The following is a 144,179-nucleotide window of genomic DNA, read 5'->3' on the forward strand; positions in this document are numbered from 1 at the left end:
CACAGTTTTGTTCACTAGGTCGATTGTCATCTCCACAAATACCATCATCAAGGTGAATGATGGCTCGAAACGTGCAGCCCGCCACGGACGCAGTCTGGTGGGAGCAGTATTATGCTGTGGAAGACATTATTCTGTGCTTGTGTGGGATCTGTGGTAGTAATTGAAGACACGCTGACAGCTGCAAACCAACTGCATTCCTTCACGCTTTGTGTCTTCCCTGACAGTGATGTCATCTTTCAGCTGTATAACTGTTCATGTCTCGAAGCCGGCGGCCTGTTATTTACATGAATTAAATGACCTGTGCATAGACATCTAATGCCACAAACCTACCAACAAACTATCACCCCTGACATGCAGAATCAGTGCTGCATTTTGTTCCAAAGCTGGACAAACAAGCTATTAAGCAGGTGGTCATTATGTTTTGTCTCATCATTGTATGTTACATGGATGTATATTAATAGTACCTGAAATTTACCCGAGTTAGATAGTTTATCTTTGTTTGATATTTGTTTTATGGCAGTACACAATATATGGATGTATTTACAAGTGAATGTTGTTCACACTGAATAGTTTCTTGTGGAGGGTTTCATACTCTCCCCATGTTATGATACAGGTAGTTTCCTATATTCGGTTTTTTGACACGTCTTGGACATTGATTTTAGGTGTATAACATAAGTATGCCCATCTACAGTTTGCACCTCAGCATTTTATACTTTGATATGACCTATATATGTGTATTTATATTGTCATTTTGACAGCGTACTTATACAAAAACTTAAATTTTGTTGAGGCCGTCCTGCAAGGGCTACTTTCTCACAGATGCATAGATGTTATTCATCCTGAACATTATCTTGGGTCCTGTATATTCTGTGTATGATATGACATACGTGGTTTTCTACATTTGGTCTCTTGACACGTTCTTGGACATTCATTTCACACACATGACATAAATATGCCTATATTCAGTTTTCAGCTTAGCATTCTATAACTTTAATGTGACAGACATATTTATAATGTCGTTCTGCTAGCTTTACTAATACTGATGCTAAGATATTGCTGATGTTGTCCTTGTGCAAGGACTACTTGCGCAGAGATGCATATTTCTCTGGCTTACTTATTTATGAAGTTAAATTCGCAGCTTCAGTACCTCGAACATGTCATTCATGCAGAAGGGGTTAAGCAAGACCCAAGACTAATACAAGCAATTGAGAATTTTCCAGTTCCTATTAATGTTAAAAAGTTGCAATCTTTTCTTGGTCTTGCTAACTATTACCGTAATTTCATCACTAAAGCACAGACAAATTTATTGAAGTAAGGTTCTGTCTTCATGTGGACAGAAGAGTGTGAAGTAGCTACGAGACAAATTAAGGATGTTTTGACCAGTCTGCCTTTGCTGATTTATCCAGATTTTGAGAAGCTCTCTATTCTTTCAATGATAATTTTGGATCATGCTACTGGAGCTGTCCTTAGTCGTAAGTATAATGGTAAGGAAACAACCAAAGATTATGCTTCTGTGCAAATGAACTGAACAGGAGTTGTTAGCCCTTGTTTCTGAATAAACTATTTAAAATGCTATTTGTACAGATGAAAATTTACTAAGGTCACTGATCACACTGCCCTTGTGTGGACATTGGACCTAAAGGTCCCAGCAGTTGCTTAACATGCTTGGCATTGAAACTTTCAGAATATGACTATGATGTAAGTCAAAAGCCAGGTCGTTTACATCAGAATGTTGATGTGCTAAGCCAGAAAGGTTGGTTGGTTGGTTGGTTTGGGGAAGGAGACCAGACAGCATGGTCATCGGTCTCATCGGATTGGGGAAGGAAGTCAGCCGCGCCCTTTCAGAGGAACCATCCCGGCATTTGCCTGGAGTGATTTTAGGGAAATCACGGAAAACCTAAATCAGGATGGCCGGACGCGGGATTGAACCGTCGTCCTTCCGAATGCGAGTCCAGTGTCTAACCACTGCGCCACCTCGCTCGGTTAAGCCAGAAAGTCAAGTTTATTCCACAGATGATGTTTTGATAGAAAAACTTAAAGAAGCACTGAAAAGAGATGTAGAATGTCACTGGTATGCTTTCCACTCTTTGTCACAGAGGACGGTATCTTATACTGCAAGACCCCACTGGGTAACAGAGTAGTAATACTTAAAGAGCCCCAAGAGCTTATCATGGTGCAATCTAATGACAGTTTTCAGGTGTACCATAACGGGCAACATGGCACAAATAGTAAGGTAGCTTCTCATTTCAGGTGGAAAGGTAAACAGACCAACATTCGGAAATATATACAGAATGGTCTGCCTTGTGCTCAGAGGGCACCATCACCAAGGACCAAAATCCCTTTACATACCCTCCCAGAAGTCACTAGACCATTTCAAAATGTTGCCTTTGATATTGTGGCCCCTTTCCACAAAACACACAGGATAACAAATATATCCTGTCCATCATCCTCCTCTTCTCCAGGTATCTAATACTGGTACCTCTTGCTGACATGACTGCAGAAACTGTCACATGTGCTTTTGTCGATCATTTAGTTCTCCCATATGGAAGTCTGGATGTTATTTTGACTGATCAAGGAGCTGATTTTATTTCTGCCTTGTTCATACAAATATGCAAATTCCTACAGACCAAAAAATGGCACACTACACCTTTTCATCCCAAAGCTAAAGGTTGTCTCAAACATGTCCACAAGACAATGATTCAAATGCTTTCCTGTTATGCAAATACATCGCATTACAATTCGGACTGATATTTTGTGTATTTAGCTTCAGCATACAGTAGTCGTATACATGAATCAACTGCGTATGCACCCTATGAGGCAGTTTCTGGAAGACCTATGAACTCTTAACTCGACAAGTTGCCACATGGCATTGATGTTGCCGAAGTGAAACAACTGTCCCGCTGAGGGCATCTGGAAACAGATTAAACCAAGCAAGTCCAAACATACTCAGTTGCAACACAGCAAAAAAGGAACTACGCCTCCCCAGTACAAATCCGGAGTTCTTGTTTTGCTCCAAAATTCTGTGGTTAAGAAAGGGAAACCTAAGAAATTCACACTTCAGTATGAGGGCCTCTGTCCTATTATATGGGTAACTTCTCCTGCGAATGCAGCAATCCAACTGTCTGAGCGCACTGTGATGTACATTTTTTCGATTGGTTAAAGCTGTACAATGTTCCAGCTGTGCCACCCCCTAAGGCACTGTGAAGTCCTCCTGCAAGTACTTCACAGCAAAGTGAGGACACTGAAGAATGTGAGAGGAAAAAAAGACAAGTTTTTGCTAGCATTCTAGAGGTATACTTTAAGAAACAAGCATTCTTATGCCCTGAGATCAAAGGACTCATTTTGTTTGGTGTATAGAGTAGATATTTACCTTGTCAGATTTGTGGTGGTGTTGAAAGCAACCTATCTCTAAGCATGAAGAGTAAGGGTTCTGAGATTGTTACTTTGTTTTTGTGATTCAGTTAAACATTTTTAATGTGGCATTTTGTATATGCAGAAGGAGAGTGTTGGGAAGATAGAGTTGTTTTCAGTTGACGTTAACTGCTGCTTCATTCTGTGATTGTGCTCAATAGGAAGCAGCTGCCCTATAGTAAGTCCACAGTGCCATAAAACAAATGATAGTGATATGTGTTAGTAACCAAAGCAGTGGTAATGGGTAATGTAAATGGGGAATAGAGATAACTGTTTAAGCAATGGACAGTCAAACAGCAAGGGTTATCAGAGTTTCATTATACTGATAGAGTTCAGTCGAGGAAAAGATGTGAAGGTTTTACCAGAATTACACTAACAGGACTTGAAGGAAACCAGTAAAAATACACTGGATTGGAATAAGGAGCACACTAATGCACTGTGCTGAGTACTGAGCAATTTATGTTGCACTCAGTAAAATTTTGTGCATAGGGAAAGACAGGTTTTCAAAGACCTACTTGCACTACTACAGATCAAGTTTATCTGTTGACTGATTATAGCGTGACACAAAGAATAACTCAAACTCTGCAGTACTGATTATTGTACAACCTTAAGAAAAGGTAGCTGTTTGAACCTGTAATAAAGTGCCTCTCAAGTGCTTACTGAAGATGAACTCTACATAAGGACATGCATATTCTGTTAAGGTTTCACTTAAGTACTCACCTACACATGAAAACTGTGTGTTGACCACCACCAAAGGCTTTACTGGAGTTCGTTCCTCTCTTGCAGTGGTTAGGAACGTGCAAGAGACTGATTTTAATTGTGTGGTAAGCTATTGAAGTGTATTGTAGCAAAACAGAAATCTTCATGTCTTTCATCCATAAACTGATGTACATGTAGCCATCTTACAACAGAGTTGATTACTTGCTTTCAGAAAGTGCATTATATAGTTAAGGGAGCACGCATGTTCGTAACAATTAGAAAGGGACAGAACAGCTATCCAAAAAATGACCATTGAGAATGAATCAAATAGAACAACTGCACTCATCTGAACCAGTTAGGAAACAGATTATGAAACACTAATTGAAAAGAAACAAGCAACTTATGACCAGTTTATAAGTAATGAACAGTGCATAATGAACAATTTAGTATTGGCCAGCTCTTTACACAGCCAGTAAGTGACACTTTTTGACATACTAGATACCTGCTTTTGTGAATTAAAGAAATCGACTAAGTAAGTTCTGAAGCTTCCTGACAGATTAAAACTGTGTGCCTGACCAAGACTCAAATTGGGACCTTTGCCTTTCATGGCAAGTGCTCTTCATCAAGGTAAGTTCTGTCTTCAATGGTGCTGAGGAGTACAGCATTTAGTGGAAATATGATTGGCACAATGCTTTGCACAGTGATATACCCTGTAAAACCTTTTGATGTCACCCAACATGAACCAATAGCAGAGCTACAAAATGAAAATTCTACCATGTTAGTGAAGTGACATTGTGCTGTTATGTTGTACACCGCCACCATTACTCGAACGTATGCCCGCCATGTGGGAATCCCAACCAGAGTATGCCAGATAGTGCACACCATTGTCTGGTCCATTCCCTTCTCAAATCACACAGTGAAGAAATCTTTGCATAATACTATCAGTTCAACTGATTGATTTTTTTGGTATTGACCCAATTGGGGAAGGCTGTTCTAGATTCTACAATGAAGATCAATGAGTGTATAACAGTTAATAAGAACTTTCAAAAATAGCGTTGGTGTCTTCCTAGATATTTGCCCATGTTAACATAATGTTCAGTGCTACTACCTGCCCACTAAATAAATCTCTCTACCTTCTGTTTCTAGATTATTCAGTGCTGGCTGTGGCTGTAGTGTTATGCTGTTCCTAGAAATTTACTTGATGGTAATAGGCATTGCTTACTTGGGTACACAATGGCATAATGGTACAACTGAGTTTTATTCATTCTCTTGACTCCAGATTTGATTTCAACCTGGTAATGAACCACTATGAGGAACTCTAATAAAAACACAAACATCCTGAGTAATGAACATCTTTTCAAAATGTGGATTATCCCCTTGGCTTGTTCATGGAATACAAATTGATTTCGGCCAAACTTCTGGCTACATAGCAACCTTGTCAACACTTTTTTGACCATAAGCAGTCAGCAACGCTGCAAGCTTGGAATACTTTGCCTATCATCCATAGCAGGACTAATTAGTGGAGGCTTGTATGTTTACAAGATTATGCTGGGATATGCATTTCTGTGTCCAGCCTGTTATGCGGGAAGAAGAGTGAACTACTCCACCTTGCATTGAGATGCTGACACTATACAAATTTCATAGATAAAATTTGTGACTGTATCTAAAATCTGTCAGTATTTGCACTTTGTACTAACTCCGAAATCAAACTTACAATTGAATATCACTTTGTAATTCTCATCTGATTTGTTGTTTAAGAGAAGAATATGCCACACCACAGACAGGTATGTTGTTTACCCACCGTTCTCCTGTTAAACACCCAAGACTGTGGTTGACACACTTCTGATAGGAAGACATATAAATGAATCCAGATAGCAGCTTTGTAAACACTGAATATCCAGAATGAATACCTGTACACTTTACTAATATCACACATGTCGTTAATCACTGCTTCCTGGAGTTTTATGGAAGCTTGATTGGACTCTTATATGCACAATCGTGGCTGTGAATTCGATAGTCATCTTTCAAGTATTACCATCAGCCAGTATAATTTCTGATATCCCAAGACAGTGTAGCATTTTCTGACATTTATGCATTCATATATATTTTTCTCATAGTAGAGCGGCGCATCCTCACTGGTTAGCAAGGCGCAACACCTAGCGTCGCACATGCCAGAGCATCGACTGGACATGCAGTATGCCACAGCTGAGCACTGCCTATTGCTGTGTCTTCACACCCTTCATTCAGAAATTCATGCTACTCGAAACTGTGTGTGCAACATATTGAATGATCATTGTAGAACTCCTTACTGACAAGCCTACCCTCAAGCAGCAACCACCATTCCTCTCCTAGATTACTGGAAAAGTTCTGCAACTTTATAGCAGTTGCGTGAAATCCACACACCAGATAGTTCAGATCATGCTTTGATGCTTCAGTCATCCTTGGTTGACCTCCCTGTAGAAAGCATTTATTTTTATCCACATGCAGCTAGGGACCATGTAGTTTCAGGGATGAAACTTGCCATAAGCCTCTCTACTGTGTCTGTCTGCTGTTGTATCCTTTGATCAAAGCAAGCCTGCCCTAGGACCTGGTACACCATGCTGTATAAGCCCCACATTAAACTACTGCATGTTAGCAGAGCCTGAAAACTAAATGACCGTGAAGCAACTATGTGAAATTGTAGTATATGCAGGAGTAGTGAAACAACACACTGTATCCCATGTTATTGCTGGACGGTAGGGAACACTTTGCAACCAACAACCACATGCTAGCAGCCAAACCTAAGGTGCAACAATACCCCACTACATGGAACACATCCTTTCTTTGCTACATAGTGCACAATACTGCCCAAGAATGCACGTGGCTGAAACAAACACAGGTCAGTTCATGAGCAACGATGCTACTGCCACAAAGTGATTGTACGACAACACTAGAGAGCGAACTTCGGTCAGCTAATTCAGCATGAGGCTACCTGTTCATCATGCGTGCCTGTGAGCACCACATATTCAAACACAGCTATGTACATTCACGAAAACAATTTCAGTTCAATCTCTGACCATGGATAGGAAACTAGTACAAAGTACAACACATTTTGCCAAATGTATATCTGAGTGAGATGCAACATTTTTCAAAAGTTTCAATTGCATTATCATAGGCTACTGTGCTACATCTGAAACCATGAGCATCAGAGGCGAGTTCGTCACAGAATACCCTTTTGCTGTACCAAGACCACTAAACCTGTACAACAGAAAATGGGGCCTGACAGGTAGGTCAAATAATATGGGGAGGATTCTTATGAAACTACACATGTGAGAGCTGAGGTACAGGACATAAACCACTTGTAGAAAGAAAGCATTATACATTTATTTGCTAGTTTAAAAACAGTGTCTTAGTAGCAAAGCACAGGAAGCACCACTGAGGTTCACACTGGTTTACATGATATTAGCATATGAATCATCTCACACCCGAGTCAAATGTTCACGGTACCTTCACACTGTTAGAAAAAAAGGAAGTAGTAAAAGGATGTTCTGAAAATAATAGCTATGAGCTAACTGCACTCACTGCTGCTGTGGTCAGGTGGCAATGTGTTTTTATCCATTTCACTAGTAGTAGCTGAAGGCTGTTGAGCTCCACCATGCTATTTTGTATTTTGTGTGCACTGTGGTTTTATGCATTTTGCCCCAGAAAGGGTGACAGTCCGCCTCCCCTCTGAGCTTACACTCAAACCTCTAGATGTCAGACAGTTAGATAGGTACCAAATGTTTATCGACAGAGTATCAACAGAAACTCCAATGCAGTTTGTGCTATCTGCTATCATCCCAGAGAACGTGTGTAAACAGTAAGTAATAGGTAACACATGACCTATGGAGCAAAGGAAAAGCAGAACAGTGAGTGTATGTCATGTGGAGCTCCGGTGTCGTCCTGCCAGCCAATCAGAGGGCCAGGAACAGTCGCATGAGAGACACAAAGCAAGTGGGCGAGAGAGAACCTGTGCCACAGGGTCCCTCTCTTGCCTACCAGCTCTCCTCCCAACCAGATGCATTCTCTAGCTCTTCTCTTAGCACACCGTGCCCTCAGTCTGGCTGTGGCAGCCTCCTGACATAGAATACATCACTTGTATCCCTTCACGATAAGGTCTGGAGACAATAAATCCCAATTGTCACTGTCCAATTTGGTCACCGTCTTCATTTTAAGAAACCTCCTGACAAACCTGGATGCTCACATCCTGCCTCCGTACTAAATCAACTGTACTTGCACAGCACATTGAAATACTTCTAAGTCCCGAATAACACAAGTCCAAGTGGTCTCTGGTCACACAAACCTAACCAAAACCAACCTCACTGACCAAGAGAAGATGTTGACACAGTGCGAAGTAGGGCTTGCAGCAGTGCGGTGGTGTTGCATTGTGGAATTAGTGGTGGCATTTAGGCACAGTGCCCTCGACCACAGCAACCTGGCGGAGACAGTGGTGACAAGATACTGCAGCATTGATGCCATGTGGCGTGGAGAAGCAGCAACTTTGAGACACTGGTTCAGAGTCTGCAAAGCAGATGCAAGTGTGCTATGGTGTAGGGACACTGTGGCGGAGGAATTGGTTGGTACTCTGGTACTGCAGTATGAGACTGCTACACAGAAGCACTGTGGAGACTGTGGCACAGAGAAGCTGAGGTGTGGAAATGCCATAGTCCTCAGACTGCTGCATGAATATGCTGTGGAGACTGCAGCACAGATGCACTGTGTTGGGATGACTACGGCATAGAGATGCTATGGCACTGAAATACTGTGGCACTGAGATACGGTGGCGCTGAGTTGCCACAGGGCTGACACACATGGTGTGTGCACACAGTGGCATGGAGACACTGCAGCATGGAGACACTTGTACTGGTTGTTACCTATCTCGTTTCTTGATAACTGAATGATGTGGAATCTTACGCGGTATATTGTGGTAAGACCACATTCGCACCACGTGTTTGTAATTGATAATAATACGAGTAGTTCCAGCACAATTTCAGCAAGGCTTATTTATTAGTAGCTGCTGAAAGATTACACACTGCAGATCTCGTTTGTCTAGGGGTTTTCGAAGTTTTGTCTGCAAAATCATTACTCTAACAAGCATGGTCTGGGTTTTCTTCTTGTTTCAAATAAACACTACCGGATTCGAATTACTTTCGGCTAAAAATAATATTTATTCGTACTTTTTGTTTAGTCACTACAATATTTTCACTACGAACATTGATACCCTAAAAATGCATTATACTGTACTGGTCACTTAAACACGTCCATCTCCCTCCAATACCGACAAAGAAGTGGCGGGCAAGCCAACATGTGCCCGGAAGTTGCAGACATTCCTGCATTCCAGATTCTTTGGTCTTCTGACCTTAATACACTCCAAAGACACTTATAAATAAATATATATAAATATACAACATTTAACATCTCAAACAAATCCATTATTTATCATAAAAGAAAATATTCATAAATAAATAAATTAAACACATTGTATGGCAACATAATGAAGTTACCTTAACTCTACTGTGGGCATCGTACTTTTCGCATGAGATAAACTTTATCTCTGACAGTTAATTACATTACACACTGCAGCATGGAGATGCAGTAGCATCGCATAGACTGGTGCCTGCTGTCACACCAAAATTTGCTCCTACATATGAGAATTGCACTGCTACTGCTGCTGCTACTGCAGTATGTAAACCTCAGAGCACACACACAAATTGTGTTGCTAAGGCCTGGTAACATTTATAGGGATGCCCAATCCCGAAGTAAATCTTAGAATAAATTTTAAATACAATCCTATCCTTTGGCTGAGGCAACCCAAAAGCTGCTTCACTGATAGCATTTTTTATCCTGGATGAGACCAAACAATTGCAACCTGAGTGAGGCTTGGTAACAATAACAAGAACTAAATCACCAGTCACCATCAATTCATGAATAAAATCTTCTCAATTTTCAAGCTGCATCAATTCCAATAAAATTCTTGAGCTTTAGATGGCTAGCTCCGACATCGTCAGGATTAAAACTACTGTCTGCCGAGACTGCTACTATTTCTCACTTATATACCTATGATCATGGCCACTGGCACCGATCAGAGAGGGCCAAAACGACGCATACCCTATGTGTATGGTGTCCCTTGCGAGAGCAACAGCATCTACATAGACCAGACAATCCGCACAGTTGCGGAGTGTTGTACTGAGCACAAGAGACATATTAAGCAAAGTCAGTCATAGCTGAGCAATGCCTCGAAAACAGACACAAAATACAGTTTGAGAACACAAGAGTCTTGGATCATGTGTCAACATACTGAGACTCAGTTATAAAAGAGGTGGCTGAGATCAGAATGAACTGCGACAATTTCAACAGAGACCAGGGCTATACACGAAGTAGTGCATGGGGGTGGGCTCTGGATGTTGAAATGAAGCAACAGCAGATGCTTAGCACTTGTAGAGAGGCAGAAGTGGCAGTTTCAAATGTGGTGCCGGCCTCTTGCATCACTTGACGTCATCTGTCCTGTGATGGACTGGAGCTTTATGAGCTGGCCAACTCGCCTTCCATGTACAAGTCGTTTCGGCCCTCGCTGATTGGTACCATTGGCCATAATCGTAGGTATGTAAGTGGAAATAGTGCCAGTTTTACTCCTGACGACAATGGTGGAGCTAACCATCGAAAGCTTGAAAATTTTATTGGAATGGGTGCGGCTTGAAAACCAAGATGATTTTATCCGGTCATGCCGCAGCAAAAGACTCCGAGGACACAAGCATCAATTCACTGCTAGCTAAACACCAGTGGGCAAGCACACAATCTTAGATGGGAATATGGCACATCTGATCAAAAGGGGTTCTGTCATGCATTGCAGCTTTAAGCCCTCATAGAAGTATAGATCACTTAATTTAGTGGTGATAAAATAGTGGAATAGTTAAACAAATCAATAACTGGATTGTGGGTACTAAAAGAAAAGAAAAAACATAGAATACAATTCTGTAGGATAATAATGTGGGGTAAAAACAAAGGATTAACCTTTGATTATTCAAATCACACCCACGTTTATTATAAAGGTGGTCTCCATGGGGTTTTCACTGAACACAATATAGATATAAGAAACCACAATGATTAATTTTGTAGTGGAAGCAGAGCATTCATAGGCAGTACCCAAAGTGAAGTAAAGGCATGAAATTGGGCATCAAATCACTAAAACTGCAAGAAATTATCGAAGTTCAGCTCATGTATACAAGTCTTTATAAAGTAATAAATTGACTGCAGTTAAAATATACAATCACTGTTAGCCCAACTACGAGTCTATGCCCACTAGCACTCAAGAGTTCCAAAATATTTCTATGTCCCAAACTGGTGCACATTGCATGATTTATAAGTCTTGAATGACAATTCCAAAAAGTCTTTAATAACATTTAAGCCCAAACAGCTCTCTGGCTGCGCTAACCTTACCAAGACTGACTAAGAGATGAGGATCAAAAGACTCTGAAGCCTACTCTGCATGCATAATTAAAAACTGTCATGCAACCCACTGTCTTATTGAATTCAGCACCTTACAACTTGACCACTACTAGTCAACTTATCTGTATTATAAGGTTTATACATTTTAAATATATACGACACATACTTTAGTCATGGCTGTCAATCAACAGGTTTTATAGAGATAACTAATCGATAGCTACACAAATTTTTATTAAATTAACTTCTTGACTAGTTTCGGCAAGCTAATTTGCCATCCTCAGAAGACCATATAATTAAGCTTACGTCAGAAAGCTATCATCAAGCAAACTCTGGACAATAGAGTCCTTCATTAAAATTTTTATTTAGTGCTATCAAGCAGTTAAAAGGTAATGTAAAACATTAAAGAAAACACGAAACATGATGATGATTAGCATCAACAGACTGTGTGCCAGACTTGAAGATATAAATGCTGCAATCACAAAGAGTGGTAACATGGGTGAAAAACCTGGGGCTTAATCTAAATGTAAAAACATCACAAGTAATCTTAGTACACTGTCAGATATTAGTAAGTTCAGAGTTCTGCAAACAATTTGTGACAGTGCAGTGGTATTAGTTTCAACTACAGGAAAATGTTGCACTCATGTTTCGGTGACTTCTTCTTCTTCAGCAGTCTATGTCTGTCCTGTTAGAAGATGAAAAATGCTCCTCAGTTAGAGAAGCTGTAGAGAAACTATCTGCTATAAACACATCTACAAGATGCATCAAATGTTTTCCAGTTTCTAGTTTCACTAGCTGTTAAATGAGAGAAGTCACAGTACAAAAATTTTGATATGTTATTACTTCATGGATACAAATTAACTAGAGAGAAAAAGACCCTGATTATCCATTATTAAAGCTGTCAGTGGTCCAGACAGGAGTTCAATATGCAGCAACAAAAATTTACACACACACACACACACACACACACACACACACACACACACAAACACACACACACACACACACACTTGTAGTTGCATGAGTAGGACCAAAAAAATAATGTGTTCATTAATGTTGACACTAATTATTTATACTGGAGTGTAATGTTGTAGTTGGTTGTGTGGTTATACTCCACGCACGATCTGTCACTAATGCATTTGAGTTTGCTTTACCTCTTAAATAATTTCCAATTGCTGTTTTTAAAGTTGATTGTTTCTGTGGTCCTGCTATGCAGTGCCATGAAGCTATGCTGTTGACTCCTTCACCTTGTTGTGATGTGCGGGTGCTAAAAAGAGATCTTTGATCAATGTAAGCTACTAAAGGATGAACGCACTTCTTCATAAACTTCTGTGTTTACAACAAAATCTTAACCTTGATTACTATTTTTGGTGAACAGATACTTTGTAATAAATGGTTCTCAGTAAGTCATAACAAGTGTGTGAAATGCACGTAGATAGATCGCTGAATCAGACGTGACAGTTCTGATATTAAACTGTTCTGTCATTTTCATTTTTGACAGTCTTCTTTTCTCCGAGATTTCCAAGGCACTGCCAAGCTGCAGCACGAGAGCAGGTGAAGACATGCAATGCTACTGCACCTTGCTGATGTCCAGAACTTGCAGCTTTTGCACCCCATCTGTACGTATGTTACACCAAAGCACAAAAAGTGGACTGTTTCACATTTAAAATTACGTAAATTATGCTTTCTGTTACTGTGAACATATTTCATCAGCCTACGAGTGTAAAGGTGGAATATGTTATTCCGAAGATTCCCATGTTACATCACAGATCCCTCCACTGTGGCACAAGATATAGTGTAACTCAATTTTTTAATCACTTATAACTTTGCATGGGCAAATTATTCTTTAAATCATAATATGTTTCTGTTTATATCCATTTCCATTATTTCCAGTGTTTAGATTCACTTAAGACAGAATCCAATCTTATCTTTGAAAGTGAATCTCCATCATGTAATTCAGTTTGGTAAGGCAAAATATAGAGTAACATTGAGCATACTTCATTCCATTATTTGTGAAGATCCAACTGATCATTCTTTTCTATTGAGAAGAAAATGAGCAATAGGTAAACTGTTTAATTGGGACTATATTATGTCTACTCCAATGTAACCAATTTACTTTGAACTTTAAAGTTTTTCAAATTTATTGAGACAGAAAAATGCCAAAATTTTAATTTACAACACTCTCTACACCTTCAAATCTGTTTTTGTAGTAAATCAAAAATGTGTGTGTGTGTCCAGGTAAGTCTATTAGTATCTATTTTGGAAAACACTTCAACAGTGTAACTAACCATCACTGTACAGCTTCCTATCTCTGTAACAGCAGAGCTAACACCTTATTCTATGGGCAGTTACTGTGTAAATACATTTTCATCTCTTCGATGCTAGTGTCCCTCTACTCACTCCTTTACATACAGAAATAGTTCAGGTCATTCCTTCTATGGCTTCACCTGATGCACGTATACGCCATCTCTTCCATGGGTCCACCTGCCCTTTACTCTCCAACACCTAGCTACACCACATCTTAAACCTTTAACAGCATGGCACAGCCTTTAACCCTTATCTTTACGCCTGCAAAAGATGAATTTCCCCATAACCTACCAACTCTACCCAATTTCTCGAACCTATGTTTCCTAACTCCTTTTATAATTTCTACCTATACTACTTGGAATGTTATACACTACCTTCCAACAAAAACCATTCATTCATTAATCGCTTTTCCCCCAAGATTTATTCACTACTACTTGATTATATGATTTATTTTCCTTCATTATCACAGCAGCCGCAGTCGGCCCACACTAAAAATCCTGCACAAGAGTAGTTTCAGGACAACATACTCTAATCTATGCTTCTTTATACAAATTTTTGCACTATATATTAAAAGCCTCTTCTCAAGTTATGTTGGAAGCAATTCTAAATTGGCTCTTAAATACTACTTACTTGTCTCCATAATTGTAATATAAGACACCTCTACTTACATCATGCATGTCTCAATACGAACCACATTAAGGTGAAACCACAAATAGCTCACCAAGCCAGTTATGGTTTCTTAGATCATACCCATGATTCTTGAGTAAATGCGGTACGGTTGCCAAAAAGGGGAGTAATGTTATGGTTGACTGTGTTGTTACATGCCATGCACAGCCCGTCATCCTAACGTGCGTGCGCGTGTGTGTGTGTGTGTGTGTGTGTGTGTGTGTGTGTGTGTGTGTGTGTGTGTGTGTGTGTGTGTGCGCGCGCGCGCGCGCGCGCTCGCGCTTTACTTCTAAGTAATTTCCGGGTGCTGCTGTTGAAGTTGATTGCTCTCTTGGTCCTACTATACAGTGTCCTGAAGCCATGCAGCCGGACTTCTTCACTCTGTTGTGATATGTGAGTGCCAAAACGAGAGCTTCGATTTATGCCAGCTACTAAATGATAAATGTACTTCTGCGATAACTGCTCTGTACTGACAAAAAACTCTTAACCTTGACTGAAATTTGTGGTAAACAGATCTTTCATAATGGATAGTTCTAAGTATATATAAAAACAAAGATGATGTAACTAACCATACGAAAGAGTTGGTATGTTGATAGAGACACTAACAAACACAAACACACACACAAAATTCAAGCTTTCGCAACCAATGGTTGCTTCATCAGGAAAGAGGGAAGGAGAGGGGAAAGACGAAACAATGTGGGTTTTAAGGGAGAGGGTAAGGAGTCATTCCAGTCCCGGGAGCGGAAAGGCTTACCTTAGGGGGAAAGAGGGACAGGTATACACTTGCGCCTTTGCCACACACACACACACACACACACACACACACACACACACACACACACACACACGTATCCATCCACACATATACAGACACAAACAGACATATGTAAAGGCAAAGAGTTTGGGCAGAGATGTCAGTCGAGGCGGAAGTACAGAGGCTAAAATGTTGTTGAATGACAGGTGAAGTATGAGCGGCGGCAACTTACAATTAGCGGAGGTTGAGGCTTGGTGGGTAACGGGAAGAGAGGATATATCGAATGGCAAGTTCACATCTCCAGAGTTCTGATAAGTTGGTGTTGGGGGGAAGTATCCAGATAACCCGGACGGTGTAATACTGTGCCAAGATGTGCTGGCCATGCACCAAGGCATGTTTAGGCACAGGGTGATCCTCATTACCAACAAACACTGTCTGCCTGTGTCCCACCACCACCTACTCCAGTCCTATAACCCAGAAGGTGTACACGATCAAAGGCAGAGCCACATGTGAAAGCACCCACGTGATTTACCAGCTGACCTGCCTACACTGTGAAGGTTTCTATGTGGGAATGACCCGCAACAGACTGTCCATTCGCATTAATGGACACAGGCAGACAGTGTTTGCTGGTAATGAGGATCACCCTGCGGCTAAACATGCCTTGGTGCACGGCCAGCTCATCTCAGCACAGTGTTACACCATCCGGGATATCTGCATACTTCCCACTGACACCAACCTATCAGAATTCCGGAGATGGGAACTTGCCCTTCAATATATCCTCTCTTCCTATTACCCACCAGGCCTCAACCTCTGCTAATTTCAATTTGCCGCCACTCATACCTCACCTGTCATTCAACAACATCTTTGCCTCTGTACTTCCGCCTCGACTGACATCTCTGCCCAAACTCTTTGCCTTTACATATGTCTGCTTGTGTCTGTATATGTGCAGATGGATGTGTGTGTGTGTGTGTGTGTGTGTGTGTGTGTGTGTGTGTGTGTGTGTGTACGTACCTGTCCCTTTTCCCCCCTAAGGTAAGTCTTTCCACTCCCGGGATTGGAATGACTCCTTACCCTCTCCCTTAAAACCCACATCCTTTAGTCTTTCCCTCTCCTTCCCTCTTTCCTGATGAAGCAACCGTGGTTTGCAAAAGCTTGAATTTTGTGTGTATGTTTGAGTTTGTTTTTGTGTCTATCAACATACCAACGTTTTCGTTTGGTAAGTTACATCATCTTTCTTTTTAGGTATAATTTTCCCACGTGGAATGTTTTCCTAATCCGAGGTGACAGTTCTTAAACCGGATCTTCAACTGCTCTGTCATTAGCATTCCTGCCAGCCTCCTCCAGTCAGAGACTTCCATGGCACTGCCAAGCCATGACGCTGAAGTATACGCATGCCTCCAGAGCAGGTGGATATGCTCAGTCACCATCACGCCTTGCCAATGTCCGGAACTGATAGCTTCCCATCCCATCAGTATATATAAACCAAAGTGTGCACAGTGGCATGTTTCACACTTAAAACTAGCTAACTACATTTTCAGTTACCACAAACTTTTTCATTGGCCTAAGAGGGTGAAGGTGGATAAGTTATTCTCATTTAACACCATAATACATTTCGTCTAAACTGACTCATTCCACATTGTTTTGATAAATGCACAAATCTGTGCAACATGTAATTAACTAACTGCCAAATCCAGTCTAATCTGAAATAGCAATTTCGACATCCATACTTATCACAGTCATGCTCAATAGCCAGTTTATGGTATTCACCTATCCTGTTACCTGAAGAATTACAAATAGATTGTGTATGAAATAGAATATTCATTCAGTTTCCCACAAATTAGTCACTTTGAAGAATCAGTTCTTGGTCTCGTCTCGTACAATATGCCACATAGATTCTAGTTATTCAAGAAGGTCACACACACACACACAAAAAAATCACCCGAAATTTCTACAATCGATTCTGTCATATCCCCTTTGGTACTTTATGCCACTCAATGACCATTTTATAGTCATAATTCTACAAAATTAAAATGTATTTTCAGAGTTACATGTAAATGTGTTCGATCATCATGATGTCTAAGCCACAAATGGCTTCTAGACTCCACAAAGCAATCCCCTATTCAAAAAAATGTGTGCAAATGCCCTCACTTCTGTATGGCAAAGATTCATCATAGCCAACCAGCTATCAGTTCTTCAGTTCCATTCCTTGCTATCCCAAACATAACATTAATATCTTTAAAAGTAATTCATAAAAAAATAAAATAAAGTAAAATAATAATAATAATAATATCCCCACTTTACATAATAATTACTGAAGCACATTTCTCGATATCATACATTTAGTTAACAGAAATGTAAATATTCACATACCACATTCATCCCTTCGTTCAATACAATAATCAAACACATGAAATAAGCAATAATTAACAGAAAACAAACCCATCATCAGATAAAATTTATTAAAAAAAATTTGTTTTGACTGCTTAATATTTCACTGCCTGCATAATCGTGACATCTCTTGGCTGGAGCTGAACTATGAGCACTGTGTGTGTGCGTGTGTGTGTGTGTGTGTGTGTGTGTGTGTGTGTGTGTGTGTGTGTTTTTGTTTGTTTCTTTTATCTATACTATAATATTTTGTTATTTACAACTGTAGTACCTGTATTACATGCTTACTGTAATACAGAGCGAGTCAGAGGAAAGGTACATGTTTTTTGACAGGTGATTGTATTAGTGATTCTGAACAAAAAAAAACTTCATATACATATATGTCCTATTCCGAATGATTTCTGAGACAGAACTCATTTAAATTCACTTTTGTACATTTTTTTAGATCACTTGAAAGCCGCACCCTCTGGCAAAAACAATTTGCAGACTAAAAACTACATTATATATCCTACAAAAAATGTCCTCATTTTTTTCTGTAGAACTAATAGTTTGCACAAAGAGAGCACGAGAATATTGAAAATCTTGTGCAATATGCATGCACTGTAGCTTAGGTAGTCTTGAAGTAGTTTCCCGACTTGCTAGACCACAAGTGCCCTGTATCAAATTCAACAACTTCGCCTACGCTACTGTGGTCTGTTGTAGACAATGAGAGAGTTTGAATAATACAGAAAGTAAATAAAAATATACATCAAATGTGCTCCATCTCAGAAAGCATTCAGAATAGGGCAAATGTGCCTATAAAGTTTTTTTGTACAGAATCACTAATACTATCACCCAAATAACATGTGCCTTTCCTCCTTACACATCCTGTATATGTAATGTAAAATATATAGAATGCCTAGCACGTATATGAGAAGAATGCTGTTTCTTTCAGTCACTAGGCCACATAAATAAAAAGGAGAATATACTTTGTTTTCGTAATTTCAGAGAACATTCATAAGTTCATATGAATAAAGCTAGTCTTAGAATATAATTCATTTGAGAATGCTTTCAGCTTGAGTAAAAGGGTGGGTGAAGGTGCCCAACATGAAGAGCATTCTCCGATTTCATATGGCACAATTTATGTTGCTCAGAAGGCGAAAAAAGATATACATAGACCGAAGAAATACTGAAGAAGGAAGTTATAGATGTTTATACAGACTTAGAAAAAAATTTGGCTTACAAATCATTTCTTTCCCAAAAATCATGAAAGAATAAAAGACACCCTTTCAAATGAAGCCAAATTGAAAACATTTTTTAGTTACTTAGCAGACCAATGTTTTCAGACTGGTGTAGGAGAAGACCTAGGTTACACCAGACAAGTGTGTCGTGTTACTCAAAAAGCACCTCTGTGGATCCGATTTCCCAGAAACATAGGAAAACTAAAAACAGTTAAGTGGCAATCAAGGTATCAGTTTCACATGCGGTGGGGATCCTCGATTGCATGCACATACCGGTTGTGAAACATACAGTATCTGGAGATGAATATATTAACCAAAAGAGCTTTCCTAATATCAATGAGCAGACAACATGTGATTATATTGACATGTTTACTAATATCAACACTTATTGACCTAGGTCTGTACATGATGCTAGGATATGGAAAAAGTCTGATGTATGCCAATACTAAAACAGAAGTGTGTAATGCTTTATTTTTAGGAGATATGGCTACAGCATTGCACCTTGGTTAATGACACGATTCCAGAAACCACAAACACCTGATGAGCGGGCATACAATAGACATTTACATGGTAGAATCAAGCCATTTGGGAAATAGTGGATGAGATGATAATTCCATCAAGTGACTACAGTGAGAACGACACTTCAAGCATATTAAAGCATATTTCATAGTGACAAGCGATGTCACAGGAGTTTTTCCATTGTCAACACAGAAATTAAGCACAGGCAGATTTAGCTGTATGTTTAGAGGGCGTAGTTTACAAATTAGTGGTAGCTACATTATATTGCTGTTAAGTTTTGAAATTTTAATAACAAGGCAGAAGGACGGAAGGAAGGAAGGAAGGAAGGATGATTAGTGTTTAACCTCCTGTCAACTGCCAAGTCATTAGAGATTGAAAACAACCTAAGATCAGGAAAAAAGAGAGAATGAAATCAGACAAACCATTTTCAAAGGAACTATCCTGCTTTTGTCCTACACTATTTAGGGATATCACAGAAAACCTGAATCTGGATGGCCAGATGGGGATTTGAACCACTGACCTCCAAATGTAAGTCCTGTGTGCTAACCATTGTGCCACCTCGCTTGTTCAATAAGAAGGCTTTACCAGTAACTAATCCCGAATTAAGCTCATCTCTCAAGAATTCAGTCCGTATCACACAAAATAAATACTGCTGCAATAATGGGCTACTGTGTTTTGTATTGCTTTTCTTCTTTCTGCCAATACCAATTCACCTATTACGATACATTTTCTCACAGAATAATCTTATTTCTTGTTATTTAGAAACAAAATGACCAGAAAAAGTTAGTATCCATCGTCAGGAGATGCATTTTTCGTAAACTGTTCACATGTTGTCTTAGTACTTTGTTGCCGCACATAAAACTAAAACCAAAACATAGTACAACTCTTCCAGAACACTTTGATGCCAGTTCCATATTTGCACACAGAATTGTTTGTCTGTTTGCGTGAGTTGAATAAATGTAAGATTACGCATGTGGTTGGTGCCAGATGTGACAAAATAACACACACCGAGAACCTTCTCGAAGAGGAGGAGGTAGTTAGATAGAAGTCCCTGATCAGAGAACATGCTTTGCCTTTTTTATTCAGACGACATTGAGATCTTTTATCAGTGTGTCCAATGTTACTTATAATCCATCTTGATTGCAAAAATGTTTATTCACATGACCAGTTTCGGTTCCTCAAGAACCAACTTCAGGTCTGCAACTTCAGGTCTGCAACTTCAGATCTGCAACTTCAGATCTGCAACTTCAGATCTGCAACTTCAGATCTGCAACTTCAGATCTGCAACTTCAGATCTGCAACTTCAGATCTGCAACTTCAGATCTGCAACTTCAGATCTGCAACTTCAGATCTGCAACTTCAGATCTGCAACTTCAGATCTGCAACTTCAGATCTGCAACTTCAGATCTGCAACTTCAGATCTGCAACTTCAGATCTGCAACTTCAGATCTGCAACTTCAGATCTGCAACTTCAGATCTGCAACTTCAGATCTGCAACTTCAGATCTGCAACTTCAGATCTGCAACTTCAGATCTGCAACTTCAGATCTGCAACTTCAGATCTGCAACTTCAGATCTGCAACTTCAGATCTGCAACTTCAGATCTGCAACTTCAGATCTGCAACTTCAGATCTGCAACTTCAGATCTGCAACTTCAGATCTGCAACTTCAGATCTGCAACTTCAGATCTGCAACTTCAGATCTGCAACTTCAGATCTGCAACTTCAGATCTGCAACTTCAGATCTGCAACTTCAGATCTGCAACTTCAGATCTGCAACTTCAGATCTGCAACTTCAGATCTGCAACTTCAGATCTGCAACTTCAGATCTGCAACTTCAGATCTGCAACTTCAGATCTGCAACTTCAGATCTGCAACTTCAGATCTGCAACTTCAGATCTGCAACTTCAGATCTGCAACTTCAGATCTGCAACTTCAGATCTGCAACTTCAGATCTGCAACTTCAGATCTGCAACTTCAGATCTGCAACTTCAGATCTGCAACTTCAGATCTGCAACTTCAGATCTGCAACTTCAGATCTGCAACTTCAGATCTGCAACTTCAGATCTGCAACTTCAGATCTGCAACTTCAGATCTGCAACTTCAGATCTGCAACTTCAGATCTGCAACTTCAGATCTGCAACTTCAGATCTGCAACTTCAGATCTGCAACTTCAGATCTGCAACTTCAGATCTGCAACTTCAGATCTGCAACTTCAGATCTGCAACTTCAGATCTGCAACTTCAGATCTGCAACTTCAGATCTGCAACTTCAGATCTGCAACTTCAGATCTGCAACTTCAGATCTGCAACTTCAGATCTGCAACTTCAGATCTGCAACTTCAGATCTGCAACTTCAGATCTGCAACTTCAGATCTGCAACTTCAGATCTGCAACTTCAGATCTGCAACTTCAGATCTGCAACTTCAGATCTGCAACTTCAGATCTGCAACTTCAGATCTGCAACTTCAGATCTGCAACTTCAGATCTGCAACTTCAGATCTGCAACTTCAGATCTGCAACTTCAGATCTGCAACTTCAGATCTGCAACTTCAGATCTGCAACTTCAGATCTGCAACTTCAGATCTGCAACTTCAGATCTGCAACTTCAGATCTGCAACTTCAGATCTGCAACTTCAGATCTGCAACTTCAGATCTGCAACTTCAGATCTGCAACTTCAGATCTGCAACTTCAGATCTGCAACTTCAGATCTGCAACTTCAGATCTGCAACTTCAGATCTGCAACTTCAGATCTGCAACTTCAGATCTGCAACTTCAGATCTGCAACTTCAGATCTGCAACTTCAGATCTGCAACTTCAGATCTGCAACTTCAGATCTGCAACTTCAGATCTGCAACTTCAGATCTGCAACTTCAGATCTGCAACTTCAGATCTGCAACTTCAGATCTGCAACTTCAGATCTGCAACTTCAGATCTGCAACTTCAGATCTGCAACTTCAGATCTGCAACTTCAGATCTGCAACTTCAGATCTGCAACTTCAGATCTGCAACTTCAGATCTGCAACTTCAGATCTGCAACTTCAGATCTGCAACTTCAGATCTGCAACTTCAGATCTGCAACTTCAGATCTGCAACTTCAGATCTGCAACTTCAGATCTGCAACTTCAGATCTGCAACTTCAGATCTGCAACTTCAGATCTGCAACTTCAGATCTGCAACTTCAGATCTGCAACTTCAGATCTGCAACTTCAGATCTGCAACTTCAGTTTTAGAGTAACCCATCCATACACAGCAACTTTTACCTGCTGCTTCTCTGTTTTTGCAATGTGTGTGTGTGTGTGTGTGTGTGTGTGTGTGTGTGTGTGCCCCCCCCTTACACACACACACACACACACACACACACACACACACACACACACACACACACACACACACACACACACATCACCTCCTTCAACTCCCCCCATCACCTCATCCCCCTCTCCATGTCCATTTCCTACACCTCCTTTGTTCTCTTACCACCCCCCCCTCTCTCTCTCTCTCTCTCTCTCTCTCTCTCTCTCTCTCTCTCTCTCTCTCTCTCTCTCTCTCTCTCTGACATTGAGTCTTGTTAGTTGTTAATGCAAATGTAACCTTCAGTGGGAACTGAAGTTGCTTAAAACAGATGGTTATATTTTGTTAGGACCACGGATATAAGGGGCATGAGAGAGACCTCTCCATCTGCTGGATCTGTGACATCAGTAGCTCCAATGACAGCATTTCACACAGTTTTCATCTGCGAATGGCTAATATTACAAAACTTTGGATTATTCTGATTCTGTAGTAGTATTGTAATCATAAGTCAATAAATCACACACACACTTCCTGTTTTCTTTAAGACCAAAGCAAGGAAGAAAACAAAACAGCATGCTATTCTGATTACAATTTTTATTGGAAATTATATATAACAAGAAACAATATATGTGTGTGTGAGAAAATTTCTCCAATGGTTTACCATGACTTGCTACTGTAGTTACAACTGACTGCAAGAAAGAAAATGAAACACACATTTTCACAGCATACCACAGAATTTTCATTCCCACAGTCAGCTTTAATGGAAACCCTGTACATTCTTGTTTAAAAAAATACGTATCTTATGCTGGTTGTGACAAAGCAAGCTGGGATAATTTTAATTCCCCTCTTGTTTTGCCATCTGCCTCCTTAAATTCGTTTTGTTACTTTTAACTATTTACCATTAGCATACGTGAACATAATCTACATTTTTCATAAAAGAGAAAGATTGGCCCTTAGTTTTAAAGAACATTACCACAGATCTGATTTTGTGCTTAGTTTTATGTGAGTCATAGATTTTCTAATTTATTTTGACTATCCGTAGTTAGTATCTTTTGTTATAGGGTGAAATCAGTAATAGCTTAAATTCTATTGTTGACATATAAAAAACAATAAATTCTGTAATAATTGCAAACATTTGGAAGACGAAATGATAGTATTCTTAAACTATTTATTTGGTTCTAATCTGAAACATGTTAGCAAAAACAGTCCTTCATTAATTTCAAAGTAATTAACAGTTTTTTCAAAAGTATTGTTTGCCTAACTATATTTGTTAGTTTCATGACTTAAACAAATAATTTGGTCGAAACCTTGTAGTAGAAGAAACTGTTAAAAAGAACCAATTTTTCGATGTATTCAGTTAATTTAATGAGTTAAGTTTTAATTATAATTTCTGTAAATTCAACTTCGAACAATGCATAGTTTCAGTACCGATTATTGTGATGATATATAACAGCCCGATTTTTGGTTATGAGACAGTCAGTCCACGGCCGAGTTTCTGATGAGTAACCTGTGCTGGTTAGAACAACAACAAAGATTCAAATTAACTGTGGAATAAGTGTTAAACAATTAGGCCATGTGTAAAAACAGTGACAGTGTCTGCTCCATGTTGTTGTTGTTGTTGTGATCTTCAGTCCTGAGACTGGTTTGATGCAGCTCTCCATGCTACTCTATCCTGTGCAAGCTTCTTCATCTCCCAGTACCTACTGCAACCTACATCCTTCTGAATCTGCTTAGTGCAGTCATCTCTTTGTCTCCCTCTACGATTTTTACCCTCCACGCTGCCCTCCAATGATAAATTTGTGATCCCTTGATGCCTCAGAACACATCCTACCAACCGATCCCTTCTTCTCATTAAGTTGTGCCACAAACTTCTCTTCTCCCCAATTCTATTCAATACCTCCTCATTAATTATGTGACCTACCCATCTAATCTTCAGCATTCTTCTGTAGCACCACATTTTGAAAACTTCTATTCTCTTCTTGTCCAAACCATTTATTGTCCATGTTTCACTTCCGTACATGGCTACACTTCATGCAAATACTTTCAGAAACAACTTCCTGATACTTAAATCTATACTCAGTGTTAACAAATTTCTCTTCTTCAGAAACGCTTTCCTTGCCATTGCCAGTCTACATTTTATATCTTCTCTACTTCGACCATCATCAGTTATTTTGCTCCCCAAACAAATAGCAAAACTCCTTTACTACATTAAGTGTCTCATTTCCTAATCTAATTCCCTCAGCATCACCCGACATAATTCGACTACATTCCATTATCCTCGTTATGCTTTTGTTGATGTTCATCTTATATCCTCCTTTCAAGACACTGTCCATTCCGTTCAACTGCCCTTCCAAGTCCTTTGCTGTCTCTGACAGAATTACAATGTCATCGGTGAGCCTCAAAGTTTTTATTTCTTCTCCATGGATTTTAATGCCTACTCCGAATTTTTCTTTTGTTTCCTTTACTGCTTGCTCAATATACAGATTGAACAACATCGGGGAGAAGCTACAGCCATGTCTCACTCCCTTCCCAACCACTGCTTCCCTTTCATGCCCCTCTACTTATAACTGCCATCTGGTTTCTGTACAAATTTGTAAGTAGCCTTTCGCTCCCTGTATTTTACCCCTGCTACCTTCAGAATTTGAAGGAGAGTATTCCAGTCAACATTGTCAAAAGCTTTCTCTCAGTCTACAAATGCTAGAAACGTAGGTTTGCCTTTCCTTAATCTTTCTTCTAAGATAAGTCGTAAGGTCAGTATTGCCTCACGTGTTCCAACATTTCTACGGAATCCAAACTGATCTTTCCCGAGGTCGGCTTCTACCAGTTTTTCGATTTGTCTGTAAAGAATTCGCATTAGTATTTTGCAGCTGTGACTTATTAAACTGATAGTTCGGTAATTTTCACATCTGTCAACACCTGCTTCCTTTGAGATTGGAATTATTATATTCTTCTTGAAGTCTGAGGGGATTTCGCCTGCCTCATACATCTTGCTCACCAGATGGTAGAGTTTTGTCAGGACTGGCTCTCCGAAGGCTGCCAGATGTTCTAATGGTATGTTGTCTACTCCAGGGGCCTTGTTTCGACTCAGGTCTTTCAGTGCTCTGTCAAATTCTTCACGCAGTATCATATCTCCCATTTCATCTTCATCTACATCCTCTTCCAGAAATAACATTGCCCTCCAGTACATCGCCCTTGTATAGACCCTCTATATACTCCTTCCACCTTTTTGCTTTCCTTTCTTTGCTTAGAACTGGGTTTCCATCAACGCTCTTGATATTCATACAAGTCGTTCTCTTTTCTCCAAATGTCTCTTTAATTTTCCTGTAGGCAGTATCTATCTTACCTCTAGTGAGATAAGCCTCTACATCCTTACATTTGTCTTCTAGCCATCCCTGCTTAGCCATTTTGCACCTCCCGTCAACCTCATTTTTGAGACGTTTGTATTCCTTTTTGCCTGCTTCATTTACTGCATATTTATATTTTCTCCTTTCGTCACTTAAATTCAATATTTCTTCTGTCACCCAAGGATTTCTATTGTCCCTCATCTTTTTACCTACTTGATCCTCTGCTGCCTTCACTACTTCATCCCTCAAAGCTACCCATTCTTCTTCTACTGTATTTCTTTCCCCCATTCCTGCCAATTTTTCCCTTATGCTCTCCCTGAAACTCTGTACAACCCTTGGTTCTTTCAGTTTATCCAGGTCCCATCTCCTTAAATTCCCACCTTTTTGCAGTTTCTTCAGCTTTAATCTATAGTTCACAAGCAATAGATTGTGGTCAGAGTCCACATCTGCCCCTGGAAATGTCTTACAATTTAAAACCTGGTTTCTAAATCTCTGTCTTAGCATTATAAAATCTATCTGAAACCTGTCGGTATCTCCAGGCTTCTTCCATGTATACCACCTTCTTTTATGATTCTTGAACCAAGTGTTAGCTATGATTAAGTTATGCTCTGTGCAAAATTCCATCAGGCGGCTTCCTCTTTCATTTCTTACCCCCAATCCATATTCACCTACTATGTTTGCTTCTCTCCCTTTTCCTACTACCGAATTCCAGTCACCCATGGCTATTAAATTTTCATCTCCCTTCACTATCTGAATAATTTCTTTTATTTCAACATACATTTCATCAATTTATTCATCATCTGCAGAGCTAGTTGGCATATAGACTTGTATTACTGTCGTAGGCGTGGGCTTTGTGTCTATCTTGGCCACAACAATGTGTTTGTTGTGCTGTTTGTAGTAGCTTACCCGCATTCCTATTGTTTTATTCATTATTAAACCTACTCCTGCATTACCCCTATTTGATTTTGTATTTATAACCCTGTATTCACCTGACCATGGTCTTGTTCCTCCTGCCACCGAACTTCACTAATTCCCACTATATCCTATTTTAACCTATCCATTTCCTGTTTTAAATTTTCTAACCTACCTGCCTGATTAAGCGATCTGACATTCCACGCTCCGATCTGTAGAATGCCAGTTTCCTTTCTCCTGATGACGACGTCCTCCTGAGTAGTCCCCGCCCCGAGATCCGAATGGGGGACTATTTTACCTCCGGAATATTTTACCCAAGAGGACACCATCATCATTTATCCATACAGTAAAGCTGCATGCCCTCGGGAAAAATTATGGCCATAGTTTCCCCTTGCTTTAAGTAATAGTATAGAAGATTTTTTTAAATGTGTATGTTGAATATCTTTTTAGCTTTTAACATAAAATGCTTCTCAATTTTTGTTTGTAAATGCATTTAATCCACAGGTCTCACTCCATACAGCTTTTAATCACAAACAGATTTTGGTACGAGCAATATTCACCATAAAACTATATATTTGTAGCCTGTCTACGCAGATGGCCAACTCCATTGTTTTACAATATTAGATAATGACAGATTTCAAGAGCAAATAGTGCAGGGCATCCAATTGTGATATTCTGTAGAGACAAAAACAGCCAGAAGCATGTTAAATTTGCATTTAAACATTTGCCTTAGTTACAAAATCAGCAAGCCATAAATTATGTTGGTGACAAAATGGCCATCTCCACAAAGGCTTTAATCTGTCACACTATCTTGCAAGTTCACAACATTTATTAGAGTCGTACTGATAAGCAGTATGGTCTGCATCTATTATTACTTAATACTGAAGAGTTTATTAACTAACAAGTATTATTAACACTGTGCTGAACAATACCAACAGAAATGAGGGAAGAAGTTGTGAAAGAATCACCTACATGTGAATGAAGGAAGAAAATTTCAGATCGATCAAACTGAGAAAGAGTAAAACAGTAGACACTGTAGTTAATATTAAATGTAACTATGTACAAACAATCACCACTAAAGTTTATATTGTTTTAATGCCATTGTTTATTTTCAGGTACGGACCAAATAGATTACCTGAAGGAAAGAAAAATTGCAGCTTGTTGAAGATACAAGATATAAATAGGTTTCACATGTGTTATGGCATTAAACACAAAACCAGGCAAGGTGCCTTCCTTCAGAAGTATTGTTCAACAGTTCTACCAAAAACAAAGAGACTTGGAGATGGAACAGGATCCACTAAAAGTGTAAGTTGAAGCTGTGGCAGGAAACAGAATAGAAGTATGTACACGGATAGTTATTGGATTTCGGTTATTACAAAACATGGAGTTGAAGGGGTTCTTGCACGATTTAAGAAAGACAGAGCTATAACTCCTGTTGAAACAAGAAGTGGTTAGAGGAAGGCTGGCATTTATCAAAAGAAAATCAGTTCAGTAATACATTTTGTCAAACAGATTAAAGACACAGAATTACACTACAGTAGAGCAAGAACTACTCATGTGTATCTTGAATCAAGCTTCTCTATATCTAAAACATGGCATATTTATCAAGTACCAGTTTTTGGTGACTTAAAGATTCCATTGTTTTGACACTTATCTGTGATTCTATACAATGTAAGTGTCCATCAATGAATGTATGCTCAACTTGTCTGCACTTTTCAGAAAAATGAAACCTGAAAGAAAATGAAGAGGCCTTGAACAAACTGAAAACAGAATTATCTATATTCAAAACACTTGCTTCAGGACTTTCTTTTTTTGCCATGAAAGAAGGAGATAATTTAGCTGTAGTGTCATATGAGAAGCAAAAAAATGTGTTATTACCAAAGCTTCCAGATCAAAGCAGATACTATTCAAGGTAGCTATACAGCTATAATATGACAGTTGTTTCTGGATGTTCTAATGGACCTAGAGATCTACGTAAACAGAATGTATCAATTTATTCTTGGGCAGAACATAAAATGAAGAAGTTTTCAAAGAAAATAGCCTCTGCAGTATTTTCTATTATTTAATTATAGATTTTTGCTATTGTATTATAGACAATTTTTCAACAATACTACTTATGTTAAAGTAACTCAAACAGTTGTTACCTCTCCTGAAATTTTTGCTAAATGGAATCTTTGTAACCAGGCTACAGATATTTAACATTCTGTGGGCGATTACTGTAGACATTGTTCCTTCGATTTGCATCTCTACTTTATTTCAGCCGGGAGAGGCTCTCCATTCAAGGCAGCTAAAATATTTCGCGCAGTGAGCATTGCCATTTCTGTCCTTGCTTGTGTTGTTGCACTACCAATGTGAGGAATCACAACTGTAAAGAACAAGGCAAAATACAATGTGCTATACATCTCAGTTTATTTGTCCAGTACAATTATCTAAGGAAAAAATATTTCACATAATATTTTAAAACTGTTCAAAACAAAAATAATCTACACTTGATGATTAAAATTCTGCTGATTTTTGTACCATGTCATTGTATTAAATACCTTATAAACTATAAACCCACCATTTTGATCATATTACAACAGCCTTCCCCAGGGAAACGCTGGGTTTGCAGGAGGAAAAATGCCCCTATTTATTGCAGACATTCAGTGTCAATATGTCATATTGGTGAAACTTAATTGACCATAGTATATAATAGGCTAGTCATGTTGAGACGGAGAAGATAGGAAAGAAGCAATTCGTAGACCATTTGGTTTATCAATGACTGGCAACAGTCTACAAATAATTGCTTGGCTTCTGTTGGGTATGTTTTCTCCCTTGTGGATGCAATCAAAATTATTAAGCAACCTGATAACATTACTAGAGAGGATGGCAAAGTTCCAGTGTGCTGTCTGCTGGGCTATCTAGCCTGAGTGGCCATGAGCAGTCACAGGGCAGAAGCTTTACCACGCACAGACGCAACAGCCTAAACAAACAGCTATAGAGTAAATGTCAGTACTTCTCTGCACACACCAGGAAGAAAACATCCCCACCAAAAGCCAAGCACTGATTCACGGACTGTTGCCAACTGTCTACAAGCTGGACAGCCAACAAATAGCATCCTTCCTATCCTTTCCTTTCGTAATGTGTCATAATTGTAGGACCAATAAAGTTTCAAAATATGAAATACTGACACCAACTGTCTACAATAATTAGGGGCATCCCACCTCCTTAAGAACCAATCTTGCCCTGAGGATGGCTGTTGTAGCATAGTCAAAACTTCAGTTTTATAGTTTATATTTAAACGTATTTTATAAAATGACATGGTACAACACCCAGAAGAATTTTAATCATGACACCAGCCATGCAAGACAATGTAGTAATAACCTTCACTTGTTCATCAACTATGTTGTAACCATTAGACTAGCAACTGGATTACAGTAACATAACACTCAAGAATAACTGATAAACACTGAGAAGTGCTGTTAATTCACATGAGATAGTTCCACAAATGTTCTGAGAAAATAGAATAATACTTTCATAGTTTTTCAATGTATTCCCCTTTATGTTTGTATATTGGCATATACTTTTAAAGCACTCAGTGGAGACCTCTGTGGAAAATTAATGAGCATTTCAAAGGGAGACACAGATGCTTATGGGTAATCCAAGCTCAAATGTAACAATATTATGAAAAGGATAATTGCTACTCACCATATAGTGGAGATGCTGTGTTGCAGATAGGCACAAATAAAACACTTTCAGAAAGTGAACTTGTGGACAACAAGGCCTTTGTTGGAAACACATACACAAAAACAACTTACCCACCCACATAAACACAAATCACACACACACATGACCACAGTCTGGCTGCTAAGGTCAGACTGAGCAGCAGCATTGATGGGAGAGGTACCTGGGGGGGGGGGGGGGGGGTAAGGAGGATAAGGAGGAGACTGGGGTGGGGAGGGGCAGAGATAGCAGGGTAGAGGTGGGGGATGGTAAAGTGCTACTTGTGTGGGAGCATAAAGGGATGAGGTGGAGAGATGGTAGGGCACCTAGGTGCAGTCGGGAGATCAGATGAAGGGTGGGGTTAAAGAGGGTGGGGTTAAAGAGGGCAGAGGAAAAGGACAGAAGTAAAAAGACTGAGACACACTGCTGGAACAGAGGGCTGTGTAGTGCTGAAATGGGAACAGATAAAGGGCTAGATGGGACAGGACAATGACTACCGAAGGTTGAGGCCAGGAAGGTTACAGGAACATAGGATACATTGCAGGGAGAGTTCCCACCTGCGCAGTTCAAAAAAGCTGGTCTTGGTGGAAAGAATCCAGATAGCATAGGCGGTGAAGCAGTCATTGAAATGAACACTGTGTTGCATGGATTGCTCAGCAATGTGGTGGTTCAGCTGTTTCTTGGCCACAGTTTGTCAGTGGCCATTCATGCACACAGACAGCTTGTCTGATATCACGCCCACTCAAAATGCCGCTCAGTGCTTGCAGCTTAGCTAGCCCTGCCTCTGATGTTATAGGTGATGCTTGAGACTGGACTCTGGACTGGACTGGACTGGACTGGACTAAGTGGTGGTGGGAGGATATATGGGACAGGTCTAGCATCTAGATCTGTTACAGGGATATGAGCCATGAGGTAAAGGGTTGGGAACAGGGGCTGTGAAGGGATGGACAAGGATATTGTGTGGATTTGGTGGGCAGGAGAATACTGTATGAGGGGTGAGAAGGGTAGTGGGTAGGACATTCTTCATTCCAGGGCATGATGAGTGGCAGTCAAAATCCTGTTGCTCCAGTAATAGGTGATAATGAGCCATGAGGGGAATGCTCATCTGTGGCAGGACGCTGGGACTTTGGGAGGTGGTGGGTGACTGGAGAATAAGGTACACAACATCTGCTTTTGTACAAGGTTTGGAGGATAATTACGGTGTGTGTAAGCCTCAATGACACTCTCGGTACATTTTGAAAGGGACCGCTCATCACTATAGATGCGACGGCCAACGGTGGCTAGGCTGTATGGAAGAGACTTCTTGGTAGGGAACGGGTGGTGGCTGCCAAAGTGGAAGTTTGCTGGTGGTTGGTAGGTTTGATGTGGACAGAGATATTGATGTAGCCATTTTTGAAGGAAAGGTTAACCTCGAGGAAGGTGGCTTGTTGGGTTGAGTAGGACCATGCGAAGCCAATGGGGGAAAAATGTTGAGGCTCTGGAGGATTGTGGATAGGGTGTCCTTACCCTCAATCCAGATCACAATGGTGGATTCTGAGTGTTTAGGAAGGATTCCTGTAGATCACCCATGAACAGGTTGGCATAGTATGGTGCCATGCAGATGCCAATAGCCGTATCCTGGATTTCTTTGAAAGAAATGCTTCCAAAGGAGAAATAATTGTGGGAGAAGATATAGTTGGTATGGCAACTGCGAAGGAGGCTGTTGGTTTGAAATCTGTTGGGCACTGGGAAATGAAGTGTTCAATAGCGGTAAGGCCATGGGCTTTATGGATCCTGGTGAATGTAAAAGGAGGTGGCATCAATAGTGACGAGCAGGGTACCATGTGGTAATGGGACGGGAACAGTGGATAGGTGGTGGAGCAAACAGTTGGTATCTTTTGTATAGGAGGGTAGATTGCAGTTAATGGCTGAAGGTCTTGGTCTCCAAGAGCAGAGATTCCCCTCAGTGGGGGCACAGTAACCGGCCACAATGGGCAACTTTTGGATGCATGTAGAAGGTGGGTGTGCACAGAGTAGTATGGGTGAGGAAACAGATGGAGTCCGGTAAGAGGTACTAGGATGGGCCACATTTGATGAGAGACTGGAGACCCTGCTGGACTTCTGGAATGGGGTCCTTGTGGCAGGGTTTGTAGGTGGATGAATCTGACAGCTGGCAGATTCCTTCTGGCAGGTACTCCTTGTGGTTCAAAACAACAGTGGTGGAGCCTTTGTCAGTACATAGGATTATAAAGTTGGGATCAGCTTTTAGATGGTGGACTGCAGTTTTTTCTGCAGATGTAATGTTAGTTTGCATGTTGATGGACTTGGGGAATGATGGTGAGGCAAGGTTCAACATTAAGACATTTTGGAAAGTTTACAGATGGTGATTTGGTGGGCACTGGGGTTGGCTCACAGTTCGATGGAGTAGTGAACTGAGACAGGGGTGTTCAACATTCCTCTTTGGTTGAGTGTGATTGGTTGGGTTGGTGGTGAAAAAGTGTTTCCACTGTAGGGCCCGGGAGAAGGAGAAAAAGTCTTTAACAAGTCCTGCATGATTGAATTTGGGAGTGGAGCAAAAGGTGAGGCCTTTGGAAAGTACTGGTATTTCTGTAGGGCTAAGGCTTCTGGAGGAAATATTCACGAGTGTGTTTCAGGTCTGTTTAGGTTCTGGATTCTGTATGGTGGTGGTAGGAAGTTTTTGAGGCTGATGTGGTAGGTCTGTGAGGCAGGGTTTGTCAGCTATGAGGGGACGTGGGGAGGTTTGGATGTTGTTGTTTAGGTGGTGGATAGTGGCAGTCCAACGTGGGAGTAGGAAGTGAACAGGGTGGAGAGTTTTCTGAGGTGGCATTGGGCAAGTTGCTCTAGTTCCTGGAGGGCAAGAGTTTCAATGCATGATAAGGGTTCCAGGAATTTGGGACTGCAAGGCAGGAAAATTTTGAGGATGGAGAGAAGGTATTGTAAGGAGGTGTGGGCTTGCTTGATATAGTTTTCAGGACTATGATGGTGAGGGTTAAGGATTGGCAGAATCTGAACAGATGGAGTTCACTGTGAAAAGAAGGGTGGCAACTGGAGATGGGTAACTTCATGGTAAGAGGCAGTAACAGTAATTGGGACTGGGTTGTGGCTAGGGATAAGGGAACTCTTCTATACTGATGCAGATAGCAAGAGCAAGGATCCATGGTGATGGATAAAAACGTGTAAAATTTCGTAAATAACACTGAATTATACAAAAAAAATTTCACAAAAATACACGCAAACACATAGGAAAAACATCAGGAAAAGAATGAAGTCAGGGGAAACAAGATGAAATCGGACAGAGAAGGCCGATTGTGGTTGGTTGGTTTGTGGGATTAAAGGGACCAGACCGCGATGGTCATTGGTCCCTTTTTCCAAAAAATTAAAACCGCCCAAAGAGAATAAAAAAAACGAACAGCAGGAAAGACGTCAGACGACACAGGACGAGAAAGACTCCGACAGAGATCAGACAAAACAAATTAAAACACACAGAGTGTGGCGGTGGTTGGCCGACCATAGAGAAAAAAAAAAGAGGAAAAGCCAACCACCAGGAACACATTAAAAACTCAGTTGAAAATCAGAGGCTAAAAGCCAGAATCAACACTAAAAAACATAAACACTCAGATTAAACTATAAAAACCCCCTGCCCGAATAAAACGCAAAACTAAGTCCACCATGGCAGAGTCATCTAGTAAAAGGGCAGGGAGCGTATCAGGCAGTGCAAATGTCTGCCTGAGCACAGTTAAAAGCGGACAAGTTAATAAAATGTGCACCACCATCAAAACCACCCCACAGCGAAAGAAAGGCGGGTCCTCACGACGCAATAAATAACTGTGAGATAGTCGGGTGTGTCCAATGCGGAGCCAACAAAGAACAACTGAATCTCTGCGAGTGGCTCGCATGGATGACTGCCACACACGCGTCGTCGCCTTGAGAGAACGGAGTTTGTTTGGCGTGGGCAGATTGCGCCATTCAGTGTCCCAAAGCGAGAGAACTGCGCGGCGGAAGACTGCCCGCAAATCAGTCTCCAGGAGGCCAATGTCCAGGGTGGGTCCACTGGTGGCCTGTTTGGCCAGGCGGTGAACACGTTCATTGCCCGGGATACCGACGTGACCGGGGGTCCACATAAAGACCACAGAGCGGCCGCAATGCACAAGAGTATGCAGGGACTCATGGATAGCCATCACCAGACAAGAACGAGGAAAACACTGGTCGAGAGCTCGTAAACCGCTCAGGGAATCGCTACAGATAACGAAGGACTCACCTGAGCAGGAGCGAATATACTCTAGGGCATGAAAGATGGCGACCAGCTCAGCAGTGTAAACGCTGCAGCCATCCGGCAAGGAACGTTGTTCGGAATGGTCCCCTAGAGTTAGCGCATACTCGACACAACCAGCAACCATCGAACCGTCAGTGTAAACAATTCCAGAGCCCTGATACATGGCCAGGATGGAATAAAAGCGGCGGCGGAAGGCCTCTGGAGGTACTGAGTCCGTCGAGCCCTGTGCCAAGTCGAACCGAAGGCAAGGGCGAGGAACACACCATGGGGGTGTACGCAGAGGTGCCCGGAAAGGTGGAGGAACAGGGAAAAACCCAAGCCCGGAGAGAAGCTCCTTGATGCGTACGGCGATCGGACAACCCAACCGGGGCCGACGGTCTGGCAGATGGACGACTGACTGCGGGAACAGGACACGGTAATTTGGATGCCCAGGCAAGCTAAAACCATGGGCAGCATAAGCAGCCAGTAATTGTTGGCGTCGTAACCGCAGTGGAGGGACACCTGCCTCACCTAGTATGCTGTCCACAGGGCTGGTGCGGAAAGCACCAGTGGCAAGGCGTATCCCGCTATGGAGGATTGGGTCCAGCATCCGCAACGCAGATGGGGATGCTGAACCATAAGCCAGGCTCCCATAATCCAGACGAGACTGGATTAACGCCTGGTAGAGCCGGAACAGGGTAGATCGGTCGGTGCCCCAGCGGGTGTGGCTCAAACAGCGCAGAGCATTGAGATGCCGCCAACACGCCTGTTTGAGCTGCCGGATATGAGGCAGCCAAGTCAACCGGGCATCGAAAACCACCCCCAAAAACCTATGTGATTCCACCACTGAAAGAAGTTCGCCGTTAAGAGAAAGCTGCGGCTCCGGGTGGACAGTACGTCGCCGGCAGAAATGCATAACGCAGGTCTTGGCTGCTGAAAACTGGAACCCACGAGCTACAGCCCAAGACTGCACCTTGCGGATAGCACTCTGTAGCTGACGTTCAACAGCTGCAATGCCAGTAGAGCTGTAGTAAAGGCAGAAGTCGTCAGCATACAGGGAAGCGGAGACAGAATTTCCTACGGCCGCAGCGAGCCCGTTAATGGCTATTAAAAACAGGCAGACACTTAAAACAGAACCCTGCGGCAAGCCGTTCTCCTGGACGTGGGAGGAACTATATGAGGCTGCGACTTGCACGCGGAAGGTACAATACGACAGGAAATTGCGGATAAAAATCGGCAGAGGGCCCCGAAGACCCCATCCATGAAGCGTAGAAAGGATGTGACGGCGCCATGTCGTATCGTACGCCTTCCGCATGTCGAAAAAGACAGCGACCAGGTGCTGACGGCGGGCAAAGGCAGTACGGATGGCCGACTCCAGGCTCACCAGATTGTCAGCGGCGGAGCGGCCTTTATGGAACCCACCCTGAGACGGAGCCAGAAGGCCCCGAGACTCCAGTACCCAATTCAAGCGCCGGCTCACCATCCGTTCGAGAAGCTTGCAAAGAACGTTGGTGAGGCTAATGGGGCGGTAGCTGTCCACCTCCAAAGGGCTCTTGCCCGTTTTCGAAACGGGGATGACCATACTTTCCCGCCATTACGACGGAAACTCACCCTCGACCCAGAGAGGGTTGTAAAGGTCGAGGAGGCGTCGCTTGCAGTCCACTGAAAGGTGTTTCAGCATCTGACAGTGGATGCAATCGGGCCCAGGAGCGGTATCAGGGCAAGCAGCAAAGGTGCTGTGAAATTCCCACTCACTGAATGGAGCATTGTAGGATTCAGAAGTGTTTGTGCGAAAAGAAAGGCTCCGATGTTCCATCCGCTCTTTAATAGAGCGGAAGGCCTGGGGGCAATTTGCAGAAGCGGAACTCTTAACAAAATGCTCTGCTAAGCAGTTTGCAATGACGTCGGAGTCAGTACAAACTGCTCCATTCAGTGAGAGCGCAGGGACGCTGGCAGGGGTCCGATAGCCGTAGACGCGTCGAATCTTGGCCCAGACCTGCGATGGAGTGACATGGAGGCCAATGGTGAACACATACCGCTCCCACAGCACTCCTTCTTGCCTTGGCGGATAAGGAGGTGGGCCCGCGCACGCAGCCGTTTGAAGGCAATAAGGTGGTCTATGGAGGGATGTCGCTTGTGACGCTGGAGCGCCCGCCGGCGATCTTTAATCGCTTCAGCAATCTCAGGCGACCACCAAGGCACAGCCCTCCGCCGAGGGGACCCAGAAGAACGGGGAATGGCAGATTCGGCGGCAGTAACGATGCCGGTGGTGACCGATTGAACCACCGCATCAATGTCATCACTAGAGAGGCTCAATAGCGGCAGTGGAGGAAAACAAATCCCAGTCAGCCTTATTCATAGCCCATCTGCTGGGGCGCCCAGAAGAGTGACGTTGTGGCAGTGACAGAAGGATCGGAAAGTGGTCACTGCCACACAGGTCGTCATGTACACTCCATTGGACAGACGGTAAGAGGCAATGGCTACAGATCGAAAGGTCGATGGCGGAGTACGTGCCGTGCAATTGGGCTAGCAGTGCAGCCAGCTCATGCTGCGTGACATCACCATCCGGTGGAAGGTAAAGACTGCAGACGGTAATAGCCTGTGGTGTCCACACCATAACAGCGACAGCCTCTAAAGCTGTTTGTAGAGGGACAGACTCGCTGTGAAGAGAGTTAAGGACATAGATGCAGACGCCACCAGACACCCTTTCATAGGCTGCTCGGTTCTTGTAATAACCCCGATAGCCTCGAAGGGCGGGGGTTCGCATCGCTGGAAACCAAGATTCCTGAAGAGCAATGCAGAAAAAAGGGTGAAGCCTGATAAGCTGCCGGAGCTCAGCTAGATGGTGGAAGAAACCGCTGCAGTTCCGTTGGAGGATGGTATTTTCCATGTCTGTGAAAGGCATGACGAGACTGGGAAGGCAGATTACGCCGCTGGGTCACCTGCTGCCTCCGATTGAGCACCCGTGCTAGTGCTATCCATGGCGTCTGAGGGACCGGCGAGATCGAGGTCTTCAGCGGATGCCAGAATCTTCACCTCGTCCTCAGACGCAGAGCTGGAAGGTTGCGGCGGGGTGGCTGTCACCGCGAGTTCCTTGGGCTTAGAGCTCTTCTTGGATTTCTCACGCTGCTCCTTGGGTTTAACTGGCTGGGAGGGTTTCACCGATTCAGTCTCCGGGCTGAGGAGGATCGTGAAGCCCTTCGACCAGCTGACTGTGGGCACTTACGCCACTGTCGGTCGTCAGCCTTCCCACTGGTGGAAACCTGGGAAGGGAGGGACCCAAGGGACCCCTTGCGAGCGTGAGAAGCCGAAGAAGTTGGACACCTCTCCGGCTTAGAAGCAGGGACAGACGTCCCTGATGGGGGGGATGGCGTTGCTCCTGAGGTAGGTGGTGCAGGAGCAACCCGGTGGGTAGAGCCCCCCACTGGCAAGGGGGCAGGAGGGCAGGAGGAGTTTTACCACTCATCGATCCGGCTGGAAGTCGCGAAACTGATGGGGCGAGCACAGGTGTTGCAGCAGCGGCATAGGTAGACGTCATGGGCACAGGATGTAGCCGCTCATATTTCCGCCTTGCCTCTGTGTAGGTCAGGCGGTCCAGGGTCTTATATTCCATTATCTTCCTTTCCTTCTGGAAGACCCGACAGTCCGGTGAGCAGGGGGAATGGTGTTCTTCGCAGTTAACACAGATGGGAGGCGGAGCACATGGAGTATTGGGATGCGAAGGACGTCCACAATCTCGACATGTGATGCCGGAAGTGCAGCGAGATGACATGTGCCCGAACTTCCAGCATTTAAAACACCGCATCGGAGGAGGGATATATGGCTTCACATCACAGCGGTAAACTATCACCTTGACCTTTTCGGGTAAAACATCACCTTCGAAGGCCAAGATGAAGGCACCGGTGGCTACCTGATTATCCCTCGGACCCCGATGGACGCGCCGGACGAAGTGAACACCTCGTCGTTCTAGGTTGGCACGTAGTTCATCATCAGACTGCAGAAGAAGATCCCTGTGGAACATAATACCCTGGACCATGTTGAGACTCTTATGCGGCGAGATGCTAACGGAAACATCCCCCAACTTGTCACAATTGAGCAACCTCCGTGACTGGGCAGAGGATGCTGTTTTCATGAGTACTGAACCAGAGCGCATTTTGGACAAGCCCTCCACCTCCCCGAACTTGTCCTCTAAATGCTCCACAAAAAACTGGGGCTTGGTTGACATAAACGATTCACCATCAACTCGCGTACACACAAGGAACCGGGGTGAAAATTCTCCACTGCCTTCTTTTGCCATACGTTCCTCCCATGGAGTGGCCAGGGAGGGAAATGATCGTGGTTCGTATTTCTTGCCGTTGAGTTTAGACCTCGATCGCTTAGAGACTGCTGGTGGAGGCCCACCAGCGAGAGATGATGTACCAAGCTTCATTGCGGGTCATCCGCCCTGATGCCACCTACTCTGACCAAGGGCCCTCCCCACGGGTGCCACCCAGCCGCAGCAATAGCCACCTGGCAGGATGGCCATTGCTGGGAGTCCTGATGCCCCAGGGAGATTGGCATCTACTCCTTGGCATACGCGGGGAGTTAACGGCGCAGGCATCAGTAGAGCGATCCCTGTGTTGTCAGGGGGCTACAACCAACAGGGTACATGGCGGCCCCACCACAACGGACTGGCTACCGTGCTGGATTTTAGGTGCAAAACTGTCCAAGGTCGTCGTTGCAGTGAAAAGCAACACTGCAGAGTGCAGCGTGGTAATCGCACCCAGGGACGTATCCTCGCCCAAGAGATTGAAAACGAGCGGGACACCATTGCAACGACGAAAAAGCCGGCTAAAGGTCTCAATGCACGACGGATACAGTGCACCATGTAAGGCGCCCTTCCCCAATTGGCTTGCTCTTCGGAATAATTTAGAAAGTTGGAGGTCAAACCCGAGAGGGGACCATCACATAAGGCCGAAACATTTGAGACTCCTTTTAGTCGCCTCTTATGACAGGCAGGAATACCGCGGGCCTATTCTAACCCCCGAAACCGCAGGGGGAGAAGGCCGATTGTGAAAGGCAAAAAACAAATGAAATGGTGTTAAGACACAAATGAGATCAAAGAAAAAATAATAAAAAATAAATATAAGATTGTAATGGGGGTTGCAGGTCTGTGGGCAGGTAAGTGTGAAGAAGGGGAATGGCAGATGCAACTGATTCACAATGAAGTTGTTAGGTGCGAACTGGAATCAATAGGAGAAGAAGTGAGGAGTGGGGAGGGGTTGATAAGATGATATACAAGTTTGTGTAGCACAAGAAAGATAAGCGAAAGAACATACGAAAACACGTGAGAATGAGGCAGGAAGAGTGGATGAATTTGAAGGTATTGGATTAATGATATTGGCAGGAGTAATGTGGGACATGATACGCTGCACCGACAATCAGTGCGGTCTTGTAATGATCTGTTGTGCATAGCCAAGAGAGTTGATATAGTGTGACTCATAAGTAGAGCATCCAGTGTGGTTTGTAAGGTGACAAGAGGAACACAGGAAACAAGAGAAAGGACAATCACTGAGTATAGTAATGCATCAGAAAATAGTAACAAAAAACTGTGTTACAGGGCGAAAGAAAAGCCATAAAAAAAAGGAAAAATCCAGGATGGAACGTAACAGTATTATGAAAAGGATAGTTGCTACTCACCATACAGCGAAGATGCTGAGTCGCAGATAGGCACAACAAAAAGACTGTTGAAATGTTAGCTTTCAGCCAACACACACACACACACACACACACACACACACACACACACACACACACACACACAGGCACGCATGCAAGACCATTCTCTGGCTACTGAGGCTAGACTGTGAGCAGCAGCCCATGATGGGAGAGGCAACCGGATGGTGGGAGTAAGGAGGCTGGGATGGGTAGGGGGTCGGATAGCAGGGAAGGGGTGGGGGACAGTAAAGTGCTGCTTGTGGGAGCGTACAGGGATGAGGTGGAAAGAGAGTAAGGCAGACACGTGCAATGGGGGGGGGGGGGGGTTAGATGGAGAGGGTGGGGTAATGGAAAAGAGAGAAGTAAAAAGACTGAAGGAGCTTGGTCAAACAGAGGGCTGTGTTGTGCTGGAATGGGAACAGGGAAGTTCGGTTGGTTGATTTGGGAGGGGGGGGGGGGGGGGGGACCAAACAGCAAGGTCATTGGTCCCATTGGATTAGGAAAGGAAGTCAAACTGTCCCCTTTCAAAGGAATCAACCTGGCATTAGAACAGGTAAGGGGCTAGATGTGTAAGGACAATGACTAACAAAGGTTGAGGCCAGGAGGGTCATGGGAATGGATAATACATTGCAGATAGAGTTCCCACCTGCACAATTCAGAAGTTCTAATGGTGGTGGGAAGGATCTGGCGGGCACTTTCTGTGAAGCAGTCATTGAAATGAGGAATGATATGACGGGTGGATTGCTCAGAAACAGGGTGGTCCAGTTGTTTCTTGGCCACAGTTTGTCGGTGGCCATTCATGTGGAGAGACAGCTTGATAGTTGTCGTGACCATGTAGAATGCAGCACAGTGGCTGCAGCTTAGCTTGTAGATCACATGACTGGTTTCACAGGTAGCCCCGCCTCTGACGGGATAGGTGATGCTTGTGACCGGACTGGAGTAGTTGGTGGTGGTGGTGGTGGTGGTGGTGGTGGTGGTGGTGGTGGGAGAATGTATAGGACAGGTCTTGCATCTAGGTCTCTTACAGGGATATGAGCCATGAGACAAGGGATTGGGAACAGAGGTTGTGTAGGGATGGACAAGGATTTTGTTTAGGTTCAGTGGGCGGCAGAATACCACTGTGGGAGGGATGGGCAGGATAGTGGGTAGGACATTCCTCATTTCAAAGCATGACAAGAGGTACTGAAAACCCTGGCGGAGAATGTGATTCAGTTGCTCCAGTCCTGGGTGGTACTTAGTCACAAGGGGAATGCTCCTCTGTGGCCGGATGGTGAGACTTTGGGGGGTGGTGGGTGCCTGCCACACATCCTTCCACATTGACTGCCATCTGTTCAGATTCCATCAATCCTAATCCTCACCAACATGATCCTGCAAAACCATATCAATCAGTCCCAAATCTCCTCGCATAACTTGCTCTCCACCCACAATATTCTCTTCCACAATATTCTCTTGCTATGCAGTTGCAAGTTCCTGAATCCCACATTACACACAAACTCTTGAACTAGAGCAACATGCACACCACCACCACAAAAAAACTCTCCACTCTGTTCACTTCCTACTCCCACCTTGGAATGCCACTACCACCACCAGTAGAACAATCTCCAAGCGACTCCCCCCTCCCGCATGTCCCCACATGGCTGACAAATCCTGTCTTGCAGACCCACCCTCGAAAACTTCCTCCCATCACCAAACAGAATCCAGATCCGAAACACAGTCGTGAACATTTCCTCCAAAAGCCTTAGCCCCGCAAAAGTATCAGTCCTTTCCAAGGGCCTCACCTTTTGCTACACTCCCAAATTCAATTATGCAGGATTTGTTAAATACCTTCTCTCCTTCTCCCAGTCCTACAGTCAAAACATTTTTCTGCCACAAACCCTACCAACCAAAGACCAATGCTGGACCCTGCCTGACTCAGTTCACTTCCCCATTCAACTGTGATCCAACCTCACTGCCCCAGATCACTCCCTGTCAACTTTCTAGAATTTGTTAACCTTGAACCTTGCTTCGTCACCATTCCCCAAATCCATCAACATGCAAACTAAACTTACATCCACAGAAATAACCGCAATCCACCATCTAAAAACTGATCCTGGCCATATAATCCTACCTGCTGACAAAAGCTCCGCCACTGTTGTTTTGAACCGTATGGATTACCTGGCAGAAGGACCCCGCCACTTCATCCAGCTACGAAACCTGCCACAGTTAACCCAGTCCAGAAACCCAGCAAGATCCCCAGGCTCTCCTCAAATCCTTAGGTTCATCCCAGATCGGATTTTATCCCAGAACCTCTTCCCGGACTTAATTTCTCTCCTCACCCCTACTAATCCCTGGATGTCTATCTTCTATATGCTTCCTGGAGTATATAAACCCAACGACCTAGGATGCCCCATTGTGGCCGGTTACTGTGCTCCCACTGACAATCTCTGCTCTCAGAGACCAACACCTTCAGCCATTACATGCAACCTACCCTCCTGTAGAAAAGATACCAACGATTTCCTCTACTATCTCTCCATAGTTCCTGTTTCTGTATCACGTGGTGCCCTGCTCATCACTACTGATGCCATCTCCCTTTACGCTAAGGTCCCTAAAGCCCATGGCCTTACCGCTATTGAACAATACATTTCCCAATGCCTGACGGATTCCAAACCAATAACGTCCTTCCTAGTTGCCATGACCAACTATATCCTCACCCACAGTTACCTCTCCTTTGAAGGCATTACCTACAAACAAATCCAGGGCACAGCTATTGGCACCCACTTGTCACCACCCTATGCCAAACCTACTCATGGGCAATGTACAGGAATACTTCCTAAATACACAGAATCCCAAACCCCTCACCTGGTTCAATTCATTGATGCCATCTTTGTGATCTGGGTTGAGGGTGAGGACACCCTATCCACATTCCACCAGAACCTCAATACCCTCTCCCCCATCTGCTACACCAGGTCCTATTCAACCCACCAGGCCACCTTCCTTTAGGTTGGCCTCCCCTTCAAAGAAGGCTACATTAGTACCCCTGCCCATATCAAACCTACCAATCACCACTAATACCTCCACTTTGAGGGCTGCCATCTATTCCATACCGAGAAGTCCCTGCCACACAACCTAGCCACCTGTGGCTGTCACATCTGTAGTGATAAGTGGTCCCTATCGAAATATACCAAAGGTTTCACAGAGGCTTTCACAGACTGTAATTACCCTCGAGAAACCATGTACCAAAATAGATCTTCTGTACCTTATCTCTCCATTCCCAAAATCCCACTGTCTGGCCAAAGGTTAGCATTCCCCTCATGACTTAGCACCACCCAGTACTGAAGCAACTGAATCACATTCTCTGCCAGGGTTCTGACTATCTCTCATTGTGCCCTGAAATGAGGAAGGTCCTACCCACTATCCTTCCCACCCCTAACACAGTGGTATTCTGCCACCCACTGAACCTATACAATATTCTTGTCAATTCCCACACAACCCCTGCTCCCAACCCTTTGCCCCATGGCTTGTATCCCTGTAATAGACCTAGATGCAGGAACTGTCTCATACATTCTCCCACCACCAGCTACTCCAGTCTGGTCACAAGCATCACCTATCAAATCAAAGGCAGTCATGTAATATACTAGCTAAACTGTAGCCACTGTGCAGCATCCTACATGGACACGACAAATCACAAGCTGTCTGTCCACATGAATGGCCACCAACAAACTGTAGCCAAGAAACAGCTGGACCACCACATTGCAGAGCAATCCATGCAACAAAGCATACTTCATTTCAATGACTGCTTCACAGCCTATGCCATCTGGATCTTTCCCACCAACACAAGCTTTTGTAATTGTGCACGTGGGACCTCTCCCAGCAATGTATCCTACACTCCTGCAACCCTCCTGGCCTCAACCTTCGTTAGTCATTGTCCTTACCCATCTAGCCCCTTCCCTCTTCTCATTTCAGCACTCTATTCCAGCAACACACCTCAAGTCCTTCTTACTTATCTTCTGTTTCATTACCCCTCCCCCAATTCTCCCACCGTTTTAACTGCTGAACTGCACATAGCTGCCCTACCCTTTCTCCAGCTCGTCAATGTATGCTCCCACAAGCAACACTTTACCGTCCCCCAACCCTACTCTGCCATCCCTCCCCCTCCCTGCCCCAGCCTCCTCCTTACCTCCACCACTCAGTTGCCTCTTCCATCATGTGCTGCTACTCACAGTCTTACCTCAGCAGACTGACTGTGGTCACGTGTGTGGGAGTTGCGTATGCTTAAGTGTGTGTGTGTGTGTGTGTTTTCTCTATTTTCAATGAAGGCCTTGTTGTCCAAAAGCTCACTTTCTGATAGGCTTTTTGTTGTGCCTATTTGCGACTGCATCTACGCTATATAGGTTCTAATGGAGAGTCATAATACATAATGGTAGTTCTTTTGACTTCTGGAAGGAGTATCAAATTACAATGAGATAACTAGGTACCATAATGTGAATGCACAAGTGTCTGCCTTTGAGATAACTTGCTAAATGCTGTGTGAGAGCCACTCTGAGTGGACACCATGAAGTCGCAAAGTAAATTTTTAGAATATTGTGAGCAAGTTTCCTGATCATGCTATTGCAACAGGGGGGAGACTTGAGCTTGTCAGTCATAGAATGGGAGAGCCCCGTGATCAAAATTGGTGGCAGAGACAGGGATTTGTACGAGATTGCTTGAATGTATTTTCCGAAAATTACTTCGAGCAGATAGTTGGAGAACTCTTACATGAAATCATCACCTTAAACCTCCTATGAACTAATGGACACAAATGTTTTGAAGCAACTAATACAGATGAGGCCAGAGGTGATCATAAAACTGTGATATCAGTGATCACGGGTGTTTCAAGAAGTGTCACAAAAAGTAGGAAAGTAGTTTTGTTTAGCAAGAGTGACAGGATATAAATTGCAGAGTACCCGAATAGTTAACAATACTCAACTCAAAGGACAAATATGTTAAACACAAATGGACAAAATGCAAAAGCTTTAGACAATGTGCCTTGGACAAGTATGTGCCAAGCAAGATCGTGAGGTATGGAAAAGACCCACCGCAGTTCGAAAGCCTAGTGTTTTTTTTTTTTTTTTTTTTTTTCGGGGGGGGGGGGGGGGGGGGGGTTTAAGGGCGCTCAACTACTGAGGTCATTAGCGCCCAATCACAATTGTTAGAGCACATAGAATCTAGTAAAACTCAAGGGGAGGGGGGGGGGGGGGGACCACAGAAAGTTCTTACAAAGATGCAGATAAAATAAGTGAAGGAGTTAGATGTCTTTGGACAAGCCAGTCAAAGTAATGAAATGAAGAACACGAGCAGCTGCTCGAGCGTCATCAGCTAAAATATCCTGTAAAGTAGATGGCAGAGACAGGACAACACGAGATTGACTAAAACGGGGACACGACAATAAAACATGGCGTACTGTTAATGCATGACCACAAGGGCACTGCGGGGCTGGGTCACCGGAGAGCAGGTAGCGGTGGCTAAACCGGCAATGCCCAATCCGCAACATGGTCAGAAGGACCTCTTCTCGCCAAGATGGTCGGGAGGAGGTTGTCCAAGCAGTTGCGAACGGTTTTACTGCCCGGAGCTTGTTTCCTTGAAGTGATGACCAAGCATTCCACCACAAAGACACAAGCCTCTTACAAACAACCCCACTAATGTCAGATGACGGGACACAATGGGAGGCTGGCCGAGGCAGGAGGACTGCAGCCTTGGCTGCAGCATCAGCAGCCTCATTCCCAGGCACTCCTACATGGCCGGGAACCCACAGAAAGCTGACAGGAGAGCCATCAGCAGCAGAAGAATGGAGGGACTGCTGGATCTGTTGCACCAAGGGATGGACCGGATATGGAGCTCCAAGGCTCTGAAGAGCACTGAGTGAATCAGAGCAGAGTACATACGATGAATGGCGGTGGCGGCGGACATACTAAACGGCCTGATGGAGAGCAAAAAGCTCGGCCATAAAGCTGGAACACTGGTCGAGGAGCCAGTATTTAAAGGCGCCGGCCCCGACGACAAAGTCACAGCCGACACCATCGTCAGTTTTGGAGCCATCAGTGTAAATAAAGGTGTGACTGGCAAGTCGCGCACGAAGTTCGACAAACCGTGAGCAATACACTGCAGCCGGAGTACACTCCTTCGGGAGCGAGCTGTGGTCGAGACAAATATGAACCGGAGCCTGGAGCCACGGTGGTGTTGGGCTCTCACCCTCTCTGAAGGTGGTAGGGAGGGCAAAATCCAATTGTCGAAGCAGGCGACGAAAGCGGACTCCAGGGGGCAGCAGGGCAGACACATACAACCCATACTGACGGTCGAGAGAATCGGCGAAGAAGGACTGATAAGAGGGGTGGTCAGGCATTGACAACAGCCGGCAGGCATACCGACAAAGCAGTACGTCATGCCGGTAGGTCAACGGTAATCCGGCAGCTTCAGCATAAAGACTCTCGACAGGACTACTGTAGAATGCTCCGGTCGCAAGACGTAACCCCCAATGGTGGATGGAGTTGAGACGGCGTAAGAGGGACGGCCGAGCAGACGAGGCTCCCATAATCCAGCTTTGATCGGACTATGGACCGATACAAGTGAAGCAGGACAGTGCGATCCGCTCCCCAAGATGAACCACTAAGAATTCTGAGGACATTAAGGGAACGTGTACAACGGGCAGCCAAATAAGAGACGTGCGGAGACCAACAAAGTTTCCTGTCCAGTGTGAGCCCTAGAAACTTAGTTGTGTCTACGAATGGGAGAACAACGGGACCGAGATGTAAGGATGGTGGAAGGAATGCTTTATATCGCCAAAAGTTGATGCAAACTATCTTCTCTTCAGAGAACCGGAAGCCATTTGCCACACTCCATGAGTATAGGCTGTCTAGACAACGCTGAAGGCAGCGCTCCAGGAGGCATGTTCTCTGGGCACTGCAGTAGATCGCGAAGTCATCGACAAAAAGAGAGCCTGAGACATTAGGTGGAACGCAATCCATAATTGGATTGATCGCTATGGCAAAAAGAGCTACACTCAAGACGGAGCCCTGAGGCACTCCGTTCTCCTGGAGGAAGACGTCTGACAATACGGAACCCACACGTACCCTAAACTTTCTATCTGTTAAAAAGGAATCAATAAAAAGGGGCAGGCGAACACGTAGACCCCACCTGTGCATAGTGCGGAGGATACCTCCTCTCCAACAGGTATCATAAGCCTTCTCCAAATCGAAGAACACGGCTACCGTTTGGCGCTTTCACAAAAAGTTGTTCATGATGAATGTCGACAAGGTCACAAGGTGGTCAACAGCGGAGCGGCGACGACGAAAGCCGCATTGAACATTGGTAAGTAGCCGTCGAGATTCAAGAATCCAAACTAACCGAGCGTTAACCATGCGCTCCATCACCTTACAGACACAGCTTGTAAGAGAAATGGGGCGGAAACTAGAAGGAAGGTGTCTATCCTTCCCGGGTTTGGGTATAGGAACAACGACGGCGTCACGCCAACGCATGGGGACTTTACCTTCAGTCCAGACGCGATTGCAGGTACGAAGAAGGAAGGTTTTGCCTGCTGGAGAAAGGTGGGCCAGCATCTTAACGTGAATGGCATTTGGCCCAGGAGCAGAGGACCGGGACAGTGCAAGTGCACGTTCGAGTTCCCGCAAAGTAAAGGGGGCATTATAATTTTCCAGATTCAGCGAGTGGAAGGAAGGTCGCCGAGCCTCTTCTGCCTCTTTCCTGGGAAGGAGGGCAGGGTGGTAATTGGCGGAGCTTGAAACCACCGCGAAAAAGCGGCCGAAGGCGTTGGAGACATCCACAGGATCAACAATGACCTCATTACCTGAAGTCAGGCCAGGTACCGAGGAGTGGGCCTTAATGCCCGACAGCTGGCACAGGCCACCCCAGACGACAGAAGAGGGAGTAAAACTGTTAAAGGAGCTGGTGAAAGACGCCCAACAAGCTTTTTTGCTGTCTTTGATGACTCTACGGCATTGCGCTCGGAGTCGTTTGTATCCAATAAAATTCGCCAACATAGGATGGCGGCGAAAGGTGCGTAAAGCACGTCGTCGAGCACGGATAGCGTCTCTACAAGCCTCATTCCACCAGGGGACGGAAACGCGATGTGAAGAAGAGGTAGTACGAGGAATGGAACGTTCGGCAGCATGGATGATAACAGCCGTGAGGTATTCGACCTGACTGTCACAACTGAGAAAATCGTGGTCTGGAAAGGTCGCCAGGGAGAAGTAAAGTCCCCAGTCAGCTTTCGGTATGTTCCAGCTCGAGGGACGTGGGGATGGGGTGTGGTGCAGGAGACGAACGACACAGGGGAAGTGGTCGCTCGAATAGGTGTCAGAAAGGACATACCACTCGAACCGACGGGCAAAAGTGGTAGAACAGATCGAGGTGTCCAAGTGGGAGTAGGTATGAGTAGAGTCCGAGAGGAAAGTCGGGGCGCCAGTATTGAGGCAGACAAGATTGAGATGGTTGAAGACATCCGCCAAGAGTGAGCCTCTCTGACAGGATGCAGGAGAGCCCCAAAGGGGATGATGGGCATTGAAGTCGCCAAACAATAAAAACGGCAGAGGAAGCTGAACAATCAGGTGCATCATGTCAGCCCGACTAACTGCGGATGACGATGGAGTGTAGACGGTACGAACGGAAAAAGTAAAGGCAGAAAGAGTAATACGGACAGCTATTGCTTGGAGTGGGGTGGTCAATGGGATGGGATGGTAATAGACATCGTCCCGAACGAGCAACATGACCCCACAATGAGCTGGAATACCGTCCACAGGGGTGAGGTCAGACCGCTCCGAAGTATAGTGGGGAAAAGCAATACGGTCAGTTGGGCGCAACTTGGTTTCCTGGAGACCAAGGACGAGCGGACAGTGCAGGCGGAGCAGCAGTTGTAATTCCTCCCGATTAGATCGAAAACCTCTTATGTTCCAATGTAACAAAGCCATCGCTAGTCAGAAAAAAGGGGGAACGAAACGGGTGAAGAGCTGGTCACCTCGACGGCCACGGAGGGCCAGGTTTCGAGGGAACAACGCTACAACCGGCGGGAGGCGGATCCTGTTCCATCGAGTTGTCGCCAGCTGTGGCCGCTTTCCCGGGTTGCGTAGGAGGGGCAGCATCATTCGCCGATGAGAGGCCAGCTGAGCGCCTGGCAGAGCGTCCCGGTGAAACTGAGGACGGCCGGGAGCAGCGACTCATGGATGGAGTGTCAGACGAAACGCGCCGGGGTGGAGAGGGGGATAAGGACTACTTCTTGGAGGCCTTCTGGGAAGTCCGATGAGGCACGGGGATGGTGGGCTGGGCCCGAAGAAGGTCCTCACGTGCGGGGTCCGTTTTGGAACGCTGGACCTTGGAAGCCGGGGTCCGGAACATTTCCCCGATGGACGCCTGAGAAGAGGATCGCTTCTCAGGCAGCGGAGGGGGAGGGGGAGGGGGGGGGGGAGGAGGAGGAAGGGTGACCCCTGGGGCAGAGGGGGCAGGGGCCGTTAGAGAGGAGGATTTGGAAGGGAGGGATTTGGGAGGTGGAGGCATAGACCCCGGCTGGGGTGAGGAGGTGGAGGGGGGACAGGATAGGGGTGAGGATACTGTGGAGGGAGTGGACATACGACTGAGGCAAATGAAGTTGTCAACGTCACGGGATGGAGGCAGTCATACTTCTTCCTGGCCTCAGAATAAGAGAGGCGATCCAAAGTTTTTAATTCTTGAATCTTCTTCTCCATCTGATACACAGGGCAGTCTAAAGATCTAGGCGAGTGGATGCCAGGACAATTGACGCACCGAGGTGGTGGGGTGCATGTATGTTCCTCATGAAGAGGACGTCCACAATCACCACAAAGGAGCTCAGCCTCACACCGTGATGACATGTGCCCAAAGCGCAAACATCAAAAGCAGCGCATAGGAGGCGGGACGGAAGGTCGCACGTCGCACCGGTAGCACATCACCTTTACCTTCTCCGGGAGAACGTCCCCCTCGAAGGCGAGGATAAAGGCCACGCTGGACTCGCCGGACAAAATGCACGCCTCAGCGCTCCAGGTTGGCCCTGAGCTCCTCATCAGATTGCAGCAGGAGGTCCCGATGAAAAATAACCCCCTGCATCCTATTCAGTGCCAGATGCAGGACAATGGACACTGGGATGTCCCCTAGTCGGTCGCACGCCTGGAGCGCCGCCGACTGAGTGGCGGAGGTGGTCTTCATAAGAACGGACCCCGAACGCATTTTACTGAGAGCCTCGATTTCCCCGAAGATGTCCTCGATGTGCTGGACAAAGAACATGGGCTTGGAGGTGGCGAACGTCCCCCCATCGGTCCGAGAACAGACTAAATAGTGGGGGAAGTACTTCGCCCCAAGCCGGCGGTCCCGTCCTTCCTCCCAGGGAGTGGCCAAGGGGGAAAGGGCAGGAGAACCAGAACCAGAGACAGTACCTTTCTTTTTTAAAGACTCGGCCGCAGAGCGACCCGATCCATGTTGACGTCCGCCCCGATACCACCCACTCCTACCAGCGGCTCTCCCCATGGGCGCCACCCAGCCTCAGCAAGGGCCACCTGGCACGATGACCGTTGCCGGGAGTCCTGATGCCCCAAGGGGACGGGCATCTACTCCTTGGCCGACGTGGGGAGGGTGCAGCTCAGGTATTGGCAGTACGATCCCTGTTTTTTTTTTTTTTTTTTGGGCGCCCAGCCCGTGACTTAGGAAACAGGAAAAAACCGAAATTTAAAACCAGCAGCAATGGGAACAAAGTCATAAAATTTGAGAAACTAAAAGCAGAAGGAATGCTTAAAAATCCACTACAGAAAGGGGTTGGTTGTCCCCAAAAAAAGCTTCAAATGACTGACGTCATTTCACTGTCACTAATAAACTGGAGAACGCGGTCGGCTGAGCGCGTGTCATCTGCTAAAATCGACGATAGATCAGGCGATAGCTGTAGACGGGAGCGTAACGGATTAAAATAGGGGCATTCAATTAAAAGGTGTCTGACCGTCCACAGCTGAGAGCAGTGGGGACAGAGTGGGGGAGGATCGCCGCTTAAAAGATGTCGATGGCTAAAAAGACAGTGCCCTATCCGGAGTCTAGCTAAAATTACCTCCTCCCGACGACGCATTCGGGAGGAAGAGGTCCAAGCGCAAGGAAGGGCTTTCACTTCCCGCAATTTATTATGGGGAAGTGTTGACCAATGCGCATGCCATAAATGAGCAACTTGGTGACATAAACCGCTCCGTAGATCGGTGAAGGGAAGCGACTGAAGAGCTGGCCGAGGAAGAGAGACTGCAGCCTTGGCCGCTATATCGGCCGCCTCATTTCCACAGATACCAGCGTGTCCCGGGAGCCAGTGGAACGCCACAGAGACGCCCCCCCAGGTGGAGCAAGCGCAGACAGTCCTGAAACCGGTGGACCAGAGGGTGCACAGGGTAAAGAGCTTGGAGACTGAGGAGAGAGCTGAGAGAATCTGAGCAGATTACGTACTGTATCCGCTGATGGCGGCGGATGTAGTGGACAGCCTGGAGAACAGCGTAAAGCTCTGCAGTATAAACCGAACACTGGTCGGGAAGCCGAAAGTGATTTGGGGTGTCGCCAACAATATAGGCACTCCCTACACCTAACGATGTTTTCGAGCCATCGGTGTAAATAAATGTGGCGTCCGTCATTTGTGCACATAGAGCAGCAAATGCCCGACAGTAAACTAGTGTAGGGGTACCATCCTTGGGAAATTGACATAGGTCACGGAGCAAGTAGATCCGGGGACGGAGCCAAGGCGGTGCTGTACCCCAAGTTGTCAAGAGGGTTTTAGGAAAGCGGAAGGAAAGAGAATGGAGCAGTTGACGGAAGCGGACTCCCGGGGATCCCTGTGTTGTCAGGGGGCTACAACCTAGAGGGTACATGACAACCCCACCACAATGGGCTGGCTACCGTGCTGTATTTTGGGTGCCATGGAAAGTCCATCATGATCGTAGGTGCAGATGGGGATGCACTATGGGCGTAACTTGTGCAACCCATCAGGCATTTAGGCCCAATCTGAGGAATAGTGGGTGTGGTTACAACGCCGTTACAATGCTGAGTGCCAAGGTCTTAGTGCACTGAGGACCAGTGAGACACCACATAAGGTGTCCTTCCTCAAAAGGCTCTTACTTCTGTAGAATTTTGAAAAATGGAGGTCAAACCCCAAGGGGGACCATCACATGGAAGGCCAAAACGGTTGAAACTCCTTTTAGTCACCTCTTGCGACAGGCAGGAATACCTCGGGCCTATTCTTACCCCGGACCCGCAGGGGGGCTCAAAGCCTAGTTGACCATTATGCTGAATGAAGCCAAAATTAACATAAGGAGTGCTATATGAGAAGCATTCATGCAATGAATTAAAATATAAAATTTTGACAACCAATCTGACAAATAATACTAAGTTTGGTTTTATGTTAAGTCAGTAAGTGTATCAAAATTATCTGGCTAGGAAACTGAAGTTAACAGAGACATGACCCAAATGCTGAATTCAGTTTTCTGAGATTGCTTCCCCACAGAAGACCATAATATGGTTCTTTGTTTTAATTACTGCACAAATGCCAAAACAGTAAATATTTAGGTAAGTGACTCCAGATTTAAAATCAAATAATACTGTTAAACAGTGGAAAGCCAAATAGACCAGATGAGGTACCACTGAGGTTCTACAGAGATTTTGAAAAAATAACTTGCTCACCTGCTAGCAGCAGTTTACTGGAACTTGCTAGAGCAAAAAAGGATACCTAGCAATTGGAAAATGGTAAGCACATGCTCATTTTCAAGAATGGCTGTCAGATAGATACACATAATTATATCCCTATATACACTCCTGGAAATGGAAAAAAGAACACATTGACACCGGTGTGTCAGACCCACCATACTTGCTCCGGACACTGCGAGAGGGCTGTACAAGCAATGATCACACGCACGGCACAGCGGGCACACCAGGAACCGCGGTATTGGCCGTCGAATGGCGCTAGCTGCGCAGCATTTGTGCACTGCCGCCGTCAGTGTCAACCAGTTTGCCGTGGCATACGGAGCTCCGTCGCAGTCTTTAACACTGGTAGCATGCCGCGACAGCGTGGACGTGAACCGTATGTGCAGTTGACGGACTTTGAGCGAGGGCGTATAGTGGGCATGCGGGAGGCCGGGTGGACGTACCGCCGAATTGCTCAACACGTGGGGCGTGAGGTCTCCACAGTACATCGATGTTGTCGCCAGTGGTCGGCGGAAGGTGCACGTGCCCGTCGACCTGGGACCGGACCGCAGCGACGCACGGATGCACGCCAAGACCGTAGGATCCTATGCAGTGCCGTAGGGGACCGCACCGCCACTTCCCAGCAAATTAGGGACACTGTTGCTCCTGGGGTATCGGCGAGGACCATTCGCAACAGTCTCCATGAAGCTGGGCTACGGTCCCGCACACCGTTAGGCCGTCTTCCGCTCACGCCCCAACATCGTGCAGCCCGCCTCCAGTGGTGTCGCGACAGGCGTGAATGGAGGGACGAATGAAGACGTGTCGTCTTCAGCGATGAGAGTCGCTTCTGCCTTGGTGCCAATGATGATCGTATGCGTGTTTGGCGCCGTGCAGGTGAGCGCCACAATCAGGACTGCATACGACTGAGGCACACAGGGCCAACACCCGGCATCATGGTGTGGGGAGTGATCTCCTACACTGGCCGTACACCACTGGTGATCGTCGAGGGAACACTGAATAGTGCACGGTACATCCAAACCGTCATCGAACCCATCGTTCTACCATTCCTAGACCGGCAAGGGAACTTGCTGTTCCAACAGGACAATGCACGTCCGCATGTATCCCGTGCCACCCATCGTGCTCTAGAAGGTGTAAGTCAACTACCCTGGCCAGCAAGATCTCCGGATCTGTCCCCCATTGAGCATGTTTGGGACTGGATGAAGCGTCGTCTCACGCGGTCTGCACGTCCAGCACGAACGCTGGTCCAACTGAGGCGCCAGGTGGAAATGGCATGGCAAGCCGTTCCACAGGACTACATCCAGCATCTCTACGATCGTCTCCATGGGAGAATAGCAGCCTGCATTGCTGCGGAAGGTGGATATACACTGCACTAGTGCCGACATTGTGCATGCTCTGTTGCCTGTGTCTATGTGCCTGTGGTTCTGTCAGTGTGATCATGTGATGTATCTGACCCCAGGAATGTGTCAATAAAGTTTCCCCTTCCTGGGACAATGAATTCACGGTGTTCTTATTTCAATTTCCAGGAGTGTAATTGGCATTAAATTGTTGTAGAATTATATAGTAATGTGAAGTCCTGGACGAATGTAAATCATGTGAGGAGTGAAGGTAACACTTCATTGGATAGCAGAGGCATTAAATTATTGAAAGACACAAAGAGAGACAGAAAACTAACAACTGCAGTTGGTTTTTAGTTCCTGGAGATAACAATGGCCACATGAAAGTTACGAATGTGTAAATGTATGTGTGTTTTGTTTTGTCTATATCCGGTGAAGGCTGATTGTTGATAGTATCAGCACTCTTTTTTTCTTTATGTTTGCCCGTAGCTCAGTGCCAACTCTGTGTAGTAAGTGGCAATCTGCCATTTTCATATTGTTGTTACTCTGTCTCGGATTTTCAATTATTTTATTCAGACTGAAAACAATCACAGAAGAGCTCACTAAGAAACAAATAGAATTATTAAAAGTCTGGCTGCGATATGAAGGGATCTCTGGAAGGAGGTTAAATATTTATCAGAGCAGAAAAAGTTAAGCAAATAGGGACAATCCATTCACAACTATTCAGGTTGAGAGTTTAACTGACATTCCTTTCTTCACATTGTATATCACCTTTCAGTTCGTGCTTTCTCATCCAATATTAAAAGTGTCATCATCGTGGTCTTCTGTTTGAAAGCTGATTTGATGTAGCTCTCTGCACTAGTCTACCCTGTGCAAGCCCCTTTTTTCCTGCACAACTGCAGCAACCTATATCCACTTCACCCTGCACTCTAAAGAGGAGATTTGGACTTCCTCTACAGTTTTTGTCCCCTACACTTCCCTCTATTACCAAATTAACTATTCCTTGATGTCCCAATAATTATCCTATTGATCTATCTCTTCTTCGATCAAACTGTACCATGCAGCTCTTTTATCTCTAGTTCAATGCAGTACCTCTCTATAATTTACTGCCATTTAATCTTCAGCATTCTTTTGCAATGCTACATTCTCTTCTTGCCTGTACTGTTTATCATCCACTCCATTTCCCTGTAAGGATATGGGTCAGAAAAATTTTCCATATTCAATGTTAACTAATTCTCCATTCTTGGAAAAAAAGTTCTTGCTATTTCAATCTGCATGTTATGAATGGGTATCAAAACACTTTGAGGCCAGCTGTGTTTTCTTGTCACCTTTTAGTTCTGTTTACCTGTCACCTTGTACAGCAACATAACTCACAGCATTTCTGCTACTGCTAAAACCTGTCCTCAAAGTCTTCTTTTGGGAATGGGTCAGGCACCTTCTGGAATTTGCGCTGGGTCTCTCCATTGTTGGCTAAACAGTGACCTTTGAATTGGATCTTCAGCTTCAGGAAGAGAGTGAAGTCTGCAGAAGCCAAATTTGGAAAGCAGGATGGGTGCCAAAGTTGCGACAAACTTATTTCTGGTGAGAAACTCAAGTATGAAGAGAGTGCAGTGACAAGGTGCATTGTCAACATGGAGCAGCCAGTTTTTTGCATGCCACAGAGCCAATTATTTTCACCAAATGTCCTCCCTGACGCCTTAAAACCTGGCAGTAGAACTCACTCTTTGAGAATAATTTGTGATGCACAATGCCATGAATGTATAAAAGCACGATGAGCATGCACTTGGTAACACTGCGGACCTGCCTCACATTTTTTGGTCATGTAGATAATGGGCTCTTTCATTGTGAAGTCTGCTGCTTTGTTTCCAGGATTATACCAATACACCCACGTTTTCTCACTGGTAATGATCTTCACCATGAAAAACAGCTCATCTGTCATACGCCAACAGTTCTTGGGCGACTGGTACGGTGTTTCTTTTGCTCCTGGGTCAGCAGTCTGGGGGCAAACATTGCAGAACATGCCACATGTTGAAATCACAAGTAAGGAATACCGGCACTGATCCGTACAACACATCGACAATGGCAACAATGTTGTGGATCATTCTCCAATGATCTTCATGTAAAAGTTGCCAAATGGTTTTGACATTTTCAGGCAATTTCTTGTGGAAGGCCATCCCGATCTCTAGTCGTCTTTCAGCGATGATGATCTGTTCTCGAAGCAGACATGCCATTCAAAGCACTTCACATGGCCCATTACAACACAGCTGCACACTTGCAAAATCATGTCAAGTGCCTCTGTGGTGGATTTATCCAATTTCACAAAAATTTTCATATTTACTTGTTGTTTTGACTTGCTGTCCACGCTGAAATCACAGATGTGATAAACATGGTCAGAATGGCCCCAGCTGCCATTTTGCAGTGAATAGCCTACTGTATTTTAGCAATGTAGGATTAACATTCTGGATAACTCTCAAATCGAAAGATGCAATGAAACGAATTCACAACATCTGGATGTGTGTATACCGACCAGTCTAAATATAAGTACTCTGTTGGCTGTACCAACTTAGACATTGACCGAGCGAGGTGGTGCAGTGGTTAGCACACTGGACTCGCATTCGGGAGGACGACGGTTCAATCCCGTCTCCAGCCATCCTGATTTAGGTTTTCCGTGATTTCCCTAAATCGTTTCAGGCAAATGCCGGGATGGTTTCTTTGAAAGGGCACGGCCGATTTCCTTCCCAATCCTTCCCTAACCCGAGCTTGCGCTCCGTCTGTAATGACCTCATTGTCGACGGGACGTTAAACACTAACCACCACCACCACCAACTTAGACATTAAAAATAAAAACAGTGAATCATGTCGTTGAAACAGGCATAAATTTACGTGGCCAAACTCCTAGCCATTGAATCACCGCTACAGCATTGCCACTCTGTTTATCCTGAATTTATCCCCCGTCTAAGTTTGATACTCTGTTTTTTCTTTCCCTGGAGTCCCTAATAATCCATAATGCAGGTATTAATTTTGCCATAGATAAATCAGTTTTTCGGTGACTTCTCAATAAGAATAAAATATTATAAAAGCACATTGCACTAATCACACATACTACAATGCAGTTACGAATGGGACTCTTAAATTAGATATATATGTGGAAGGCACAGATCTAAAAATTTATCATCATTTCATGGTTTCTCAAAAAAGAAAAGAGTAACTGAAATCTTTTTTCCAGTTAGTGGAACTGGAATGGAAAGAAATACTGAGACATGTTCCCACGAGATTGCTTTCTTTGACTATAGCTATAAAACAGAATTATTGTGGACTGGGATGGCATGAAGAGCTACTTCAAAGGTACTGATGAATGGCCAAATTTTTTGAGGCCAGTTTTTCTGAATGAAAATCTTGAGCAAGACAATATGCCTCCATTCTGTGAGCAATGTGGGAAATTTGTTGGATACAGTTAACAGAAAATTAGAAGGTTGTGATTTGAGTGTCTTGGAGACCTTTAAGTAAATGCATCTTCTAACTAATAACCTTACACAGAGGCAGAAGGATGGTTTTTATGGCTGTAAGGCAGATTTCAATGCCTTTTACTGTATTTTACTTCAGTATCTGGAAAAAAAAGATATGGTATTACTGCTAATAATCAATATGCATGCTTAGTACGTTTTTCTTTGGAGAATGAAATTGAATTTAAAGATTTCTAAACTGGGTGGAAATTCTTAACCTGAGAGATAACATTTGTATTGACAGCTTGCATATCTAATTCCCTGAATTCAAGACTAACTTTATTTGACAGTGTGAACAAGGACAGTAGTGATGTGTCAATGTGGTTGAGTTTCTTTTCAGCTGTACCAGAACAGAGTGCCAAGTATTTATAAGACGGTGGGATACTTGTTCAGTATACCAGGATGTAATGCTTTTGTGGAAAAAGTGTTCCACATTAATGAATAACAAATGGAATGAGACAAGAAAAACATGTAGTACAGAGCCAATTGATGCAGAGCTCCAAATTATGGTGAATTTTAATACGTCATGTAAAGAATTTTTTTTGAACATGTAAACAAGATCTTACATTACTGAAAGATGGGAAAACACCTACAAAATATCAGTAAAAGTTAGATGAATTTGTATAAATCTTTTTCATATTTGTAAATAAATCTCATTATTATCACAGGTTGAAATTCAATCACATATATCAAAAACAACACCTTTATAGACTGCACCTTGTACCATTGCCATATTGTAAGTGTGAGGAAGGACACTCACTCATTTGGCTGCCCTTGACACAGAAGGGAATTCGATTGGCTGATTAAGGAGCTGGCTTACAAGCATCAAGCACTTCCTTCTTATGTGTTAATCCACTTGTTTCCAATGAATTTAGACATTTATAAATCGCTAGTGCAATTTGTCTTAAAAGTTTGAATTGAATGGTAAAGGTTAAGTTAAAATGAACAGTTAAGATTGCAATAATATTTGTTTATTAACCAGTTTCGGCTTATGTAAAAACCATTTTCAGGATTTTTGGCCTCCTATAGTTGGTGTTGGCAGCTCCTCAGTTTTCTCTTGATACCACAATAGTGAGAATGTATAATCTTTGTTGTGCGAGAAAACTGAGGAGCCACCAGCACCAGCCACAGGGGGCCAAAAATTCTGAAGATGAAGGTTACATAAACCGAAACCAGTTAATAAACAAATATTATTGAGATCTCAACTGCTCATTTTAACTTAAGTATAGCATCAGGTCACTGCTCTCCACGGACTATATTGTCTAAATTTACGTAACTGTTAAGTTTGAAATCAAACAACGGAAATGCCAGGTAGAGATATCAAAAGTGTAGGAAAAGATAGATTGCTACTTACTGTACAGAAGACATGTTAAATTGCAGGCAGTCACAACTAAAAGACACTTACATGAAGCTTTTGGCCACAGCCTTTGTCAGCAAAAGAGAAACACACCTTTCACACACACAAGCAAGCACACATGACTGCCAATTCCGGCAGCTTGGGGCGGCTGCGTTCTGGCCCGAGCTGCCAGAGTTGACAGTCGTGTACACGGGAGGTGTGCTTACTTGTGTGTATGAATGGTATGCGTTTCTCTTTTGTTGACGAAGGCTGCAGCTGAAAGCTTTATATAATTGTCTTTTAACTGTCCTCCCCTCCTGCCCCCCCCCCCCCCCCCCCCCCAATTTAGTTAGAGGCTTTTATGCAACAACTATACTAGTTTTACACGACAAAAGGAAATAAATTCTGACATTGCCCACAACTGAGCAATGAAATGAATTAAATTGTAACAAGTCAAAATTTGTGCCTGACTGGGACTCAAACCTGGATTTCCCATTTGTCATTTTACGTGAGCAGTTGCCTTTACCACCACTTCAGCTATCCAAGCATGCTTTCTATCTGACCCAAATTCCCATCTTGTCTCATATACCAATCTGCAGGGTAAACAACAACATGAGATACCACACCCACGTAGGCACAACCACTAACCTGGCACCTCTCAGTTCCAAGCAGCAGCCTCCAGGTGGTGCTTGTTAATCGGATCCATTTTATGTTTCCACACCATGTCTGCCAGAGAGCTATATTCTCCTGCCAATAGTGTTGCCAGCAATCAAAGTCAGTGCTGTCAGCAGGGCCTACTTTGCTTCTGTCTAGCACTGACACAGATGGAAATCTGTCAGCTGACAGGAAGAACAGACAACACTCCAAAGCACCCTCTCAGTTCAGTGACTGCTTCTCAGCAGCTCCTACTGTGTCATCACTTCCTGTATTGTGCTATGGAGCACAGTTTCATGGGTTCCGATCAGAAGAAGACAGATCCAACTTAGCAGTTGCTAATTGCAGAGAACTAGGACAGACAAAGAGCGTCTCCATGTGCAATAACTTACGGGAATGCAGCTGGGTGTTGTCGTTGACCAACTGCCAATATTTTGACAGGAGCATATCGTGCCTCAGTTTTCAAAGAAACTCTATATAAACACTAATGTTTACAGTGTGTCGCCCGGTGGCATTCCCCTAAGTCATTTGAACAATGCATATACCGGGATAAACTGAGATCTCACAAGTGTCTGAATAATTACTTATAGACACAGTAACAATATTGCTCACTGCCAAGAGACAGCAAAGTTATTTCAATTTCATTGTAATACATTTAGGATATCAAGTGAAATGCATCCACCTGTTACTAAACTTAAGCAAAGTTTTGTACCATAATTGTCAACAAATATTATTGGTTATTTCTTGTTGTGTTGCCACATATTTGATCTAGTGATGCCCCATCAAGCAAGTGTCTAATAGTAGCACTAGCATGCAAACTACCACCTGCTCTGTTGGAACACAGTAGGAATAAAGTTTTCTGCTACCGTGTGTGTTTGGGCTGAAGTAATAGTAACATTCAGTTACAACCCAACACTACACACCAGGACCAGTTGCAGACATTATCATGATTTTGTTAATATTTATACTTGTGAGTTAGTACCTTGTTTTCAAGGTTAAACCAAAGATCAATGGACATTTCTGAATGTAAAGCCCCTGGTGGACCACGAGACTTAGAGGGCCATAGACACGGGTTCACAGGTAGATGCCGTGTTTCTTGACTTCCGCAAGGTGTTCGATACAGTTCCCCACAGTCATTTAATGAACAAAGTAAGAGCATATGTACTATCAGTCCAATTGTGTGATTGGATTGAAGAGTTCCTAGATAACAGAACGCAGCATGTCATTCTCAATGGAGAGAAGTCTTCCGATGTAAGAGTGGTTTCAGGTGTGCCGCAGGGGAGTGTCATGGGACCGTTGCTATTCACAATATACATAAATGACCTTGTGGATGACATCGGAAGTTCACTGGGGCTTTTTGCGGATGATGCTGTGGTGTATCGGGAGGATGTAACAATGGAAAATTGTAATGAAATGCAGGAGGATCTGCAGCGAACTGAATCTCAATGTAGACAAGTGTAATGTGCTGTGAATACATAGAACGATAGTTCCCTTATCATTTAGCTAAAAAATAGCAGGTCAGCAACTGGAAGCAGTTAATTCCATAAATTATCTGGGAGTACGCATTAGGATTGATTTAAAATGGAATGATCATATAAAGTTGATCATCGGTAAAGCAGATGCCAGACAGATTCATTGGAAGAATCCTAGGGAAATGCAATCCGAAAACAAAGGAAGTAGGTTACAGTACGCTTGTTCGCCCACTGCTTGAATGCTGCTCGGCAGTGTGGGATCCGTACCAGATAGGGTTGATAGAAGAGATAGAGAAGATCCAACGGAGAGCAGCGCGCTTTGTCACAGGATCATTTAGTAATCGCGAAAGCGTTACGGAGATGATAGATAAACTACAGTGGAAGATTCTGCAGGAGAGACGCTCAGTAGCTCGGTACGGGCTTTTGTTTAAGTTTCAAGAATATACCTTCAACGAGGAGTCAAGCAGTATATTGCTCCCTCCTATGTATATCTCGCGAAGAGACCATGAGGATAAAATCAGAGAGATTAGAGCCCACAGACAAGCATACCGACAATCCTCCTTTCCACTAACAATACGAGACTGGAATAGAAGGGAGAACCGATAGAGGTCTCAGAGTACCCTCCGCCACACATCGTCAGGTGGCTTGCGGAGTATGGATGTGGATGTGGATGTGGATGTAGATGTAGATGTAGATGTAGATGTAGAGATCATGAAAAAGTAACCCATACAAATTATAAAAATTACATGACTGAGATGTGTCCAGACGTTAACGGCAAAGTGGGCTGGAGCACCATCATGTAGCAGTTACATAACCCTTCAACTCATGAATGGCACTTCTTCCAGAAGGGGAGGCAAACTCAGCTGCAAGAAGAAACAACAATATTTCCAGCCTGTTAGGTGACGTGGAAGGAACTTTGGTCCCAAGATAAGGTCGCCAATTATCCCAGCCCACACATTCCAGCTGCACAAATGCTGATGATTCGCTGTCACCATACTGTTCTGCATACTGTCCCACAGATAACTTATGGAAGCTGAGATACCACTGTGCATAAAGGTGGCCTAATCTATGAATAGGATGGATGACATAAATCCCAGGATCATGGTTGCCTGGTGAAGAAACCAGTAACAAAACTGCTCCCGATGTGGGCAGTCTGTCACTAATAAGCCCTGTACATGCTGTAACTGATAGGGGTACTAACAATCGTCATGGAGATTGTTACACACGGTTATCTGGTTTACCCTTTACTGGCGGGCCAACTGCCAGGTACTGACATGGTAGTTGCCTTCCACAGTATTAATTTTTCTTCCAAGTCTGGTGTTCAACGATTTCGGGTATGTCCTTTATGACTTCCTGCTTCCCAAAACGACCCTGTCTTAGGCAAATAGTGAAACACTGTTGCAAACATTGAATGCTGTAGTTGTTGCCGGCAGGCTAGAATTAGGTCAGATTATATTAGGTCTCCTGATACAACCTTGTTGCCCGCCACCTGTTGCCTTTCTGTAAGTAAACATGTCTTCAAGCTCTTGATTTTCATACAGAACCACTGTATAGAATGCTGCATTACATTCAGAAGAGGGTGCTATGGCATGACATATGAGAAACAGTACCAGCCTCTAGGAGGAAATCATGCACGCTGTAACTGTGGCTATACGGTACAGTGCATATTAGACCGCAGTCTCTATAACAAAGTATGGTTGAGTAAATCGTTTCCAGCATGGACTTCCTGCATTTCTGGACATATGTTCATTAGAACTTTCTTGTTCCGTATCCACTCATCAATCAATCCCTAGAGTTTGTACACAGTGGAAAAAAAATCACCCTTTATATGTAAAAAAACATGTGTGAAATGTGATAAATCTGTGTGAAACATATTTGATGTATGTATTCAGGGTGTACAAGTGGACAAGAAAAAAAAATTTCCCAGATTTCCCGGTTAAAAACACACTTTTCCCCCACGTGAAAATAGACTTCTTCCAAAGTGAAAATGCACTTTTTCCATGATAAGTGACAGTGTACTTTCGATTGGAGCTGTGAAAATCTAAATCCTCTGAATGGTAAAGGTTTTATTTTCCAATGTTTCCCAGAGCTTTGGAAAACGAAACACGGCAAAGGGAGAGAGGGGGGTAGGGGGGGGGGGAGGGAGGGAGGGGGGGAGAGAGAGAGAGAGAGAGAGAGAGAGAGAGAGAGAGAGAGAAAAGAAACAAGTTTGGGGTAGATCTTTGAGTTGTAGCAACATGTGTGCTTCATATTTTCGTATTACGATACGCTGCATGTTTTCTGATTACGAAAGTGTGAATTCAAATTCCATCAAACGCAGCATTTTAGTTTTCCGAAGCACTGAAACAGAGATTGCAAAGTGCTTTTGTAAGCCAATCATAGCTCATGTCATGTGATCTTGCCAGCACAACACATGATGATGTCAGCCAACAGCAACATCACTGTTAAGCAGTGTGCACACACAACTAGGAAAAGTTAATGGTTTAAATTAACGTACACAGTGCAGCTACAAGAAAAGTTAAGCTTCCACGTATAATATTGATCTTTAAGATTAATAAGCTACAAGAAAAGCCGAGCTTACACATTTAATATTGGTCTTTTTAGCGTGTGTTACACTTTAACATACATCACACAAATGTGCCAATAAATTTTTAAACAATGACAATGTCTGGTCTTCTGGGCTCGACATTATTCTAAGTAGCTGGTACTCTAAGTGTTACTTTAAAATGACAGCCAAATCTCTGTGATTTAAGATGTTCATTGCACTTCTCACACATAACATAGTTCACCTTGCGTAAAAGGAAATTTCCTTCGAAAATGAAGTTTCAAACAAAGCATTTACAATATTTTTCCACAACCTCTTAGACATGGGTTCATTTCAGCAGCTGCCAGAGAGCACCAGAAAACAGGCGTTACTGCGCATCGGCAGCTGTGACGACGTAGGAATCTGATACGTTTGTACACATATAGCATTAAGATATCTTACATGACGTAATAAAAGAAATACGACATCAGAAGATACCCCACAAACATACAAATTTCATAAACTATACTAAAATGCATAATTTGGCTTAAAAGGACACATTCATACATACAGATTTACAAGAAAGTAGGCCCTAACCTGATATTAAGCTTTCCTGTGCGCTTTTCGAGATGCAACTTTTCTTAGAGTACTAGTACTGTATTGTCTCGTGTTTGGTTCTTTATTATGGCATAATGCCGTATGTGCCAGAAGATGAAAATGTGCAGTTGAAATTCAGTGAACAGTTGAAGCTAGTCAATAGTGTGGAATGAAACACTTCATTTCTGCATCTGCAGAAAATGATCAATGAAATCCACATTTGTTTAACAAACCGACAAAAATAACTTCATTGTTGTTGGCTGCCAAAAATAAGGAAATAAAATAAAACTAGAACACTGAAACTAAAACATATTTTAGCCTTCTGTAATTACGTGAATGTATTTTAACTCACTTGATAGCTCCCAGGCACAGAAATCCATTTTGTTTTCATTTGATGCGTGAAGTGTAAATGAAGAGGAAGCAGCAAAATCGCTAAACACAAACACTAGTCACTATCCCTCTCCCCACTACAGCCCAGACTCCTCTGCGCATGCGCAAATCTGGCAGCTTGGGTGCACCCGAAAACTTTTCCTGGGTAGCATGACTACTTCTTGCTACTGCTGCAGCCACACTTCAAGTGGCCAGAAGCAGAAGGTATTGCTCATACACAACTCAACTGCGCATGTGCCTGCTGGCAACTGCTCAAAACGAACTTCATGTAAACCGTTATGACGTCATGCTCATTGAAGCAGTTTGCTGTTAATGAAGTATTCCACACTCTTCATCCTAAAGCCTTTGACACATTTTGCTTTTGGCAGGTGCTTGTGTGTGCATTGTGTTTTGTTGTTGTAAATGGCACATTTACTTTGCAACTTAAACTTTATTTTGGTTTTATTCTCTCGCTTACATTTTATTGCTGCAGTATTATTCTGCAGTAGTGGGATACAGTAAAATTCATTGTTAGACTATCAGTTCTTACTAGTCAAAATTACAAAAATTTAACTGAGACTCAAACAACAAAAAATTCCCAGGATTCTAAAAAACTCCCAGGTAAAAGAATTCCCGGGTTTTTCCCAGAGCATGAACACCCTGGTATGTGAACAAAGCCACCCGTATAAAGTTAATCCTAAATCTCTGGAACAATTTCAGTTGAATTTGGTACACATATCAGTTCAAGCTGGAAACAAATACTGTAGGGGTAAGAACCACTGTCCCCTACTGGGGTGAGTGTGATAATGCAGAGAGAGAAGGGAGGACAAGGAGAAGAACAGTGAGAGAATGGAGGAGATAGGCACAGATAGGAGGAGGAGGAGGAGGAGGAGGAGGAGGAGGAGATGAACAGAGAAAGGAAAGAGGCAGAGAAAGGAAGGAGGAGAAGACAGATAGAGGTAAAGGGAGGAAGAGAGGGGCTGAGAGATGGGGAGGAGGGTGTGATCAGACAGAGAGGAAACAGGAAATGGACATAGAAAGGGAAGAGGAGGAGATGGGCAGCGAGAAGAGGACGAGGGCATGGACAGAGAAAGGAGAAAGAGGAGATGGACTAATAGAAGATTGCAATAAATACATACCCAGGCAACACTGGGTTTCTCAGCTAGTATGTTATAAAACTTTGGAGGTAATTTGGCTACATTTCTGCAAAACATAGTTAATGGTCCCCAATTTTTGTCAGTTTCTTGCTCTTGTGCAAGTTTACTGAAGCAGTCACGGTAGAAAGCAGAAATTGGAAGCCAATTTCCCAAGAAGTATCTTACTAAATTGGTAACATACCACAGTTCCTGAGACTCAGCAAAGGATGGTCTGGAGACAATGGCTCTGGGGTAGTAACATCAAGACCGGCAGCCCAGATTTGTTTGGTCTCCAGTGCTTTGATAAGTGCATCTTGCTTCACCACACCTGCAACAGTATAGCATTCAAATTAGAAATGTATATAAAAAAAGGAAAGCAAACCAACATTAAAACAAAGATCCAGACATCATACTGTGATAACCGTAGAGAATCACAATCTCCTTCATTCCTTGGCAGCAATTTTTTTCCATTGACCTTCTACACTACTCTCAAATAACAACAATGAACAGAGATGTTTTTGTGTATTCGTTACGCACTGAACATGTTTCATTTTCCAAAGATTGGATCATTAGCCTATAAAATATTACTACGATTAATAGTGCATAGAGATGCAGGGTGTATTATGACTGTCAGTTTAACTTTTGTTTCAAATGGTGTTGTAGGCATTACAAAACATCTGATGAAAGTAACAAAAAATGACTATAATGGTACATGCAAATGAAAGAAAGTATGTTCTACAACTATTACATGGAACTTGCATTTGTTTGAGTATTAGATGATGATAAACAAATAGTATACGTAAAATGGTTAAAGCAGATAAATTCTGCTGTTAGAAGCAAAATTAGGCAACACTCCAAATATTAAGCAAAAATCCAAACTGCAAGTAACGAAATTATCTATTTTCAATATTAACAGCCTGCTTAGGCAATTCATCGCCTAGAACGGCTTGGCCATAGCGGCCGGTGAGTTCTTGGTTACATTTTAAGTTCATATAATATGCTTTTCTTGACATTTTCCCACTGATGCAGAAATATAGTAACGTTACAATATAACTGGTGCACAAGTTGCCCACAAGCGAGTAATACTAGCTCCATTAATTGATCTGTAATAACTTCATTGTGCATTGGGCACTTATGTATAACACACTTAAAATACAAAAAAATATTTGAGCACTACAATATTAAATCATGACCATTTTGTTATGTCTATTCTGTGTACATGCTCTCTGTCTTATACTGGAGGAGGAGAAGATAAGTCTACAAAAACACAACATCAAGAATTATGAACAACATTTGAAAGAATCTATTGAGTGTGTTTTCTCTCAAAATCAACTGTGACGAAAGTCATAAATGCACCACTGAACACTAACATTAAAATAATACCACAAGTCAAATACTGGAACATCATACGTGATAGTGTGGACAAATAAGTTCAAAAAGATCTTAAACTGAACAAACATTGAGGATTGATAACCACTCACATGCATATGAGTAATGGATGGTTTAAAGACACACTTAAAAGATGAGAAACTCTCACTAAATTTTGAGTTTTTCTCTTCTCATGGAAGTGTGTTCATGTAACAAGGATACTGGTGGAGCAAGGATAAGTGTACTACGTGACACCAGCCGAAGTGTCAGTTCGCCAATTCTGCCAGTAACATGCACTTCGGGAAGTGGGTTAAGCATTTAAAATTCATTTTTATATTTGTGCTTGCATAGTAACCACAATTTTGCCACTGTAGTGCTGATTATGAATGACCTAAATGAAACAATGAGTGTTACTTTAAAAAGGTAGAGTGACAACACTTTGTATCAGTTTTGGAGAGAAGAGTCAGAAAACGAAACAGCATCCTCAGGTGGAGCAGAAATTCCTGTTGCAAGGAGAACTATTGGAGTACTTGGAGTGAGGCAGAGACAGTGTAAACCAGCAATGCCGGTAAGTGCTGTCTTCCTCTATTGTGCATAAAACACGATGCACCCAGCGTGTTATGCGTGCACATGCACGCGTGCACCCGACCCGCACATTTGACGAAAGTGCATGAAGAGATTAGGAAGTATTGAATACGTGATTGCTGTGATCACGAAATATCTTATTATAGAATTACACATTAGATTAATTAAATTAATAGTTAACAATTTCATAGTTAGAGAAGTTTAACTTTATCACTACATACCAACAACCTAGTTCAACAGGCCGCAAAGGAATTAAAGACATTATCTGCCAGTGGTCATTGATTTAAAATAATGGGTCAAGCTAAAAATTTATGTTGGGCTGGGATTTGAACCCAGGTCTCCAGCTTACCAGTCAATTGCGCTGACCACTATGCCATCCAGACACAGTGGTCAGCACAACTACACAGACTACCCTGGCATGCCTCCCATTGGACCAAAGTTGAAAATGTGAGATGCGCCAGGATTTGAACCTGGGTCTCCTGCTTACTTGGTAGATGCACTGAGCATTATGCCATCCAGACACAGTGCTCACCACAAACACACAGATTACCCTGGCATTCCTCCTGTCAGATCCAGATCCTCAACTTAAACCACACACTTCTGATGGAGTGCCCCTGCTCAGCAGTGTCATTACTCGCAACATCTTGGCGATCCCCGGAAGAGTTCAAGCTTGGTGTGCATCTGCACTGAAGGGTAGTCTGTACATTTGTGGTGACTACTGTGCCTGGATGGTGCTGCAGTCAGAGCATCTGCATAATAAGCGGGAGAGTCAGTAAGCAGGAGACCCAGGTTTGAATCCAGGTCAGATACAAATTTTTAACTTATCCCATTGATATACATCAGTGCTCACTGGACAGCTAATGTCTTAATTCCTTTGTGACTTGAGTCACAGTGGCTACAGAATCAAAATAGTGCCCGTTCTTTTGGACATGTCTGAATGAACAGCCACCACATATGTATACTGGTTCAACGAAGCTAATATTTAATTTTCACAAAACCTTAATATATTTACACAATTAATAGTTTTGTTTAACTTCAATATTCAGAAGACTATTAGTTGAACAAAATTATGTCAATTTATGTCAATTGTATACTGGGTGTGAACTAAACTAACCTACATTTCTGTAGCAAAAAATGGTTCAAAAGGCTCTGAGCACTATGGGACTTAACATCTGAGGTCATCTGTCCCCCTAGAACTTAGAACTACTTAAAACTAACTAACCTAAGGACATCACACACATCCATGCCCGAGGCAGAATTTGAACCTGCAACTGTGGCAGCCACGCAGTTCCAGACTGTAGCGCCTAGAACTGTTCCATTTTGTAGCATTAAATGTTTTCATCTACTATACAAACTTGATTAATCAAAATTTTAGATCAAACAAGTTGGCTTACAAATAATGTGAACATAATATTTCACCAATAATTTTCATTTTCTCTTGTAAACAAATGTCTCATTAAGCAAAGTCTTAAACTTGCATGTCACTTTTAAATTTCATAGTTCGATTGTTCCTAAATAATTCTCATTTAATAACTACTTTATCAAGAAGTCAGATTTAGAAATCCCTCAAATGTCATCTTTCAGTGAACAATGGTTTTAACCAAATACCTTAAGTAAAGCTTTGCTATCAAAATGGACAAATGATTAAACTGCCACAAAATGATTATAATGGCAATCAGAGTGAGGAAACAAGTTTGTTTGTGTGGCCATCCTCCGCAGCAAGCTTATAAATATTTGTTTTGCAAATCCAACTGCCTTTTCCTGCTGCTAGTTACTTTATTTATCCCATACGTGTTTCGCCTTCTCCTGTTCTAAGGCATTATTAGTGGCATCTATAACGATACAGTTTTGTTAGTGATAGAATATCAAACAGTTCACTTCGTGATTTTTTTGTAAAAAAAAGTAATTACTTACGATTTGCTGATCTGTGTTTCCTCACATTTGGTCTGGAGGTCACACTCCCACTTTTATCACTGTAATATATTCACATCTTTGCGTTCTCGCCATCCATACACTGTTCACCGTGTTTCTCACTGGTGAACAGCATGTGGATGGAGAGAACACGAAGATATGAATATATGGTAGTGATAAAAGTGGTAGTGCTACCTCCAGACCAGATGTGAGAAAAAGCAGATCAGCAAATTGTAAGTAATTACTTTTTTTACAAAAAGCGCGAAGTGAACTGTTTGATAATCTATGACTAACAAAACTGTATCGTTATAGATCCCATTGATGATGCCTTAGAACAGGAGAAGGCAAAACGCGTATGGGATAAATAAAGTAACTAGCAGCAAGAAAAGGCAGTTTGATTTGCAAAACAAGAGTGAGGAAAGTCAGCATTGTTTCATGTAGGCTATTGTAATACAACTCACATGAGAAATGGTGCTGGCCAGTTCTGGAGATTCAGTGATAGTCAATATACCACAACACAATACTAAAGATAGAGCAGCTTATCTTGAAACTCTGTGCTGACTTAGCAGTTGTGCAAGAAGATTTAGCATAACTGTAAGTGCCAGTTTGCAGTAGTAATGTTAGGGCTAGACCAGTACACTGGATTACAGCCAAAGATTCCAAATCCAAAGTTTCACGAGATGCTGCAAATTTAGTAGCTTTAGTTGAGCTACCTCCGATAGCTTTAATGTTTCTGGGAATGTGTACAAAAGCATCCAGACAACCCAAAAAGTTCTGAAGTAGTCCTACAGTAAAGGGGCTTAAGGTTGCAAGCTAATAAGGGAAGCATATATGCAAGGGTCACCAATTTTGCACATTTCTAGTACATACTTAGTTGTAGCAAATGCTGCTCTGGTATGATGTGCTTTTCGAGCCTTCAAAGTAATTGAGGATCAAAGTTTTGTGAGTGTGTTGAATTCCATATGAAAATGTCAACTGTTGTTCAGCAACATTGGTACAACCAGCTACGGCAGCAGTCAAAAATTATACCTGTACTGTATTTGAATTTCGTGTCTCCTTTTTCTTTCCTCTTTCTTGCCCTATTTTCCACCAAAAACTTGTGTCACTACTACGAATCACTTCTTAGGGAAAGAACAATAACACACTCTTAAAACTTTGGAACTCTATTTATCAAAGACGCCTGAGAAGTGCATCACACTAGAGTGGCATTTCCTACATCCAAGGGTGTACTACAATATGCGAAAAATGAACAACTCAGTGATACATTAGGTGTATGTTCCCCTTGTACATCAGCCATTAAAAAAACAGTTTGGACAAAGCCATGGTATTGAAGAACACACATTTTTTTTTTTTTAATCTTCCAGCAAAATATCATCAGTAAAAATTAAGAAATTCTTACATTCATGCAGGAAAATGAAATGGCACATGGGCTGTCAGCTGGTATATTGCGCATGCCAGAACATGGCTTGAAAATCACTGAAATGGACAGATTGTCTTGACTGGTACATGCCAGTATCATACTACTACAGAACCACTAAGAAGATAAAATGGAGTGGCTCTACATGAAAAAAAACGTGAAGTCCCAGGCCTTCAGTTTGATGTGTTAAACAACGGTGAATCGGGAAACATGCAAACTTGTCCTACTAACAGTTCAGATGCTCATAGGTGGAAATACATCAAGCTTCATAAAGCAGCTAGATCCACTCTTAATAAGGTTAGGCTAAGTTAACTGGAGGATGACTGTTTATGCAGACTTGCGACTAAGTCTGAAATGTGCTTTCCGAAGAAACTGACCAGAATCCATTTATGTGGATTACTAAATCTAGGTCCTGGATTACGTCAATCATTACGGTTTCCTGTAGGACACTAGAAAGGGTCAGTTCTCAAATTATAATATTTTGGGGTAACTCAACATTTAGACAAAAAGTATTCACTGCTCAAAAGAAAGTGGTTAGAATAATGTGTGGGGTTCATAGTCACACATCTTGTAGGCATCATTTTAAAAGATTGAGCATTCTTACAACAGCCTCACAGTACATTTACTCGCTAATGAAATTTGTTCAAAAATGGTTCAAATGGCTCTGAGCACTATGGGACTTAAATTCTAAGGTCATCAGTCCCCTAGAACTTAGAACTACTTAAACCTAACTAACCTAAGGACATCACACACATCCACGCCCGAGGCAGGATTCGAACCTGCGACCGTAGCGGTCGCGCGGTTCCAGACTGTAGCGCCTTTAACCGCTTGGCCATGAAATTTGTTCTCGACAACATGGATCATTTTAAAAACAACAGTGACATTCATGATTATAATACTAGAAAAAAGAAAGACTTACACTATCCTTTACTCAACCTATCTTTGGCACAGAAAGGGGTAAAATATGGTGCTATAAAAATTTTTGACAAATTATCAGATGAAATAAAATGTCCGAGACAGCAGTAATAGCTTCAAAAATAACCTGAAATCATATCTCCTTGACAACTCCTTCTATACCATAGATGAATTCTTGAAGAGGAATAAATACATCTATAAATATAGTTTATGCATTTTGTGCCATTTAAGGGAATGGGGTAAATAACAGAAATATTAATCTTTAACTCTGTATTGTATATATATTAAAAAAATCTAGTTTCATATGAGTATTTCTTGTGCACTTGACACATTCTACATCATAACGGCTACTGTACTGTGCAACTGATCAATGGAACACGCAACCAACCAACCAACATGTTAAGCTGCTGTATAATTTATTTTTAATTGAACAACTGGTTTCAGTCAGAGACCATTTCCCAGCACCTGTTGTACCACGTTATACATACAGGGCAAATATTTAATACCTACAAATTTTTGTTAATATCATGCGCTACACAAATATATCATAAAAATGTCAAAATATATTATTTATAAATAAATAATATAAAATCAACAGCAAGACAAGACAGTACTCAAACAGGAAAATCTATGACGTCAAAATGTGAAAAACTGTGGTCAGTGAATAACTTCACAAGAAACAAACTTAATGCTTTCTTAAAGAACAAGTATGTACTGCATACTTAATTTTGCACAGACATTTAATGGGTGCGTTTTTCAATGGGTGTTTGATTTGACTAATGATTTCATTAATGAGGAAACTTCAAAAATGAGATGGCAAGAAACTAGCTGCTCTTTCTTACAATTGTATTTATAACAAAATTCATGAACAAATCATATCTGAACATAAATTTTATGACAAAGTAAACAACCTGACACACAACACATTAAGGATGGGGAGACAGATTTGTTACATAAGGTTTAAAACATAATTTTTAGATAAAATTTAATTTTTCTACCACTCCATTTTTAGTAGCTCAAATTTAAAACAGCAATCGATATAGCAAACATTAACATTGCTGACCATAACATTATGACAGGTTACATTGCAAATATCATAAACAAACAAATTAATAACCAAAAGTTAGACAAAAATAGTGCAACTGATAGGATAGAATTTGCTAATGAAGCCACAAATAAATTAATGGCTCACAATGTTATAGTAGTTGAAACTGACAAAGGTAATTCAACTGTCACTGTGTATAAATCTGGCAACACAGAAAACATGTTAACATTTTTTTCAAGATAAACAAAGTTAGTGTCAATATACCACCAGTATGTACAGAGGAAGCCCTGATCGTCTGTTGACCAGAAATTATATATAGTAAAACTTGATCAAAGTGGAATGTGTATAATTTGGAAATCTGCCCGAACTGTACAAGTAACTCAGTCCTGATGCACTCAGTACACTTTAATATGCTAATTTTTTGTGTAAAGAGAAACATACATAATGCAGAAACGGAATGCAAATTTTAAGACTTACCGGTAATTAATAATTCATTGTATAATGAGGGAAAGTGCTTATACAGTACTACTGTATTACAGTACACATTAGTTATTTACGACTTCACTAGGATGCTACTTTTAACACAAAGACCATACAGCCTTTACAATGCTGTCAAGTGGTGCAAAACCAAGAAACAAGGTTTGGAACAACATGGGGCTCCGGGTATGGACACCAAACTGCACCACTCTGGGCAACAACGAACGAGTGACATGCAGTGTCAGTACATCAAAGGAAATGGCTCATTCGCCATCACTAAAAAAAATATACTGATCCCAGAATCTTTTTTGATAGTCACTTAAAATGATCAAATTAGTAATGAGTTCCTTCCATTCCTGCATCCACAATACACACCTGTCAAACGACAAGTACATTGTAAGAACAAACAATGGAAAATCCAGGATAGATTTTCATAATTTTGTAAATTGTAGGAGAACACGTGACAGGTGAACCTTAATTCCACAGGGTTAAGGTGGACTTTACTCAATTAGACATGTACACAACAGTATTCTTTCTTTTAGTGCATTGAAAATTGAAGAACAGCACATTATGCTATTTTCTACACTAACAAACATGGTGGCAGTCATTCTGTGAAATTTTGTCAGTGGTGAATCCCACTGTTGGCCATGCTACAACAATGATTATTCCAGTCAGCTCCAAGACTCAACTCCCATGAATACACCATTAAAAATCTGATTGTTGTCAAAACAGCTCATGCCAGCACTCGACTCTCATGAACATATCCCTTGAAATCTAACTGTTGCCAAATGGGCATGTGGCAATTTTAAATTCTTATTCATTATAATGGAGGATTTTAATATCAGACATGGCTGATCATTGTCTGCAACTGTATAATAATTTTATTTGGCGGCAATGGAGTTTATATAGCCAACAGTTATGGGCGGTAAAAGTTTATTCTTTGCTGGTTCCAAATACACATTTCCATCAGAAATATACTGGAGTAATTATAATTTGCGCGCAAAAAGTTGGCTGGTCACCCCAGGGGCAAAGCTGGATGCAGGGGCAGATAAACTTGTCATTTCTGGGTGAGGGGACACGATAGGGCTTTCCTTGTTTGTTTCCCAGTGCTGACAATTCATGGACATTTGTGACTGTCACAGATTAGCTGCTATGGTATAAATGTCAATGAAAGTAAAATTCGTAAGTGAATGGGCATTATAATGCTGGTCATCTTTAAATGTTGTATATATTTGTAACAAGGAACATGAAAGTAAATGAAGGCTGTTGTAATACATCACATCACAAATGGTTCAAATGGCTCTGAGCACTATGGGACTTAACATCACATCACAATGAGTAGAAGAAAAATAACATTCAGAACATTTTTGATCACGCCTCATTCTGCATAAAGCATTTAAATACAAGTACAATTACTGCTACTAATCGATTAACCAACTGCTCACACAGACAACACGCCACTTGCTCCTGGCATTTATAGTGTCATAACTTGGGGGCACCGAGGGTGGCACCAATAAAACACTGAACAGTCGACGTGATATATTCCAAATGGCACCAACTTTTATTACTATAGTTAGTTATTGGAGGCTCATAGCATACTAATTTATGTAGATTACCAAATAATAATAACATGCCATCCCACAATGTCAGTATTGGCACTTGAGGAAAAAATTTTTGACAACTGCTTTGATTCACTATTGCAGACACTGTGTGCATTCCCAAAAGATGTCAATTTCAAAAACACCATACGTAAACTACAAAATTCATCATACCACTGGAAATTTGTAACTATGCTGGTTCAGTCCACAAACCTGAAGATTTGGTTTCTTGATGGGATCTACAGAACACTTTGAATGAATCAGTTTGCAGCAGATAATTTATCTCTATGGCATGATGCTAAGGGAACATGTGTTTAAGCTTACCACCACGACTTGTATTGATAAAGACTGCAGAAGGTTTCATGACTGCAAAAGCTTTCTCATCAAACATTTCATGAGTATCTGTAGTTAGGGCACATGTGACAACCACAAAGTCACTTTCAGCCAGAAGATTTGTTAGCTCCGGGCAGAATTTTGCACCAATATTGTCAGGATCTCCATGGTCAGATCGGCCCCAGTAGAGTGTGCGACCGACACCAAACGCCACTAAACGTCGAGCAGTAGCACGCCCAATACGCCCATATCCAACCATGCCTATGGTAGAACCCTTTAGTGCTGGTCCACACATCCACAATGGTGACCAAGGTCCCCACTGGCCCCTGTTAACAAGAGCCAAATGGTATTTCAGTGTATGATCCCTTCCTGTGAACATACAACATTGAAATAATGCCAATATTTAAAAAAGGATATCAGATGTCAATATAATAAAAAACAGACAATAAATTTTGAGACACTGTAACTATTTCCCTTTTTTAAGGGTCTACAGATTAGTCTAACTCTGACCACCATAGTGTTCTGGTATTCCCTGCTTACTTCGCAGACACATTCCCATTCAGCATTCACTAGTGTTTCCAAAATTGTTACAAATGCTTCACATTTTGGAAAAGCTTCCAATGTTTCAAATCAATGTTATAATAGTCTAACAAACTTACATGTATGTATGAAAAAATAAGTCAAGAACCGATTTTACTTCCCCCAACAGGTTAATAACTGAAGTGTAATTCACATTTTTGCTTTTATACAGTTTGACTGCAAGAAATGCACTATGCATGTCATAAGGGTGGATGAGCTATACTGCCTCCTTTCCCCTCCCCCTCTTGCCATTTTTCCACAACACTACAATTCAGTGAAGTCATTAACAGAGGACCTATTTTGTTCCCATGTAATATATTATAAAATTACTGACTGAAGTGAGCATGTTAAGTTCAGTATAATGTTTGTGATGGTCTGGGTGACACTCGATACGTAATTAAAAAATTGTGTGAAGCCTGGTGCCAATTCCTAGTGTGTCCTTATTTGGGTACAACACGAAGGGAGCTGGTAACAATATCCTAATTCTGGACAAGACAGGGTATATAATCATTAAAAACAATACACCACTGGGGAAAGGAAATATATGGAACTTATTACTTAAAATTCCAGGGTGCACCCACTGATTGGCTCTTGAACTGGAAATACATACTGTACATCTTCTCAAAAGCTTCAGTTTGGCAACATTTGCTGCACTTATAACTGCTGATTTTGGTGCTGAAACCATCAGAAAATTAGCTTATCACACATACTTCCATTGTTTGATGTCATATGGGATAATTTTCTTGGGGAGTTCCACACAGACACAAGGTATTCATTGCACAGAAACAGAGTTGAAGAGGTCATATCTGGTGTCCATCCCCAAAATTCAGATAGGCAACTGTTTGAAAAATTAAGCTTACTAACAAAAGCCTCACAATACATTCACCCTCTTATGAAGGTGGTTGTGAAAATCAGGCATTATTTGAAAATAATATTACTGATTTGTGCCAAAACCTTTATCAATATCTGCCCCTCTAGCATAACATATTTGGCCCATTACCTGGTAACTGTGGTTCAGGCGTATCACTAGGGGGCAGTGACACAGTGCTTAGCGAGGATAAAGGAGTCTGGTTGAGGGTCCACTGCATTACTGTGATTTGTGGGTGACATTTTACTGACTGCTCTGTGTAACACCTGAGTGATTGGCTTGGCTTCAGCAGTGCAGCCCAATTGGAGTACTGAAGCAAAAGTGTAGACCATTAACAGGCCGGCTACTCTGTCGGAAGCGGCTGTTTGCTTCCTGCTTAGTAAGCAGAAGGTCATGGGTTGGAGTCCAAATCCTTGAATTCGCTGTCTTGCGTAGTGGTCAGGAGGCTTGTGGTGGTCGTAATTTCATACAGGAACAATGTGGAAACTATGGTGGATACCTGCTTTACAGCCATCACGTGACGCGGAGTTGAATTTTGGGAAATATCTGTGCTCTGCCACAAGGTTCCACCATCCCCGTTACTGAGACAACTGCGCTGTAATATGGTGTGGTCCCGACCTGTGTGGGCACAGTGCTAATATTCTGTTCTTTTAATAAGCAAATGTGTTACTGCTTGCTAAATTTTTATAAAGTTCTGTCACACGTATGGCAGAGGTTTACCTTGTCAGTACACATGCAGTAGGCTGGTGAGCCTGACACTATTTGTGTTTACATTGTATATAAAGTTACACGAGGACAATGGCACTGACAGAAGTACTGCACACATTTATTATTACTTCGGCATTGACTGATATTTATATTTTGATTCTCGTGACCTCTCACACTGGTGGCTGTTTGGTTACTGCTCCTTGGTGTATTAATAATTTTTTGTTTTGTTGACTGAAGACTTAATATTTTATATGCTTTGTGTATTTTAAATTCTGGTTTGATTCTGTGTGCTCCTTGAAGTAGTATTTTAGGGCTTAAAGACTTCTGGTGTCTACAGGCAGCCTCTTACTGTCTATGGGCCTTGACATTGTAAATTACCTGAAATCTTAGAAAATAGCCCAATGGAAGACCTTGTTTCCTGAAGGTTTCCATTCAAGAGCTGCTTGCTATGTTTTGGTGACTCATTTGAAATTTAGTTGGCCACCTAAGGCAGATAGTTAAATTATGATGCTCTTTGTTTAGGTAATTTAAGTTGACGCTGTCACGGCTGGTTGCCAAATGCTTTTTGTTTAAATTTTTCTTATCTTGGTTGCCAACTAAGGCGAGCTACTAACTGTAATTGTTTTAAAATTGTATTCAAATACACTGGTTGTTGTGAAGGTACTTTGTTATTTATTGTGTTTCTTTATTCTATTGGCTTTTACAGCAGCTAATAGTTACAATTGTTTTTCATGTTTTATTGCTTGTGCCCTCATTATTCCGAGTGTTTATGAGAGTGCAAAAGTGAATAGGGTGTAAACTGCCTTACAAAAGCGTCCTCCTGGAACATTAGGACAGCTAAAGCTGTCTGTTGTTTTTGATGTTTTAAACCAATTGAAACATTGTCAATTTATTTGATCCAGCACCTTACTACTCACCCACCAAGCTCACAACTATTTCACTCCCACCAAGCTCCCTACTATTTCACTCCCCGTAGAGTGTGGTTATGCTACAGTGGCAACAATTGTTTTGCCTAAGTATACTGCTTGTATCAATATTATGGAAAGGAAACTTGCTACTAACCATATAGCAGAGATGCTGAGTCGCAGATAGGCACAACAAAAGGACTGTCACAAATAAGGTTTCGGCCAGAAAGGCCTTCATCAAAAAGGCCCTTTAATGAAGGCCGTACTGGCTGAAAGCTTGCTTGTGACAGTCCTTTCGTTGTGCCTATCTGCAACTCAGCATCTCCACTATATGGTGAGTAGCAACTTTGCTTTTCATAGTATTGTTACATTCCACCCTGGATTTTCCATTGTTTGATTTATGCTGCATGTATTTTTGGTTTCACATTGTTCTAAAGGTGAAGTAGGCCATGGGCTGGGTAAGTGTGCTGGGGATTTCATATCCAAAACAAAAACCAGCTTCAATTCTAGCTCACAATATGGGACTTGCCAGTGGAGAAGGGAGCGTGGTGGTGGTGGTGGTGTGTTGGGGCTTTTGGGCGCTCAACATCGAGGTCATCAGCGCCCCGACACACATTTAAAAGAAACAAATGTGGACAGACCTAAGAAAACTAAAGCACACACTCAAACAAAGCAGGAAAAGAAGGAAAATGCTACCTAAGAAAGTAAAACCTAAGGAAAGGGAAAACATAGCAACAAGAATGCCACTGAAATTGTCACTGGCGGGCTACTTACATAGAATATGGGCGAGCTTGTCACACAGTGAGCAAATTAAAATCCTCTCCCTAAAATCTTTGTAAAAACATTTGACATGGCACAGAACTTTAAAACTTTAACCACATTCGTCCTAGTGTTGCCTAAAAGAGTTGGCAGGTCTGCTGGCAAGTCAGCTGCGGCCCGCTGGTCAGAAAATAAAACGCAATCCAAGAGAACGTGGCGCACAGTGACCTGGACGCCGCAAGCACCACACATTGGAGGGTCTTCTCGCCGGAGCAGGAAGCCATGTGTCATAGGGCTGTGGCCTATTCGAAGCCGAGTGAGGAGAACCTCGTCCCGTCGACGGGGCTGGAAGGAAGTACACCACACACGCGTTGTGGGCTTGACTATACGGAGCTTATTGTCAGTCACTTCCAGCCACTCATCCTCCCACCGACACATGACTCGTGAGCTCAACAGCGAGGTGAGTGCGTGCAAGGGGATAGCACACTGAGATACGTGTGGATCGAGACACGCCTCCTTGGCTGCGAGATCTGCCCTTTCATTCCCAGCAATGCCGACATGCCCCGGAACCCAGCAGAAAGTTACAACCTTCCTCAGTTGCTGTAGTCGGAGGAGGGCATCCTGGATGGTCTGGACAATTTTGTCTGCCGGATACAAACGTTGCAATGAGTGAAGGGCACTGAGTGAATCGGAACAGACAAGAAATTTAGGAGAGGAAGAATGTCTCATGTGCTCCAGTGCCCGCAAGATCGCAAACAATTCTGCATCAAAGACAGTAAAAGTCTGAGGCAGTCGGACCTTGAGGACACGATATGGAAAAACAACTGAGCAACCAACAGAATCCCCTTGTTTCGACCCATCCGTAAAAACAGCTACATAGTCGTGGTGCTCAGATAAAATGGCAGAAAATGCTGCATTAAAAACGGTGGCAGGAGTGCAATCTCTCTTGTACTGCAATAAATCTAAAATCACTCCGGGCCTCTTCAGTAACCAGGGTGGCAGGCGGTTAAAACCTTGGATTTGGGGTTGTACAGACTCCACACCGAGGGACTCTAGTACACGTTGCACACGGATCCCAAACGGCAACGTAGCCCGGGGACGGCGGGAAAAAAGGCGGTCCAGAGGTGGATGGGCAACAAGATGGTGAGCAGGCGATCTGGGAGCTGCAAGAAACTTACAAGCCTGGAGCACCAGCAGGAGCTGTCGGCGGATGGTAAGTGGCGGTTCGCCAGACTCAGCACAGAGGCTGGGTACGGAACTGGTCCGATAAGCACCCGTGGCCAGTCGGATCCCAGCATGGTGAACAGCGTCAAGGATCCGCAAATAAGATGGCCTCGCTGACCCATATACTGTGCACCCATAGTCCAGCCGTGAACGCACAAAAGCTCCATAAAACTGTAGGAGACGCGCCCTGTCCGCGCCCCTAGACCTGTGGCTGAGGCACTTGAGGATGTTCAGTGCCTTCAGCGTTCTGGCTTTCAAGTCACGTAGGTGTGGCAGCCATGACAACCTGGACTCAAAAATTAGGCCCAGAAACCGCACTGTGTCTCTAAAATGTAGTACAGTATCCCCCATATGCAAGGCAGGCAAAGTAGAAAGATGACGAGAATGATTAAAATGAACACAAACAAACTTTTCGGCAGAAAACCGAAAACCCGTCTTTGCAGCCCCCTCCTCTAACCGCCGCACTGTTAGCTGCAACTGACGGCTCACGGTTGCAACACTGGAGGAGGAACAGAAAACAGCAAAGTCGTCCACAAATAAGGAGCACTGTACTGGACTCCTCACTGTAGACGTTATACTGTTGATGGCTATGGCAAAGAGGGTAACGCTTAAAACACTGCCCTGGGGGACACCGTTCTCTTGCTCAAAGCGATCAGACAGTGTGTTACCAACGCGGGTCCGAAAAAACCGCTGAGACAGGAAAGACGGAATGAAAATGGGGAGGCGGCCACGAAAGCCCCATTGATACATTTGTGCAAGAATACAGTGTCTCCAAGTAGTATCATATGCCTTACTGATATCAAAGAAGATACCGATACAGTGATGCTGACGGAGAAAAGCCTGCTGAATAGCTGCCTCTAGGAGGGTCAGGTTGTCGACCGTGGACCGAAATTTTCGGAATCCACACTGAAAGCGGCTAAGGAGCTGTCTGGTCTCTAACAGCCAGACAAGACGCTGGTTAACCATCCGTTCCATGGTCTTTCCGACACAGCTTGTCAAGGCGATACTACGATAACTACCGGGACATGTGCGGTCCTTTCCTGGTTTGAGGAGAGGGATGAGAATTGCCTCCCTCCACGAGGTGGGGAACACTCCTGTCTGCCATATGAGATTAAAACATTCGAGGAGGATTTCCTTTGACGCCGCTGGCAGATGTCGAAGCATGGAGTACCGGATGCGGTCGTAACCTGGTGCAGTGTCAGAAGTCTCAGTAAGTGCCGAGTCAAGTTCCCACACGGAGAAAGGGGAATTGTAGGCCTCAGAACTGTTCGACCGAAAGTCCAAGGTCGCTCTTTCGACAGTCGCACGGTAGCGACGAAACGCTGGATCCTGATTTGCAGTGGCAGTACTTTGTGCAAAATGCTCTGCCAGTGTCTGAGCAATGGCTCTGGGTATCGTTTGGAGGCATCCCTGGTTGAGGACTGCTGCTATTGGTAAACGGCTATGTTTACCGGAAATCCTCCGGATGGCTTCCCATACTCTTGTGGAACAAGTGGAACGGTTGATGGAGTCCAGGAACTCCTGCCATGACCTTTTCTTGCTCTCTTTAATGACACGCCGTGCCCTGGCTCTCGCGATTCGAAAGGCGGTAAGATTGACCGCTGTTGGGCGGCATTTAAATTGGCGAAGAGCCGCACGCCTGTCCCGGATGGCTGAACGGCACTCTTCTGTCCACCAAGGCACAAGGCGCCGCTTAGGAGTGCCAGAAGTCTGTGGTATGGACAGGTCAGCAGCATGATGGACCACAAGCGTGATGTGATCCACCCATTCTTGTACGTTATTGTGGCGGTCAAAGACAGCCAACCGAGTGAACAGTGGCCAGTTAGCCCTGCCAATCATCCACGATGGTGGCCGCGGCTCCAGCAATACACCATCCAGGAGATGAATGCGGATAGGGAAGTGATCGCTGGAATGAAGGTCGTCAATGACCTCCCAGTGAGCAGAGTCGGTGAGGGTTGGAGAGCAGAAAGATAGGTCAATGGCTGAGAATGACCCTGTAGCAGTAGAGAAATGAGTCGGAGTACCTGTGTTGAGGATGCACAACACTTGAGATGTTAGGAGGCTCTCCAAAATTCGACCTCGAGTGCAAAGAGAAGTGGAGCCCCACAGGACATGATGGGCATTGAAGTCTCCCAGGAGAAAAAATGGGCGGGGGAGTTGGTCGATAAGATCTGTGAGAGCGTCTAAGGTCATTGCATCCAGAGGGGGTAAATAAAGGGAGCAAACGGTAAGCCTCCGAGGTGAATAAATTTCAACTGCAACTACGTGCAGGTCAGTATCCAGGGGGAGAGCAGAGGAGTGGTGGTCATTATTGACAAACACAGCGACTCCGCCTTTGGCCCTTTCTCCAGTCAGGTCATCTTTGCGATATGACGTATAGCCCCTTAGTACAGGAGCATCAGATGGTTTTAAATGCGTTTCCTGTAAACACAAGCACAGGGGGCGTTGCCGTGCTAGGAGGTTCAGTTCCTCCACATGTGCCCGGAATCCATTCATGTTCCACTGTATAATGGGAGCCATCTATCAGGGTGGGAGTATCTTCATTCTCACTTTCTGTTGGGGAGGAGAGCCCACAACAGGTGGAGGCTCAGTTTTGGGGCGAGATGATTGCCCCAGTCTGACATCAACCTCCATCGCCGCAGAAGAGGAGTCGAGAGAGACGTCAGAGGGAATGACATCCACATCAGGAGACTGTATAACTGCAGTCTCCTTTAGTGGGCGAGTCTTCACCTTTGTCTTTGGCTTCGATGTTCTGGCCTGAGGTGGCATTGGAGCCAAAACCTCAGAAGCAGTAGGGGGTGTAGCAGTGCTGGGTGGTGCACAAGACTGGACCCGGGAAGGGGCAGGAAGTTCCATGATGTCAGCTACCACGGCCTGGTCAGAAGGCCGGGGGGGGAGCAGCAGGCTTCACAGGAACGGCAGCAGCACACGTACATTGACAAGCGCAGGTGCTAGTGCTGACAGTAGCAAGCTCCGTTTGTGTAGTGGCATCGGTTTTCAAGACTGGTTGTTTGAGAACGGAAGAAAAGGAAGCAGCGAACATGGGCGGCTGCATGGACTTGTAGATTTTCTTCGCCTCACCATACGGGATGCGTTTTGTAGTTTTTAGTTCCTGGATCTTCCGTTCCTCAAGGAAAACTCTGCATTCCCTACTCCACACAGGGTGATCCCCAGAGCAGTTGACACACTTGGGAGGAGAGGAGCAACCAACTCCCTCATGGCCGGCTTTACCACAATTCCCGCAAGTGGCTTCCCCTCTACAGCCGAGAGTAGTGTGTCCAAAGTGTTGGCATTTAAAACACCGCATGGGGTTGGGGTAATAAGGCCGTACACTGAGACGTAGGAAACCTGCCTTCACATGCTCTGGCAATTTGGTGCTGTTAAATGTAAGGATAAATGAGTCGGTCTTTGTGAGAGCACCATCCACCCATTTCATAATGTGTTGCACGTCGACAATTCCTTCCCGGGACCATTCAGCCTTCAGTTCGTCTTGGGGAATGTCAACGAGATCTCTGCAAGTCACTACACCCTTGCTGTAGTTCAAGGTGTTGTGAAATTCAGTCTCTATCGCAAACTCCCCAAGAAATTGTGCCTTCTGAAGGTTCTGGACTTGCTGGAAGCTAGATGTTTCAACCAACAAGGTGCCATTTCGCAAGCGCTTTACAGATTTTAATGTGCCAGCAATACCTTCTAAGCCCTTCTGTATATAAAATGGCGAAACTTTTTCAAAACTCCCATCTTTTCTTTTAATTATGAAAAACACATTCTGCGAAGCAGCATGCGTTCTGTTACTACTACCTGAATCAGGAGGACTGGCTACACGAGCCCTCTTGTTGGATTGGGTGTTAGAACCCACCAGCGGTCCACCCTTTCCGCTGGCAGGAGAAGAATAAAAGTTCGAGGGTTCCATCTCGGTCCCACGAGCAGCTAGGGAACTAGAAGTCCACCTAGACAGAGCCCCGCGTGCCTAGGTAAGCCTTATACAACTGGGGCGCGGCAGGTGCCCCAGAGGTTGCCCGCTTGCGACTGTTCCACCCCAACAGCCATGCATCTTATAGGCGCGCAGCACACTGTAAGATTGAGGGGTTTTTATAGAGGTTTACCTTCCTCGCAATCCAGGCAGTCAAGCCAAGATTACCATTCCCCGCAGCACACAACGTTCCACCGCCGCGCCATGCGGTGGTCGCTGAAGCATGTCCGGGGGTTACGGTGACAGGAGACTGGCGGCGCTGACCAGTCCCCAGCTCAGGACCCCGGGGCCGCCAAGCCCGTACTCAGCAAATGAATGCTGAGCCCCAGGGGGGAGGGGGGGGGGGAAGGGGGGGGGGAAGGGAGCATGGTTGAGTTAAGTCTACTACTGCATGGTGCACTGAACCACTGCCTGAACACAGGTCTTTAGCATCCAAGCACATCTGTATCATTTAAGTAAGCACATTGTGTATAGTGAATGCTTATGCCAAGTAGACTCGCTGCATTGAAAAACTGCAGGGAAAAATTAGTCAGTTACAGCCTGACACTAGTTTGCTGAGTTGGGAAGATAGTGCAGGGGGAGGGGGTGGGGTGGGGTGGGGTGGGGTGGGGTGGGGTGTGAGGGTGAAGGTTCCCTTCACAGGCAGGCTACTTATGAGCATGGGAGTGAGGGATCGGTAGGAACTATGAAGGAAGGTGGACATTATTTAAAAAACTGCCTAACCAGCTTTGGTTAATAGTGCACTGAATTGATAAACTGACAATAGTCATGAGTGATTATATTTTAGAGCTATCATGGTTGATAGCTTGTTTGCAGAATGAAGATGAGGCTTTGCAAGTTGCCGACTCCATCATCTTTTGATTATCTATCCCTTAACTTTGGGAAAATTAAGCAGAATTATTACAGATGCTTTTTACAAAGGGGAGTAGTAGTCAAGTGGGTTTTGCAGAAGCTTGCTAGAGGGAAATTTGTTGAGTACTATTGAGAATGTGCTGGCCAGCTGATATTTTTACTGACATCCAAGGCCACAGGGAGCCAATTGTGATATATTGAGGAAATTAAGGTCGCGACGTCGGCCTTTTACTTTCATATACCAGAAGTAGAGGCAATCAATAATGTTGTGGATGGTATGCCTCTATAGGACCAGCCTCATATACTTTTGGCTAATAAACCTGAAATGTTGCTGACTTTACAAACTGGTGGCAATAATCCAAAATGTGCATTTTAGTGATGAAAAGTGTGATGGTAGTCAGTATAAGTCATAGCTGCTTGTAAGAGGCAATGCCCCATTTCTCAAGTGCATTGAAGCTGAGGGCAACTGATAATATGACATGTTGTTGATGCAGTCAGTCAGTCAGTCAGTCAGTCGCAAATGTCTCCAGTGTGATGGGACTGGGTGAAGTGGAGCTGATGCCATGAAGATGGCAGCCCACAGTACGAGCATATGGCGACTGCTTAAGGCCTGTAATGGAGTGAAAGCAGTTTCTATATCTAGTTCAACCTTTTTCTTGTGCTACTTTGAATAACGATTCCATTTCAGATTTGCTGGACCCATGTAGTAATATATCCCTGCCTTATTACCTGTGGTGTAACAGGCTCCTTCAAATCTGTAAATTACCTCCTCTGAAAATGATACACATGCAGTGTTGGACCATTAATGTGGAGTTGTTGCCTGTCTTCGGGAAAATTTTTATTGATATAAGGATTTTTTTTTTTTTTTTTTGGAAAATATGTGGTGTATTTTAAGATTACGTTAGTATGAAATTCATGTTCAGACGTCAAGGTGGTAAGAAATATGAGTTATGAAATCACAACTACCCTCAAAGAGTGTGTAATGTTAAAGAGGGTCTATCTTTGATGTGGCTCATTTGTGCAAAGAGCAGGCTCAGGTGTTAATGGAAGTATTAGAGGAGTTTCCCGATGTGCTTACCAATTCTGCTGAGAGCAAGTACTCAGTTTATGAGTTGAAGGCATTGGATGTCCTATTCGGGCTGGAAAAATTTAAATCTTACCTGGAGCATGAACCATTTTGACTGAAACAGATAACCAGGCCGTGACCTGTGTTTTGGCTAGGGCCCCATATGACTGGAAGGGTTACTAAATGGGCAATAAGGATTTTGGCTTTTCAATTCGAAGTGAGGCACATCAACGGTGAGGATAACTGAACAGCTGATGCCCTTAGCCCCATGTTCTACCACAAACCTCAAGTTGCAGAACACCCACACGGTACTGAAGAGCAGGAGTGTGTTTCCGCAGTCCTAGAGAAGATTCCAGGACTATTCAGAAACCTGAGAGAAAAACAGGATGCAGATGTCCAGTAAACGGCCATTAAACAACAAATAAGGTACAGTAAGGAGGTGCCATGGTACTCACTCAACAAGGGCATGCTCTATTATGGCACGCACTGTGATAGAAATGCAAGATATGTCACCCAAGGTTGTTTTGTTGATTGTTCTCCCTGGCTGCACTCAAGTAACTCCAACAGCACCCGGGTTACAGCTATTTTCGGTATTTTAACCGGATAGATAAAAAAATCTACTCACCAAATGGTGGCAGAACACACACATAAAAGATGGTTGTAATTGGCAAGCTTTCAGAGCCAAAGGCTCTTTCTTCAGGCAGAAAGGTTGAAGGGGAAGGAAGAAGGGTGAAGGAAAAGGACTGGAGAGGTCTAGGAAAGGGGTAGATTGTGAAAAGCCACCCAGAACAACGAGTCAGGGAGACTTAACGCATGGGATGAGAAGGGAAGACTGATTGTTGGGGACAGCATCGGACAAGATTTGGAAACCTGAGAGCTTGAAGGTGGAAGACTGGGTAATATGCAGACAGAGATTACTGCTTAAACATCATGAATGAGTTAATAAGAGTGAAAAGCTAAGTGCATTGTACGTAAAAGAGGTGGGAGGGGGGTGAAAAATAGATGGGTAAGACAACAAAAGATGTAGAAAACTAAAACTGAGTGAAGCAAAGAGTAGTTACAGTGAAGAAATGCTGAGACAGAAGAAATTAATATAAATTAAGGGCAGGTGGGTGGTGAGAACGAAGGACATGTTGTGGCGCTGGTTCCCACCTGCAGAGTTCTGAGAAACTGGTGTCTGGGGTAAGAATCCACATGTCACGTGTGGTGAAACAGGTGCCAAGGTCACGTCTGTCATTTTATAGAGGATGCTCTGCAACAGGATATTGCGAGTTACCAGTACACACACTCTACCTATGCCCATTCATCCTAATTTATAATTTGGTGGTAGTCATGCTGATGTAGAAGGCTGTACAGTGTTTACATAACAGCTGGTACATGACGTGTATCATTTCACAGGTGGCTCTCCCTTTGATAGTATATGTTTTGCTAGTTACAGGGCTGCTATAGGTGGTGGTAGGAGGATGCATAGGGCAAGTCTTGTAGCAGGGATGATCATGGGAATAACAGCCATAGGGTAGGGAGATGGGTGCAGGAGCATAGGGTCTGACAAGAATATTGTGGAGATTGGGAGGGTGATGGAAAAATGTTCTAGGTGTGGTGCGCAAAAATTCAGACAGAAAGGATCTCATTTCGAGGCGTGATTTTAGGAAGTCATGGCCCTGTTGAAGCTGCTGATTAACACACTCCAGACCAGGATAATACTAAGTCACCAGTGGTGTGTTCCGAAGTTGTTTTTTGGAGGGATCAGCAGTACCAGGATTGGATGTGATGGCCCAGGAAATCTGGTTTCTAACTAGGCTGGTGGGGTAATTACATGCAGTGAAGGCTGAGGTGAGAATGGTGGTGTATTGCTGTAAAGAGTCTGCATCTGAAAAAATATGTTTGCTTTGGATGCCAAGGCTGTATGGAAGGGAATGTTTGACACGGAAAAGATGGCAACTGTCAAAATGTAAGTACTGTTGTTTGTTTGTGGGTTTAATGTGGATGGAAGTGTGTAGCTGGCCTTCAGTGAGGACAAACTCAACATCAAGGAAAGTGTCATGAGATTCGGAACAGGACCATGAGAAATTTAATTGGGAGAAGGTATTCATAGACTCCAGGAATTTTAACAGGTCAGCCTCCCCATGAGTGCATATGGTACATATGTCATCAATGTATCCTTTTCTTTCACCCCTCTTCCTTCCCCTTCAACCCTTCTGCCTGAAGAAGGAGCCACTGACTCCGAAAGCGCACCAATTACAACATCTTATGTGTGTGTTCTGGTGCCACTTGGTAAGCAGATTTTTTACCTATCCAATTAAATTATTTTGTTAATAATTAATTGGTTTCAATGTTATATTTTCAGTATTTGGAGCACCTAAGGTGTTGGTGAGCAACAATACTCTAGGCTTCTCGAGAATTTAGGAAACTCTGCTTCAACAGAGGTACATATCACATGACTACTAGTCCCTATTATCCACAACCAGGATTTCTGAAACAAGTTATCCAAAACTTGAAATCTGCCAGAATCATCTTCCACACCCCGTCTCAGGCCAAGTGAAATCAATCAGTTGGCTTAAATTTGTGCTTAATACCACTGTGGATGAAACTCGCAGAATCACTCCTGCCAAGTTATTCGCATTCTCTGTTCATTCAGCTCTATCTAACATGTGGTCAATCAATGACCTCCTCTCTGGGGGACAGCAATCTGAAGGGTATTAGGAAAAATTGGGAGGTGACCAGAAATAAAATTTGTCTTGCACACTGGAGGGAGGCATCCTGGTACAACATGGCCAGGTGCCTGGTCTTGTTGCAGATTGATGATGTCGTTCTTGTGAAAAATGTCTGGTACCAGCATACAGGTAGTCAGAAGGTGACTGTCAAAATGTTGGCTCATTTTGTGGGGCAGTACGATGCAGTCAGGATGATCTCCCAAGTTAGCTTCCTGGTCCACCACCACGCCCCCATGAAACAGATTACAGCAGGCTTAAATCAGCTTAAAGCTACGTCTGGTAACCAGCTTTGAGATGTGCAAGAGCTGTTATCAATACCTGTTGCTGTGTCATAATGTCTTTGGCCCATTGCCTGGTAACTGCTGGTCAGGTATCTCGTTAGAGGACAGCTAGGTAGTGCTTCATAAGGATAAAGGCTCACACATGAGCTATGGCAACAGGGTTGGTTGAGCATCCACTGAGGAACTGCGACTTGTGGGCGACATGTTGCTGATGGCACCACGTAATGTCTGAAGGACTGGCTTTGGCATGTGAGTCCACTTGGAGCATTGAGGCAACATGTAAATTGTTAAGAGGGCAGCCACACTGAAGTCACTACTTGCTTGCTGCTTGGACACAATAACTGGGAATGGAAGATTAGAAAATCCCTGTGTTCTGCCATAAGGTTCTGCCATCCTGGTCACTGAGACACCTGTGGGATGGCGACCTGTGGGATTAAAGGGACCAGACTGCAACGGTCATCGGTCCCTTGTTCCAAAACTTAAAAACTACCACACAGAGTAAAAAAAAAAAAAAAAAAAAAAAAAAAAACACAAACAGATAATAGAGACAACAGACAACACAGGACAAGAAAAACTCAGACAAAGAACAGACATAACAAATTAAAATCACACGGAGTGTGGCGGTGGTTGGCCGACCATAGAATAAAAAGGAAAAGCCAACCACCGAGAACACATTAAAAACTCAGTTTAAAACCGTAGGCCAAAGGCCAGAATCAACACAAAACAATAAAATAAAACAAACACTCAAATTAAATGATAAAAACCCCCTGCCTGAATAAAATGTAAAACTAAGCCAGCCATAGCAGGGTCATCAGTTAAAAGGGCAGGGAGCGTATCGGGCAGCGCAAATGTCTGCCTGACCACAGCTAAAAGGGGCCAGGCCAACAAAATGTGGGCCACTGTGAAAGCCACCCCGCAGCGACACACAGGAGGGTCCTCCCTACACAGTAAGTAACTGTGTGTCAGCCAAGAGTGGCCAATGCGGAGCTGACAAAGGACGACTGAGTCCCTGCGGTTGGCTCGCATGGATGACTGCCACACAGTCGTCGTCTCCTTAATGGCACGGAGTTTATTGGGCGTGATCCGAGCGCGCCATTCAGCGTCCCAAAGCGCAAAAACTTTTCGGCGGAGGACTGCTCGCAAATCAGCCTCTGGGAGGCCAATGTCCATAGATGGTTTACTGATGGCCTCTTTCGCCAGGCGGTGAACACATTCATTGCCCGGGATACCGACATGACCGGGGGTCCACACAAAGACCACAGAGCGGCCGCAAAGGGCAAGAGTATGCATGGACTCCTGGATAGCCATCACCAGACGAGAACGAGGGAAGCACTGGTCCAGAGCTCGTAAACCGCTCAGGGAATCGCTACAGATCACGGAGGACTCACCTGAGCAGGAGCGGATATACTCTAGGGCACGAAAGATGGCGACCAGCTCGGCAGTGTAAACGCTGCAGCCAGCCGGCAATGAACGTTGTTCGGAATGGTCCCCTAGAGTAAGCGCATAACCGACACGACCAGCAACCATCGAGTCGTCAGTGTACGCAATGCCAGAGCCCTGATACATTGTCTGTTTAAGCTGCCGAATATGAGGCAGCCAAGTCAGCTGGGCATCAAAAACTACACCAAAAAACCTGTGGGTCTCCACCACGGCAAGGAGTTCGTAGGCATGATAAAGCCGTGGCTCAGGATGGACCGTTCGGCGCCGGCAGAAATGCTTAACGCGGGTCTTGGCAGCCGAAAACTGAAAACCATGCGCTACAGCCCAAGACTGCGCCTTGCGGATAGCACCCTGTAGCTGACATTCAACAGCTGCAATGCCAATAGAGCTGTAGTAAAGGCAGAAGTCGTCACCATACAGGGAATTCCCACCGCTGCAGCGAGACCGTTTATTGTAATTAAAAACAGGCAGACACTGAGGACAGATCCCTGTGGTACCCCGTTCTCCTGGACTCGGGAGGAACTATGAGAGGCCGCGACTTGCACGCGGAAGGTACGATACGATAGAAAATTTCGGATAAAGATCGGCAGAGGGCCCCGAAGACCCCATCCATGAAGCGTAGAAAGTATGTGAAGACGCCATGTCGTATCGTACGCCTTCCGTATGTCGAAAAAGACAGCGACCAGGTGCTGACGGCGGGCAAAGACAGTACGGATGGCCAACTCCAGGCTCACCAGATTGTCAGCGGCGGAGCGGCCTTTACGGAACCCATCCTGAGACGGAGCCAGAAGGCCCCGAGACTCCAGTACCCAATTCAAGCGCCGGCTCACCATCCGTTCGAGAAGCTTGCAAAGAACGTTGGTGAGGCTAATGGGGCGGTAGCTGTCCACCTCCAAAGGGCTCTTGCCCGTTTTCGAAACGGGGATGACAATACTTTCCCGCCATTACGACGGAAACTCACCCTCGACCCAGAGAGGGTTGTAAAGGTCGAGGAGGCGTCGCTTGCAGTCCACTGAAAGGTGTTTCAGCATCTGACAGTGGATGCAATCGGGTCCAGGAGCGGTATCAGGGCAAGCGGCAAGGGTGCTGTGAAATTCCCACTCACTGAATGGAGCATTGTAGGATTCAGAAGTGTTTGTGCGAAAAGAAAGGCTCCGATGTTCCATCCGCTCTTTAATAGAGCGGAAGGCCAGTGGGTAATTGGAAGAAGCGGAACTAAGAGCAAAATGCTCTGCCAAGCTGTTGGCAATTTTGTTGGAGTCTGTACAAACTGCTCCATTCAGTGAGAGGGCAGGGACGCTGACAGGGGTCCGATAGCCATAGAGGCGTCGGATCTTGGCCCAGACCTGCGATGGAGAGACATGGAGGCCAATGGTGGACACATCCGCCAAAGCAAGCAGGAGTGCTGGAAGCAGTATAAGGCGGCGGGCCCGTGCATGCAGCCGTTTGAAGGTGATGAGGTGATCAATGCAGGGATGTCGCTTGTGACGCTGTAGCACCCGCCGGCGATCTTTAATCGCCTCAGCGATCTCAAGCGACCACCAAGGCACAGTCCGCCGTCGAAGGGACCCAGAAGAACTGGAAATGGCAGATTCTGCGGCAGTAATGATGCTGGTGGTGACTGAGTGAACCACCGCATCAATGTCGCCACTAGAGAGAGGCTCAATAGCGGCAATGGAGGAGAACAAGTCCCGGTCAGCCTTATTCATAGCCTATCTGCTGGGGCGCCCAGAAGAGTGATGCCGTGGCAGTGACAGAAAGATTGGAAAATGGTCACTACCACACAGGTCGTCATGCACACTCCATTGGACAGACGGGAAGAGGCTAGGGCTACAGATCGATGGGTCAATGGTGGAGTATGTGCCATGCGCCACACTGAAGTGTGTGGAGGCACCATCATTTAAAATTGAGAGATCGAGCTGCACCAATAAATGCTCAACAGTGGCACCCCGACCTGTTGCCACTGACCCACCCCACAGACAGTTATGGGCGTTAAAGTCGCCCAGTAACAAGAAAGGTGGCGGCAATTGGGCTATCAGTGCAGCCAGAACATGCAGCGTGACATCACCATCCGGTGGAAGGTAAAGACTGCAGACAGTAACAGCCTGTGGTGTCAACACCCGAACAGCGACAGCCTCTAAAGCTGTATGTAGAGGGACAGACTCGCTGTGAAGAGAGTTAAGAACATATATGCAGACGCCACCAGACACCCGTTCATAAGCTGCCCGGTTCTTATAATAACCCCGATAGCCTTGGAGGGCGGGGGTTCACATTGCTGGAAACCAGGTTTGCTGAAGTGCAATGCAGAAGAAAGGGTGAAGGCTGATAAGGTGGCGGAGCTCAGCTAGATGGTGGAAGAAACCGCTGCAGTTCTGCTGGAGGATGGTATTGTCCATGTCTGAGAAAGGCGTGACGGGACTGGGAAGGCAGATTACGCCGCTGGGTCACCTGCTGCCTCCGAATGAGCACCTGTGCTAGTGCTTTCCATGGCGTCTGAGGGACCGGCAAGATCGAGGTCCTCAGCGGACGCCAGAATCTCCACCTCATCCTCAGACGCAGTGCTTGTAGGAAGAGGTGGGATGGGTGCCACCACAATGTCGTTAGCCTTGGGGACTTTCTTCTTCTTCTGTTTCTCTCGCTGTGCCTTCGGTGGTTCAGGCTTGGAGGGCTTCACTGGGTCAGTCTCAGGGACGGATGATGACCGTGAGGCCCTACGACCAGGGACTGGTGGTTGTTTCAGCCACTTGCGGGTGTCCACTTTTCCACTGGTCGGAATTTGTGAAGGTAGGTCCCCGATGGTTGGGAGGGCGTTGCTCCTGAAGAAGATGGAGCAGGAGCAACAGGGAGTGAAGTGCCCCCCACAACCAAAGGGGCCGGTGGATTCTGACAGATCTTAGAGCCAACGATAAGTGACAATGGGAGAACCGTTGTTGCAGCAGTGGCGTAGGTCGACGTCATTGCCACAGGATGGAGCCGCTCATACTTCCGTTTAGCCTCGGTGTAGGTCAGGCGGTCCAGGGTCTTATATTCCATTATCTTTCATTCCTTCTGGAATATCCTACAGTCCGGCGAGCAGGGGGAATGGTGTTCTTCGCAGTTAACACAGATGGGAGGCGGAGCACATGGAGTATTGGTATGCGAAGGACGTCCACAATCTCGACATGTGATGCCGGAAGTACAGCGAGATGACATGTGCCCGAACTTCCAGCATTTAAAACACCGCATCGGAGGAGGGATATATGGCTTCACATCACAGCGGTAAACCATCACCTTGACCTTTTCGGGTAAAACATCACCTTCGAAGGCCAAGATGAAGGCACCGGTGGATACCTGATTATCCCTCGGACCCCCATGGACGCGCCGGACGAAGTGAACACCTCGTCGTTCTAGATTGGCGCGTAGTTCATCGTCGGACTGCAGAAGACGATCCCTGTGGGATGTAATACCCTGGACCATGTTTAAACTCTTATGGGGAGTGATGGTGACGAAAACATCCCCCAACCTGTCGCAAGTGAGCAACCTCTGTGACTGGGCAGAGGATGCTGTTTTGATGGGAACTGACCCAGAGCGCATTTTGAACAAGCCCTCCACCTCCCCAACCTTGTCCTCTAAATGCTCCACAAAAAACTGGGGCTTGGTTGACATAAATGATTCCCCATCTACTCGTGTACACACGAGGTACCGGGGTGAATAATCTCCACTGCCTTCTTTGGACAAACATTCCTCCCATGGAGTGGCCAGGGTGGGAAATGATCTCTTATCAAATTTCTTTCCATTGAGGTTAGACCTCTATCGCTTAGAGACTGCTGGTGGAGGCCCACCAGCGAGAGATGATGTACCACGCTTCATTGCAGGCCATCCGCCCTGTGCCACCCAGCCGCAGCGAAGACCACCTGGCAGGATGGCCTTTGCCGGGAGTCCTGATGCCCCAAAGGGATAGGCATCTACTCCTCGGCATACGTGAGGAGGTAGCAGCTCAGGCATCAGCAGTGTGATTCCTGTGTAGTCAGGGGGCTACCACCAAGAGGGTACATGACTATCCCACCACAATGGACTAGCTACCGTGCTGGATGTCGGGTGTCGAAATATCCATGTACATCACGAGGGCAAAGATGGAAGTGCACAATGGAGGGAAGGGATGCTATCCGGAACACACTATAGCGGATGTGGCCGGAAGCTCGATGTAAGTCCAACTCCATGAAAATATCAGGTGTGCCAGATCTTAGGGCAAGATGGATTTAATATGCACCACGTAAGGTGTCCTTCCCCAAATGGCATGCACTAATGGAAAAATTTGGAAATAGAGTGGTCAAACCCCTCAGGGGACCATCACATTAAAGGTCGAAACAGTTGAGACTCCTTTTAGTCGCCTCTTACGACAGGCAGGAATACCGCGGGCCTATTCTTACCCCCGAACCCGCAGGGGGCGGTCACTGAGACACAATGCGCTGCTGTATTGTGCGGTTCTGACCTATATGGGTGAACTGGTAATGCTCTGTTCTTTAATAAGCAATTGTGTTACTTCTTAGTTCTGTCTCACATTTGTCGGTGGGTTGCCTTGGCAGTATACTTACAATAAGCTGGCTAGCGGATACTGTCAATATGTAAGCTATTTTATTTGTATGTCAGGCCAGTGGCACTGACAGAGGTATTTATCATGTTCATTATTAGCTGGATTTCAACTTGTTCCATGATACTTCAGCATTAACTGGTGTTTGTATTTTGATTCTTGTGACCTCTCACACTTGTGGCTGTTTGATGCTTTCTTCTTAGCATATTCTTTATTTTTTATTTTACTGTCTGAAGACTAAATTTTAAATTCAGGTTTAATTTTGTGTAGCGAAAGCTTAAAGACTTTTTGAGTGTTCTGTTCAGGCAGCCTCTTAATGTTTATGGAATCTGTGTAAGGAATCTAAAAATGTTAAAATATAGCCCAATGCAGGGCGTTATTTCCTAAAGGCTTTATTCAAGAGCGGCTTGCTAAGTTTTGGTAGCTCATTTGAAATGCCGTTGGCCACCTGAGACAGATATTTAAATTCTGATGTTCATTCAGGTAATTTAATGTGACTACTGTCACAGCTGTTTGCCATATACTACTTTTTTTTTATTTTATAAATTTTGCTTACCTTGGTTGCTAACTAAGGTGAGCTACTAATTGTTACCATTTTAAAATTGTATTTAAACACATTAGTCACTGCGAAGGTTTTTAGTTAATTACTGTGTTTTTTATTCTATTGTGTTTTAAGCCTACCGTGATAGTTACAACAGGTATTCATATTTTATTTCTTGTGCACTCACTGTTCTGAGTGTTTACCAGAGCAGAAAAGTTGACAGGGTGTAAACTGCTTTTCTAAGGTGTCTGAATGGATCATTAAAGAGCACTAAAACTTCTTTTTGTTTATATGTTCGATCTTATTGTTAAATTAAAGTAACTGAAACTGTTTCAATTTATTTGATATAGCACTTTATCACACACCAACCTAGCTCCCTACCATTTAAAACAGCATCAATAAATATAATATCAGGAACACAAATGCCACCCCTATCACAACTTAAACTTATTCTTGTACAGAAAGGAACACAGTACACAGCCATGAAAAATGTTTACCAACCCCCTCCACAATTAAAAGTGCTGGCAGATAATGAAAGTATTAGAAAATCAAATATTTTGCTTGACAACTCCATCTACTGCATATATGAATTTCTGAGCAGATAGGATGTACGTGGTTGGTAAATCAGTTATGTAAATTACTATTATGTAGCCACGTGTATTTTCACAGAGCAAATATATCTTATTTGTGAACATTTCAACAGGTTCCACATCATGAATATGATCCACGGGCCATGCAAAAGAAACAAATTGAGGAATGAATCACTGCCAACTGTGTATGGACTGATCTACTACAAGGGAAGACAAAGAAACAGGGTGATAATTTAGCAATAACTGGAGAACCAAGGACTTTTATGGATGATCAGTTGCAGCTTACTGTGATGCTTTCAGCAAGATGGAATGAGTGAGATTATTAGACACAATGTCAATAATAGAGTATGTGGAAGCAGAATCAGTTAATGGAAAAATACAATTTAATGGCAGTTGCTTTTTTGCTTGCACCAAAATATTTACAGTTCAATTCCAATCTTACTTCAGTATTTCATTGTGGCTCTCAAAGAGTCGTCTGGAAGTTGCAAGTAGTAAGGCAACAGTAAGATCAGCCACTGCATCAGTGAGAACATCTGGAGTATACCCAATTTTGATGCCACGCTTCTTGACTTCATGTACATCAATATGATCGTACCCTACAGACATTGTACCAATAACTTTTAAGTCTGGCCCTGTAAATAAAGAAGCATTGCAATTAATAGAGAACACAAGTTTATTTTTTAATGTTGAATAGAATATTCTATGGTTAAACAACTGTGATTAAATCCTCCTACTAGATAAAACTGTGAAGACTAATGCAACTTTCTTGGCAGGACAGCACTGCCACAATAAAATAACTTAATTTTCCAGAAAAATTTGCTGCTTAATATCAATATTTTCCAGAATACGCTATCCTTTCAACATTTTCCTGTTCATGGATATCTGTCATATTTTATTGCTAAAAACATTACAAATTAAAACATAACACCTGCATTGAAGAGGTTCCATGTTTTCCCAATTCAGCAGCAGATTCTGCTGCTATAGCTGGAGTCACGAACGCCGGGTCGAGTTAAGGTTTGTTCTGTGCACTTATGTCGCATGACGTTCTCTAACAGCCAATGAGCATTCAGTAGTGTTATGTGCAATATCAGCATTATACTCGATCGTAGCGAGTTATTTAATGAATTTTTATTCCATTTGTTGCGAGTTGTCATGGCTGATGGCGTTGCTAGCATAAAATCCTACACCAGCAAGTGAAAGACATAACTTGCGAGATACACATTTTCATTAGGCGCAAAGCACGTGTATGCGCATACCCCAATTTTTGTTTGGAACCAGCAACAATGCAATCCCCCTCATTGTCTTAACCTGGGTGAACCGCCATCATTCATGGGCTGGACTATAGACGCATCACATGTAGCGGACGAGGCTTGCAAGTATCTATATCTACATCTATACTCTGCATACCACTCTGAATTGCATAGAGAACAGTAAGAATAATAGTTGGTGATCATCCTCGGTCATAATGTAGGTACCTCTTCAAGGAGTTAGGCATTCTAACTGTATTGCACAACACATATTACCACTAATGAAATTCATCACAAATAATCCATCACAATTTGAGAAGAATGGAGATGCCCGTACCCATGACACTAGAGGGGAAAAAAACCTTTATTACTCGTTATTAAACCTGTCATTGGCCTAGGCAACAACAATTTTTGACCATTTGCCCAATAACATAAAATTGTCAAAAGGCAGCAAAGAAAGTTTTAAATGTAACCCAAAGTCATTCTTCTTCTTTTCCATGGACCAGTTTCCATCTGAAAACTGGTAGGGGGAGAAAAAAAAGAAAGTTCCTTGGTACATCCCATTGTAACAGTTAACAGGGCTTTTTCGCATGCCATTTGTGTGAAATTAATGATTGCTTAAGCACCTCTGCACATGCTGTAATTAGTCTAAACTTGCAATCTTGCTTCGCAACTCCTATGGAAACAGTACAGAGCAGATTATAGTATATTCCTACATTTATCACTTAAAACTGGTTCCAGAAACTACCTAAATAGGATTTCACAGGATAATTTGCACCATTCTTCAAGTTTGTACCAATTCAGTTCTTTCAGGATCTTCATGACACTCTACCATGCATCAAATAAACCAATTTGTGGTGCTTTTCTTTGTATCCATTCAATATCCTGTTAGTCCTATTTGGTACAAGTCCCATGCATTTGAGCAATATTCTATGATGGGCCACAACAAATGTTCTGTATGCCATCTTATTTGCAGACTGACTGCATTTCCCAAGTATTCCACCAATAAACTGCAGCCTGCCACCTCCTTTATCCACTAATGAGCCTGTGTGATCATTCCATTTCACAACCCTACAAATTTTTACACTCAAGTATTCATACACATTGACAGATTCCAGCATTGACACATGAATATTGTCATCATAGGATACCATATTTTTTTCATTTTTTGAAGTGCAATGTTTTACATTTCGGAACACCTAAAGCCAATTGCTAATCTTTGCACCACTCTGAAATCTTATCAAGATATGACTGAATATTTGTGCAGCTTTTCTCACAGAGTACTTCATTACAGATAACTGTCATCTGTGAAACATTTGAGATTACTATTAACATTGTTTGCAACATGAACAGCAAAGGTCCCAACACATTTCCCTGGGACACACCTGAAGTTGCTTCTACATCTGTCAATGACTGCATCTAAGATGAGATGCTCTGTTCTCCCCACCAAGAATTCCTCAATCGAGTCATAAATCTCAATTGATAACCCATATGAATGTACATTTGATTATAAGTGTTTGTGTGGTACTGAGTCAAATGCCTTTTGGAAGTCAAGAAACACGCATCTATCTGACTCCCTTGATCCATTGCTTTCAGAATGTTATGTGAGAAACGCCCAAGTTGGTTTTCAAACTATCAATGTTTTCAGAAGCTGTGCTGGTTGGCATGGAGGAGGTCATTCTGTTAAAGATACTTTATGACATTTGAGTTCCGAATATGTTCTAAGATTCTGTAACAAATATATGTCAAGTATATTGGACAGTAGATTTTTGTATATGAATGGGACCTGTTCTTTCTACAACCAATGGGCACAGTTTCTTGTTCGAAGGATCTCCGTTACATCATGGTCAGAGATGGTACTAATACAGCCACAAATCTGGTACAAAATCTGACAGTGATTCCATCAGGCATTAAAGCTGCGTTCAATTTAAACCACTCCAGCTGTTTCTCAAGGCCACTGTCACTAATATGTATTTCACTCATCTTTGCTGTGGTACACGAATTTAACTGGGGCATTGTTTCTGGGTTTTTCTTTGTGAAGGAACCCTTTAAAACAGAGTTAAGTATTTCTGCTTTCACTTTGCTACCCTCAATTACATGAGTGTCTGGACACTAACACTGGTACTACTAACAGTCTTTACATACAACCAGAATTTCTTCATTTTAGACTTATTATGTAGTAATCTCTGTTTGTTTAGAAGTTTCCTTACAGCGGCAGTATAGCATGGAAAGTCCTTTCCATCATGAACTGTTCTGCTTTGTACATACCTATCCAGTGCTTGGTCAACTATTATTTAAAACTCGAGCCACAGTTTCCCTATACACTCCCGTCTGAGCTAAGAGTTTCAAGTTCATCATTGCTGCCTCTTTATCTAGTTTACTGAACATATAAATCTTCTTATTTGTTTTAGTTGCTCTCTGCACTTTGGTAAACATTGTTGCTAGAACTACCTCATGGTTACTGATACTAGTTTCAATGTAAACATCCTTAAAGGTGTCAGGTCTACTTGTTGCCATTAGATCCAATATATTTACATCATGAGAGGGATTCTGAACTATCTGTTCCAGGTGGTTTTCAGAGATGGTCTTCAATAATGATTCGCAGGATGTCTTGTCACACCCACCACTAACAAAACTGTAAGAACCCTAACTGATTATTGTATGATTGAAGTCTTCTCTGATGATTACAGTATGATAGGGGAACTTCTATTTATACAGGATGAGTCACCTAACATTACCGCTGGATATATTTCGTAAACCACATCAAATACTGACGAATCAATTCCACAGACCGAACGTGAGGCGAGGGGCTAGTGTAATTGCTTAATACAAACCATAAAAAAATGCACGGAAGTATGTTTTTTAACACAAACCTACATTTTTTTTAAAATGGAACCACATTAGTTTTGTTAGCACATCTGAACATATAAACAAATATGTAATCAGTGCCATTTGTTGCATTGTAAAATGTTAATTACATCCGGAGATATTGTAACCTAAAGTTGATGCTTGAGTACCACTCCTCCGCTGTTCGATCGTGTGTATCTGAGAGCACCGAATTATGTAGGGATCCAAAGGGAATGGTGATGGACCTTAGGTACAGAAGAGACTGGAACAGCACATTACGTCCACATGCTAACACCTTTTTATTGGTCATTTTCACTGACGCACATGTACATTACCATGAGGTTTGAGGTACACGTACACACGTGGTTTCCGTTTTCAATTACGGAGTGGAATAGAGTGTGTCCCGACATGTCAGGCCAATAGATGTTCAATGTGGTAGCCATCGTTTGATGCACACAATTGCAATCTCTGGCATAATGAATGTGGTACACGCTGCAGTACATCTGGTGTAATGTCGCCGCAGGCTGCCACAATACATTGTTTCATATCCTCTGGGGTTGTAGGCACATCATGGTACAAATTCTCCTTTAACGTACCCCACAGAAAGAAGTCCAGAGGTGTAAGATCAGGAGAACGGGCTGGCCAATTTATGCGTCCTCCACGTCCTATGAAACGCCCGTCAAACGTGTACCTCACCCCTCATGGTAATGTACATGTGTCAGTGAAAAAAGACCAAAAAAATGTGTTAGCATGTGGACGTAATGTGCTGGTCCAGTCTCTTCTGTATGTAAGGCCCATCACCGTTCCCTTTGGATCCCTACGTAATTCGGTCCTCTCCGATACACACGATCGAACAGCGGAGGAGTGGTACTCAAGCGTCAACTTTAGGTTACAATATCTCCGGATGTAATTAACATTTTACAATGCAACAAACGGCACTGATTACGTATTTGTTTATATTTTCAGATGTGCTAACAAAACTAACGGGGTTCCATTTAAAAAAACGTAGGTTTGTGTTAAAAAACATACTTCTGTGCATTTTTTTATGGTTTGTATTAACCAATTACACTAGCCCCTCTCCTCACGTTCGGTCTGTGGAATCTATTCGTCAGTATTTGATGCGGTTTACGAAATATATCCAGCAGTAATGTTAGGTGACTCACCCTGTGTATCTACACTCTACAAACTACCGTGAAGTGCTTGGCAGAAGGTACATCCCATTCTACCAGTTATTAGGATTTCTTCCTGTTCCATTCATATATGGAACGCGGGAAGAATGATGGGTCAAATGCTTCTGAGTGTGCCGTAATGATTCTAATCTTATCCTAGTGACCTCTTTGTCAGTGATACATAGGAGGCTGTGGTACAGCCCTAGAACAATCATTTAAGGCTAGTTCATGAAACTTTGTTAATAGACTTTCTTGGGATTGTTTACGCTTGTCTTCAAGAGTCTGCAAATTCCATTCCTTCAGTACCTCTGTGGACACTATCCCATGGGTTAAACAAACCTGTGACCATTTGTGCTGCCTTCTCTGTATAAAGTCAATATCCACTGTTAGTCCTATATGGCACAGGTCCCACACACTTTAGCAATATTCTAGAAACGGCTACACGAGCAATTTGTAAGCAATCTCTTTTGTCAAATGATTGCATTCCCTAGTATTCTACCAATAAACCAAAGTGTACCACCTGCTTTATCCAGAACTGTACGTATGTAATCATTCAGTTCCTATCCCTACAAAGTGTTACACCCAGGTATTTGTATGAGCTGGCCGATTTCAATAGTTACTCATTGATATTATAGTCAAAGGATACTATTTTTTTTCCATTTTGTGAAGTGAAAAATTTGATGTTTCTGAACATTTACAGCAATTTGCCAATCTCTGCACCACACTGAAATCTTTTCCACATCTGGCTGACAGCTTCTCTCATATAGTACTTCATTATAGATAACTACATCATCTGCAAAAAGCCTGATTTTACTTTTAATATTGTCTGAAAGGTCATTAACATACAAAATGAACAGCATCAGTCCCAACACACTTCCCTGGGGCACACCAAAAGTTTCTTTTACATGTGGCGATGACACCCACCCAAAATAACAAGCTGTGTCCTCCCTACCAAAAAGTCCTCAGTCCAGTCACAAATTTCACTTGGTACCCCAGATGATTATACTTTTGACGATAACCACAGGTGCAGTTCTGAGTCAAATACTTTTCAGAAGTCAAGAAACACGGCATCTACCATGTTGCCTTGATCCGAAGCTTTCAGTATGTCATTTGAGAAAAGTGAGAGTTGCTTTTCATATGATCAAGGTTTTCGAAATCCGTGCTAGTTGGCAATGGGGAGGTCATTCTGTTCAAGATACCTCATTATGTTTGAGCTCAGAATATTTTCTAAGATCCTACAACAAATCGATGTCAAGGATACTGACAGTAGTTTTGGGATCACTTCTACTAACTGTCTCGTAGACAGACGTGACCTGTACCTTTTCCAAAAAAATGGACACTTTTTTTTGTTCGAGGGATCTATGCTAGATTATAGTGACAAGAGGGACTAACTCAGCTGCACATTCAGCATAGAATCTAACAGGGATTCCACTGGGGCCTGGAGCTCTGTTCAATTTTAATAATTTCGACTGTTTATCAACAACACTGACATTAATACTTATTTCATTCATATTTTCAGTAGTATGAGGATCAAAGTGAGGCAATTCTTCTAGGTTTTCCTTTGTAAAGGATCATTTGAAAATGGAGTTAAGCATTTCAGCTTTTGCTTTGCTACCCTCCATTTCAGTTGCTGTCTCATTTGCTAGGGATTGGACATTAACTTTGGCGCCACTACACTAACAGCCTTAACATATGACCATAATTTCTTTGATTTCTGTGAAATATCACTTGACAATACTCTGCTACGGTAGTCACTTAAGGCATCACGCACTGCTCTCTTGACGGCAAAATGCATTTCATTCAGCATCTATCTATAGTCTTACACTTTATTTTACACCTATTATGCAGTAATTCTGTTTCTTTAGAAGTTTCTTTACAGTGACCTGTATAACATGGACGTTCCCTCCCATGATGAACTGTTCTACTGGGTACATATCTATCCAGTGCATTGCCAACTATTCTTTTAATCTTGAACCAGTGCTGAAAGTTTCAAGTTCCTCATTGAGATGAGATAAGACACATATTTAATCTAATTTACTGAACATATATGTCTTTCTGCTTGTTTTAGTTGACGTTTGTACTTTGGTAATCACTGTAGTCACATCTGTGTCATGGTCACTGATACCAGTTTCGATGCGGACATTCTCAAAGAAGTCGGGTATGTTGTTGCTATTAGATCGAATGTACTTCCATCATGAGTGAGGGTCTAACTACCTGTTCTAGGTGTTTTCTGGGAAGTCATTTAGTAAAGTTTCACAGGATGTCTTATCATGCCCACCACCAGCAAAACTGTAATTTTTGCAATTAATTGTTGGATGATTAAAGTCTCCACCAATGATTACAGTATGCTCAGGGAATTTTTTGTACAAGTGAACTGAAATTTTCTCTAAAGTTTTCAGTTACATCTGACAATGAATCTGGTGAGGGACAGAAGGATCCAATTATCATTTTATGCCCACCTCTGATAGTGACTCTTGTCCAAAAAGTGTCACATGCAGCTTCAAGTCCTGCCTTGCTGGATTTGAGTTTCTTGTCTACTGTGACAAATACACCACCTCCATTTCCCATTTGCTTATCCTTTTGAGATACACTTAAATTTTATCCAAAAACCTCACTGCTAACAATTTCATGTTTCAACAGCTTTCTGTACCTAATAAGCACTTCAAACTTGGGCATTTTGTTGCAAATGCTTTGGCAGTTTACCATTAGGGTTTTAATACTCTCACCTGTGGGAGGCATTTCTTTTGATCTTACACTGATACTTCTGGGTGTCCTACAACTATTGTTATCTGGATCTAAATAACCATTGTGTGCACCCCCATATACACAGTCAGCTACCTGAATAGCAGCCTCTGATGTGTAGTGCACACCTAACCTTCCATACCAATAAACTTAGATTTTATCTGAAGTTTTCGTTTACCTCAGTGGTGAGTCTGATAGTAAATAGAAAGATGCAATTAGATTTTACATGTATTGTTGACACTGAATCTTGTTTAAACAATCCAACATGTAGCTTCAATTCACATCTCAATGGATTTTAGCTTCTTGTCTACTGCAACAAATACACCATCTCCATTTTCTATTAGCATATCCTTTTGATCAAAACCTAAATTTTCTCCAAAATCTCACTGTTGTCAATTTCAGGTTTTAAATTGCATTCTGTATCTACTATTATGTGAGCTTAATTGATTTTTATGACTACTTCGAACCCTGGCATTTTGCTGCGAAGTCTTTGGCAGTTCACCACTATGATTTTCTTACCCTCACCTATGAGGGCATTTCTTTGGCTCTTACACTGATATTCCTGGGTCTCATACAGCTACCAACATATCGGCTGGATGGAGAGTCATTTAATCTAATAAAACCATTGTGTGGAACCTCACACACAGTCAGCTATGTAGGTGGCAGCCTCTGATGCTAAACACACAGCTGTTCCATTTAGAGGGACCAAACAGTCCTCAACCACATGGCCTAGTCTACGAACTCATGGTCTAGCTTACTGCAGAATGTTCACAGTCTCTGGTTCAATCCTCCCACTTCGGAACTGGGGGGCCATAATCTGCTCTGGGGATAATACTGCAGAGAGTAAGCTTTGCTGAAATTCCATCAGCAAGACCACGGTTGCTAACCTTCCCTGCGAGTCTCTAGAATGATCCAAATATGACCCCAAGACACAGTCAGCAAGTGGTGTTAATCCCAACATGCACCACAATCTGCAGCTGGTTGCACCTTGTTCTATCAATGGCTGTCAGAATAGCCTCTTTTTAATATGTTTCATTGGTGGACAGTACCTCGAACTTGTTAGTTAGGTGGATGGGTGTAATATCTTGAGTTCTCTCTAGTACCTGATTCCCCCGTATGGATGGCTAGACCTACCACTGACACGACACTCACAGTAAGCGGTCAAGCAGTAATAGATCCCGTACTTCCTGGAGACAAGACAGGATCCACAGAGGAGAATAGTACTTCAAGTACCTATGGCATCTCAGCAACATAACTCTCAGCAGCTCTCCCAGCACATCCATTCACAACAAATTCCAATCAGTTGACAGTGGTCACATTGGTTTTCAGCTGCATATGCACAACAACTAAGTCATCCTGTGGCCATGCACAGCATCCACAGAGGGGACTGCACTGTGGCTGGTGCTGTATTTTACAAAATAGCTGACAAACAGCTTATACTAAGTCTGTTGATTCTCTTTAATTTTCTGGGTTTGATATGTTTTAAGTATTACCAGCAGCCTTTTAGAACTTAGGTGATTACCAGCCAAGACAAGACACCTATTACAACAGAAAATCTTCGTATAAAATTTAATGTCACATTACGAAATGTGCATTATCTAATCATCAAATCTGGGTAATTAGTTAATTATAGAAATAGAGGCTAATAATATATAATTTCATGTACCACTGCTAACAAAGAATGTAATTCTCATGGAGAATCACAATGCAGTTTTAAAGAAACTATGTTTCAGATAACAACTGAGAACAAATCTACTTTATACATTCCAAATATCACCTGTAGGGATATTCCATGTAAGGTAGGACACACGATATTTAAAGTTTAAAATTTGGTACTTTTTATATATTTTTTGAAAAGGCTGGACTTTTTACTGTATGGCAACAATGGTTTGTGGCCCATTATTGCTTACCCTTCATAATTTGTAGCCATTTTTATAACGCCATACGCTTTTCATGTGATGAGAGTGTGAATTGTTGGAGACTTTGGACCTTCATTTCAACTAACTGACAGGTAAGAACTAGCATACCATTATTTATATTACTGTTACATACCCTAGTGTACTGCATAGAGTATAAAACTGAAGTAGGTAAATTATAGGTTGGGGTAAATAACAGAATACCACAGCATGAACTTTCATGCAACATGAGTCACTTTCATATAATTAAGTTTTTATACCAAGAGAGAAGTTAGGGAAAACTATCTTGTTCAGTAACTTACTTCTTAGTGTGAATGTGTAACTAATATCACTACTAAAAATTTCCTAATTTCAATCAATATTGTAAAAACAGAAAATTAAATGTGTAAGGTGAGTCATGAAATCTGAGTCACAGTTTTAGTATTTTAAGATCAGAAGAAGAGGATGCCCTTAGTAGCTGCAGAAAGACAGTAGAAAAAGTTACAGAGTAAAGGAAAATATGAAAAATTTAAGAAGCATCTGGAAGAAGCTTGAAAAAGCCAGCAGAAACGAAAGTTTTTACAGTTGAGTCAACATAAGCAAGGACTATTATTAGAAGAAAGACGAGCTAAAAATGGCCAGAGAGTTTGAAAACATAGGCAACATAAGATGCAAGATCAGCAACCTAGTAAAGCAATTTTGTCACCATATAATTCACACAGTGCTCTGGATAAAGCCATGGCTCGGGTGCTGCAATTGCTTACATTAACAAGGTACTGTCAACTATACCTGAAAATGTGAAGGTAGTTTCAATCTGGTCAGATGCTGTACCTCAATTTCAATCATTTCATAATGTGGAAATCTACTGGAACTTATTTGCTACATCCCATGGTAAAGGGGCTGTAGATGGAATTGGTGCAGTTGCGGAACAGCTAGTGGGGAATGCATTAAAAAAGCGAAAATTCATAGTAATTGATGCATCAACTTTCGCTCAGGGAGCTGCAAGTACAACAACTACGCAGGTTTTTCATGTGTCTATTGATTAAATTCAAGGAATCAATGTGAAGCTTAATCTGACGCAAATATTTTCTTCAGCACCATCAGTAGGCCCTACAAAACATTAAATGCATTCACTGCTTTCACTACAAGAAAGGAGTACTACAAACATATCTGTTGTCTCCAATGAATTTTGCTGCTGCATATCATCATAGTGAAGAAACTATGGGAAGTGTGAAAACTGGAACCTGGTACAAAGTAGAATATGACAGTAAATTCAATGCTGGAGAAGTGTGTGCAGTTTTTGGAAATTCTTACTTAATCACTGCAAGGCAGTGTGCTGGTCACTATTTGAAATGGCCTGTAAAATGTGATGAAATTATAAAGAAAATTAATCAACTTCATGTTGTCAATGCAAGAGGATATTTTCATTTCTCTGACTTTTAATTGAACTTACAACTCATTTTCCCAGATGTCATGCTCTTATAATTTTTCATAGTGTTTGAAAAGTGAAATGTTAATGTTAAGTTTATCTTACACTCCTGGAAATTGAAATAAGAACACCGTGAATTCATTGTCCCAGGAAGGGGAAACTTTATTGATACATTCCTGGGGTCAGATACATCACATGATCACACTGACAGAACCACAGGCACATAGACACAGGCAACAGAGCATGCACAATGTCGGCACTAGTACAGTGTATATCCACCTTTCGCAGCAATGCAGGCTGCTATTCTCCCATGGAGTCGATCGTAGAGATGCTGGATGTAGTCCTGTGGAACGGCTTGCCATGCCATTTCCACCTGGCGCCTCAGTTGGACCAGCGTTCGTGCTGGACGTGCAGACCGCGTGAGACGACGCTTCATCCAGTCCCAAACATGCTCAATGGGGGACAGATCCGGAGATCTTGCTGGCCAGGGTAGTTGACTTACACCTTCTAGAGCACGTTGGGTGGCACGGGATACATGCGGACGTGCATTGTCCTGTTGGAACAGCAAGTTCCCTTGCCGGTCTAGGAATGGTAGAACGATGGGTTCGATGACGGTTTGGATGTACCGTGCACTATTCAGTGTCCCCTCGACGATCACCAGTGGTGTACGGCCAGTGTAGGAGATCGCTCCCCACACCATGATGCCGGGTGTTGGCCCTGTGTGCCTCGGTCGTATGCAGTCCTGATTGTGGCGCTCACCTGCACGGCGCCAAACACGCATACGACCATCATTGGCACCAAGGCAGAAGCGACTCTCATCGCTGAAGACGACACGTCTCCATTCGTCCCTCCATTCACGCCTGTCGCGACACCACTGGAGGCGGGCTGCACGATGTTGGGGCGTGAGCGGAAGACGGCCTAACGGTGTGCGGGACCGTAGCCCAGCTTCATGGAGACGGTTGCGAATGGTCCTCGCCGATACCCCAGGAGCAACAGTGTCCCTAATTTGCTGGGAAGTGGCAGTGCGGTCCCCTACGGCACTGCGTAGGATCCTACGGTCTTGGCGTACATCCGTGCGTCGCTGCGGTCCGGTCCCAGGTCGACGGGCACGTGCACCTTCCGCCGACCACTGGCGACAACATCGATGTACTGTGGAGACCTCACGCCCCACGTGTTGAGCAATTCGGCGGTACGTCCACCCGGCCTCCCGCATGCCCACTATACGCTCTCGCTCAAAGTCCGTCAACTGCACATACGGTTCACGTCCACGCTGTCGCGGCATGCTACCAGTGTTAAAGACTGCGATGGAGCTCCGTATGCCACGGCAAACTGGCTGACACTGACGGCGGCGGTGCACAAATGCTGCGCAGCTAGCGCCATTCGACGGCCAACACCGCGGTTCCTGGTGTGTCCGCTGTGCCGTGCGTGTGATCATTGCTTGTACAGCCCTCTCGCAGTGTCCGGAGCAAGTATGGTGGGTCTGACACACCGGTGTCAATGTGTTCTTTTTTCCATTTCCAGGAGTGTATTTGGCACATAATGTCATATTTTCATTTCTCTGCTTGCAGCTAAAAAGATTTTCCAACAAGAAGTAGGAAGTAACAAGAGTCATGTATGTAACATTGAGTTGCGTGCCTGTTTCAATATATTACAATATTTCACATGTTATAAATATTTTTAAAAATCTATAACTCTGTCATTTGAACGTCAACCTAATATGCATTTTCTGTGATAAAAACCAGATCCATACTCCTAATAGTCTGAGGACACTTTTGAGCTAAAATGCAAATTATGAATAGGATGTCCCAAATTTGCAACATGAGTCATGACATAAATTACATTCTTTTTCTTTAATTTTAATGCTCTTCCCTGCTTAAATAACACTTCAAGATCTTTGCCTGAACAACACAATTTATAATGATGATTTACAAAAGAAAATAAGGTTTTACAAAAGATAACAAGTCAACATAATAAAACATTGATTTCAAAATTTAACATGAGTCACCATGGAATCTCCCTGTAAGTTAAAGGAAGAGTCAGTAATAAATGCATACATGCAGTAATTTTCCACCTGTGCTGTAGACTACTGCAGCAAGAAAAGGGGGCAACTAATAACACATAAGGTTTTAGCTACAGCAATCTAACACTAATTACTATGCAAAATACTACACAATATTAATTTTAGCATGTTTGTTATGTTTAAAACTAAAACTGTATATAAAAAAAGAAAACAGTACAAATAAACAATAAAGTCACAAAACAGTTTACGAGTTTTAATATTTGGAGCAGCTGACTGGGTGAACAGCAAAACAAACAGAAGATTAAAAAAGAGCTTGAGTGTTTTTGGCAAACTGAACATGGTTTTCAAATTGAAGCTGGGTCATTCCATATCAAATCACCCAATAAAAAATAAATTTTACACCCACCTCCTTAGATTTTCATGAAATTTGGCTCAAATGGTTCTAATACCATCCTGACAACACCTGCATTTTTTTTTGCTGTATCTCTTACAGTTTTTTTTTATAAATTTTTAAAGTTTTTATGTTTTGCGTTTTCTGAACCTTCGGAAATGGTCAGTTTAATTTGTATTCAAAACTTTAAATTTGCTTATCTTAAAAACTCTTTTAGATAACATCATGAATTTTTGCAGCAAGTTTATTTATTATACATATTTGAAGATAAAAATGATGCTATTAAAATATATTAATATTTTCTATGAAAAAAATATATGTTTTTTTTCTTTTTTTAACGGATGTTTTGTTATATAAGAATTGCAATATCTCTAGTCTCAGACCTGATAGAATGCTCAAATTTGTTTTAATTTACTCTTAAACATATAGGCTACTTGATAAAACAAAAATAATGATGGCTTTTTAACATGTTTATTAATTATAGTAGATTACATTAGAATTATGTAAAAAGATAGTTTACTTACGGCACTTATGTATAACCCAACTGATTGCTTGAAACATTGAATTTTTTGAGTAATTTTGTCTTTTTAATAAACATTAATGCTGATTCAAACTGTTTTTCCACTTCATCCAAGAGCTTTCAGTTCTTTTGATAGTCTTTTTTGAAGTAATACATTCTCCCAGTGCCGCTTGATTGAGGTGCGTCTACTACACAGACTATGTGCTCCAAAGGCACTATGCAGGAATCTTCTCTTTCAGGCCAATAAAATGATGCAGTGGGTCCTGAAGGATGTAGAAATAGAATTTCTGCATCTTCTTCATCATTGAATATTGTTTTTACCAGTCCAAAGTACCAGTTACCATCATAATTTGCAGCCACATAGCAATTTATGGATGGTTCAACACGAACCCAATCAGAAGAAGAATGGAAAGAAAAGACTAAGGAGGGTTTTACACTATCTGTAGTCGTCCTAATTTCAAGGTTGTTTGTTGGAAGTGGTTTGAAGTTATGAAAACTTCTAGTTCCAGGAATGGTTCGGGTTGCTGAAAAACGTTTTTCTAGTTTTAACCGTAGCAAATCAGCTTTTTTTTGTCAATAAAGTGAAAATGAATGTTTTCAATATTTTTTTCACAAAACTTATACACATCGATTGCTGTCATTATTTGTTCTTTGTCTGAAAGCTGTAGACTGGCTTTCCTTAAAATTCTTTTAATAGTTCCTCCTAGGCCATCACAAATTGACTTCCCATGACTTGTTGCAAAAAAAGTGTGTTGGGCCTTCAAATTAAAGTCTCTCAAGTGTTCAGTCAAATTTTTAAAACTGTAAAGTACTGAACTGAGTCAATGTCAGTATGATGTAATGACAGCCACTTTGTAATTTCTTTTTGTACAAAGTTAACAAAACCAGTGTCATGTTCTTGGTCATCACTAATAAAACAGTGGTTGGAAACAAAAACAATGTTTTCCTCATTTCTTAGAAAAACTCCAACTGGGTGTAGAGTACAACCACCTCTATTCCAGTGGTAACTTTGGATCTCATTTTGTATAACAAAGGAATAATTTTCACTGAAATCCATCACAATAATTGCTGTTTTGGGTGGTGGGTCTTCTTTCAATCTTTTAAAGGCTGCTGATTGGGATTTTGCTATAAACGAGTGTGGGGTGAGCATTTCCAATGACCTAACCAATAAAGAAATGTAGTCTTCAACACTGATAGACTGTTTGATCATTTCTGCCCTGTCTGTGTTAACCCACTGACTGAATACAATTTCTTCTTCTAAATCATAATCTTCACTTAGTTTTTCAGTTAAGCACTCTGTTAGTGCAGTATTTGCAGGACAGCTGTTGCAATGATGTAGCATGCAGTTTTGGTTTTCTGTGTTGCACACAAGCATCTTAATTGGGTCTTCATAAGATTCTTCAATTTTCACAGCATCCAGTAATAGTTTAACATTCTGGTGGATACTGCATACACATACAGTGTGTGTGCCTGCAGCACCAGCAAGGATACACCATTTAGGTCTCAAGAAACAAAATTTTGAAAATCCTACTTCTACCTCGGGATTCTCCCATTTGAAAGAATAATAGAGTTCTCTCAAGTTACACAAAATGAGTCTTTTTTGCATTTACACATTTTTTTGAACACTTACTTTGTCTTTTGTTCCAGGTAGCACTCTGGAACTTTCATCCTTTTCATAAAAATATGTTACAAGTCTTACTGTATTTTCAGAAAGAGTTTTACCTTTTTTTGGACCAGGAGTTTCCAAAATACCCTTTTCAGATTTTAGCTTTCTAGCTTGTCGCACCATGTACTCACTTACATTAAATTCTTTCATCACTTTATTTCGAGTCCAAGAATCTGGAGCCAAGGTCAGAATCTGGATTTTTCTAGACCTCCCAACAGATGAAATCTTCTCTTTCACAAGAGAAATCATTACATCAAAATCCTTTGCTTTCTCAACCACACTTTTATCTTCTTCGTCATCATCAGAACTTGGTGCATCATATTTTAATGCTTTTGAAACCGCCTTTTTTGCAGTCTTTTCAATACTGCTAACCTTCCTTTTAAAATAAGACCCTTTACTTTGTTCTGACAAGCCATGAAGCTTTATCGGTGTTAAACCTAAATAATGAAGAGCAATGTCTGTTTGTACGAGCGATTCATTTCTGGATTCCAATGATTCTAATTCGACCATGACTTCATCATCTGTTTCACTTTCATTGACTTCAACTCTTAATTTTTCCTCACAAAAGTTACGGCATGTTGAGCAAAGCTTTTGTCCAGGTTTTATGCTAATATTTTTTGTCAGTAATTGTTTAGAAAGATCCAAGCCTACACTTCTCAACGATTTTTTGATGAGCTTTTTGTATTTTTTTAGTGGGTCTACACATGTTGTTTGATACTTTTCAAAAACATTTAAAAAGTAGTAGCTGTGGTGTGAACATATATTCTTAAATTCACACAGATTAATTCCAGATCGTAAGTGGATCAAATCTTTTTCTTCCTCACTCAATTCTGATACCGGTTGTAACTTTTTTGAAGGTGTGTAGGTTGTTTGGAAACAGTCAGATTTTTTAAATAACCCTACACTACAGGTTTGAATATCTGACATACTGATTTCACTTTTGGTCTGTTTACTGTCCTGGTCCCCCCCACGAACCATGGACCTTGCCGTTGGTGGGGAGGCTTGCATGCCTCAGCGATACAGATGGCCGTACCGTAGGTGCGACCACAACGGAGGGGTATCTGTTGAGAGACCAGACAAACATGTGGTTCCTGAAGAGGGGCAGCAGCCTTTTCAGTAGTTGCAGGGGCAACAGTCTGGATGATTGACTGATCTGGCCTTGTAACATTAACCAAAACGGCCTTGCTGTGCTGGTACTGCGAACGGCTGAAAGCAAGGGGAAACTACAGCCGTAATTTCTCCCGAGGACATGCAGCTTTACTGTATGATTAAATGATGATGGCGTCCTCTTGGGTAAAATATTCCGGAGGTAAAATAGTCCCCCATTCGGATCTCCGGGCGGGGACTACTCAAGAGGACGTCATTATCAGGAGAAAGAAAACTGGCGTTCTACGGATCGGAGCGTGGAATGTCAGATCCCTTAATCGGGCAGGTAGGTTAGAAAATTTAAAAAGGGAAATGGATAGGTTAAAGTTAGATATAGTGGGAATTAGTGAAGTTCGGTGGCACGAGGAACAAGACTTTTGGTCAGGTGATTACAGGGTTATAAATACAAAATCAAATAGGGGTAATGCAGGAGTAGGTTTAATAATGAATAAAAATATAGGAGTGAGAGTTAGCTACTACAAAGAGCATAGTGAACGCATTATTGTGGCCAAGATAGACACAAATCCCATACCTACTAAAGTAGTACAAGTTTATACGCCAACTAGCTCTGCAGATGATGAAGAAATAGATGAACTGTATGATGAGATAAAAGAAATTATTCAGGTAGTGAAGGGAGACGAAAATTTAATAGTCATGGGTGACTGGAATTCAAGAGTAGGAAAAGGGAGAGAAGGAAACATAGTAGGTGAATATGGATTGGGGGGAAGAAATGAAAGAGGAAGCCGCCTTGTAGAATTTTGCACAGAGCATAACTTAATCATAGCTAACACTTGGTTCAAGAATCATGAAAGAAGGTTGTATACCTGGAAGAATCCTGGAGATACTAAAAGGTATCAGATAGATTACATAATGGTAAGACAGAGATTTAGGAACCAGGTTTTAAATTGTAAGACATTTCCAGGGGCAGATGTGGATTCTGACCACAATCTATTGGTTATGAACTGCAGATTGAAACTGAAGAAACTGCAAAAAGGCGGGACTTTAAGGAGATGGGACCTGGATAAACTGAAAGAACCAGAGTTTGTACAGAGTTTCAGGGAGAGCATAAGGGAACAATTGACAGGAATGGGGGAAAGAAATACAGTAGAAGAAGAATGGGCAGCTCTGAGGGATGAAGTAGTGAAGGCAGCAGAGGATCAAGTAGGTAAAAAGACGAGGGCTAATAGAAATCCTTGGGTAACAGAAGAAATATTGAATTTAATTGATGAAAGGAGAAAATATAAAAATGCAGTAAATGATGCAGGCAAAAAGGAATACAATCGTCTCAAAAATGAGATCGACAGGAAGTGCAAAATGGCTAAGCAGGGATGGCTAGAGGACAAATGTAAGGATGTAGAGGCTTGTCTCACTAGGGGTAAGATAGATACTGCCTACAGGAAAATTAAAGAGACCTTTGGAGAGAACAGAACCACTTGTATGAATATCAAGAGCTCAGATGGCAACCCAGTTCTAAGCAAAGAAGGGAAGGCAAAAGGTGGAAGGAGTACATAGAGGGGTTATACAAGGGCGATGTACTTGAGGACAATATTATGGAAATGGAAGAGGATGTAGATGAAGATGAAATGGGAGATACGATACTGCGTGAAGAGTTTGACAGAGCACTGAAAGGCCTGAGTCGAAACAAGGCCCCAGGAGTAGACAACATTCCATTAGAACTACTGATGGCCTTGGGAGAGCCAGTCATGACAAAACTCTACCATCTGGTGAGCAAGATGTATGAGACAGGTGAAATACCCACAAACTTCACTAAGAATATAATAATTCCTATCCCAAAGAAAGCAGGTGTTGACAGATGTGAAAATTACCGAACTATCAGTTTAATAAGTCACAGCTGCAAAATACTAACGCGAATTCTTTACAGACGAATGGAAAAACTGGTAGAAGCGGATCTCGGGGAAGATCAGTTTGGATTCCGTAGAAATGTTGGAACACATGAGGCAATACTAACCTTACGACTTATCTTAGAAGAAAGATTAAGAAAAGGCAAACCTACGTTTCTAGCATTTGTAGACTTAGAGAAAGCTTTTGACAACGTTAACTGGAATACTCTCTTTCAAATTCTGAAGGTGGCAGGGGTAAAATACAGGGAGCGAAAGGCTATTTACAATTTGTACAGAAACCAGATGGCAGTTATAAGAGTCGAGGGGCATGAAAGGGAAGCAGTGGTTGGGAAAGGAGTGAGACAGGGTTGTAGCCTCTCCCCGAAGTTATTCAATCTGTATATTGAGCAAGCAGTAAAGGAAACAAAAGAAAAATTCGGAGTAGGTATTAAAATTCATGGAGAAGAAGTAAAAACTTTGAGGTTCGCCGATGACGTTGTAATTCTGTCAGCGACAGCAAAGGACTTGGAAGAGCAGTTGAACGGAATGGACAGTGTCTTGAAAGGAGGGTATAAGATGAACATCAACAAAAGCAAAACTAGGATAATGGAATGTAGTCAAATTAAATCGGGTGATGCTGAGGGGATTAGATTAGGAAATGAGACACTTAAAGTAGTAAAGGAGTTTTGCTATTTAGGGAGTAAAATAACTGATGATGGTCGAAGTAGAGAGGATATAAAATGTAGACTGGCAATGGCAAGGAAATCGTTTCTGAAGAAGAGAAATTTGTTAACATCGAGTATAGATTTAAGTGTCAGGAAGTCGTTTCTGAAAGTATTTGTATGGAGTGTAGCCATGTATGGAAGTGAAACATGGACGATAACCAGTTTGGACAAAAAGAGAATAGAAGCTTTCGAAATGTGGTGCTACAGAAGAATGCTGAAGATAAGGTGGGTAGTTCACGTAACTAATGAGGAGGTATTGAATAGGATTAGGGAGAAGAGAAGTTTGTGGCACAACTTGATGAGAAGAAGGGATCGGTTGGTAGAATATGTTCTGAGGCATCAAGGGATCACAAATTTAGCATTGGAGGGCAGCGTGGAGGGTAAAAATCGTAGAGGGAGACCAAGAGATCAATACACTAAGCAGATTCAGAAGGATGTAGGTTGCAGTAGGTACTGAGAGATGAAGAAGTTTGCACAGGATAGAGTAGCATGGAGAGCTGCATCAAACCAGTCTCAGGACTGAAGACCACAACAACAACAACAACTGTTCTGGTTACTTTTGTAGGATATTGTAAAAGAATCTCTGTAAACTAAGCAACAGTACTTACTGAGAGTTCGAATAAACTTAATAAAATACTATCCAAGTACTATTTAACACTGTAATAATTTTTTACTTCAAAACACAGGAGTAGCAATACAAAATCCAAGTGTACATTGTTACTCCAAGAAGACAAAAACTTATTTTCGGTGTCTAAGTCACTTGGCAGTTTTTATTTTTAAAATATAATTAATATTATTTTAAAAATTAGATAACTATTAAACAGGTTAAAAAGCCAACATAATTTTTCTTTTATCTACTAGCCTATACAATTAAGAGTATTTTAAAACAAATTTGAGCTTTCTATCAGGTTTGAGACTCTAGATATTGCAGTTTTTGTAAAACTAAACATCCGTTAGCTAAAATAAATAAACAAATAAATTAAAAAAAAAAAAAAAACCTTATAATTTTTTTTTCATTTGGAAGAATTTAATATATCTTTATGGTAATTTTTTTAACATTTAGATAAATACACAAACTTATTCCAAAATTTCATACTGATATCTTGAGTATTCTTTAATATAGGCTACAAATTTTTTTAGTTGTGAGGACACGTTTAAGTTACAATTTCCGACTGCTGAAACAAAGCCAAATCTAAAAACTTTAAAAATTTATTAAAAAAAATATAAGAGATAGAGCAAAAAAATTTTTACAAGTGCTTTCAGGATGATAAAAGAAGTAATTGTACCAAGTTTCATCAAAATCTGACATGGTTGGTGTCAAGGCCTGGGTGACTTGACATGGAATGACCCAGCTACCAGTGTGCCAGAAAACCAAATGTTTACAATCAGTTTGTATACCCTACTTCCACTTTTGATTTTATGGCAGTGGGACACAGACTATTAATGCAAAACTTGTTTAGAACCTTAAGGTTCTTCATTGAGGAGTTTGGAGATGTGTATTGGAAATTAGTACAACATATGTGGGGAGAAAAAAAAAGTGAATGGATCAGAGAACAGATTGCAATGGAAGACATAACAAAGACTAATGAAACTGGAGTGGTCAGGACATACACCCAGGTAGTCCTTTGTGCTGGTTTCCAAGGTATATGAAAAGACTGATATGAGAATCTAATGGAAGTTGGGTAGTATATAAAATTAGAAGACAAGCAAAAGCAACATGGGAGCATACAGTTGAAGATAATAAAGCATGAGAAAGTCTAGAAGGAAGCTGTGGTTGGCAAACAGTTGTTTATCATTATTAATAGCTAAATATTTGGTTGTGAACCAGTTGCTGTTCTTTGCTACACTACTTTATTAAATATTACCACATATGATGGAATTGTTTTGGTAGGTAATAAATATATTTTCAGTACTGCAATCATTGCAATTGATGCACACACTTGAAAGGACTTCTACAACTGCACAATAATGGTAAATTTATAAAAAAAGACATACTTTGTCAATAATTTAGTTTTCAAAACAGGAAGTGAATAATGATGCCACTACAAACCATATTCTGTAATTGTGAATCTCCATGTGTGTTAAGTGGAATACCACAGGCATCTACTCTCACAGTACCTGTATGTCAATTCTTATGTTCTCCAATATGTACAGTACAGTGCAACTGAAGTATCCATTGCTAAATGAAGTAGCAAATGCACAACAGGCGTAGTGTAAATTGGTAATAAGAGCTGTAAGTTGTTCTGGGTGAGATTCCTCAATGTGTCATAGAAGTCAATAGGAAACAGTTTTTACACAATTGCTCAGTCTCTGTTATATTACAGGGCCAATTTGCAGCAATTCGGTACACTCTACCGATCACATATGCTATGATTTTAGACTAATGTGGAAACGTTTTACATGTTAAGAAAGCAATACATAAGATGGAGTTTTGTGTTTATTCATTAAATAATTTTTAACGTCTAACCTTAAAACAATAAATGTCTTACCTGCACTATCTAACACTTCCTTGTCAATTTTATCCGTCAACAAACAGAATAGTGCATCCTTTCCTTTGATTTGCGTCATGAGTTCTGCTCTTTCCACAGGGCATTCTTGTTGCCAAACAGTGACATCACAACTGAAAGCAAATTGAACTTTTTCACACATTAAGCACATAGACAGTTATCTGGTGGAATTAAAATTTGTTTGTCCAATGGTAAGAGTATTTCTTTCGATTTACCTTTCCTGTAACAACTGAATTGCAGACTGTGGCACGTTCGGATGAGTGACGTAAACTTTAAACCGTCCCATTCCTGTCGCCTGTGAGATAAAATGACTCTGCTGTAGTGACTTGGACTTTCTGAATATAATTTTACCGCAGCTGGACCATTGTTTCCAAAGGTTTTGATAAATCATGAAGAACCGTTCTTCTCTTTATTTCTGTATTCTCCTTGTCAAGCAGCTACACGTTATGGTTATCTATAAAAGCAAGTACAATCAAGGACATGACTTTCAAAGGACATGTAAACAGAACAGTTTGGAAATGTTATGTATTTTTTCCTACAACTTCTCTCACACTCATATTAGCCCTCGCTTTAAGTTTTGGCACAATCAGGTCGAATTAAAGAAAAGCTACGGATCTTCCGTCCCTTCGACAAAATAGCTACGTCCATTATTTTATATTTATTAAATCTGAAAGCCCGTAATCAATTACTTTACTCGCTGAGAGTTTCGAATTTCGAAGTACATTCTTCCCCATCTTGCGTATTTTACCGGTGTTAGTTTGCTTTGCCCGAAGAAATAATTGTGATCACTGCTGCTCTCTTGCGGCAACGGGTCAAAGTTTTTCCAAGTGAAAGATGTTTTTTGGGATGGTAGTCAGTGCTATCTATACTTACAGACCCTCAACGACTGTTGCAAAAGGAGGAGGATACAATTTGTGCAACAAGTGAATGGAAAGGAAAGTTTCAATCAATGAGTTGGATGAGAGAGATTTCATCTGTGCGAGGATACGTAGTGCAGTTGCTCGAAACGTTTCAATAGTTTAGATTTTTGTAGTGATAAGGTAGTAACTACATCGAAAAACAGTTGTCTCTCCCTCCAAATAAGTCACGCCTTTCAGTTTGTTTTCAAGAGACTTGAAGTACATCGTTGATTGGTAAGTTTCCTTAGTGTTGATGAAGCGTAAATAGAATTGCTTGAATATATATACTTAGTGTTTCATTATTAGTAGGTTAAATATAAAGAGGTGATGCATGCTAACTTTAGAGAAGTATCCTCTTCTGTCGTTATTTTATGTCAGAGTGAAAAATCTTCTTTGGTGTTTTCGTACCTGTTTTGACTTCGTTCATTAGTGAAATTATAAGATGTACTTGGGACTGACGAAAACAGATGTTAAGTGGAAGTGTCAGACTTTAATATAATGTCTTGAAGTATACAACTTTTGCAAGGATTTGATCAGTGAATCTGTGGCATTCGAAATTTTTTACTAAATGGTAGTACCTCTTGTTTTCACGTAATAAGTTGTTTTTGTTAGGCGCGCTTGTCACAGGCAACGGCAGTTGGAAGTTACATTCGCTTAATTTTACGTAATTATACCCAACTTCAGCTAGTCAATGATTAATATGAATTAACCGTAGCTTATTTCATTCTCAGGTAAGAGCGTAATACAGCGACAAGTTCGTGACCAGAACTCAAACACAATTTTAGTGGCTTGTTTAGATATCGAAGCGTTTACACTGCTTAGCACTCTGCATGTAAATACCATGCATCAGATGAGATAGTAAACTCTGGCGTTCCGAGTGTTTTTAGTGTGCGGTAAACAGCAGATGTAACTGTCACTGTGACCCGTGGCAGCTGCAGCACGTGTTGGCTATAAAGGTGCTGATAAAGAAAACGGTATATCAGTTGTGGATTTACGGTTGGTAGGGAATATCTGTAAAAAAAAATGCATACCGCAGTGGGAAAAAAATGAAAGATCTACTCAGTTGTAGTCATTGTTGTCCGTATCAAATGTAACTTTCGTAAAAATGGTGTAATATTAATCAAACGAACGCAATAGATCGGAGAACATATTCGGCGAAAAATAATTTTGAAAAGTTCTTTGTCAGCCAAACTTTGTTACTTGTATCTTGAGTGTCGGTGTGACAAGAACAAAGAACCATCGTAATTTTAGTGGGCTAGTAGATAAAAATTTCTGGTGGCAGTCTTCCCAATAGTTACGTGCAGAAATTGGCTGCGCTTGGCCTTGAATCTAGTGCCATATGACACCACATGAGAGGTACTCTCTCGAGAGACTGCGGAACACCAGCACCAAGCAAAGCAACATTTCAGGAAATTTACGTTATATACGTAAAGAGGCGATTGATTGTGTATTCTTCTAGGATTAATGCAGAAATATGTAAAAAGTGTTCGAAATTAATCGGACAAAACACTATCGGCTGTTTCATCATTGTTCCATCACAATTCACGTTAAGAATTCCAGTCGCTTTACTTGCCTGTGTTTCGAAGATCGATTTGGACAGCTGCTCAAGTACGGTCAGGCAGTTTTCATTTTAAACAGCTGCTTTTATTGCGTAGCTGATGACTCGAGAACAATATAATTGTTTTAAGTATAACAAAGCAAGTAGCAGAAAACGTGCGCTTCAAACCACTACTTCTCGGAAAAAGTTCGTGCCCTTTGAAGAAACCAAGCGCCCATTCAAGATGACATGCTGGAGGACTGCCTTGTAAGAAATCATAGTCTTGTTGGAGTATGTATAAGAAGACTTGTGACATATCAGTATGGGCGAAGGCTACTGTCTCCATAAATTAACAGTAGTCTCAGGAATAACATGCTGAACTAAACTGAATTCACATTGAACTGATTTGATCAATCTGTTTACTCGGCCGTAAGGTCTGTGAGAGAGACTTGCTTATGGATAATGCGAAAAAGAGTTAGAAAAATCCAAAACTATCGATCCAGGTAGCTGCTGATGAAACGAATTCACAATTGGCAGGAATACCCCGGAATATGCACTGACCTTCCTGATTTTCCTTGGCTTATGAAGCCATTCCAAACGAATGTTGTGGAAATTAACTAAACTGCGATCGAACTCTTTGACATCTGTTAGAACATTCGGTATTCCGTTATTGTTAATGACTGAGATGTCAACAGTCTGTTGAACCATAACGAAACGGAAGATACTGCCACTCTTGTACTTCAAGCGTTTCAAAAGAAGCAGGTTTTCCCCATTTTAAGGGGAGATGGCTTGCTGGACTAAAAGCCTACAAAACACAGTTTCGTGATCTTGATAGTTCATTCACTTGAATTCTCTGTAGATGTATACCGAGTGCTTCACAGTACTTGCCAGATAAGCGCCCCCTGCGGCGAACTCACGGCGCGTTTTGCCATCGCAGTGGAATCGACAGCGTCCGCCGTAAGGGTGGTTGAGTGGTTCTCAGTTGTCACAGAGTTAACAATGAAACCAAAGACCCCTTCAGTTCAGCTTAGTTTAGAATGTTGGTGTGACCAGATAAAGAAGATAAAGTATTCTTTACATTTAAAAATGAACAAGAAGTTTTTTTCTGTTTGTATTCACGGGTGAAAACTGTAGGTGACTGCGAACTAAGTAGTCATAATCAGAATCTGACTCATCCTAGGGGAGCAACAGAGTAGTGATTTCCGAAATGTGTTCGACTCTTGATAAATGGGTTGAAACAATGTCACTTTTAAATTAATTCTGGGAAAAATGCAACTGGAGCAAAGTACTCATCACCGGACAAACTCCGCACGCCTCATAGAAGTGACTGAAGTGTCGGCGTCCCTAAAAACGAACCCAATGTCTGTCTTCCTACAGTAGAAAAGAAAATGACGATGGGCGCTATCCATATTACGGCTAGGTCTCCCTAAGCAATGTAAAGGCAACCGAAATTCTCCGTGAGTAGCGGAAGCAAAGGACCGCATAATAACTACCCATTCGTATAGGGCTGGCAAAATGGCTTGTTTCAGCAAATGATCACAAATTATTACGGTCCAGACTTTTATGGGAAACGTTTGTGGTGATCCTGAGGGTTGTCGTCCTGTTAGATTTCGCTTATTTGGTAGTTTAGACACATCCCTAATGAAATAGGCTCATCGCTAAAGAATAAATGAATAAAAAATATTTTATGTGGAGCGGTTAGATCGGTGATCTTTCCTTGCAGATCGTTATGGACAAAGAGAACACAAAATGCGAAGTCATCGAACCCCAGTCTCCAAACCTTCTTGAGGTGCTGTGCGTACAGTTATGTTCTGCCAACACATGGCAGACTGATCTCTGACGTGTTCAAACGTTCGCTTAGTTTCTCTTCCTGTCCGGAATCTACGCACTGCTAGTGATGTGCGCCGCGCGAGCCAAATTAAGCGACATATTACACTACTGATTAGAAAAGGAAACATTTATCGGCGGACCCTCAAAATTTGCAGGTTCAGTTACAGTAATATATAAAAAAACTGTGAGGCAAGGTTAAAAGAGTCACTAAAATACCACTGATAAATGCCCTGTTACAGTCTAACAGCATTCAAAGAGAGTCTAAGAACCATTATTCCATTCATTTTTTTATAGCCGAAGTGGATAACTTCCGCTGATAACAGTTAATATACCGCCTTCCACTGGTTCCTCTCAACTTACGTAGAAATCTTCACGAAGACAAAACAGAGTAACAGTATAAAGAAACAAAGGTCGAGAGTCACACCAATACATTTCAGATATTCAAAACAAGCGTCCAGAAGTCTGTCTTTTCTGCCAACACCTCCTCCAGCTAGCTAATAGCTCCATCATCTAAAACAAGGCCTCTGTTTAGTGGTTACTCAATAAACTGCAACACTCTAACGCAAAAACTCAACTCGCACTTCTCTCACATGACATACTGAAAGCTATGTGACTGGAATTAGGACATTTTGCTACGTAGGACACAGCATGTTATCTTTGATGGAGAGTCATCGTCAGATGTAGAAGTAACTTCGAGTGTGCCCCAGGGAAATGTGTTGGGACCCTTGCTGTCCATTTTGGATATTAATGACCTTGCAGATAATATTAATAGTAAAATCAGGCTTTTTGCAGATGATGCAGTTACGTATAATGAAGTACAGTCTGAAAGAAGCTGCATAAATATTCAGTCAGATCTTGATGAGATTTCAAATTGGTACAAAGATTGGCAACTTGATTTAAATGTTAAGAAATGTAAAACTTTGCACTTCACTTCACAAAACGAAAAATGTAATATCCTACGACTACAATATCAATGACTCACTGTTCGACCAACCTATACTACGAATACCTGGGTGTAACGCTTTGTGGGGATATGAAATGGAATGATCACATAGGTTCCGTTGTGCGTAAAGCAGGTGGTAGAGCTTCGCTTTAGCGGTAGAATACAAGGAAAGCAATGAGTCTACAAAAGAGATTGCTTCCAAATGATTTATACGACCCATTCTAGAATATTGCATAAGTGTGTGGGGCCCATACCAAATACGACTAACAGGGGATATTGGACGTGTTCAGAGGAGAACAGCACGAATGGTTACAGGTTTGTTTGACCCGTGGGGAAAGTGGTACAATGATGCTGAAGAAACTGAACTGACCGAGTCTTGAAGATAGGCGTAAACTATCCCGAGAAGGTCGACTAACAAAGTTTCAAGAATGGGCTTTAAATGATGACTCTAGGAATGTACTACAACCCCCTACATATCGCTCACATAGGGATCTTGAGAACAAGATTAGAATAATTACAGCACGCACAGAGACGGTCATATAATCATTCTTCCCGCGCTTCTATTCGCGAATAGAACGAGAAGAAACCCTAATAACTGCCATATGGGACGTATCCTCTGTCACGCACTTCGTGGTGGTTTGCAGAGTATGGGCATAGATGCAGAAACGGGAAAACTGATAAGAACATCAGACGCGATCCCAGGGACACAGTAGTAGATTCTTGTACGTTTTCAATACCGACAGAATAACTTTATCAATATCATTGTGGCTTACTAACACTGAACTTCACAACTACGAAACATTTTACATCAACGCGTCAGGCAAACATTTAGGACTACCGGCAGACTCGCCAGTATGTGAATGACTTGCGGGTGCGGAACTGGTGCCCGGTAACGCCCCAGATGTGTTTCATCGGGTTCAGAGCAGGCGAATTTGGTGGCCAAGGCATCAGTTTGAGTTCATTATCATGCTCCCCAAACCAATGAAAACACACTTTTGACCTTGTGATCGTCAGTTTTCTGCTGCCCAAATAGCAAAAGTCGTCCACTACTTTGCATATCGTATCATTCGATTCAGTTCGACTAAATTCTGATTGCCTTTTTTTAATTGTTGTTGAAGTCTCGCGATAGCGTACACCTAGAACAATGTAAAATTCCTGCCCAATCAAAATCCTAATCGAATAATAACAAGTATCCAGAATGAGATTTTCACTCTGCAGCGGGGTGTGCGCTGATATGAAACTTCCTGGCAGACTAAGACTGAGTGCCGGACCGAGACTCGAACTCGGGACCCTTGCCTTTCGCAGGCAAGTGCTCTGCCATCTGAGCTACCCAAGCACGACTTAAGACCCGTCCTCGCAGCTTCAATTCTGCCAGTACCTCGTCTGCTTCCTCCCATCGTGCTTGGGTGGCTCAGATGGTAGACCACTTGCATGCGAAAAGCAAAGGTCCCGAGTTCGAGTCTCGGTCCGGCACACAGTTTAAATCTGCCAGGAAGTTTCATATCAGCGCACACTCTGCTGAAAAGTGAAAATCTCATTCTGGAAAAAATCCTCCAGGCTGTGGCTAAGCCATGTCTCCGCAATATCCTTCTTCCAGGTGTGCTAGTTCTGCAAGTTTCGCTGAAGAGCTTCTGTGAAGTTTGGAATGTAGGAGACGAGGTACTGGCAGAACTGAAGCTGTGAGGACGGGTCGTGAGTCGTGCTTGGGTAGCTCAGATGGTAGAGCACTTGCTCGCGAAAGGCAAAAGTCACGAGTTCGAGTCTCGGTCCGGCACACAGTTTTAGTCTGCCAGGAAGTTTCAATTACAAGTTTGTTGGAGCTCTTCTGACGGCAGGACAGTGGTTTGTGGCGCTTGTTGTAAGACGAGGAAGAGGAGGGCAGGAGGCAGTGGAAATGGGTGCAGTAATAGGCTCTAGGAGGTGGTGCTGAGCTGTGAAATTATTCCACAAGGATAGTATATATTATATCTGATCAAATGTATCTGGACAGCCCTATGTAGTGCAGACTAGACCACACCACTAAAAGTCACGAGAGGTGGGCCCGTTAGTATAAAAGGAGGCAGTGAATATTGTGTTGTTCGTAGAGAAGCAGTAACAGCAGAATGAGTCAATCAGAAGAGCTAGAGCTTAGTGACTTCGAACGTGGAGCAGTTACTGGCTGTCGCCTGAATGACAAATCCATCAGGGACCTTCCAACCCTTCTAAAGCTGCCCACGTCGGCTGATGGCGGTGAAGTGGAAACATGAAGTAACGACCACAGCTAAATAAAGACCAGGCAGGCCTGATATACTGACTGACGCACCCTAATGTGGCGAAAGGTCGGAACACACAACGCACCCAGGAATATTTTCTAACGTGATTGTTTTGATGGCTCACGTGTTGTGGTGTTGGGAGCCGTGATGTTGCATAGGCGTACTGACCTCCAAATCTTTAATCGCGTTACAAAATGGTTCAAATGGCTCTGAGCAATATGGGACTTAACATCTGAGGTCATCAGTCCCCTAGACTTAGAACTACACTACTGGCCATTAAAATTGCTACACCAAGAAGAAATGCAGATGATAAACGGGTATTCATTGGACAAATATATTATACTAGAACTGACATGTGATTACATTTTCACGCAATTTGGTTGCATAGATCCTGAGAAATCAGTACCCAGAACAACCACCTCTGGCCGCAATAACGGCCTTGATGCGCCTGGGCATTGAGTCAAACAGAGCTTGGATGGCGTGTACAGGTACAGCTGCCCTTGCAGCTTCAACACGATACCACAGTATCAAGAGTAGTGACTGGCGTATTGTGACGAGCCAGTTGCTCGGCCACCGTTGACCAGACGTTTTCAATTGATGAGGGATCTGGAGACTATGCTGGTCAGGGCAGCAGTCCAACATTTTCTGTATCCAGAAAGCCCCGTACAGGACCTGCAACATTCGGTCGTGCATTACCCTGCTGAAATGTAGGGTTTCGCGGGGATCGAATGAAGGGTAGAGCCATGGGTCGTAACACATCTGAAATGTAACGTCCACTGTTCAGAGTGCCGTCAATGCGTACAAGAGGTGACCGAGAAGTGTAACCAGTGGCACTCCATACCATCACGCCGGGTGATAAGCCAGTATGGCGATGACGAATACACGCTTCCAATGTGCGTTCACTGCGATGTCGCCAAACACGGATGCGGCCACCATGGTGCTGTAAACAGAACCTGGACTCATCCGAAAAAATGACGTTTTGCCATTCGTGCACCCAGGTTCGTTGTTGAGTACACCATCGCAGGCGCTCCTGTCTGATGCAGCGTCAAGGGTAACTGCAGCCATGGTCTCCGAGCTGATAGTCCATGCTGCTGCAAACATCGTCGAACTGTTCGTGCAGATGGTTGTTGTCTTGAAAACGTCCCCATCTGTTGACTCAGGGATCGAGACGTGGCTGCACGATCCGTTACAGCCATGCGCATAAGATGCCTGTCATCTCGACTGCTAGTGTAGTAATACGAGGCCGTTGGGATCCAGCACGGCGTTCCGTATTACCCTCCTGAACCCACCGATTCCATATTCTGCTAACAGTCATTGGACCTCGACCAACGCGAGCAGCAATGTCGCGATACGGTAAACCGCAATCGCGATAGGCTACAATCCGACCTTTATCAAAGTCGGAAACGTGATGTTACGCATTTCTTCTGCTTACACGAGGCATCACAACAACGTTTCACATGCTGTTTGTGTATGAGAAATCTAACTAACCTAAGGACATCACACACATCCATGCCCGAGGCAGGATTCGAACCTGCGACCGTAGCAGCAGCGCGGTTCCGGACTGAAGCGCGTAGAACCGCTCGGCAAACCGCGGCCGGCTATACTGTAGCAGTTTTTCTGTTTATGGTCCAAGTTTCATCGAGCTACTCGTATGTTATTTGGCAGTGACACATCATGAGAAAGTTGCTTTCGCCCTTACGTTTTCCACATCGGTGTATTTACTTGTTCATGACATATTTTAGGTGACCCGTCATAGGTGCCTAACCTGTATCCTAAAGTGTGCCGAAAGCATGGCAATGTTGGGATGCAGTTTGCAGTGTTGTTGGCGCAGTTTTCTGGTGCAGCTACCACGTAGTCAACTGCCCTCAGAGCTCATTCCTCTCCAAAATGTAAAGAAAGAAGGCCCATTCTTGAAAGGCCGTTGAATCAGAGCAAACATGTGTGAGTGAAACGTTTCAAAAAATGGCTGTTAGTGTACAGGGTGGTCCATTGATAGTGACCGGGCCAAATATCTCAAGAAATAAGCGTCAAACGAAAAAAACTACAAAGAACGAAACTTGTCTAGCTTTGAGGGGGAAACCAGGTGGCGCTATCGTTGGCCGGCTAGATGTTGCAGCCATAGGTCAAACGGATATCAACTGCGTTTCTTTCAATAGGAACCCCCCATTTCTTATATCATATTCGTGTAGTATGTAAAGAAATATGACTGTTTTAGTTGGACCACTTTTTTCGCTTTGTGGTAGTTGGCGCTGTAATAGTCACAAACATATGGCTCACAATTTTGGACGAACAGTTGGTAACAGGTAGATTTTTAAAATTAAAATACAGAACGTGGGTACGTTTGAACATTTTATTTCGGTTGTTCCAATGTGATACATGTACCTTTATGAACTTATTTCTGATAACGCCTACTGTTACAGCGTGATTACCCGTAAATACCACATTAATGCAATAAATGCTCAAAATGATGTCCGTCATCCTCAATGCATTTGGCAATACGTGTAACGACATTCCTCTCAACAGCGAGTAGTTCGCCTTCCGTAATGTTCGCACATGCATTGACAATGCGGTGACTCATGTTGTCAGGCGTTGTCGGTGGATCACGATAGCAAATATCCTTCAACTTTCCTCACAAAAAGAAATCCGGGGACGTCAGATCCGATGAACGTGCGGGCCATGGTATGGTGCTTCGACGACCAATCCACCTGTCATGAAATATGCTATTCAATACCGCTTCAACCGCACGGGAGCTATGTGCCGGACGTCCATCATGTTGGAAGTACATCGCCATTCTGTCATGCAGTGAAACGTCTTGTAGCAACATCGGTAGAACATTACGTAGAATATCAGCATACATTGCACCATTTAGATTGCCATCGATAAAATGGGGCCAATTATCCTTCCTCCCATAATGCCGCACCATACATTAACCCGCCAAGGTCGCTGATGTTCCACTTGTCGCAGTCATCGTGGATTTTCCGTTGCCCAATAGTGCATATTATGCCGATTTACGTTACCGCTGTTGGTGAATGACGCTTCGTCGCTAAATAGAACGCGTGCAAAAAATATGTCAACGTCCCGTAATTTCTCTTGTGCCCAGTGGCAGAACTGTACACGACGCTCAAAGTCGTCGACATGCAATTCCTGTTGCACAGAAATATAGTACGGGTGCATTCGATGTTCATGTAGCATTCTCAGCACCGACGTTTTTGAGATTCCCGATTCTCGCGCATTTTTCCTGCTACTGATGTGCGGATTAGCCGCGACAGCAGCTAAACACCTACTTTGACATCATTTGTTGCAGGTCGTGGTTGACGTTTCACATGTGGCTGAACACTTCCTGTTTCCTTAAGTAACGTAACTATCCGGCAAACGGTCCGGACACTTTGTTGATGTCCAGGATACCGAGCAGCATACATAGCACACGCCCGTTGGGCATTTTGATCACAATAGCCATACATCAACACGATATCGACCTTTTCCGCAATTGGCAAACGGTCAATTTTAACATGGGTGACGTATCACGAAGCAAACACTGTCCGCACTGGCGGAATGCTACGTGATACTACGTACTTATACGTTTGCAACTATTACATCGCCATCTATCACAAAGCGAAGAAAACGGTCCAACTAAAACATTCATATTTCTTTACGTACTACACGAATATGTAATAAAAATGGGGGTCCCTATTAAAAAAAACGCAGTTGATATCCGTTTTACCTATGGCAGCGCCATCTAGTGGGCCAACCATAGCGCCATTGGTTTCGTTCTTTGTAGTTTTTTTCATTTGATGCTTATTTCGTGAGATATTTGGCCCGGTCACTATCAATGGACCACCCTGTATACAATAAGACAGGTATGTTCATGTTGGCAAACTGGGGCAAACAAAGACATCTCAATGAAAGAATTGTACACAGCGCCCCATGAAATCGATTACATAAATGGAATTGTGATAGGGAGCCGGGAAATTATGCCGTAATTAGCTACGACTCTGGAAATATTTGCAGATTCGGTGTACATTAGACATTCGTATCCAATGAAAACATTCACACAGTACGTTTGAAATGGTGATACAACACTTCATAGCACATGAACTACGTTGCCTGAAAGGAAATGATAGCCTCTGCGAGATCTGTTGTTCCATCGAGTTTATCGTAGAGATTTTAGCTCACCCAATATTTCATATACAAATTCGCACCAAAGCAGTTTGGATATTATTATTTTATTTAACCCGATCTGATTAGGCCATCAGACCCTCTCTTATATCGGACCAAATTTTCGCACATACATCGTAGTTACGTAGGAAATAACAATTGTAATACGACAACCAGTATTACAATGATTTGAGTTTCTGTAGGTGCGGTGTGAGTTAATTAAGCTGATTGAACTAATAAAGTTAATACTGGCAGTACTTTTACTGCTGCAGTTGCTGCCACTAATATTGATTATAGTGATAATAACAAAGACAATAATGACAGTGTCAGATATGAAAATAATTTATAGGTGTGCAAAATAATTTTTTCTATATAGGGAGTTCTGTGGAACGGAAATTTAGTGGGAGTGGAAAATAAGGAAGACCTTGTTGGAAAGAAGGATGTACAGGGACAGTGGTAAACCTTATTGTTGCTTTAGTAAATACGTCGTTAACTGTCTTCTGAATGTGGTGATTTTATTCAGTTCTCTAATATAATGCTGGAGGTTATTCCAAAGTCATGTTCCTGTTATTGAGAAGAACTTCGAAAAAGTGACTGAATGATGGAACGGGACAGAAAGGATTTTGCTCTGTTGGGAACGGGTGTTTCTGCCGTGTTGTTCAGACACGAGTGTTAAGAGCGGGGAGAGATATGAGGGACAGTGTTCACTGATAATACAGTAAGGGAGACAGGGGGTATGGAAATCTGTGCACTTGTCTGCACGCAGCCAGGATAGTTGTGCATATGATGGTGAAAAGTAATCAAAGAGTGAAACGTCATAAATATAATTAATACAGACATTCATAACCAGTTCCAGGCACCGTAAGCTTTCTTGAGAAAGATCTTGCAGAACAACATCGCCCTAATGAATGGTTGGAAGTATAAGTGTTTGTGCAAGTTTCTTTTTCAGGTCAAGAAGGAAGAGCTTTTTAAATTTTTGTGGGGCCTGAAGAGATTCTGATGCCGTTTTTGCTCACTGCAGTTACGTGCCCGATCCAGTTTAGATTTTCATGTATTACTCGTGGGCTCTGCTGGAGATGGTAGTGATTCCCGATATTTCGGGCCTTGAGCCTAGAATGACCAAGCAGTACCGCTTGGGTTTGAGACGGGTTGAACCCATTTTGATAGTACACACAGGTCGGTACTGAGATTCTAGACAGCTGTCTTCAGGTTTTTAAACGCACTTATACTCACTCCTTACCAAAGACGATAGCTTTCGGCTTTCTGATCGCTGATATTTATCGGTTTCGCTATTGTAGGTGTTAGCAAACAGAGCTGGACAAAATCTTGTCAGTGAAACTACCTATATGGTAATAGTCACCGGATACCGCACGGAACTTGTTCTATATTTCATCAAAGTATGTATCGAAAGTTACGCTGTGTTGGCTCTCTGGGATATCTAAAACTGTAGTGGATAACGTCTGAGATACCTTTCGCATCCCAGTTTACTGTAAGTAACGGGTAAGCGATGTTATGCGAGAATACTACTAATAGGTCAAGTGTATCGTCTGACAGCACCATTGCTCTCAGCAAAAACAAATGTAACACACGACGCCATAATATGCGGAAAGGCCCGCTAATGTTTGACGATGCAATTGCTGAACAATATCTGGGAACAGCGAGGACCATTAAATACCTGTGTATACGTACGGAGTTATTTAAAGTTGAACGATCACATAAAACTAATAGAAGAAAAGCCAGATGCCAGACAGATTCATTGGAAGAAAACTCTGCAGGTGTAGTTAGCTAACAAACCCTGTTTGATCAGTAGCATAATATTGCTCCGCCATGAAGGACACTTATCAGATGAGATTGACAAAAAAAATAAAGAGTGGCGCGTTTTGTTACGGATTCATCTAATAAGCACGACGGACTCACGGAAAAAGGAATATTTAGAGGAGGGGTGTCCAACACGGGGATCGCATGCGGCCCAAAGTAAGTAACAATGCGGCCGAAGAAGTGAACATCTGTCACACGATGGGAAAAAAAAATCCCCAAAATTCCGTTAATGTGAAGTAGATTTATGATAAATTGAATATTTTCAATTTGAACTCCCGCCACAGTTGCTATTCTCTCATTGGTCCTTCCTCTTTTTTCTCGGCAGCCCAAAAATGCTCGTCTTCTTCCAGTGTGGCTCAGTCAAGTGAAAAGTCTGGACGTACCTGATTTAGAGTTTTGTCCTCCTGTCGACGATAAGTTCAGATTAGGAAACTAAGAGGGAAGGAAATCGGCCGTGCCCTTATCAGAGGTAACATCTGGGCATTTGCCTTAACGATTTAGGGAAATCACGGGAAACTTAATTCTGGATGTCCGGCAGGAGATTTGAACCGTCGTCCTCCCGAATGCGAGTCCAGTGGGCTAACCACTGCGCTACCTCGCTCGTCAATAGTCGTGGTGAGGCTCATCAAAGTTCAGTGGCGTTGTAAATCATGGTCTGGTTTACTATTAGAATTCCTAGAATAATCAACCAAAATATTGCTTCCTCCCATGCAGGTAGAAAGACGGTGACGACAGAATCAGAGATCGGAGTTCACATGGAGGCTTACCGACAAAATTTCTTCCTGCGCACCATTCGCGACTCTAACAGGAAGTGGAGCGTGAGGCAGTGTACCCTCCACCAAACACCGTAGGGTGGCTTGCATTGTGTAGACGTAGACCCAAAGAAGGTTAGGGTTTAATGTGAAGTGGACATGATAATTTCAAGAGACGGGACACAAACCCTGGAAGTCAAAGGGAAGGAAATCGCCAATATACTGACTAGTAAAAGTGTGTGTGTAATGTCTGCCAACGCACCATTTCTCTAAAAGGAATTAATAATTAACACACAGGAAGGTGATCCTGAGATTTTTGTTCTTATAATAGGTATATCATTGTTTTCAGATCTTTGTCTGCAATGAAAAGATGTCAGTTGTTTCAGTTTAAACACGTCGTGTAAGGTAGTAAGTGATTTAGTAAATGATAACTGCCGGCCGCTGTGGCCGAGCGGTTCTAGGCGCTTCAGTCCGGAACCGCGCGACTGCTACGGTCGCAGGTTCGAATCCTGCCTCGGGTATGGATGTGTGTGATGTCCTTCGGTTAGTTAGGTTTAGGTAGTTCTAAGTTCTGGGAGACTGATGACCTCAGATTAAGTCCCATAGTGCTCAGAGCCATTTGAACCAAATGATAACTCTAGCCATAATGTTTTTGGGCGATACCCAAAACATAATGTCTCTCTAGCCAAAACCGCCCAAAATATAATAATTTTTGTAGGGCTTGCGTTTTAATGCCGGCACGGTAGCTCAGCGTCTGCGGTCAGAGAGCTGGTTGGCCTCTGTAATAAACTGAGTGGAAGGATCAACAGAACGAACTTGACCGGATGTCGTGTGACGTCCGCAACGATCACACACATCGATCAAAAAAAAAAAAAAGCCCAAATGTGGGAATAAAAAAATTATGAATCACTGTAATTTTTTTCCTGTAGCTAGCACAAGTAATCTGTTTATTTTCATTGATTGCAAACTCTGCATGTAAATGCATTGTTTATGAATAGCAAAAGGAAAACATAAATTAGGGTCTCAAGATGGATAACACATCAAATCCACCATCTCATAACTAGTTTTCCAACATGAAGCTAACAAAATGTTAACCATACCAGAAAAAGGCGGTAGAATTCCTAGTCTGCCCACTCCTGTAGATATTCTCGGTAATGGAATTTTATGTGGCGTTATTGAAAAGGAAGTGCAGAAACGATTCATTCCTGTAAAGCACTTTCTTTACATTACTTGCTATTCTGCAGGTTTTGTGTTTATTAAAATTAGCTGATTGGTTGGATAGAGCTAAACAGTAACATTTGTTTGGGGAATGAAAATGTATTTACAGTCACTATAAGATGCGGCGACGAAATAGGGCTAACTTCTTGGACAAAACCATAAGCCAACAGTTAATAGAGCATGAGCTAGAAAAAAGCCTGAAGATCGTGTATCCAATGTGTCTTAATAAGGCACAAGACTGGTCTGTTTTCCAGGTGTAAGATAACGCACTTTTTTATCATTCCATAAGGTAGTGTTGACAACATGGCAAGCGCTGTTTCCAGCTTTGTTTTTGGAGTTTAAATAGAGCATTTTTGTTTTAGTTTTACATAGGTTGTAACTGGTAGATTTCGACATAATAATTGAAAAAATGAAAAAGTGTAGATTCCATCACGCCTAAAAAATTGTTTGAATTTATGAATATCTGGATTTTAACAATACATAGTTGAATAGCGGATGCAAATGATGTAGCTGAGAGTCGTTACATAATTTGTTTATCAAGGGGTAAGTGTTGGGGCCATTGATATTTTCCCTACATAAAGAATGGTTGAAAAAATTGTACACCAATTGAATGAACTAACAGGGGAGTAACCTTAAGTTCAGCTAAGATAATGTACTGTTTATTCAACAATATTGTACGTTACAGAATGTGTCCGAAACGGCTACCATGACAGTCAGTACAGGATAACATTCTCGTTCATTCTACCAAGTGCACCAGGCTCAGACCCTGCAAGTACGTGGCGAGAAAAGTTTTTTCGTCGGGAACTGGTGTGATGCACACGAGACGTGATATTTCACCAAAAAAAAAAAACAAAACAAAAAAAACCGGTACACCAACTTACGGCGCGTGTGCATTGATTGTCCTTATCGTTTCTGACATTCAAACGCTTTCAACGACTGAGGAATACTTCCTAGACCACAAGTTTCCATTCCATAGTTGTTGCATTTCAACTCATCTATCACCTCCTACAGTTTGTGCACAACCTACTGAATTACCCTGTATATGAATGATTTCTCTTACATAATTTCACACTGCACCGTCCTCGTACACATGGTAGTTAATCAGTTGTTTCTAGGTTCCGGACCGGGAAACGTAACGGTAGCTGTATGTTCCAATACAGATCTACGAGCAACTTACGACAGGACCACCAAAATGCGAGTCAAACTAGAGAATACAAAATTACATGTTATTATAGCGCATCAACGACTCATCGCTTTACATATGCGAGAGTTTCTTCCACACGTTGTTCTAAATGATAGAGAGAACCCTTTCGGCACCTCAACTAGTTATCTTTGTTTAATACTGGATAAAAAAACCGCTGATTTCGCGTCATCTTTTAAGCAAAATATTCTTTTCCCCAGCTGCCATCGAAAGCAGTGACCCGTTCCCAGTCTTGTATTGAAACGCAATGGAGGTGGGGAAGCCCGAACGCTTCACGAACACGTATGAGCGCTGCTACGTGCGGCGATTCGCAACGACCAGCTGGTTGCGTAACTGGCAGCGCGCCGTTCCTGGAAGGGAGGGCTTGGCGGGTGTCTTTCGCGGAAGGAAACGGTCGCAGATTCTCGCGAGAGAAATTTCCTGTCAGCCGGTTGGTCGGGTCGAGGAGGAAAAGCGACGCTGTTTAACTAATGCTGCTAGCTTAGCTAGGATATGTGGTGGTTTGTGGCTGCTCTCTGTTGAGAGTTGGTGCAAAAGGGGAAGAAAGGTCGTTCAGGAATGTTGACAGATATCTGACACAGAACACCGCCGTCTCCGATGCATTATTTATTTCTAAATTACCATAAACCTTCAGAAATGTTTGCACTCGACCTGCACAGTGTTGTTCGGGATAGGCAGAGAGAACTTTTTCCTTTCACTTACCAACTGTTCTGTAGAAAACACAGGAACGTGGGAGATAATCAGTCGTGCTACGAGTTGAGATGTCTAGGTACGTCGCGAAGAGATTTTTTGTTGTTGTTGTTGTTGGGGTTTAAGGGCGCTCAACTACTGAGGTCATTAGCGCCCAGTCACAATCGTTAGAGCACATAGAATCTAGTGAAACTCAAGGGGAAGGGGGCGGGGGCGGGGGACACCAGAAAGTCCTTACAAAGGCCAGCCGAAGTGGCCGTGCGGTTAAAGGCGCTGCAGTCTGGAACCGCAAGACCGCTACGGTCGCAGGTTCGAATCCTGCCTCGGGCATGGATGTTTGTGATGTCCTTAGGTTAGTTAGGTTTAACTAGTTCTAAGTGACTAATGACCTCAGCAGTTGAGTCCCATAGTGCTCAGAGCCATTTGAACCATTTTTTGAACCTTACAAAGATGCAGATAAAATAAGTGAAAGAGTTAGATGTCTTTGGACAAGCCAGTCAAAGTTATAAAACGCAGAACACGAGCAGCTGCTCGAGCGTCATCAGCTAAAATATCAGCTAAAAAAAAGTAAATGGCAGGGACAGGACAACACGAGATTGACTAAAGCGGAGACACGACAATAAAACATGGCGCACTGTTAATGCTTGACCACAAGGGCACTGCGGGGATGGGTCACCGGAGAGCGGGTAGCGGTGGCTAAACCGGCAATGCCCAATCCGCAACCTGGTCAGAAGGACCTCTTCTCGCCGAGATGGTCGGGAGGAGGTTGTCCAAGCAGTTGGGAGCGGTTTTACTGCCCGGAGCTTGTTTCCTTGAAGGAATGACCAAGCATCCCACCACAACGACACAAGCCTCTTACAAACAACCCCACGAACGTCAGATGACGGGATACAATGGGAGGCTGGCCGAGGCAGGAGGACTGCAGCCTTCGCTGCAGCATCAGCAGCCTCATTCCCAGGCACTCCTACATGTCCGGGAACCCACAGAAAGCTGACAGGAGAACCATTATCAGCGAAAGAATGGAGGGACTGCCGGATCCGTTGCACCAAGGATGGACTGGATAGGGAGCTCCAAGGCTCTGAAGAGCACTGAGTGAATCAGAGCAGAGTACATACGATGAATGGCGGTGGCGGCGGGCATACTGAATGGCCTGATGGAGAGCAAAAAGCTCGGCCGTAAAGCTGGAACATTGGTCGAGGAGCCGGTATTTAAAGGTGACGGCCGTGACGACAAAGGCACAGCCGACACCATCGTAAGTTTTGGAGCCATCGGTGTAAATAAAGGTGTGACCGGCAAGTCGAGCACGAAGTTCGACAAACCGTGAGCAATACACTGCAGCCGGAGTACCCTCCTTCGGGAGTGAACTGAGGTCGAGATAAATATGAACCGGAGCCTGGATCCAAGGTGGTGTCAGGCTCTCACCCTCTCTGAAGGTGGTAGGGAGGGCAAAATCCAATCGTCGAAGCAGGCGACGGAAGCGGACTCCAGGGGGCAGCAGGGCAGACACATACAACCCGTACTGACGGTTGAGAGAATTGGCGAAGAAGGACTGATAAGAGGGGTGGTCGGGCATTGACAACAGCCGGCAGGTATACCGACACAGCAGTACGTCGCGCCGGTAGGTCAATGGTAATTCGGCAGCTTCAGCATAAAGACTCAGCGGGACTAGTGTAGAAGGCTCCGGTCGCAAGACGTAACCCCCGATGGTGGATGGAGTTGAGACGGCGTAAGAGGGATGGCCGAGCAGACGAGTAGACGAAGCTCCCATAATCCAGCTTCGATCGGACTATGGACCGATACAAGCGAAGCAGGACAGTGCGATCCGCTCCCCAAGATGAACCACTAAGAACTCTGAGGACATTAAGGGAACGTGTACAACGGGCAGCCAAATAAGAGACGTGCGGAGACCAACAAAGTTTCCTGTCCAGTGTGAGCCCTAGAAACTTAGTTGTGTCTACGAATGGGAGAACAACGGGACCGAGATGTAATGATGGCGAAAGGAACGCTTTATATCGCCAAAAGTTGATACAAACCATCTTCTCTTCAGAGAACCGGAAGCCATTTGCCACGCTCCATGAGTATAGGCTGTCTAGACAACGAAGGCAGCGCTCCAGGAGGCATGTTCTCTGGGCACTGCAGTAGATCGCGAAGTCATCGACAAAGAGAGAGCCTGAGACATTAGGTGGAATGCAATCCATAATTGGATTGATCGCGATGGCAAAAAGGGCTACGCTCAAGACGGAGCCCTGAGGCACTCCGTTCTCCTGGAGGAAGACGTCGGACAATACGGAACCCACACGTACCCTAAACTTTCGATCTGTTGAAAAGGAATCAATAAAAAGGGGCAGGCGACCGCGTAGGCCCCACCTGTGCATAGTGCGGAGGATACCTCCTCTCCAACAGGTATCATAAGCCTTCTCCAAATCGAAGAACACGGCTACCGTTTGGCGCCTTCGCAAAAAGTTGTTCATGATGAATGTCGACAAGGTCACAAGGTTGTCAACAGGAGAGCGGCGGTGACGAAAGCCGCATTAGACATTGGTAAGTAGCCGTCGAGATTCAAGAATCCAGACTAACCGAGCACTAACCATGCGCTCCATCACCTTACAGACACAGCTTGTAAGAGAAATAGGGCGGTAACTAGAAGGAAGGTGTCTATCCTTCCCGGGCTTGGGTATAGGACAACGACGGCGTCACGCCAACGCATGGAGACCTGACCTTCGGTCCAGACGCGATTGCAGGTACGAAGAAGGAAGCTTTTGCCCGCTGGAGAAAGGTGTGCCAGCATCTGAACGTGAATGGCATCTGGCCCCAGAGCAGAGGACCGGGACAGTGCAAGCGCACGTTCGAATTCCCGCATAGTAAAGGGGGCATTATAAGTTTCCAGATTCAGCGAGTGGAAGGAAGGTCGCCGAGCCTCTTCTGCCTCTTTCCTGGGAAGGAAGGCAGGGTGGTAATGGGCGGAGCTTGAAACCTCCGCGAAAAAGCGGCCGAAGGCGTTGGAGACAGCCACAGGATCAACAAGGACCTCATTACCTGAGGTCAGGCCAGGCACCGAGGAGTGGTCCTTAATGCCCGACAGCCAGCGCAGGCCACCCCAGACGACAGCAGAGGGAGTAAAACTATTAAAGGAGCTGGTGAAAGAGGCCCAACAAGCTTTTTTGCTGTCTTTGATGACTCTACGGCATTGCGCTCGGAGACTTTTGCATCCAATACAATTCGCCAACGTAGGATGGCGGCGAAAGGTGCGTAAAGCATGTCGTCGAGCACGGATAGCGTCTCTACAAGCCTCATTCCACCAGAGTACGGAAACGTGACTTGAAGACGAGGTAGTATGAGGAATGGAACGTTCGGCAGCATTGACGATAACAGCCGTGAGGTATTCGACCTGACTGTCACAACTGAGAAAATCGTGGTCCGGAAAGGTCGCCAGGGAGGAGTAAAGTTCCCAGTCAGCTTTCGCTATGTTCCAGCTCGAGGGACGTGGGGATGGGGTGTGGTGCAGGAGACGAACGACACAGGGGAAGTGGTCGCTCGAATAGGTGTCAGAAAGGACATACCACTCGAACCGACGGGCAAGAGTGGTAGAACAGATCGAAAGGTCCAAGTGTGAGTAGGTATGAGTAGAGTCCGAGAGGAAAGTCGGGGCGCCAGTATTGAGGCAGACAAGATTGAGATGGTTGAAGACATCCGCCAAGAGGGAGCCTCTTTGACAAGATGCAGGAGAGCCCCAAAGGGGATGATGGGCATTGAAGTCGCCAAACAATAAAAACGGCGGAGGAAGCTGAACAATCAGGTGCATCATGTCAGCCCGACTAACTGCGGATGACGATGGAGTGTAGACGGTACAAACTGAAAAAGTAAAGGCAGGAAGAGTAATACGGACAGCTATTGCTTGGAGTGGGGTGGTCAATGGGATGGGATGGTAATAGACATCGTCCCGAACGAGCAACATGACCCCACCATGAGCTGGAATACCGTCCACAGGGGTGAGGTCATACCGCTCCGAGGTATAGTGGGTAAAGGTAATACGGTCAGTTGGGCGCAACTTGGTTTCCTGGAGACCAAGGACGAGCGGACAGTGCAGGCGGAGGAGCAGTTTTAATTCCTCCCGATTAGATCGAATACCTCTTATGTTCCAATGTAACAAGGCCATCGCTAGTCAGAAAAAAAGGGGGGAACGAGACGGGGGAAGAGCTGGTCACCTCGACGGCTGCAGAGGGCCAGGTTCCAGGTTTCGAGGGAACAACGCTACAACTGGCGGGAGGCGGATCCTGTTCCATTGTCATCGCCAGCTGCGGCCGCTGTCCCGGGTTGCATAGGAGGGGCAGCATCATTTGCGGACGAGAGGCCAGCTGGGCGCCTGGCAGCAGAGCGTCCCGGCGAAACTGAGGACGGCCGGGAGCAGCGACTCACAGATGGAGCGTCAGACGAAATGCGCCAGGGTGGAGAGGGGGATAGAGACTTCTTCTTGGAGGCCTTCTTGGAAGTCCAAGAAGGCACAGGGATGGTGGGCTGGACCCGAAGAAACTCCTCACGCGCGGGGTCCGTTTTGGAACGCCGGACCTCTGAAGCTGGGGTCCGGAACGTTTCCCCGATGGACGCCTGAGAAGAGGATCGCTTCTCAGGCGGAGGGGGGGGAGGAGGAGGAAGGGTGGCCCCTGGGGCAGAGGGGGCAGGGGTCGCGGGGGAGGAGGATTTGGAAGGGAGGGATTTGGGAGGCGGAGGCGTAGACCCCGGATGGGGGGAGGAGGTGGAGGGGGGACAGGATAGGGGTGAGGATATTGTGGAAGGAGTGGACACGACTGAGGCAAACGTTGTTGTCAACGTCACGGGATGGAGGCAGTCATACTTCTTCCTGGCCTCAGAATAAGAGAGACGATCCAAAGTTTTGAGTTCTTGAATCTTCTTCTCCTTCTGATACGTGGGGCAGTCTAAAGATCTAGGCGAGTGGGTGCCAGGACAATTAACGCACCGAGGTGGTGGATGCATGTATGTTCATCACGAAGAGGACGTCCACAATCGCCACAAAGGGGCTCAGCCTCACACCGTGATGACATGTGCCCAAAGCGCAAACACCGAAAGCAGCACATAGGAGGCTTGACGTAAGGTCGCACGTCGCACCGGTAGCACATCACCTTTACCTTCTCCGGGAGAACGTCCCCCTCGAAGGCGAGGATAAAGGCCCCGGTGTCGATGCGACTGTCTTTGGGGCCGCGCTGGACTCGCCGGACGAAATGCACGCCTCGGCGCTCCAGGTTGGCCCTGAGCTCCTCATCAGATTGCAGCAGGAGGCCCCGATGAAAAATAACTCCCTGCGTCCTATTCAGTGCCAGATGCGGGACAATGGACACTGGGATGTCCCCTAGTCGGTCGCACGCCTGGAGCGCCGCCGTCTGTTTGGCGGAGGTGGTCTTTATAAGAACGGACCGCGAACGCATTTTACTGAGAGCCTCGATTTCCCCGAAGATGTCCTCGATGTGCTGTACAAAGAACATGGGCTTGGAGGTGGCGAACGTCCCCCCATCAATCCGAGAACTGACCAAATAGCGGGGGAAGTACTTCGCCCCAAGCCGGCGGTCCTGTCCTTCCTCCCAGGAAGTGGCCAAGGGGGAAAGGGCAGGAGAACCAGAACCAGAGACAGTACCTTTCTTTTTAAAAGACTCGGGCGCAGAGCGACCTGATACATGTTGACGTTTCATCTGCGAAACGTCCGCCCGGATACCACCCACTCCGACCAGGGGCTCTCCCCACGGGCGCCACCCAGCCTCAGCAAGGGCCACCTGGCAGGATGACCGTTGCCGGGAGACCTGATGCCCCAAGGAGACGGGCATCTACTCCTTGGCCGACGTGGGGAGGGTGCAGCTCAGGTATCGGCAGTACGATCCCTGTGTTAGGGGGCTACAACCTAGAGGGTACATGACGACCCCACCACAACGGGTTGGCTACCGTGCTGAATTTCTGGTGCCATGGAAAGTCCATCATGATCGTAGGTGCAGATGGGGACGCACTATGGGCGTAACTTGTACAACCCATCAGGCGTTTAGGCCCAATTTGAGGAATAGTGGGTATGGTTACAACGCCGGTACAATGCTGAGTGCCAAGGTCTTAGTGCACTGAGGACCAGTGGTACACCACGTAAGGCGTCCTTCCCCAAAAGGCTCGTACTTCTGTAAAATTTTGAAAAAATGGAGGTCAAACCCCCAAGGGGGACCATCACATGGAAGGCCGAAACGGTTGATACTCCTTTTAGTCGCCTCTTACGACAGGCAGGAATACCTCGGGCCTATTCTTACCCCGGACCCGCAGGGGGTATCATCGTCGTGAAGATATGTCTAGGTACGTCGTGAAGAGATGTCTAGGTACGTCGTGAAGTCACACGGAGTCAAATCACTTGCGGAAATTTCGTTTTTACCCTAAAAGAGTGTTTATTTATCGATATTAATTTTATTCCCTTCAAAGAACACTCTGCGATATACAGTGAGGTGACAAAAGTCACGGAATAGCGAGATGCACATATACAGATAGTGGTAGTATCGCGTACGCAAGGTATAAAAGGGAAGTGCGCTGGCGGAGCTGTCATTTATACTCATGTGATTCATGTGAAAAGGTGTCCGACGCGATTATGGTGGACGACTAGGATTAACAGACTTTGAACGCGGAACGGTAGTTGGAGCTAGACGCTTTGGACGTTCCATTTCGGAAATCGTTAGGGAGTTAATCCGCAATTCACAGTGTGAAGTGTGTGCTGAGAATACCGTATTTCTGGCATTACCTCTCACCACGGACAACGCAGTGGCCGACGACCTTCACTGAACGACCGAGAGCAGCGGCGTTTGCTTAGATTTTTCAGTGCTAAGGCAGGCAACACTCCGTGAAATAACTGCAGAAACCAATGTTGGACGTACGACGAACGTATCCGTTAGGGCGGGGTGGCGGAATTTGGTGTTAATGGGCTACGGCAGCAGACGACCGACGCGAGTGCCTTGTTAAGAGCACGACTACATCTGCAGCGCCTCTCCTGGGCTCGTTCCCATATCCATTGGACCATAGACGACTGGAAAACCGTGGCCTGGTCAGGTGAGTCCCGATTTCAGTTGGTAAGAGGTGATGGTAGGGTTCGAGTGTGGTGCAGACCACACGAAGTCATGGACTCAAGTTGTTAACCTGGCACTGTGCCAGCTGTGGTGGCTCGATGATGGTGTGGACTGTGTTTACATGCAATAAAGTGGGTCGTCTGGATCTTCGGCTGTTCGGAGACCATTTGCAGCCATTTATGGACGTCTCGTTCTCAAACAACGATGTAATTTTTAATGGATAACAATGCGCCATGTCACCGGGCCAAGATTGTTAGTGATTGGTTTGATGCACGTTCTGGACAATTCTAACGAATGGGTTGGCCACACAGATCACTCCACATGAATCCCGTCGAACATTTATGGGACATAATCGAGAGGTCAGTTCGTGCACAAAATCCTGCACTGGCACCACTTTTGCAATTATGGATGGCTATAGAGCCAGCATAGCTCATTATTTCTGCTGGGCCTTCCAACAACTTGTTGAGTCCATGCCATTTCGAGCTGCTTGCTGCATGCGCCGAGCAAAAGGATGTCTGACTGATATTAGGAGGCTTACCATGACTTTTGTCACTTTAGTGTATAAAACATTTGTAAGTAAAGCCGTCCTCAAACTTAAGTCCGATTTGGTCACCATTTTGCTTTACAAGGAAAATTCCTGTGTTTCTTGGATTACACTGTTTAAAGTGGACTTCATCCACAGTT

General features: G+C 43.3%; 1 protein-coding gene and 1 non-coding gene across 7 annotated transcripts; one reads left to right on the plus strand and one right to left on the minus strand.

The window, feature by feature from the left end:
• Positions 1-27,444: 27,444 nt before the first annotated feature.
• On the minus strand, positions 27,445-119,921 carry LOC126458360 (glyoxylate reductase/hydroxypyruvate reductase). Of its 6 annotated transcripts, none has more exons than XR_007585620.1 (8): positions 119,793-119,921; positions 119,319-119,557; positions 119,086-119,216; positions 97,401-97,590; positions 75,883-76,217; positions 66,445-66,570; positions 29,115-29,335; positions 27,445-28,700 (listed from the first exon to the last, which is right to left on the minus strand). XR_007585620.1 is itself a non-coding variant. In XM_050095330.1 (7 exons), the coding sequence occupies exons 2-7, from the start codon at positions 119,492-119,494 to the stop codon at positions 29,217-29,219; spliced, it is 1,077 nt and encodes a 358-aa protein (XP_049951287.1). In that variant the 5' UTR covers positions 119,495-119,557; positions 119,643-119,821; the 3' UTR covers positions 28,792-29,216. The 6 variants fall into 6 exon arrangements, 1 of the variants encoding a protein (XP_049951287.1); XR_007585622.1 differs by having other exon boundaries at positions 119,852-119,868; XR_007585619.1 differs by having other exon boundaries at positions 119,655-119,821.
• Positions 57,229-57,301, plus strand: Trnaa-cgc (transfer RNA alanine (anticodon CGC)). The gene has a single exon. It is a non-coding gene; the product is annotated as a tRNA-Ala (tRNA).
• Positions 119,922-144,179: the final 24,258 nt, after the last annotated feature.

The sequence above is a fragment of the Schistocerca serialis genome, chromosome 2, assembly GCF_023864345.2.
Source record: "Schistocerca serialis cubense isolate TAMUIC-IGC-003099 chromosome 2, iqSchSeri2.2, whole genome shotgun sequence".
In the NCBI taxonomy this organism is placed as follows: domain Eukaryota; kingdom Metazoa; phylum Arthropoda; class Insecta; order Orthoptera; family Acrididae; genus Schistocerca; species Schistocerca serialis.

Bases quoted from the DNA above. Each gene is read 5' to 3' on its own strand.
- LOC126458360 (XM_050095330.1), bottom strand. From the start codon at position 119,494: ATGATTTATCAAAACCTTTGGAAACAATGGTCCAGCTGCGGTAAAATT. The intron at 76,218-97,400 runs GTAAGATTGGAA...TCTTGTTAACAG, and splicing joins AGCCACAATGAAATACTGAA to GGGCCAGTGGGGACCTTGGT. The intron at 29,336-66,444 runs GTATGTTACCAA...TGTTCTTTACAG, and splicing joins GCTGAGTCTCAGGAACTGTG to TTGTGATTCCTCACATTGGT.